Consider the following 119,209-nt stretch of genomic DNA (forward strand, 5'->3'; position numbering starts at 1 on the left):
GTTTAAATGTTCAAACGGACTTGCCACTCCTCCTTTCTGTAAATATATCACAAGATTACAGATTTGCAGTAGACCCCCCCCCCCCCAGAGCGGTGTTGAGCGGCGTTGAGCAGTAGCTGTAAACTTCCTTTCTGTAAAACATCAGGAAAAGAACAAAGAGACCGAGAAACAGACAAAGGAGGTTTTACTTTATTTATTTGTGGAAGAAGCAAATATGCTGCAGACCTCATCATTTTCAGGGGAGGAAAAAAAATCCTGGCAAATCGGCAGCAGACGAGCAGATTTTCCTTTTCCTTTTCTCATGTAATGCTTTTAAAGGTCTGTTTTACTGTATCATTTTATCTTCTTTCATTCTTCTGCTTCATCTCTTAAATAAAGAACAAGTGTTGCATAATCACCACAGTTCTTTCTTCAGATAACTTTATCTGTGTATATTGTATTTGCACCAATCGAATAAATGTTGATGCTTTCAGCTTGTCCGAGTCGAACGCGAGTGGAGAGCGTCTCTGTGAACTCAAAGAGCACCAACTCCACTGTCTGTTGTTGTTTCCACTGGACCGACGGTTCCTTTTCCTGTTATGCCGCTCATTCTGTACTAGTATTACCCAAAACAACCTGTGTCAAGAGCGTGAACTGAGCATCTAGACCCTCATTTACAGAAAAACCCGAGAGCTTGCTTTAGCGTTCAGGTTTAATAGATTTACTATTGGAGTAGTCTGTTTAATTCACTAATCACCCTGTTTAAAGGGACAATTACACTTAATACATCACTCAGACAAATGAATAATTAAAAGATTAAAGGCCGAAACGTTGTTCTGTGGGTGAAGCTCTAATTGGCTCCAGGTTGAAACTCTTGAAAGCGAGCAGTGTTACTGCAGAATACCTCCTGCGGGTGCTGGGAGGGGGGCAAAGAGAGCGAGGTTGGAGCTGATGCAAGCAAATGACAAAGCATACAAAGGTAATGAGAACACACATATTTATTATACTTCCTACTCTCAGCCTGGGCCTGTAATCACATGTTAGATTTCTGCTTCCAGTCTGTGAGTGTGGTGCAGTCTCTGTAATTGTACAGTCATTTTACAAACAGCACGTTACTGTCTAAGAAACTGCGCGTTCATTTTTTTTTATGCAGCAGTCCTATGCCTACAGATTGAGAGGAGCGTATGTGCAACAACAGCCAGTCTGCATCAGCGCTCCTCTCGCAGTGTCTTACCTTTGTAGTTTCACACAGATGGATGCTTCATCTTTGATCTTAGGCGCCGCAACCTCCCCGCCGCATCTCGTCACACTTGTTATTTTCACATTCGACAGGCTCACCACTTCAGTGCCATCCACCGAAACTTGCATGGTGACATGCCTAAACTGTTAAACCGACACGCTCTCACACCCAACAGATGTTTCGCATCCTGTTGAGCTGAGGCCCGGAGTTTGTTTGCAAGAGCTCGACTGTAGGGTGGCAACTACGCCTTTCTTCTCGCACGGTCAGCCTGTTCTACCCGGCGACAGCAGCGTCTTGCATTTGTTCTTGGAGAAGTGGGGGACTGTTGCACACACAGAGTACTTTCTTTTCCTGAATGAAGTGGACATCACAAGCAGATAAAGTGTTGAGGACATTTTGTCTTCCAGTTGTTAAGGGCCATCTATTTTGGAGGAAGAATGTGCTTAGAATTTACACTTGGGGGGGGGGGACCACAAGGTCATCGGCCCCCGGCGTGCACATCCTTGATAGCCAAGCAACTTAAATGATTGTGAAACAAAACTTTAGTTGTGATGAATGTCACATCCAACTGATATAAACACTTTGGTTAACATGATTCTAGTCTTTCATGCACACACACACACACACACAAACTCACAACACGGTGGCACCAATGCAAAAGAGCTAACAAGCGGGTGTGCTAATCTACAGAGGCACATGAGCTTGAACACTCAGACACCAAAAAAAGAGTTTCATTTGGAGCGACAGACCAGCACCATAATCAAACCGAACCACGAGCAAGAGGGGGACCGGCAGACAAAGAACTAAAGAGTGAGAGCCAGAGAGACTTAAACTGATTCTACAAACCGGGAGCGAAAGAGGAAGCGGAGAAGGGAGGAATGTTATCCACAAAAGCCTTTATGAAAGCTCCGACCGTTACCAACTCTCCTGCAGGGCAATGATCTGGTCTGCAGGAGAGTTCCACACTATGGTCGCTGCAGTCTTTGCAAAAACTGAGGAACACAATGAGGAGCGTCAGTCGTTCCTCACGTTGCTGTGGTGGGTGATGATGATCATGATGATGATGATGATGCACTTTTGATTAATGTAAGTAATCATCCGGAACTAAACTTTCTGCGGGATCCAGGAAGAGTTGCCAGATGCTGCCAGTTGTTAAACTCACTGTCTCGGAAATCAAAAATCATAACTACCTACATAATGACACTGGAACTCGTAATCACCATGAATGCAATGAAATTGAGGTTTCTTTAAAAAGCTGTGACTCAGCAAACATTATAAAACACATTTTAAAATAGGTTTGAACAGTTAAATTGTCCCTGTTGGTGCACTCTGGGATTTCCAGATTCCAGCCAGCCTATGTAGAAAAAAAGTCTGCTATCCTAACACAATGTACAAGATGTTTAAGATGTTTTAATGCAACAGCATAAAGGCTCTTTATACAGCAGAGTCAGCAAGCGTCTTGCATTGGGAAGTATATCATTCAATAATCACAATAAATTCTCCTTCTGAAAGATACTACTGTTTAAATATGCTTCTCAATCCAAGGATCGTTCCTGCTGGAGTCGAGGAGGATTTAAAATAATGCCCCTCTCATTCATCAGCTATTATAATAACAGAGAGGTGCTGAGGCCAGCCTCTCCTCCACCTCCTCCACCTCCTCCTTCTCCTCTTTCCTCCATCCAAACTGGGGAGAAAGGAGGCTGGCTTGTTAACTTTATGGGCATGACCCCCCCCCCCCCGCCCCGCCCCGAATCTCAGTCATTTCCTCCTTTTGGACTGAAACGAGGACGAGCGTTGCCCTGACACGGATCGCAGTTAAACACGGTGCGGCGGAGGAACTGCGGCTGGATGTCGGAGAGCCACGCAGAGATACTGCAATAACCCATAAATGTGATGACAATTTAGAGCAGCTTCTTTTTTTCAAAATCTGCAGGATAATTGACGCAAAGAGGGAAAATACGTCCTCTTATTTTTGGAATTAATATCTTATTTCTATCCATAAGGTAGGGAAAACTTTTTATTATTATTATTATTATTATTATTATAAATGCTCATCAATCTTGTAAATGGCCGGTTGCAACTAAATATTGATTGATACTGATTTTATTTGAACGAAAACATCAGTAAAATATTAATTACAACGATTAAGAAACGCGCAGAAACCTTTATATTAAGCCAGATTAAAATCACAACAATGCGATTTAGGTTTTGCATTTTGAACGTTATTGACATTAACTCTAGTTTCATTTGTGAGTTTGCATGATCTGTGCATGCAGTTTTCCCCCACTTAACCAATCAAAAGTGAATGAAATGGACTTTTCACTATATTCAGAACATTCTTCGAGTTTGTGACGCATCCCCCCCCCCCAACATCTTTTATTTCCGACGTCCACTAGATGGCGCAATGTGTCTCCGTCGACTGTCTCGTATTGTGGCCCCAAATCCTTAGGGAATGAGACGCATCTTTCCACGCAGTGCGCCCTTATGCTCTCATGAGACTGTAAATGTAACGCAGCTCATTTATAGTGAGTCTTTTACATCCAACCTTTTAGGGAGAATAATAATAGTCAACTGTGCCAATCAAGGCCTCCCCTCCTGACACACAGGGCTGCTCTACCGTCAAACACAGAATATGCAGCTTGAGATGTGGCTTGAGGAGCAATATTTTGTCTTTTTTATTTATTTATGCTGGAGTCAATAGTAAGAGAGGAAACCCTCTGTTTCCTGACCATCCAGCCTGCCTGCTTATTAGGCTGACCACAGTGCACCTGCTAGTTTGTCTGTCTGTCTGTCTGTCCACCTGTCTGTCTCAGCATCTGTATGATGAATCACGGGTCTAAGTTTAAACTCACATTTCCATTGCAGGTTCATTTCATCCTGCAGAGTAGTTTCTTTTGAATTTATCCTAATTGAGCTTCAGAATCAGTTTGATACCAAATTAGTGGTTAATGCGACCCTCACTCTGAATTCAAGACAACTCAAGTTCAATTTTATTTCTGAAAATTCTGTCCTCACCGTGTTTTGACAGATTGTTACATTACATAAAAAAAAAAAAATAGCATCATTCTTTATGCTCAGCTGCCCACGGGCCTGGACCCTCAGATCAGTTGTGTCCATGCTGTTGACTTTTTTTTTTATTGTTCTGTATTTCTCTGCTCTCAGTTCCTCTCTGGTCAGGCCTCCTCGCTTCAGTGTTGAGCAGCTTGCCACCACATCCAAGCTCAGTGGCAACAGAGAAGCTGCCAAAAGGTTCCTTTTTTTAGGGATACAGTCACCAAATTACAGCCGCTGGAACAGTTAACTCCACCCGAACACTCCTACCAGACCCGCCTAGCACCAACTTCTACTGGCTGAACAGTTCATGAATCTGGCTTTTGCATGTATGTGTGCATATGTGCGTGCATGTGTGTGCGTGCGTGCGCGTGTGTGTTAATAAAGGATATACAGTGTAAAGAAATGAGAGAGGTCAGCCAAATGGGCAGATAATCAGGGGGGATGGACTTCTAATTCTGAGACGGAAATAAATAGTTCAATGTATGTGTGTGTCCAAGTGAGTGTTTGTTTGGCTTTGCTTACATCCAAACAAATCAAAATACTTTTTTTGTTAAAAGTTTAGAACTTGCATCCGGCTTAAACGAGCATGATGGGTTGGAAAAAAAAGAACATATAACTCGATACATTTGCAAGACAATGCTAACACTTTGGTGCTCTTTCCACCTCGAGCTGCCACGTGATGTTAACCAGTGCTGAGTGCTGACGTGGCAGCAGCCAGCCAGCCAGCATGGTGGCGCCACTTGGCACATTTGGTAAGCTCTCTGCCCCACCTTAAGTCTGCTTACACAACTGCTGGCGCAGCTTTAGGAGCAGAGATGATGTGATTCTAAATGCTAATAAAAAAGGATCAAATGAGCAGGCATTCATGGCTTGAGTTCTGTCATAAAGTGTAATCGGCTCTGGCCTCTCCAGCTTTAGTTGTCGGTGATGCTTCACCATTGGCTGATAGGTGTGAGAAGGTGGCATGAGGTGATGTGATTCATGAGATAATAGGAAACCAAATGTTTGGCGCTGCACCTTGAGGAGATGATTGCTCTTTGCAACCCAGACAGCATGCAGCTTTTAAACATACTTGACGCTTGTTGAGCTTGACAAGGACAAACGTAGCCACCATGGGAACTGTAGTCCCTCTGAATTGCAGATACATTGGATGACAATTGCTCAGCACTTGATGGATTGTGTGCATACAGGAAATGCCGATGTGGGAAAGTCAAACAACGGGTGCACCTTTCGGGTGGATTTGCTCACCAGATGGTGCCCTCAGCAAAATCGCTGTGCTTTGTTTTCGTTGTCATCCATCCATTCCTGAACCCCCTCTCGTGACTTTGACTCGAGATTCCTGACTGCACAAAGCTGTCGATCTTCTGGCACTTTTAGAAGTGTGTGTCGGCGTTTCACATGCGGCACACTATTCATCTCTTCTCTGTTATTTTGATTGTTGTACATCTAATTTTAAACACATTGCATTAATCCACCGCCACAACAGGCTGAATTTTTACTGGGAAGGCTTTTGGAGCTCCGGTTTAAGAACGATTTAGACATCGACTTCATCTACCACACCCTTTCCTCCACCTCTGACACATCACTTTCTCCCCCCCCCCCCCCCTTTGCTTTCTTGTCTTGTTATTGACAAAGACACAAAGCAAGATGAGAATATCTGCCATTAAATCATTATTTCCCTCTGGATTGGAGGACAGTCAAGGCAATAATAATTAGAATTAAAGTCTTAGATTTGTTTTCATCCCACGCCGGATGTTTGGCTGTTGGGGCCTTAGCTGCAGGGAGAGAGGAGGGACTCTCATGTCCACACACCCAATAAAAGCGGTTATTACAGCCAGAGCGGCTGCTTGATCGTGGGTTGTGTAGTTTAGTCTTATCGTTATGTTTGTGTTTATAGTAGCCTTGCACGTCAGCCCTGGATGATGACAGACTGTTCGAGTTCCTGCCTATTTCTTTTTTAATCATCTATCATTCACCACACATCTGTTTGCAAGTTTCCATCCACTAACACATCTCAACGAGCGACTGGCAAATCATTGGTTCTGAAAATGCCTCCACAGATTCTTAGTTGGGTGCTACATTATTAGTCTGATGTATATACCTGTTATCCCACCCATAGATCGCAAAGCACCGGCTGCAGAAATTCCAGTTGTCTTCTGTGCAAATGCCAGCTGTATTCATGTGTTGCATATCATTGTGTGACACTGACTGTGTTTGCCCTCGCTATATCCCTTTGACTGCATTCTTTTGGCCAAACCTAAGCCAATGGTATTTTTTTTCTTCCTTTTCTGTAAAATGGTATAATTTGGCAGCTATTTTTATTGCAGGGTGCAGACAACGGGCCAGTGATTCATAGTCGAGGGCCAGGTCCACGTCATTGCACAGGGTCTTAGTTTTTTAACGATTTATTTGCCCCTGAATAATTGTTTAATTTCTTGGAATATAACACAAATACTCTAAATTTGCAGCACGTTGCATAAGCAGCTTTAACAGGATAACAACAGATCCTTTTCTCACACCGAGTCAAAGCTAATTCTTGACACATAGCCCAGTTTGGTATGCGACGTAAGGAAGCTTGTGTAAGTACTAAATTGGTGTTTTCTTAGTTCAGCGACAAAATGCGGTGAGGTATTTCCCACATTCTTCCTTTCGGAGAGCTTTCGTTAAGGTTATGCTTTGGTAATCTAAAATATCAGTATCGCTTCAGACAGCATTCTTTTCCTGAGTGGAATGAGAAGCATTTCCTCAACAATAAAACGCCTTGAAAGCCCGTTTTCAAACCTTGTTATGACAGTCCACTCTTTTTAAGCCGTTCAAACTTGCTGAATTCATTTTTGTTCAGTCGGCAGAAACATTCTTAAAAATATCGACATTAATGAGAAATTAGTAAGTGCAGAGGTCAAGCGTGCATTTGAGGTCTCACGTTTATGTGAAGCGGCTTGAGACTAAGCGAGAGACAGAGGCAAAATGAAGTTTCATGGTGGGATATGATCAAAAAGGCAGCAGCGAGATGAGGCTCTGTTGCTGTGATATTAAATAGGAGTCACCAGCAGACAGGAAATTATATTTCAAATCGCATGGCCAACAATGATAGCATGAACTTTAGCATGCGTGAGAGGCGTGACCTTAAGACTGTGGTCTGCCTGACTGAACTCTCACTAGAACCTCATTAAAGGCGATGCATTATTAATACAGTGCAAAATCATCCTCATCCTAATTACCCTTCAACATTTGATGGAAATAAGTGATGTCTAAATAAAACAGAGCAGAGAGGTGGCCCCCGGGGTCGGGAACGGGGAAGAGGTGGTAACATATGAGGCGGATCAAGATCACGGTGCAGATGCAGGAAGTCTTTTGCCACCGTGGCAAAGCTGTGCAGCCTCTAGTTAATGATATATTATTCTGCTATCTCCGAACCTCCATCTCTTTTCATTCTTTTCATGCAGCACCACTTGGGGCATGAGCCAAAGCTTAGCGGTTCCTTCCAATCATGTTGTGACAGGATCCCTCGACTTCCCTGGAAATCTCAATTGCATGCTAGCCATTGATGTCCAGACGTGCAGCTGGAGGATTATGAAGCTGGGGATCAGAGAAGGACTTGCACATGACACGTTTAGAGATGCTAGGGTTTTAGGTCGGGCCCTTTGTTGGACTGGGCTTTACTTCATAGGATTAGCTTCAAGGGCCACGGTTTCCAGCTGTAAGGATCAATTGGCCCGGTAGCAATTTGTTTTTCCTGGGGAACAGATTTGAGGGTGAATGTAGGGTGTGTCTAGGCTGAAGTGCTAGTTACATCAGTGCAGACTGGATAAATGAAGGAAACAAACAGACACACATATGCTCAAGTGTTTGGTGACCTCAATTAGCAGTGTGTGTGTGTCTGTGTGTGCATGCTATGACATCATGGAGTTTATGTTTCATGACACGCGTACACAGTCACACATGAATATGTACACCCAGTTTCTCCTCAAAATGAATGGAGTCTTTGTTTGGACTGAAAACGCCGCAGTGTCACTGTTGACGTAAGCTTTTCCATCGCTGAGCCGATGTTCTCGAGACTGTCTCAGCGGCCAGTGAGAAGAAACTGGCTCTGATGGGAATGGACTGCAGGAAGCAGGCAGGGATATTTTGCCAGTGTGCTTCAAGTAACATCCATTCATTCATGTTGAACCTCAGGGGGAATTTCTCCGTACCAGCCTCCTGGCTCACTTGTGAGGTGTGGCATAAAGACTGGTGCTCTATAATAAAGGATAAGCAGGATAAGGATAATCACATTACCCATCACAGTATGGAATTTATTGTGGGGTGATGCATTAAAATCGATGCTGATGTTTCTCTTTCTTGTGTGTCTAAAGGTGTGTGAGAAGATGCTGCCACACTACTCCCTGCTCCTGTTGCTATGCGTCGTCCGGATGCACTCCCCCTCCTCGGCCCTGCCCTTTGAACAGAGAGGCTTCTGGGATTTCGCCATGGACAGTATGGACAGCGGCGGGATGATGATGATGATGAGAGACGAGGAAGGCTCTGGCGTGGAGGAGTTCCAACCCCCTGATATGGTCATATGTCCCTTTGGTTGCCAATGCCAGCTCAGGGTCGTCCAGTGTTCCGACCTTGGTCAGTGAGAGTGAGAGTGAAACGAGAGAGAGAGAGAGAGAGATGTGTGGCTTTGTCTTCATTTCTGTCTTTGTGTGTTTCAAGAGGCTCAGAAAGGAAACAAATAAGTGGGTGAGTTTGACCCGTCTGAGCCTTTCGTGACTCTCAGCGCTCCAGACAACACTGCCTCCCTTTGGTGCATGATCCAAGAGGGGATTCGCTTCCTCTGGGATAATGTTGGCGTATTTTGAAAAGGAAAATAACTTATCTTCAAGGGACTTTGTGTCCTCGAGTCATCGCGTGTAGATTCTAGGTAGAGAAAAGAAGACGGATGTGTTCAGTGCAGAAAAAAGATAAAAGACTGAGCTGAAAAAAAAGGAAAAAGTAAGAAGAGAAGGGGAGGCAGAGAAAAAGACACTTTGATGGGAGGACACTGTCTTTTAGAATCTGTTTCATGTTGTTTTTGAGACACACGGAAAGCCAGTGATTCAGGAGAGGTGTTCAGCACAATAATGAATGAAAATAAGGGTGTGAGGATGGTGAACATTCACCATTAATGAAAATTAACTACATAATGATGATCAATAATATGTTCATTTGTTTCTTTATATTTCTTTCATACATCCCCTACCTCAAAGCAGGATGTCCATATTTCATATAAGCCCATAATATCATTAGCTGAGACTTTGCTTGCCTTCCTTCGAGTATATTTATAGGCCTAAGGAAACTGCGTTTAGTCATATTTGTGCATTAAAAAAACTCTTTACTACCTAGAGAAAACCCAAAGTCTAATAAGCCGCGTATCTTTAGTCGTCATTACAAAAGCTCTGTATATTTACTGTCCCTGTTCTTTCTGCAGAGGGTAAATGTGGAAGCATATAATTTTTGGGATGTCAAAGTGCTTATTTGAAGCAGATGTATTTTGGCCAGTGGCGTCTGTCTCCTCTCAGTATGCGTCCCATCTGGTTGTTGCGTGTTTGTGTTGAGGGGCGCTGGGGTTGGAGAGGGTGCTAGTTTTGTCAGTTGGTGGTGGAGGCCCCCGAGATTTGTGACAGATCGCGGCGCGGTGCTGCGGTTTGGGGGTTTCGAGGGTCAAGAGATTCACTTAATCAAGGTGTCAGGGGAAGTTATTTTTTGTGTCTGTTTATTATGTCTGTTGGTTTTTAAAGTAGACATTATAATTTGGGAGGTTTTCTTCCAGCTGCCACGGCGCACAGTGAAAGGTGAGGGCAAATATTTCCTGTCAACTTGAAACAGCATGGCAATAATACACTTTAATGTGTTTATTTGTTTTTTACTTTTCTGTTACATATTCCTGTCAGTTGTAACAACTTTATCACATTTGAGAAAAGTATACTGTATATCATGTTTGTTCTGAAATATTTGCTCGATTTTTTTTTTTTTATTCACTACTTTTATTCACTTTGCTCCAAATCCCACACTAGGAAATCTAAGCTTTAAAGTTCAGCGGCGCCGACGCTGCCCCGGGTCTATCAGCATTGTGAGGACACGTTTTAAGCTGGATGTCAGAGGGAGCTGACCTTGTGTGGAGACATGGAGGGTGTGGCGCGGTGCAGCCAAAGCCATATATCTAAACTTAACTCAAGATGGACAGCTCCGGGTAGAGTCCTGTGGGTCAGATGTGGTTGGTGGCAAACTGAATCCCAGTGGGACAGCTGGCGCTCCGCTCCAGGAGTCCGGTTGCATCATGGTGGTGGTACCGATGAGGTCAGCCCATCTTACCATGGCCTGTCTGTGCCACAGCGAATCACCACATCAGATGACACTTCCCCACGTGGCTCTTTGATGTGGTCTCTTTAATGATCGGTGGACGTTGTGTTTGTACGTGCGCTGAGAGATCCGTGAATGAATGCGTCAGGTGTTTAGTGATGTCCACCTGGAAGAAACCCCGACCACAGCAGAATCTGGTGGTCGTGCTTGTTATTTATGGTGTTTGCTGCAGATTTGCACTCTTTGCCAACTACTTAGCAAAGAAGCCAAACTAAGGACGTGTATTTTCCTCAGTGGGAGGATAACTCCCCCCCCCCAAGTACATTAAGACCAATTTGGTGCGAGAATCTCTGTGTGCGTTTGCTTGCCAGTCAATGAGAAACCAGTAATGTTAGCTATGTGCTTCTTTAATGACTCCGAGTGACCTCTCTGGTTATGTCTATGTCCACCTCGCATCAAAAATAATAGACCAGGAGGTCCAAAGTGCTCATTTGAATTCACGTGGGAGTGTGATTGGGTGGATTCGTGGGCCTAATGGAGGTCTTAAAACTCACCAGACATTTTCCAAAGTCTGTCTATGCCTGCGGAATACTAAGGCTGTGCTCAATCAAAACAAACTGCTTTTCAGGGTGTTGTTTTACAGGCGTCTGTTAAAGAAACTTAATGAAGTGTGATTCCCTTCTGTATTTTTATTGGTCTTGTCCTCAGGTCTGACCGAGGTGCCAAAGAATATTCCTCAGGACACCAAATTCCTGGACCTGCAGAACAACCACATAATGGAGCTGAAAGAGGATGACTTCAAGGGCCTTACTCATTTATACGTAAGAGACAGAGTCTAGTCACATTCATAATGCTCCAAAAGGATGAGGAACCGACCCAGCCCGGCTTGTGTTGGCTTCGGTATAGTGTGAAATGTCATTATGTTCCTCGGGGATTTAGCGGTTCCTTTCCTTTCTTTTTTTAGTCCTCCCCCGCTTTCTGCTTTGAGAGCTCTAATTGTATTAAACTTTAGCCCAGAAAGCCAAATGGCAGTTTAACAGCGTTGCACTCACGCCCGACCCACATTTAAGAGCTCTGACCAAGAGCAATATTACAGCTGGCAGCACAGAAAACTCCCCACATTATATTATACAATAGCATCTTTATTAGGTTGTGTTTACCTAACCTTACACCGGTACAGTCATCTGCCAGCAAGCACAGGTGGAGAGATGGCCTGCTGGATGATGGACTCCCATGAGCTGCTGCTGCATCTGTCTATTTAACACATTCATTATTAGAGGCATGCTTTTACAAGCTACTATGCATTCTGTCCCCCCCCCCCTGTTCATTCTCGCTGCTATCAGTATTTTCACACCAATACAATGGGTGTTGAATTAACTTTATTCCCCCCCCCCCCCCCCCAGGGTCTGTCTCTGAGGAATAACCTTATTTCTAAAGTCCATTCAAGAACATTTGTGCCCTTGAAGCACATGCAGAAGTTGTACTTCTCCAAGAATCTTCTGACCACTATCCCAAAGAACTTGCCCGCCTCTCTGATTGAGTTGAGGATCCACGAGAACCGCATCAAGAAGGTGGCAGCTGGAGCGTTTGCAGGACTGGGCAGCATGAACTGCATAGGTCAGAAGGTTTAGGCTATATTTGGTTGTGCACATTTTGGCATTGGCTTGAGGAGATTAAACTGTATTTTTATTTCATGCTCCCAAATATTCTCTTCATGTGGTAGAAATGGGAGCAAACCCCATCCATAACAGTGGGTTTGAGCCTGGAGCCTTCAAGGGACTGAAACTCAATTACCTGCGTATTTCAGAGGCCAAACTGACTGGAGTGCCAAAAGGTAACTAACTATTCTCTGCGGCTGTAGCTACAATGGATGCACCATGCAATTTGATGCTGTTTTAGGGAATGGAGTTTTTCCACTTGTTGCAAAGATTGATCCCGCATTTATTTATGTATGCTAAATATGAAGCCAGCAGCCGACTGTCTCAGACGCAGTGAAGCAGCTGGTTCTGTGCCAAGGGAAAAGAAACAACACCCACCAGAACCTCCAAAGTTAAGCTATTTAACATGCGATATCTTGTTGGTTACATCCCGCCCGAACTCAAGATTGATACTTGGAATTTTTTCTTACAACTGAGTGCACCAGCAGAGTAATCACATTACTCAGCAGCTGAGAAGTTACATGCACTAGTGTAATATTAGACTTGGCACAAATAAAAATACAATCTGGCACCATTCTGTTTCTATTCTGTTAGTACCACAGTTATCTCTAATGCAACATTTTTTAATACAGGCTATTTCATCCCTATTAGTACTACTATTGCACACGTTTTGCTACGGTTACTGAAACTACAACTCAGCATCCAGTGATCAACTCCAGCTATCAGTGATGGAAGGCGACAGGTGTGGTGTTTTATGAAGGCAGGGGCAGGGACAAGAAATTATCAGTGAATTAGCCTTTTTCCATCAACAAGGCCCACTTCATGGATGCGGCCTCTGAATTGAGACGTAGCTGTCGATTCCCTGTGAAACTGTATATTATCATTTTTGCATTTGAGTTTTGTATACATAAAATTAATTTTCTTAATTATTTTCCGATCTCTGGACTTTACCAGGGGAGCTGTTACTTTTCCAATATTTATGCTACACTAGGCTGATTGTCTAATCTAACGTTAATTATGTAATAAAATTCCTCTTGCTTACTTTAATTAGTCACTACGGAAAGAAAAGGGGTAAGTGGCATAAAAAGATGGAATCATTCCCTAACGTGGAGTCTCTGTCTCCCAGATCTCCCAGACAGTCTCCATGAGCTTCATCTGGACCACAACGAGATCCAGGCCGTAGAACTGGAGGACCTGAGCCGCTACAAAAACCTGTACAGGTACATTATCTCTTGCACCTACGTATTTTAAGTTTAGTCTTCATCACCACAATTTTACAATACTGCCACCAAAGGGTGAAACTGCTTGACTCCTGCCCTCAAAACATGCACCTCTTTGGCCTCATTCAAAACAGCCAGAAATGGAAATAATCATCATGACTCTCTCCAGATCAATTTTTTTGTTCACCTCCAATACGTTGTACATATTATGTGTCTTTTTCATTTATTGTTGTTATTTTACATCAATGGAGTAATTTATTTTTATTTTTATTGGTATTGTTACATGTCAATGAACAATGTACAAGGGACGTTCAACGTAAACAAGACTGCAAGGGCTTTTTTGAAATGCTCCTCTGAGACAGGATGTTTGACTGTACTTGCTCTAACATTCTATCTAATAAACGCTGGACTGCTGGACAAATTCCCGGTTAGCTGCCAGGCTTTCAGTGAAAATTTTCATTTTCCATGAATTTTGGACAGAACTTTTAATTTCTGAAGGAAAAACACAGGTTTACTCTATTATGTCCTTTTTACACGCTTCTCATCTCAACGTTTTTTTCATAGTATTATTTCCACTATCACATCCCTCTCACCTGGTTTATTCTCCTGCTCTTGCAATGATATGCATCAGGGAATTTGCAGCTGCCCCAGATCACACTGGTAACACATGGATGCTAAATGTACCATGAAGTGGCCTAACGTCAGCCTATTTCTGCTTTCTTGAATTGTGTGGTGTTTTTCCAGGTTGGGACTTGGCTACAACCACATTCGTCACATAGAGAACGGCAGCATGTCCTTCCTCCCCAGACTGCGAGAGCTGCATCTGGACAACAACCGTCTCACTCGTGTCCCCAAAGGCCTCCCAGATATGAAATACCTGCAGGTGTGTTGAAGGGTGTTTTTGATATGTTTGATTCAAACTTTTAGACAGTTTGAGCCAAACCTAAATAGCAGGTTTGGATCTAAAAGCAGAACCAAGAAAAATGAAATATTTTATTTATTAATTATTTTTTGTAATGAAAGCAAAATAAAAAGTGGATCAAATGTAAAAAAACATAATCCAGGATTTGAATTGTTAAATAGCTCTCAATTTGTTCTAACCAGTTTAAACAGGTTTATATAAACTTGTATATTTTGGTTGAAACCATCTCAAGTCTGTTTCCCTGGACTGTTCATAAAATTCATAAAATGCTGGTTTTCCCTCAAATTATACTAATACCATTTATAGTCAGTGGATTCAGTCTCCACACAAAAATATGTCAGAATTAAAATGGCACGTTAATGTTTGTCAGTCACTCAAAATCTATTTCCCTTATGTGACTTCTGATGATGTAGGCTGGCGAGCCCCAAGAATGCCCAGATTGTTTTAATCCAAACAGCTGTCAAAAATGTAATGGGATCTAAGTTAGACCAAGACCCGTCTTTAGATTTTTTTCCATCAAGATCCATCCAGCAGTTTTTCTGTACTCCTGCTAAAAAAACAAAAAGGACAGACATACAGACAGACAGGTAGGTAGGTAATAAAGCAGGGCAACAGCTTGCTCCCTTCATCTGGACCAAACGCACCCATCAGGTGTGAAATCACAAAGGTTGATTATTCCAAAGGATGCTCCACTCAACCTTGATTTTACTGACTCTGCTTTCTAGGTGGTGTACCTCCATTCCAACAACATCAACCAGGTGGGTGTGGATGACTTCTGCCCTCGTGGATTTGGGATGAAGAGAGCATTTTACAACGGCATCAGCCTTTTTGCTAACCCTGTCAAATACTGGGAGGTACAGCCTGCCGCATTCCGCTGTGTCAGCAACCGACTGTCCATTCAGTTTGGCAACTACAAAAAGTAAAGACAAGACGATACTGAGAGGAGGAAAGAGTGAGGAGAGAGGAAGGGGAGAAAGAGAGGAGGAGCAGATAATTTAAAGAATTTAAAAGCATATAAATGAAGCGAAGGGGTTCATATTTGACACTATTATTGCTGTTGTTTTTGAAAGAAGATGAATGATATAAAATACAGATAAAAACAGGATGAAACAGGTTGAGTATTGGAAATAATCCAGTCACAAAGCTTGAAGGGAGAAGAAAGCAAAACACTTGGAGTACTTTACTTGTGTTTGTCACTTTTTTGAAGTGGTCACTTATTTGAAGTGGATCAAACAGAGAAGAATACCCCCCCCCACCCAGATCAATGATTACTGAAATCTCATGAAGCATTTCATTCCATATTATTAATGCAATAGTAATAATTTTCATAGAATTTATTTTAGTTTCATTTACATGTTCAAGATTAGGAGGGAATTTCTTTTATATATATATACCAGTACATAAGAGGGTGTATTTGGTTTATACATCACATTGTCCAGGTCTGAAGCCATTTGATTGTTAAGTCTTTGATTGCATCATATATACTGTAATACAACATTATAATTCTAAGAATATTAATATTAATAGTCCCTGAATTTGTTTTTAAGGTTGATTTGCTGTGGCGACCCCTGACGCAATTGCACAAAAAGTAGAAAGGTTATTAATTATTAAGTTCAAAAATATTTCTTTATGGCAGTTGACTGATTTACAGGGAAAAGGGTACATAAAAAAACATTATTAATGCTTGATTTTTTTTTAGGTAACTGAGTTACCATTCTGCCTGTGTAAGGGATCTTTTCTATACCTTTACTAATACTATGCTCTCTGTATGATACTTTACTACAGTACACCTCGAGGGGGACACTGAGGTAGTCGGGGCTTGCCCAAGTAATTAAACACACATCCCCTTTCCTTTGAAACAATGAAGGCAGTGTGTTTATGTAGTGCTACCAAAACAAACAGTAGTGTTAATGCATTGTTTTGCACATTTTTTTCCTGTTTTGCTTCATCCACTTAACGATTATTGGACGGTCAGTCTCTTTACTTGTGTAGACTGATGTGGAACTTCTCTAGCCATGATTATTCTGTCCCATCTCTTATCTGTAATCTGAAAATTTACTGCTGCATGTGAATAAATACTTTTTTTTAAATCCTACATATTGCCAGAAATCAACTGAAGCGCCTGTGTTTGGATGCTGTGTGAGAAATAAAGACAAAATACAATTTTGTGTAGAGAAATTCCGAGTCCACACTTTATCATTTAATTTTTTTGTAGTTCAAACACATACGATAATTTCACGCAACATTCACTCTTTGACAAAAACCGATCCTTTGAACAATGTGGGATCTTGTTGGATCCTTTCAATGCCTGAATGGGAAAGATTTATTCATTTGATTTTGATGCTGTGGACAGGATGTCGTTGTATCCTTACAATATATATGAATCATTTTAAAACTGTCATAATCAATAAAAGTAGCATTTATTTTTGTTATGTCGTTAAATGTAAGTAATATCCGGTGTGCTGAACTAGTAAAAATAATTCCGTCATTTATTTATCATATTTTCTCAATAAACCTTTTGGTTGCTCGGCGCGTAGACCCCCTCTCATTGGGCGGTGCGGCTGTCATGTTGCGTGTTAAAGCGTTCACAGCGGCCCCTTTTTAAGGCAGCGATTATGAGGAGTAAGAAGTAGTGATGGGTGAATGATCCCTCAAGGAGCGTATTGACACATTACACAAACTGTGTCGACACTGTGTTGGTCACTCAACAGTGACCTCTGCTGTAGATCTAAAATCATTTCAGGTAATCAAAATGGAAAAAAGATGGAAAAACTTGCACGCTGTAAACCCAACATCAGCCTGTGAAATAATATTTAATCTTTATTGCTAGTCTCTCACTTAAACTATGATCATCTTTGTATAATATCATTTTCTCCACTTGTTTGCTGAGTGAAGTTCTTCATGTGAAGAGTTCAAATTCTGCTTGTTTGTGTAAATTCTCAATGTAAAATATAGCAAATTTGTGTAATTAAATTCAGAGTTAAAATGTTTATGTGGGATTTTGTTAACCAAAGTGTTCAACCATATGAAATAACACTAAAAAAGATTCATTCACACATTTCCGAGAACGATCCATGAATGGGAGCAAAGCGGAAATCCAAAGGGCAACAGCAAACAATGTAATCTCCATCAACGAACCCGCAACAAGTCGATACATTTTGTTTCCTTTTATTTGGCGCGGAACATCCGGACGACACAACTCCTGCATCCGGTCACGTGGGTTTCTGTTAAAGCGATACGCGCACCGATCCGGGGCTTCACGCATGCGCACTCGACACAGTGCTGACGCGCCGGTGTTGTTCGTCCCATCCCTCGCTAGAAGAGCGACCGGAACCAGACGAATCCGGTTGCGCGTCTCTCGGTCCATCGCTTCTTCTGCTCGGTGGTGGCGGCGGCCCACCGGATCTCCGAGGAAGCCGGGGGCTGGATTTGAAACGTCGGCAGGGGGATGCGCTGGTGAGTCGGCAGGTGCCGGAGAGCTCATGTGGAGCAGGTGCTGCATACAAATCAGATTATTTAGACAGATTATTTGGGATTGCAGATGATTTTGTGGCCGTGATCCCGTCGGAATGACGCCGGCGCCGTGATTGAGAGGATCGGCTCCATCACCTCGACTGAAGGCAATCCCTAACAAGAACCATGGCGCGTTCTGCTCCGCGCTGATCTACTTACCGCCTATGAATTGTGATTTCATCTCTGTGGTCGTCGGTCAGCCATGGATGATTTATTCTAAGAGGAAACTGTAATGTTGGATTGGATTCATGGAGCTGCATCTACGACTGCTGAGAGTGAGGTCATTCTAAATGAAGAAACAAGCATGGCATCTTCCCCCCAGTTGAGTGACGCTTGCAGCAGAACACACGATGGTAAACCTGCTGCTTTGCTCTTTAGTGAATCAGCTGTGACTTTTCCAATTCCAGAAAGTTTAACGATGAAAGGAGGAAGAGGAGGAGGTGTGATGAGTGAACCCTTTCTGGCCCAGGACCGGGCCCTTGTTAGTTAGACCCTTGCAAATTCAGGTACCCAACATCTAGATGGATTTAGTGCAATAGCAACACAACAACAACAACAACAACAACAACAACAACAAATAGAGTAGCTTAATGATGTGCGTTGTGCTTCCTTCCTCAGTGGCATCTGTGGTCAGGAGGTGATGGCAGTGCTAACTGAGCTTCACCACCGTTTCTAGCCATCCCTTCAAACCTCCGCCCCCCACCCCCCTCCTGCACACCTGAACCGGCCCTCAGTGCTGGCTCCTCCCACTCCGCTCCTTCTGCCTCTCCTTTCTCATTTCCCTTCCCTCCCCACATTCTCCATCTCCAGCTCAAACCCCCCCCCCCCATAATTTTACCGAACCTCTACAATCCTTTCTTTATTATGGCGTGCTGCGGACGCTCTCTGGACTCCCCGTGCACGCTCATCTTGCTGGTGGGCTTCCAGTTCGCATTTGTTCTCTATTTTTCCCTTGGGGGCTTCAGAGGCCTGGTATCTGTCCTGGTGCACACCACAGAGCCGGAGATCGATTACTCTCGACCCCATGACGTCTACACCAACCTCAGCCATCTGGGAGTGCCGCCTCCACAGCCTCGCAACTCTGGCACTGGACCCCCTGCCACAGGACCGCCGCTGAGAGACTGCCAGATCCCCTCCCCGCTGCTGGGTGAGTCATCGGATAGGATCATCTTTACATTCAAAGCAGTCCAGATGAAAAGCGATACAGCCGTCGTCACCGTAGCACTTTCACTCCTCCGCTTGTTTCCAGTTGGGCCCGTCTCCGTCCATCTCTCCTCGCCGCTGTCTATGGAGGAGATCAGAAAAAGGAACCCCCTGGTGTCGCCAGGCGGACGCTACAGGCCTCCGGACTGTGACCCCCGCCACCACACTGCCATAGTGGTGCCATACCGAAACCGGCAGACCCACCTCCGCGCGCTGCTCTATCACCTCCACCCCTTCCTTCAAAGACAGCAGATCCACTACAGCATCTATATAGTGCAGCAGGTCAGGCTGTGTTCTGAGCGTTTTGCTGGTGAAGCCACAGCAGGGGGGGGGGGGGGGGTGACCCCAGATTACAATCTGGGGTAAATGAAGCACAATCTGCATGGCTTCAGTCGATGTTACTGGATACAATGTGACTCAATATTATCACAAACTAAGGACATGTAAACAAGTAAATATCCGTCGTTTGCTTTGAGGAGAATCATCCGTTGTTCCGTCGTCTGGTGCCCTTTTGCCAGTCAGAAAGTTGTTACCAAATGTTTATATGATTTTTAAATGGATGCATTCATGTGAGCTGTGTGTTAAACGTCGCTGCTTTTATTTTCAGTGGGGGAATGGAACCTTCAATCGAGCCAAGTTGCTGAACGTCGGGGTACGGGAGGCCCTCAGAGATGAAGATTGGAGCTGCATCTTCCTGCATGACGTGGACCTGCTGCCTGAGAACGACCACAACACTTACACCTGCCATAAGCAGTTCCCCACACACCTGTCAGTGGCCATGGACAAGTTTAGATACAGGTAGACGCGCGGTGTGTGTGTGTGTGTGTGTGTGTGTATGCGCATTATTGAACGTTGAGGCGTTGCTGGCTCTTTTACTCAGGATGACTGAGTGCTCCATTAGCTTCAAAACCGCAAATGGTGTGAGGTTGAATCCGAACCGGGCTGGACTGACTGGGACGTCCTTGACTTTGGCTTGATCAGAAGTTGTTGATATTCATTATTCATCATTATAGATCACCAGAGGATGTGACATCTGATTCATTATAAAATTGTCGGCTAGATGAATAATAAAGTGAAAAAAAATGCAGTTTATCGATTTAAAAAGGTTTTGTTGGGCAATAAGAATTTTTTTGCTGGGGCTGATTCTATATTAGACACACGTCGTTGTACGTAGTGGGGAATGTCAAGAACTACGTGAATAAAAAAACAAACAATCTATGCTTGCTGTTCACGTCTGACTTTTGTAACAATAATTCGTGCTGAGATATTATTTTTCAAGATTGAACTTTGGTGCTGTGTCCCTCCCAGGCTTCCATACTCCCAGTATTTTGGAGGGGTGTCTGCGGTGACCCCAGACCAGTATATGAAGATGAACGGCTTCCCTAACCAGTACTGGGGCTGGGGCGGGGAGGATGATGACATAGCTGCCAGGTGAGGAGGGTCAATGTGAACGGAGATGCTTCACCGTCTGAACTCCAGGCGTGGAATTCAGCCTCTCTGCTTATTATTCCTCCTCCTCTTCTTCTTCTACTACTACTTCTTCTTCTTTTCATGTTTACAGTTTCATTACCACATTTTGCTTTTCTGTCCTTTTTTTCCATTTTATATGGCCTCACGCCCTCTCTCGTCTTCTTTTCGCCTCCCCTCCCACGGCTGTGGCTCTGCTGTTTGCCCCTTGAAGTGGGCTCAGTGAGTATGTTCGCATGGACCAGCTCGTAAATCTGGGCTGGGCTGTGCGTGTCGGAGCTTTCAGGCAGCTTTTTGGGCTCGGTTCGTGTCTGTGCTCGCGATCACGGCTCTTCACTCTCTTGATCTTCTGAGATTTGCAACTCGCTGATAGATTACCAGGGTGATGCAGAAGAAACAAGAGATGGAAGAATGGAACCGCAGTGGTTTTCACCACTTGTAGTCCTCGATAGTACGTTTGCCTCATATCTCATCCAAAATTCTGTTTGCTTTCTTTCTTTCTTTTATGTGAATCCCTTAGATGTTGTGTGTCATCGGATTGAGCCCTGCTGTCACTTTGAGATATAGAAATAGCACCGAGGGCGTTGGGCTTTGTTGATCTTAATATTAACCTCCCTGAGATCCAGTCGTCCAGTTTAATGCCTGTGAAGGAAGACCTGCTGTGCGTGCTGAATCCTGTTGTGTGCTGCCCATCCAGGGTTCGCCTGTCTGGCATGAAGATCGTGCGCCCCCCGGTGGCCATCGGTCATTACAAGATGATCAAACATAAAGGCGACAGAGGCAATGAGCAAAACCCACGCAGGTACAGAGGAAACGCAAAGCACACAAGCCTCACGCTGAAATAGATTCTCTCTGATGTAATTTTGCATGAATGTTTCGGATCAGTTGGGCAATCGATTATTATTTATTGTGAATAAGTTCATTCCACTTGCTGACCAGGCATCAGAATAATGTTGTCTTTTCCCATTCATCCAGTACTTTTCTATCGCCAACCCTTCGCATCAGGTATTAAAATAATTAGCTGTTGTTTATTTTTTTCGTTTTTTTGTTTGCATAATGTTTTGCGTGGGCTGGCATCTTTTCACTATTCACTCTGCCAAGCTGACATTTCCTACCGCTGCGGGCGGCGCGCTCACTTGTTCAAAAAGGTATAAAATGTTCTTTTCCGTAAAGCTTCTCAAAGATTTGGTTGGTTTTTACAAACATTCTCTTCTAAGAAATACCAGCAGGAACTTCTGAGGAGAGCCGTAGTCATCGTGTCCTGCAGAGAGACTCAGATGAGTTGATCAATACCATCCTCACGTCTGTCAGCTTTGTATAAAGACTGGGAACAGCTATAGCTTTGCGTTGTCACACACACACACAAAAAAAACATCCATCTGAGTTCACCTATAGATTCATACCCTTTTTTATTGATTAAATCTGAGCAATAGTCAAAAAAATGAAAAAAGGTTACCCAGAGATTATTTCCTGGAACTATTTCCCACAGATCAGAAATACTTCAGATCTCACTTTTTTTGCTCAGCTAACTGTTCCCTAAATGTAAATCTGCCCACAAACCTGTGATTATTATCTCTACCTTTCTAGATTTGACCTGCTGAAGAGGACCAGACACTACTGGCGTTCCGACGGCCTCAACTCGCTGACCTATGAGCTCCTCTCCAAAGAGTTGGAACCTCTTTACACCAACCTCACTGTCAACATCGGAGAAGACCCTCGTCTGTCCCCGGGGAAAACGCCCATCTGGATGAAGATAACAACCGCTGTCCATCAGCGCAACGCCAGCAATTCTGAAGCCAAACGGGAGGCCCGGCAAGAGAACAAAGTGTCTGTGGCGGCAAATTTGACTGTGGCCAAGCCGGCCGGTGAAAAGAGGACACCTGCCCAGGCGAATGCAGGGAATCGAACCACGCAGGACAAAACAGGTGTGATGAAATAGGCTGAAGGATGTAATGAAAGGCCTGCGTCTAATTTGTAGCATAAAGTGGCTTCCCCTCTTCATTTTGATCAGACCGACAAGACGAATCTGTTCTGTTGTGGGACAAAAAGTAGGCCAAGTTATTATGCTCAGTGTGAGTTAGGATAAATGATGTTATGGATCCGGTGAAGACACGCCTTTATCTGGGTCCCCTCTTGGTTTATCGACTGTGCAATGCGACTGACACATGCCTGCGGCGCGGCTCACGACCGGTTTGGAGCCAGCAGAGGAATGGCGAGGTACGTAAAGGTAAAGCTAAATGAATGCGACAGCAAATGTGGAAATCTTCACCCTTCTCCAAAATCGCAACCCGCCTGCTGCCAGCAGACCTCGCAGCTTCATCTAGTTTGCTCCTCCAAAAAAAAAAAAGAAATTGCTGCTGCCAGTTCACCCGACTCCGCAGTGGGTTTGTTTTCTGTGCCTTCTCTCTTTTATGCTGATTTTATAGACTGGTGTAGTTGCAATTGGACGTTGACCTGGGGACAGTTTTCCCTCTCCTGTGTCCCGGAAAATGTTAGAAAGCAGGGAAGTTTATAAGCTGATCCGAGAGCAGAACAAGTGTTTTGTTCCAGGGCGGCCATTTTTTAAATCCGTGTGCAACGATGAAGCGCTGACCAACTTCATTCTCAGACAATTCTAGAGTTTATATTTCTATAGAGAGACTTCTTTATTTCTTTACTGGTTTGTTTTACTTGTCATTTCTTAGAGTGTGGTGCCTCTCTCTCTCTTACTTTTAATTTATAGACAATCAAATCATATAGGAAGATAACTGTATTCAACCACATTACAAAGTATAGAAGTATTATCATTTATCTACACTTGTCAGATAAACATAGACTTGGCATGATTGTTGTTGTCCAGTTTGACTATATTCTTGATACATAGTTAGACCTGTGCTTCTGATATTATCTGTGATTTTATTTTTTATTTATTTGGGTTTAAAATCAGTCAGGTATTTAAAAAAGAAAAGAAAAAGCAAATATTGCAGACAATATTGTAGACAGTTTCAGAAAGGTTGCGATGAAGGACTGTGTATAGATCCAGGTAAACTTTTAACATCTTCACAGAGGGGTTTTTGGTATATTATGAAACACCCCAGTGCATCTAAAAGGTATAAAAGTGTTGCCTCTGCTTTGTTCATTCATCTAGAATGAAGCTTTTTAGCTGTGAAAGATCAAAAATTACATAGTTTTATTCCAAATTAAGACCTGAATGTGAGTAAATTGTGTATCATTTATCATCTTATACTTACCTTTTTTTTTTATCAGCCCTTTTATAAGTTTATTTTTATTTCTCAACTTAGTTCACCTTTCATTGGGGGGGGGGGGGGGGGGGTTATTAGATGAACAAGGATTTTAATCAGCTCACTTGTGGGGTATAAATGTTCTTGCTGCTATTTGTTTAGGGAAATGGTAAACTGTATACTCATAGAAAAAATATATACTGTAACACTACTTTACTCGCGTTGAATTGTGATTGAGCATACTTTCAGGCAATGTATAACTTATGCTAATTTGAATGTATTTTATTGAGTCAGATAGAGACAGGTGACTTCTACAGTGTGTGTGTGTGCGCGAGTGTGTGCGTGTGCCTGTCTACACTGTAGAGCAGATTATTAGTTTTTTGTACCATATCTCCACATTTATCATGTTGACATTGTGCCTCATGAAATGCTGTGTGCCCATACTAAAGGATTTGAAGGCATACTTGTGGGTTATATGTGCGCGCCCTCTAGTGGCACTGTCTGGCACATTCCATTCAAGTAAAGTACCGGTAGGCTGAATGAAACTGCAATGTTGTGACATGAATGTTAATCATTAATATCGGCCATTCACAGATTTCAGCCAATCAAATCTTTGCAGTGTTTTCTGTGGAGTTTTTGAGTTTGTTTGTTTGCTATTTGTAGTATCATGTGATCGATCCTGCCATTTTAAAGTTGTATGGGTCTGAATTTTACTGGTTACTATAACCAAAATCTATGTTGCGAAAGTTATATGAATGAATTTAGTTTTATAGAAAGAATCTATATCTATTTATGATAAAATATCCCCTTTTTCAAAGCCAGAGTGCTGTAAACACAGAAACAAACTGATCAGATCTTGACAAAGTACGCTGAGACAGAGCAAGGGATCATTTCTCAATGTTGCACTACATAATAATTTAGTTGCATCAATATATATTATATCCTCCATTTATCATATTGCCTGGAACAACTATTGAATAACAGGATGTAATGAGACACTGAAAGCTTTTAAGGATGTTATGTAATCTCAGCAGCTTAATCAGATAACTGTGTATTTACCTGAAGATTGTTCTATATTTAATAAACAGGTTAGCTTTTTTTAACAATGTTTTTGCATTAATGTGGGAACAATACATATATATATATTAGTTGGATGAAAATTATCTAGACAACATTAAAACTTCTTAGTAAGCCATTTTTATTTAAAGATGAAGACGTTTGAAATGAGACTTAACAAATACATCTCTTATAATAACGGACATCTGATATCTGTATTTGTAATCATATCATGTTGCCTTTTTTACTGAACTTGTCTTGAAAATTAAAAACTGCATGTATGTGTGTGTGCGTTTAAAGAGCAAGATCAGTAAAAAAGGAATCAGACAAGCAGTGAATTATGATGGACGGTGTGACAGAAAGCAAATATGTATTTCAATAAAATTACATAATCATAAACTGTGTCCTTGCAAAACTCTCTACTAAAAATTCACATTCATGCAATGCTCACCGAGAAGACACTGCACTATAGATACATTAAAAACTTACAGTGATGATTTTAGTCCCCCACACGACTTGAGGCCTCTTAATGAACACAGGCTTTAGCGTCATAGATAATGCTGAAACGGTAAAGTTGCAGAGATGAGATGCTAACTGGTAGATTAGCAGCAATCTTATCACCATTAACCAAGAACCTGTTAGGTTATCATGCATATTGCAAGCGTCAAATGATCAACGTGGGCGTAAAGAGCAGGATTAAAAACTTGGTTATGAGATCATACCTATAAATAGACAGTAACCCGCAGCGCTGTACTTTTGATCTGTTTCATAATCTAAAATGCGGCATGACTCACCAAAAGCGGGCAAAACACAATCCTGAACAGGGTGGACAGAAAAAAGCACCTTGAACCAACCCCAATGGAACGCCAACTTAAGCAGCAGCCTCAAAAAGGACCACAAATAGACTGTCAAAGAACATCCCTGCAATGGCTTCATAAAAAGCATGACTTAAACATAGACTGTACAACTTCATTTAAAAAACAACCACTGTAGCGGTAAGTAACAGTAATGATGAATGTAACGTTAAATACTAGAAGGCAACATTACAATAGCACAGATTGTTAATATTGTCTAAGATTAACCAAAATAAAAATCAGTGAATGCTCATTAAGGTTTGTCATTCTGTGTATTCCCTTTGTCTTTAGGGTCAGGGATGACTCACCTTCAACTGTTTGAACACAGATTATGAGCAAAAGTGTGCCCATTAAGGATATATTTATATACTAATGTATGTATGATTGCTGGAACATGTTGAACACAGGCTGTAGGGCTTCATCGGTTAATGTCTTCTGTTTAATGTGTCACACCTGGAAGCCTTTCTGTGGGGTGTTAGGTGATGCTGCCACTTGGTGATGGCAGCAGTGACAGTTCATTTTGCACGTTCCCTCCAGTAGACTGACACACTGGCCTGCTGAAGCGGCCGTGGCCGGCATATGTGGAGGGCTGAGACCGCCTTTAGTCACCTCATGTTACTGTATAGCACATGTGTCAAACTCAAGGCCCGGGGGGTCAAATGTGGCCCGCAGAGTCATTTTTTGTGGCCCGCGAGAGCTGTATGCAGACATTTGTTTTTGTAAAATGCTGCATTTGTCACACATGTTCTTAACAGCCCACATTTGTTGGTTGTACTCCAGTTCTGCCCCTCTCAACTGTGACAAAAGAGTTTTGAACAAGCTTAATGCCATAACTTGTGTTGGATGATATTTTTCTTTATTTATTATTTAATATTATTTACTTGAATAAGTTTGATTATTGATTGATGGAGTAGTGCGGTTTTCTTAACCTGATCAATTGAAAGGATTTATGTTATAATAACAGCAATAATCTATCCATATATTTTTACAACTATACAATTGAATATGCAATGTTTGTAACTTATTTTTTCCGTTTGATCAGTTCAATACTTAAGCAACATGGCAATAACAATAGCAACACGCTGCAGTCAGGAAATTAATAATCTGCTGGCGGTGACTATTGAAAGTTATTTGAACTTTTTTGTTTTTTTCAGCGTGTGCTGAAATGTTGATCCCGGCTACATATGGCATTCAGGATCAGCACTGGACAGCTCCATATGTAGCCAGCTACATACAGCGCTCATGATTAGCACTGGACAGTATGTAGTTGGCAATATATGTGGCTCTCCAGTGCTGAACCTGAGGGTGAACTGCAGCACTGGACAGCTCCATAGGTAGTCATCAATATATGTAGATGTCCAGTGCTGATCCTGAACTCCATAATAGCCGGCTACATATGGCGCTCAGGGTCCTTAGTGGAAGCTATGATATTACTTCTAATAGTCATTGAAACCATTAGGTAATGCTATATTGGTTGCCAAGTGTGTCATAACCATGACACATACTCCATATATATAGTATAAAATATAAAATATTTCAGTTTGTTTTTAAAGATACATTTAATTGATTTATGACAGAGACACGTCTAAGATTTTGTCCAGCTTTCCCTCTTTTTATTCTGAATCAGTGTCATGATAGTCGTTCACAACATTTGGTTATATAAACACTCCTCGTATTCTGCTCTGAAAATGATCACATCGTTGGAAATGGAATTAAAAGAAATTAGAGGATGTATCAAGATCCTGAGGCGACACGCGCACGGGAGATAAATAATGAGGAGCAAAGCGGATTGTCCGTCAGGGTCTCGTCGCGTGACTGCTCAGCTGCTCCTGTCATTCATATGTGCAGCCTCAGTGGGCAATTTCCTCGGCCGCAGGCCCTTTCGATGCTCACAGCTCATAGATCAAGTGAATTAATTCTGCTATTGTGGCCGCGTGCTGGAGATCTAGGTCATGCAGTTATGGCTGTGTTACCCCCCCCTAAAGTCATATCAACATCCTGCATCCCATCCTCCTTTAAACCTGACCTTGACATTCTCAGGTGATATTCCACACAATAGGGTGTGTGTTTGTGTGTGTGTCTGTGAGCCATTCACCTCTTGTGACACAGTGTGTGTCGGCATGCGTGCCAACATGTCTGTGGACATGTGTGTTTGCATTCATCTGAAGGTAGCATTAGGCGTGATAAGATGTGTGATGAAAATGAATGAGCCTGTCTATACTTAGGGCCTGCCTGCGGGTATGTGTGCATGGAAGAGAGCAGGAGAAGATAGAGAGCACACACAGGAGTGGATGATGGAGGGAGGAGGGATGGAGAGAGAGGGGGGAGGGAGGGTGCAGTGAGGGGACTGTGACGCACACCGATCGGTCCTGCTTGCAGCTGATTGGTCACGGCCACTGCCAGTCAGATGAGCTGAGAGTCAGGGACTGCTAGGAGAGCAGATTATGAAGCAAAGCTCAACCAGCGGCAGTCTCCTTTTATTGTCTCAATGGCTGCACACGCATTCCTCCTCTGCTCCCTCGTCTTGCTGTCCACGCTCAGCCGGCCTGGGCTCTCCTTTGAGGAAGGGCTGCAGCCTGGACTCACCTATGACGAAGTGCCTGAAATCCTGGACAGAAGGTAAATCCATCCTTTCTCGGGCTGCTAACAGAACAGGGGTGTCGGGGAGGTGGGGGGGGAGGCGAGAGGGGATTCATGCAGGGATGCTGGGATGCTGATGTCTTGTCTCAGGGTCTTCCTTTCTCTAAATTGCCTCCCTTCTGTTCATCACATCTCACCTTGGGTGCATTTCATTTCGAATCGTGAATGTGAGAAGCTTTGACGTATTCCAAAGAGCTGAGCTGCGAGGCTTTTGTTTGTCTGAGTCTTGAGGACTGCATCAGACACTGCTCATCGATCACAGATGAGGCTGTTGTCTCTGTAGCATAGAGTTGGTCTGGCAGAAGGGAGCTAAATAAGGCTGGGTGTAATGAGAGTGTAGGGGATATTCAGAGAGGGAGGAAAGGAGGGGAGCAGCGTGGAAGGTAAGTAAACAAGGTTGGGGCAGGGAGAAGAGGAGGATGCATCAGGGATGGTCTGTTGGGGTCTCTTTACTGATGCAGTCTTTGAGACAGAATGGGAGAGAGCGCGAGAGGGTGAGAGAGGATGTGAATTCTAGCCGGCCATGTCTGCAACATGCACATGCAGTACTGTCGGTCAAATCTGGATAAAATAGTCAATGAGCACTCACAACAGTGTCAGAACTGGACTAAGTCAGCAGCCAGGGCCTTTGCCTATGACCAGTACAGACACAGCAATCCAATGACATTATGCCAAAGCCGTGTAAAGGCTCTTGAAACTATGCCATGCGTTGGTGAGCGCAAATGCTCCAAAGCCACAATATGCTACACTTTCTGTTGAACTGTGCTTTAAATACTGCAGTCTCATGTCACTCATACATTGAAGAAATGAATATTATCCTTGTAATACCTTTATATACAAATAAAATAATATTATCTGCACACAAATTCTGCAGAATAGATAAAACAGGATTAGAAATTCAATGAAAATAATCTCATGTGATTTCTTCCATTTCAACTCAATCTAGTGTTTGTGAAGGCCTGACAGATCCCTATCTTCATCCTTCGCAGCAGTCGCTCCTACAGAAAGTTGCTGCATTCATTTCTCCTGGAGTTTTGAGCTTATTCTCCTGATCAAACTTTGTATGCAACTCTGCAAGGCAACAGTTGTGGCTTCCCGTTACGGTACTGTTCTTAGCTCCGACTGCTGTTACACAAGACCAGCCTTTCTTGTCATTTCAAAGGGGTCCATGTCACTGTTTCAAAATGCAGAAGGAAAGGTATGATGACTTAGAGATCTCCTGTGCTGACGGAGTTGTGACAAGATTATATATTGAAAATGCTCAGGAAGCATAATTTTCTGTGGTACTGCGTGATTATACTAGTTTTACTGCTGCTAATACACATCTGTGGATATACTCCTGATGCTGCTGTTTTGTGATGTGTTCTGTACTCATATGTTTTTTGTAACTTTTTAACTAGGGCGTACGCTACAGCATAGCGCTGTAGCTTGCATTTGTCATTGTCATTACTGTTACATGTTGCACGACTTCACAAGAAGAATTCCTCGTCTGTGAACCCTCATTGACAATGGCAATAAACTGATTCTGATTCTCTCTAAAAAGATTTAAGGTTTAACAAATGATAAATGCTAATATTAGCCATATTAACATTGGTATTTTACTACATGGGTATATGTACGCTGTTTTTTTTGCAGATAAACAGATTGTGAAACCTGAAATAGAATAGATTTATATAATCAAGAGCAGTGTGTAAATCCCCATATGGATGCAGTCATGATGTAACCGTGCACACATTTAAACTAAGGTGGAGGGACGATTTAGACAACTTAAATACTCGACCTGACATAAGATTTGGAACGGTAATCATGACCACACTGAAATAGTGGCAGGACATCTAGGTCAGAACCTAAAGCTTAATCTACACTGATAAATCTGAGAGGCTAACATCCCAACAGTGTGGAATAAGGATGTGTTTTTTCTCTTTAGGAGACAATAATTACAATAAACCCGACTTCAGTTCACCTTGTAGACTGTGAAATACTTTAAAAGCTGGGTTGGAAATGCCATGCAGGTATGAGAACAAATGATGCTTGTCAGATACATTACTAATGTTCAGTGCATACAAACTGGTATAAGCTGAGAAACCAAAACCCGAGGAGTCCACATTCAATCACTATATTCTGTGTTATTATAATGACACAAAATATATAAGTACTTAAAACCTGTGGAAAACTAGTTGTTTTCCATTCAGCAAAAAAATAATAATAGAAAAGAAGTTACCATTTGCAACAAAACAGTTCTGAAGCAAGCTGTTGGATGGACTGATCCTGGTTCACATAGAGTCCAAGTGGCTCGGCTCTCGTGTAGGACTTGTTTATAAGTTTGGGTGGCAGACACCACACCCTGTCTCTGCTGAGCAGCAGGTGCACAGAGAAGGGATGCTAATTATAGATCCATCTATGTGCTATGTGCACTGTCTAAACAATAAATATAGACAGAGAAAATGTATTGATCAAGATGCGATTAGATCCTCGCTGTTGATATTTATTTGCCAGACACTACGCAGAAGACCAACAATCGTAAGACATCCAGGTTCATCTTGTTTTTGTCATCTGAACACAAGTGCTAAATGTTGCAGCATATTGAGACACTTGCACATGAGCCAATGGGTGGCTCCCACATGGTTTGATTATATAAAGGGCCTGTTCAGCACCCAGGCACTGTGTTACCGGCTGAGCCAATGATGAGGCCGCAGCGGTTCTGGGTTGCTGACCTCGCGAAACTGGCACAGGAACAAACAACCGGGCTTTATTTTAGTTAGCGTTCACACACTCCTCCAGCTCCTTTCAGCCAGCTGAGGCCTGGGTGTAGGTGCAGAGGAATGTTTATTCACCAGGCTGAGGGAGGGGTCACATATGCATTTATGTTTGCAAATGACATAAACTGTTGTAAATTACTAATTATATTGATTCATAAGCATGTTTATATTTGAACTTTAGATGTCAGCAAAGGATTTTAACCTTTATGCAACTTGCATTTGAACATATCAGTGCAGAACCAAAGTGTGCAGCTTCCGAGAATCTACAATGCTGCTGAGGTTTCAGTCATGAGTGCCAGCTGCCGATGGCTCAGTGCTTTTTGGCAGTGCTTTCATATACACTCATGCTTATCCAGCAATCACCAGAGCAAATGCTAATATTTGGATTTAGCTTAAGATGAAACAGTCGATGCAAACATAGATCGGCTACCATTATCTCTGAACTGCACTGACGGTTAATTTAACTTAACTTGATTTAATTAAAAAACTCACACATTGACTTTCTGGCTTTGCCGGCTGACACAAATTCAGAACCTGTTCCATAGAATGAGTGTTCTGCACACTAGTTACATGCCATGAGATTGAGAATGTTCTTCTGTGTATAATATCACCTGTTTTCTCTTTCAGTTTAGAAAATTAATGGGCAAGCAATAAGACATACTTTTTAAATTATCAATATTTATTGCAATACACCATTACATTTGTTGTGATTTTAATACTGATTGAAGCCAAACATAGTAAATTCAGTGTATATTCTGTAGGCCCAAGCGTGTGAGAGTAACGAGAGGAAAGACATGCTTATGTTTGAATATATTTCCAAAGTGCTTTCCACTTATACATATGTCACTAAAATAACGTTCTCCTACTCCTCTCCAGGCCATTAGTATTTAACACAAGTGTAATGCTTATAGTTAAGTTTCAACTTTATTCATTTGGTGTGCAGAAAACAGTGGAGGTTAGTTTAGCAGCATAAATTAACCCTTGAACTGTCCAAAACACCGTCAGAATGCCGCCAGGCCTTAATCTCTTTATCTTGGGCATCTCTCCACATTTGAGCTGCAGATAACCTGGGCTGTGTTTACCACTAATCCTAATCCATCTGGCACTAAACTACACAATATTGCCCAGGTGGAAACTGCACCAGATGGGTGGATAACTGCTCTAGGCTGCTGGAACTGATATGTCTGGCATTCTGGCCAAAAGCTATCAGGCACAAGACCTGCTAACAGGTCAAGTAAAAATAAAGGTGGGGAAGTGTTCCTCAAAGAGACTACATTATATTTCATTGTGGCATCAGTGCTTGACGACAGCAATATTGACTAGCTTTCATGTGTGAAAATGGAGTACAAAGATTCAGGGCATCCTCAGCCTTTCTTTGTGGCTCTTCCGTAGAGGCTTTTCCTACAAGATCACAGAATTACTACTCGAGTAAAGATGAGACAATATCACAAATGATTGTCTTTATACGCGTTTCTTTTGTTCTACTGTGATTCATGAAACGATTTTGAGTACCTGTGGCCAAATCTGAAGCTCATACGGAAATAATGCCTGGTGAAATCAAATAACATACAAATAACAAATACTACCTGTCGTGCGCACTCACACAGGTTTTAGGGTTTACCTTAAAAGCCCATTATAACTGGCTATTGTGTGGAGATTAGCAAACCTGCTAAGAACATTACTGCAGGAAGGCAAGGACAGGCGACAGTGACACAACGTTAGGTGGACCATCCCAGGAAGCAAACCGGGCAATGTCAGCATGGCTCAGTATGCCGTTTGCAGGTGTATTATGTCTTTGACTAAACATTTAAAGGATCAGATTAAGCTTCAAGAAGCCCATGGCTATGCAGAGTTCAGTTATCCTGGAAGCACGGCAGCTAGGGAAAGCATGTGAAGGGAAAGGAAGTGCTTTGACCCCTGTCCCCTGTGTACTATGTAGGTCAGTCCAACATAAGACACAGACACCGAAACCCTGGCGTAGGCAAGAGCAAATATTATAAGGTTCATAACAAGTGAGTTATTCAGAGTAGTTTGCAGCTGTTCATAAAAGTACATAAAAAAATTAATGTCTGTAAATCATATTGAAATGTTTGTGCACACAATTTTACACTGGGGTCACATTCATACATGTTCCACATGCTATTGTTATTATCATTGTTGCTGTTGTTTTTGTTATTGTTATGTAATTAGTGTCTTTATATACCATGTGACGTGAATGACACTGGGCATAATCATTTTTAGATGTATTTTTTAATAGATAAATCTGTAAATGTGATTTTGTCCCAGTTTTTACTTCAGCTACATCATCATACAAAAAAAAAATAGGAAAAGAACAAGAAAAGAAAAACCATCAATGTTTCCTCCAGTACCTTACAGTGTATTCTTTTCTTTTCTGCAGCAAAGAGAACCCCAAACAAGCTACAAGAATCACATCAAGTAAGTAACAAATCTGCCTTGACACGAGGCTTGATTCAATCACACATGCCAAGGTAACGTTGATCCTGATGTGTTGGATAGATTGTCCTGACAAAATCACTTCTTTCTTCATGTGGACACTTTTTGTTCTACATTGTTAAAGGCAGACAGATTGGGAGATGTGGAGCGAGTGTGAGCCATACACCTCGGTGGAAAGTGTGGCTATATTTAGGTGCAGAACAAAATATGCAGGTGTTCCTTTAAGTTATATAGTCTCAAAACATATGTTTCTTAAACAACATGTTCACTGTGTCTAAGCATCGAACAATAGGGCCTTTACTGTGACTCACTGTGACTCACTGTGATGACGCAAAACAACTGGAAATAGATAGTAGCCTGAGCACAGAGGTACGCTAGGGATCTTGTTGGTGTTTAATATGTATGCTGACATTATCTGCAATGATGCAGTAATGCTTGTGCATGCCTACAGGTCGGGATGGCGGATACGGCTTGGAGAGTGAAGAGATCATTTTGACGCCTGAAGATGAAAACCCACTCAGGAGGATACTGCAGGTATGCATTACGTTTATCCTTCACTTTCTCAACCACCTAACGTCACCGAGCATAATCACTTAGCCATAATGTATGACCTTGATTGTGGGAATATTGTCTCACATTCACCATGAAAACATCCTCGCCACTACCGTCGACTCATAGTCAGTGAAACGGTATGCTGCATCGCCTGATTGATCGATGTGTGTTAACTGTTTCCTGGTAGCGGTCTCTCCAAAGGCATTTTGCAAATTGTCATTTCATTTAGAAAACTCCTAACAAAACTCAACAGTAACAACCCATCAACTATTGGCACTGCCACTTTACATGCTTTCTAAAACAGTTGTGGATTAGCCTGAATTCCCTCCACTGAGATGTAGCCTCTGAGAAAAGAGATTAAAGCGCTATGGAGGGCAGTTTCTGTCTGCACATGCGGGGATGCGGCTCTAACAGCTGCCACACTGTGACATAATAAAAAGGTAGATCGCCCTCTGGAGGACAGTCAACGAATGTAAACCTGCCATTGCTGCTGCTCACTTTGGTTGCCAACTAGCTACAGCTTGTTTATTCATCCTTTGCTCACTTCCTTCATTGACACGTTTGCACAGCCTTTCAACTGGCATCAGCCAGGGATGTCTCACAGCAAGAGGAAGCTGCTCCAGTCTCTGATGGGGCCTTATGGTCCATTAAGCGTGTCTTACAATGGGAAGACCTGCATTTTGTTCAAGGCAAAGCGCCTGGCAATCCGCTACAAGAATCATACCTTTATTGACCTGACTGAGAAGGTCTTCAACTCCAACTCACCCGTCGACACTAAGGGCTCCATCTGTACCAAGGAGAAAGCTACGTAAGTTAAGCCATCGTACACGTTCAAAAGTACATCCTCAAGAGAGCTACTGTAATATAAATCACTGTAATGGTTTAATATTTTCCGCATCAAGCGTGACATTTTAATATCGATGTTCTCATGTTGCCACAGGCTTTCATTAAAGTTTGGAGATGTAGAGGACTTACGAGGTCTAGTCATCAGGTAAAGTGCTCATTTTTACTTCGGAGACATGAGTACAGATGTATTTGTGAGTGTAACTAAAGTGCTGCATTACCTTTACGGCCAGGCTTCAGATGTCGAACACGTTTTATGAGGCAGCTGGTCAAAACTGGTTCACACTGGACAGCGTTCACATCCACTACAACTGGACCCAGGAGGCTACGTTCAACGCTAGTGAGGTCTACGCTCCTGCCACGTCCTCCTACCATTGCCAGCACGTCAGCAGCCTGCACAAATATGACACCCTGCTAGTGCCCAGCTCCCACACTGACACGTCTGCCAACTGGCACATCACTTTCACTGATTTTCAGGTACGCTGTTGCACCAGTGGCACAACTGCCACTATAAAATTCTTGTAGCAGTGATATAACATTATTGTTATATCATAGTCTTCCCTCCATGTTTCCCATGTGTTAGCATATGTCTTTAATTTGCCAGTGGTTTCTTTTTGTATTTCGCATATTTGGCTGCAATTCACTCTGTTTGATTAGCATTTGGACGACTGTCAGTCTATACACTGACTGTTCAGCCATGTGCTACAAATCCATTTGACCAGTGTTTCCGGGCCTGGTAATCCAGTCGTCTTCTTTGGTTTAGCCTGATCTCATCTTTCTGCCTTCTCACTGTGTTCCTCCAGATCCAGGCCTTCAATGTGAAGTCAGACAAGTTTGCATCAGCCAGCGACTGTGCCACTTTTCTGACGCCGGCCATCCTGATGGGTTTGGTGACATCGTTGATCCTGCTTCTTGTCCTAGCCTATGCTCTGCACATGGTGGTACACCTCAAGCACATCGACCGCTATGAGGAGCACAAAGCCACCGTCTACTTCCCCCGTAGTCCGGAGGCCGAATTGCCTGATAAAAACAGCCTGTGAAGGATAAAAGAGAAGCTGGAGGATGACGAAGAAGGGAGAGGGCTGAGAAGCAAGTCTGAGGGGAGTACAAGAGTGATAAAGTATCCTCCACAGAATATTTGTTCAACAAAATGACAACTTTGCCTGTTTATAAGAAAACATTTCAAGTCTTAACTACACACAGCCTGTGGTCTGATACTTTTTCTTCTTTCCTCATTGACTTGCATCTTGGTGTTCATAATTTGAATAAGGCCTTTGGATGTTTGAGTCTCTCCCCAAGAAATGGTTCAGGATCTAAATGCCAAAGGTTAGGGACAGACCCGGGGCTGTGAAGAGTAACAGTATATACAGGCCTTTACCCCAGTCAGCCACAAAAGTCTAGTACCTGTAGCTAATACAGCTAACATCAGATGCTCCTGATTATACATACGGTATGTACTACATGGATCATGTGTCTAATTTCAAGCTTCTAATACACATAGCATTCCAGCATTCATTACAGATTTCTTTGTGTAATACAGCTGCAAGAAATATATCGTTCAAACAGCCACTTTTAGAGGTGAAATAGCCGTATTAGCTGCATGCCATAAAACGCTGGTCTATCAGACTAGCAACAGTGTTTCCTAATAAAAGGGAGAGCCGTGCATGAGTTGCATCTAAAAAAAAAAATCAGATGTCACAACTTATAAGGAGCTTGAAAAGCTTTCAACAGCACGGTAAGGGAACTATTAGGAAGCACTGGTCTAGCACCTGGCTGGAGTGAATGGACCAGTACTACTGGCCCTTCTGAGCCTCTGGCATCTCTAAAGCCAACCCTGAACAACAAGACTGCTGCTTGGAACTTAACTGTGGCACCACTCTTTGCAGACCAGCAAGACAAGAGGGGTTCTACAAACTAGCACAACAATGGTTAGTTGTGAAAGCACTAACAACAAACTATCAAAGACTATACAAGGAACTATGCTGCACAAGACTGCCCATCGAAGGGCATGGCAGGAATGCGGCTCTTGCAATGAATTGACTCCCTGAGAGTCGAGCATTTGGACACGGGAGGACGTGTGTCCTTCACACACACCACTGGGTTTCACCGCCAAAGTGAAGCTACAAAGGAATTGCCATAAGATATGGTGCGAAAGGGTGAGACAGTGTGTAAATGAAAGTTAACTGTTGTCATTATGTACAAAACAAAAACATACATGTACAGACATGTCACTCTACAAAGGTCTTTTTTTATATATACAATGTAATCATGAACCGCTATTAGATACAGGATGGCTATGCTAATCCTCATAACCGAAAGGACATACAAAGCTGTAGGTAATTTAAGATCTCTATAGAATCATAGCTGTTTACTATCTTTAATTATTGCACAGCTAATAAGAATAGATGCTACAGCTTTGTGCTATGAGGATTGGTCAAATATCCACACATACAATTTTTTTCTACAAAGTATTAACACATTACATCGTCTATCTATTTGTTTTAAGCTGAGCAAAACAATGTAAGGTCCAGATTCAACCAATTACAGTACGGCTCCCAACCATAGGACGATACTACGGAACGCCATCCACCCACTGGAATTTAGAGATAGCATTATTATGCCGGACGCCACACTCGCAGCAGTGACAGCATCAGTAAGTCATTACTTCTGATTAAAACACAGCATGACAGTAAATAGACATCTTAACATTCGACACAGTTCTGTCAACCTGTAGCAGTGTGAAATGTGTTCTTTGGTCATAAATGTAACCTACAGAGTTATGAAATGAGAGGATGATATTTATCTACAGACCACCTGATGTAAGATGAACAATAAATGATATTCAGATGAAAAGCGGTGCAGTGTTTATGGTTATAGTCAGTGATGGACAGCCTAAAGTTCACACTGCGTTTTTAAGTCTACTGGTGATGATCAAACTTATTTTGACTGCAAATCTTTTGTTATGTTTAAGTGTTACTTTGCCCACAGATTTCCAACCCAGCTCTGTCTCCCCTCCTTACAGTCTCTTCTATCTTATCTCTGATCTCAAATGTTGGCACAGTTCACCCCCCAACTGCTGCCCAATCGGATATATTCATACATCCTCTGAGGAGGTCCTAACCTGAGCCACCAGCATTGATTGCAGCTGGTTTATTTGAAGCAGCAGGTAAGGCCTTACATAACATGTGAAAACACTCAGCAGCTACATTTAAAGTGTTTGCACCATCATTCTGCATCATGAAGACCAGCTAGAATGGATTCAATTTAAAAAAATGCTGTATTAATGCAGTATTAAAAGTCACTTGCATAACAAATAATGTATTGCTCACAATAGTCAAATATCGTGATATTCTCCTTATCGGAGAGACCATTTGACATTTATTTTCAATTTTCATTGAATGGTAACTCATTTCTTGGAACTGTCCATAAAAGCATGCTTTTGTTAACTGCCCAAAAATATTTGATAGGGATAATTATGGTATTTAAATACAGAAGAAACACAATAGGAATACTTGAATACAACAACCATATAACAAGAGAGAGGCCTGCTATGCAAGAACAATTTCCTTTCCAATAAATGCAGATTTAGTCATAATTACATACATAATTAAATTAGAATAGCATATAAGGGCCTCTTATTTACCAGATCTATACTCCTGAGGCTCACTTTGACTGGTTTAATGAAGAAAAGAGACAGCATTTGGTTTCTTGTGACCTAAAATCCAGGCCTATTTTGATCCTGAGGTTCCTCACCTTTTCATATCCAGCGCATATCATTTTTTTGTCCTAAAAATAGTGTAGCTTCACATAAAATGCTCTAGATGTCAGTGTCTGCTTGATTTTCCCTTGACTCCCTCTTTTTGAGAACTCCAATAAACTCATTCTAATGTGAAAGGCATAATAAATACATAATTCTAATATTTCCTTTGCTTTGGCAAAGAAATAAAATAAAAATGCCATTCATTTTGTAACATGAATAAATTAATTACACTGAAGTCATTTTGTAGAACAACTTTCCCAGAGAAATAAAGCCGACTCACCGTTGGACAGCTTTGAACGACACCGGCAAAGATCCTTTGTGCTGACAATGAGTCGGGAGATTTTTAGTTGACCAAACTACCCGCTCAGTTCTTTTCTGACACGTGGATAGAAGAGTTGTGTTTAGTGTTTGTTAATCTCTCCCTGTGCATAAAACCAGAGTGAGGATCCTCAGCGTGTTCCAAGCTGGGTATTGGACTTTGTGGCTACAGCCTGTGCAGAGACAGATAGGCCTGCCTGTTTTATATGTAAAGCTTCCAGCCAGAAAGCACAGGCCCAGAGGGGACTGCACACAACTGCTTTGTTGCAGTTAAACTAACTGTGATAGGGTCCCACTGACTAAGCTGCTTTGCATTCTGGGAGCACAAGAGATAGGAAAGGACGCTAAGAATGGTAGGTGGGTAAAGCCGGAATTCATGTTGATAAACTTTTGGGCATCAACGTCGGTTAGGGGTTAGGGTTAGAGACCAAATACAGTCACCACCCTCCTGCAGCAGGACACTGTCCCTTCATGAACAGGAAGTGAGATGTGTGTGTCATGGACTGCCAACCCCAGAGAAGCTGCTAACCCGGATGGGGTTCCTGGGGATGTACTGTGCCGATCATATGACTGAGATCTTCACTGCAGTCTTCAACTGATCCCTGTCACAGGCCATCATTCCCTCCTACCACCATGAGCCCCATCCCCAAGGAGTCAGCTGCTGATAGCCCGAATGATTGCAGACCTGATGCACTTTACGCCTGTGATCATGAAGTGCTTCAAGGTTGATCGAACACCACATCAGAGACACGCCTCAACATGCATTCGGATCCCCAATTCACTTATAGAGCAAACTACTCTACTGAGGACACCAGCGTCACAGTAGCTCTCCTCACGGCGCTGAGTCACCTGGAACACCAGGGGAGCTGTGTGAGGATGCTATTTATAGGCTAGAATAGCATATTCAACACTGTAATCCCAGACACGTTAGCTGACAAGCTCTCCCGCCTCGGACTCTCCACTTCCAGCTCTCCCGCCTCGGGACTCTGCAGATATTTAAAATACCTCCTGTCTGATCACCCACAAACGATCAGAATCGGCCATCACACTCATCCCTGGCTCCCGACATGCTTTTGTACTCTCTTTACACACATGACTGCACACCAACCTATCTCTCAAATGCAACATCATCAATTTCACTGACGACACCACCACGGCTTTGCCCCGACAAATCACTGATTTTGTGTAATGGAGCACTTTTCGAGCGTTATGACTCGGTGAGATGACTATAAATTCAACATTGCAGCGAAACACAGCTTCATACTTCCCACACAGTCACAGCGATTGGCCTCATTTTAGCCTCTTGGGCATGTTATCATTGCAAATGAGTTTGTTATCAACAAGACAGTCTAGAGCAAACACATAAACAGTGAAATAGAGGAGTTCTCACAGTGGCTCGTTTAATTCATTATAACGTCTGTTGTTTACTGAATAATGTTTGTCTTCTTTTGGGTTTTGCCTACAAATGGAGTGTTGCAGAGATAAATATGTGTTATTATAAAAGGTTGAATACAAATAGGTGTTATACAGTCATGCCAAGTGCTTGAGCTGCATTTCAGGATGAGATGAAACATTGATCAACACTAATAATGCATGCACAGTGTTTTGCCAATTTGATTTGCAGCTGTTGAGCTGCAAATCAACAAACCAACACAGGGACACAAGGCTGGAAGGCAGAGGTGTGCTATCTGGTTCTGCTCAGTCTCATTGTAATTTCCTGTAACGCGGGGCATGGCCCTGGTTCTCTCAGCAAACAGTTTGTCTTTGAAGAATAATTTGAAAATATACATTTTAATAAGATGCACTGAGGCACTGCCAACAAGACCGAAGATAAAAAGGTAAAAAGGACATTTCATATCTGAAATGAACTGTTGGTGGGAGGGAGGGGGGGGGGGGGGGGATAACAGAGTCAGAGAATAAATGGGGGGAGTAGAAGACTTGTAATAGCAATGTTTTTTTAAATTGAAGTGCCCGGAGAATGTAAAATGGAATGCACGCTGTAGGCAAATCAGCGGCGAACATGTTGGGAATGTCGACCACTTTAGCGCCATTTTTAATCTTCTTCGCAAAATAATGCAAACATTGCAGGCGTCTTCATCTTCAGCCTATTATTCCTCCACATAATGAAGCCACCTCTTCTATCAAGTCTTTGCTTTCAGGCAACCACTAACTTGAGTCATTTTATATTTGTTTGATGATAGAAAAATAAAATTAACAAGTTCACTCACTAATACAAAAGTCCCACCACACACACAAATTATGCATTGGATTTTGGCACTTTGTTATTGCCAAGGATTCTCATTTGGCCATTACATTTTCTGTTTCTCTCTCTTTTCTCTTTCAATATATCATTTCTTTCCCTCTTTCTGATTCTTCTGCTTCTTGTTATAATAAGATACTTTTTGAATTACTGAAATGTGTGTATGCGTAACACAAAGCATTACAAAGCACAATTCCTTTTGCTTGACCACCTTGCTTCCCTTCTGAAAACAACCCCAGTGTGAGGACATGGTGAAAGGTGTCAGGTTTGACATGCTTTGACCTTTAGGAGACCAGCTGTGCAGAAATGACATTTTAAACGAGGATTTCTCCACTTTTCTTCACAGTTTTTACAAGGTGAAAAATGTACACAATCCCAAGCGACCCCTTTCGAAAATGTTTTTAGAAACTGTACGCATACACACATGAGAAGTTAGATGAAAAGCCCTGTAAAACAATATGTGCTAACTAATCCTATGTGGTTATTAGTGAACACTGTGACAGAGCTGATAAGAAAACCTGGCTTTTGGAATTGCTCACAGTGTGGAAAGCCATGCTGATTGAAAACCAGGAGGACATTCATGATTTCCAACATGACACATTCTGAACACCAGCTTAAACGGCCTGACAAATCCCCCCCTCGCTCCCTGCTTTTGTCACTGTGCTCCAGTTGATTTTCATTTTCGACCCTCTCTTTCCGTATCACCTCATTTAAGCGTTAATATTTATATGGATTCTTCTTGTCTCTGTGTCTTACTTTGACCTGTGCTTTCCAGTTGAGTTCTTTATTTTTATATATTCCGGTATATTATTAAACCTTATCCCCTTTCTTTTGCTTATTGCATCTCATCTCTGTCCTTTCTTACCCAGGAGCTTCATTGTTTGGATATAAGACCTAATCACTTTGCTGATTGAGGCTTTTGGTGATCGGGAAGTATATTAGAGTACAATATACACTGCTCAAAAGAATAAAGGGAACACCTAAACAGCTCAATCACGTCTGTGAAATCAACCTGCGCACACACACACACACACACTGATTCTCATTTTGACTTGTCTCGAGGAATTTCCACTGACGTTGAAGGAGCCTGTAATGTGATTATTATTTTGAATATGATTCCAATATCAGACATCCGTGGAATAATCATTTTGATTGAGATGGCTTATGTTTGCTATTTTCTCTCAATGCATTCCACAAACTTTCAACTGGAATATTTGATTCATTGATATCTAGGATGTGTTATTTTTGTTCATGATCACGTTGATTGTTAAACAGGCATCCTTCAGCATAGTTTCAGCGAAAGGTGCAATGACTGTATAAATATACAAGCAGCTTTGTTTCGCAACACAAATTAACCTGATGGTGTTTCTTGGTTTCATGATGCTCTTTGTTGAGAGTGGGTCCCTATGGACGCAGTTCTCTGGGCTATAATGGTTATTGCAGTCCTCTAACAGCTCATTTCTCCCTCATAAATGGCTGTGTTCTCATTTTGTGCACTGTAAAATGTTTCATAATAATTTAGCATTAATTGTCAGCAGCTTCACCAGCAAATGTGCATTTTAGAAATAAACATTCTTGTAAATCGAAAACACAGTCAGTAAATTACTATATATTAAAGTATGCTAACTACAGTAGAGTGTCATCCTCTAATTCATATGATGAATTTTACTGTAATATAACAGATGAGAGAATTTGGCACTTTATTATGAACTGTATTTCCAGGCCAACATGAGGACTGATCATTATAAGAAATAACTGTTTATGGTGCATTGAAAGGCATTAACAGGACATCATTGTTTATGTAAAAAATAAAAATAAAAATGCAACTTTAGGTCATATTGGAACCTTTGTTCTCTGGGGTTTTAGTTAGAGAGAGAGAGAATGAGAGAGCAGGGGTGGTTTGGGGGAAAGGTGCCAGGGAGAGGGAGCTGATTATTCCAGGTGTTTTTAGTGTTGAACTGATTGCTCTCTTTCCCCCAAGCTGGATCAGGCTGGAGACATGCGGCACATCTGAACTGTGGAAGGTGAAAGCTTTTATTTGTGTTTATCTGAATGTAAAAAATAAAGTATTTTGACAGCAGCAATAGCAAGACAACAAAGTTGCTATACAAACAATTTAAAAAACCCTCTTTGATTAGCAATTTCAGTGTCACAAAATTGTTAAGGGGGTTATTTTATGAGCTCCCGAAATATAACTTTTTAGACACAAAAAAAGGACAGCCGTGCCACGAGCAGGTGGAGATCTTATGAAATTACTTGAATAAATATCAGCTTAGCCCACTTGTTCTGATGAGTGAAACGTAGATTGTTGTGTAACTTGCTATGTCCGTGCCACTTTCACAACCAGTTCCACGTCACTGCTGCACAGTGCATTCTGTTGACATGCTTCTATGCAACATGAGTGACTTGCCATCTAACAGGAGGCCTGGCACGCCCTCTTTTATGTCACTCGCACACACACACTGAGACACGCACACTTTATTTCCTCCTCTTCCTCTGTCTTTACGCAGCACTTTGGAAGTAATTGCTACCTCACTAAACTGCTCAGACAACGGACTGGATGATCTGAAATAAAAGCTTCAGGTTATTGGAGCTCCCGTGATGGAGTCGATGATGATGATTGGCGTCATTCCACGACATTAACAGCATCCTCAGCGTGTCCTCCTCGGATCCTGAGCGTGAGCGAGGAGGAGAGAAAGTGTGAGCGCGAACCGGGATAGAGGGGAAGGAGCGAGAGGAGGCGAAAGGCATCACTCAAGAGGAGGAGGCGTCGTTTGATGATCTCCTCTCCTGCGCGTGAGGTCGGCCAAACGAAGCGAAGGAGCGGACTTCACCTGCCGGAGGGAGTCGAGCTCGACTTGCTGCCGCGCGGCGGAGTCGCGTGCGCCGCACCGCACCGCACCGCACCGCACCGCACCGCACCGGTCTGCGGGGGCCACACCGCGGCACTTTGGATAAGTCGCACAGCTCGGGATCCTGTCGTTCACCCGCGCACCCCCCCGTGACAAGAAGTGCTGAACTCGTCGGTATGAATTATTGAGCCGGTCACTATGAATTACTTTTAATTTTTATTTTAGTCCCCCCCCCTTGATTCTGGAATGGGGAACCCCCGCCCCCCACGGTGGTGACAACAAGCCCAAAAGTCGCGCTGTTTGTGTAAGGAGGTTATTTTAAGCAGGATGCCGGCAGGTCGGTGCTGCGTGATCCCCGGAGCGCGGTTTACGTCCCTGTTCATACTTGTGTCAACTCTAAACACGAGGGTGACTGATGTTGGAGGAACCCACCAAAGCATCCCTCCTTCCGTGTAAGTGGATGGATGTGTGCGTGTGTGTGTGCGCGCGCTGTGATTATTATTTTGATTGTTCTTTTCATCCGTGCTGTGTGTGCGTGCGCGCGTGTGTGTTCTTTCTGCAGAGTGAAGCTTTGGGCTTCAGCGTTTGGTGGGGAGCTGAAGTCCATCTCTGCGAAGTATTCCGGCTCCCAGCTGCTGCAGAAGGTGAGTGCGGCGCCAGCTTGGATCCACGGAGCTCTTTTACTGGGAGTTCAGCAGATTGTTATTGTCCAGACTTTGTCTTTAAAATAAATACATATATTATTACATCAGTAATTAAAATGTAACATTTTTTTTTTTTTTTTTTTTAAGTGGCTTCAATAGCCTTGAAATCCGATTTTTCCTCTGGTGAATCTTTTACACCATTCCAGCAAACATAATGACACTCAATATTACCCTTTTAAGAAAATGACGACTGCTGAGTAATTTTTCGAGTCGAGGGATATTTTTCTCTTCATCTCTTAAACACCAGGACTTGTGCATTTCATCCATGCACAAGCTTATTCTGAGCGTGTGCCTTTTTGAATGAGAGTTGAATGTTAAAGCCGAGCACTTTTGACTTCACACACATTTCTATAGACCCTTTGTGTGCATTTATACTATAAGGTCTGCTCCTATCCCTCTTCCACTCTGCTTTGTGGTATTATTGTGTGATAGAGTGGGATGGAATGTACATTTTTCCATAATGGAGGGTCAGTTGCTGAAGCATGAGTCAAACCTGGCTAATGGACAGCTGGTGCATAAAGGGCCGTGATGAAGCTACCCTCTTAGCGGGTGCCCAGACACAGTGTTGTGCCTGAGGCCAGCAGTTCCGGGTCCTATAGTGAAGCCCTACTGCAGCGTTTGTGTGGCTGGCAGAGATATTGTGTTATGCTCACCCAGGACCCGTGTCTGTCACTTACACGTGCACTGTATGAGAACATACACCCACAAGCACAAAAGCGTGCTCATGACCACACACTGCATATTCACGTGCGCAGTCGCATAGACACGCATGGAGCTTATGCCATGGATTTCATCAGCCGCTGAGAAGGCAGAGGAGTGGTGTTATCTTTTTGACAGGATATAAAAAAAAAAATGTTCCCGGTTCTCATCTTTTTTTTCAGCCTCCAAAAAGGAGATAACCCTCCCACAGAGTGACGACCTCTTTATGAAATGCAAATGAAGGCCACAGGGTTAATTGAGCAAAGAAAAGACTGGTGACCTATTTGTGGGAAAAGTGCATTTATTTGCTCCCAACTGGCATGTTGCTGGGATGCACGTTATTATCAGATGGACGGGATGTGTCGGTAAACATGCATCTATACTCACGAGCTGTAGCAACATGCCGGTCGGTTAGTTCTGTATGCAGTGTCTCCTTTGTGCTCTTTTCCAGAAAACCTGAGGAGGAACACCGTTCCCCCACGGGCACATAGCCTTTTAAATAGGCAGAAAGAATGATGGATGTACACTGTTGCACATGGAAAGGAGAATGTTGCTGAAAAGAAAAGGCTGTGTGTGTGTGTGCGTGCGTGCGTGCGTGCATGTATTTGTTTCCTCTGGGCAGGGGACAGATGGAATGAGTCTCTCTTCAGTTATCTCTCTGACCCATGCTTAACAAAACTCCCTTAGAAATAACCACACCTCTGCATAAGCCTCTCTCTCCCTTTATTTTATACACTCAGACATAGACGACATAAAGTTACTGTAGAGATTTAAAATGGTACCGGATACTTAAAATGTTTAGAAGCTGCCTCATGAACATATCTAACATAATTCTTTGTTAAACAACAAAAGAGTGCTCGTTAGGTTTTATACAAGACAATCTTTGTTTCCTCTCTTGCATCTATTGTGGCTGTTCCAAATTGTGTTCCAAGTTAAGTCTTCAATTTTACATTCGAGACTTAATTTGCAATACACTATTTAATTCTGTTTTGTGAGTGGCAGCCATAAGAAGCTTAATTTAATATTTTCAAAGATAATTCATTACGATGCTTTCAGGTATGATGCCGATAGCTTTGCAAGATCAAATGGGAACCAGATTTTCATCTCAAATATTAAAGGGCATGCATGAAATAATACTAAGTTGTAAAACATGCAGAACTTATACAGATTTGAATGTTATAAATATTGACTAAATTCAGCAGATTTGCTTGCTGTTTACAGAGACAAAATGTAAAATATATATATTTTTAATCCTGTTGGCTCACATTTGGCCTTTTTCTACCTCCCCTTTCTCCTGCCTCTCCCCTCCCTCGCCACAGCCTACTTCCTGTGTCCATTGGAAAAAGCTCTTGTTTCAAGGTTATACCAGTCACGGTGTGTGTGTCTGTACGAGCATTTAGAAGTGGTTGTGTGTGCACTTTTGTGTTTGTGTCCTTGGAAAAAAAACCCAGACATGATCTTTATTTTGTTACACAAATCAAAAGTTGGCATCTGCAGTCTTCTCGTCAGTCTATGTAAAAATGAAAAAGTGTGGACACACTCTCACACCCACGAAGGCAGGAGAGTTCTGCTTGAGACACTTTAAACATCTCCCAATGATAGTTCGAATCAGCTCTGTGTTTTACCCTCTTTACGGCTATTCTGTTGAAATCTTTAATTTCATGTATCATTGAGCAACCTGTCTATATGAGCCAGTCTGGCTGGGATGTGTGTGTGTGTGTGTGTGTGTGTGTGTGTGTGTGTGTGTGTCTGTTGTTGTTGGGACATTATGCAAGCCGGAAATGCCTCAGAGGCACTTGATGATGGAAGATACAAGGCAAAAAATGATCATTGTGAGGGTTCGCCACTGCAGCTTTCTGGGGCGTTATCCTTGTGTGCCTTATTTCTTATTGTAAGCAGTGAGGATGAGGAACAGGCAGTAGACTCGTGTGGCAGAAATGTGTTTTTGTTAAGTTTACATATCGACTTAAAGCTTGCACGCACACACACACACTCTCTGACTCGCTCACACACAGAGGCACATGCACAGAAAAAGAGCGGTGGAAGATTGGAAGGTTTAATGATGTGTGACAAGAGTGTGCTGAAATCGATTTTCCTGGGTTGGGAAAAATGTGTGTGTCTGGGTGCATGTGCATGTATGATATAGAGTGGTACTATACGCTGCTCCTTGACATGCTGAAAAAAAAAATGCACAAGTTCTCCAATGAAGTGGAAAAAGCTTACACAAAGCCATGAATAATGCCAGGGCATATGCTTTCCAAGGAATTGTGTACCATCGTTTAATGTCGTACAAATAATATTAAGCTTGAAACAAAACACAAACTAAAAAGCAAACTACTCTATTACTACTAACTCATAAATAAGAAAATATTTTTGAGCAGGAACACCTCAAGTATTGTTCATTTCTTCCTTTGCATATTTCTGCAGTGTATTTGTGTGTATATTTATATGCATACCCAACAAATGCTGTGCACCCTAGGACACTTACTTTTTAACCCTCTCTTTGCCTTTATGCCCTACGGATGACGTGTGAGTGTGTGGAAGCTGAGGGGGGTGCTATGTGTGATGGTGCCATTCTGCTGTCAAGGGTTGGTGAAGACGGAGGCGTTCCAGTGTAACAGCGTGTCAGTGGTGGGGAGACGGCGGCAGATTAGATTTAGCTTTGGGAAAATTGAATAGCTGTCAGGTTTGGTTCAGCATGGCTTGAGATGAGGTGAGAGAAGGGGGGAGCGTAGGGCTGTGTACTGATGACTGTCCGTCTTTCCTTAACCTCCCTTAACCCTCCCATCTCTTCTTCTGTCTCTCGTTCCCGCCCTCTCGTTTTGTCATTGACCAAAAGCACGGTCTTGCTAAAGGTGTGTGCATTTTTGTGTGTTTTGGCGTGTGTGCCCAAGGAAAGGCGGAATGTCACGCCACCGAGTTAATAACAGTGTTAGCAAGCGGTAATACAGCTTATGCTTCCGACCCATCGCATTGTATGGTAGTGGGCCAGCTTTAGCCAACACAGCCGCTTGCTCATACTGTAATTAGTGCTTTGTTGGTGAGAACAGCGTTAGAAAAGCCTCTGTGAATCAAACACCGGGTGCCTTGACTGTGGAGGGCTCGGGAGCAGGGGGTGAGGCTCTTTGCTACCAGATTAAAGAACTTAAAGTCTTAAAGAGCACAACCGTTCATGCTGTGTTTGTGGCCTTTAGAAAATGAAGTGTCTTTTGTTGATGAGGATGATTCATCTCTTGGAATCACCTTCCAAATCCCTGAATAAATTCATTTTCCAGTGTGAAAACGGCTTGATTTAGTATTAAATCAAGGAAAAGGAAGTTGATTTTTCTTGTCAGTTGTTAAAGTTTTGCTGCAGATGCACACATACATGTACATTCATGTGCCTTGTGTGTTCGAATGATGAATGGGAACACCGAAGATAAATATCCACTGTCATTTGTCATCAGCTCCTGGTCTGGCCCAACCTCAGTCGGCCTGCAGATACAGCGCCTCTTACTGTGGCTTTACACCGGACTCCAGCAGACATGCATAAATCTACAACAATGCGTGCACACCCATTCTCACACAGTTCGGTAATCATGACAGATTGTTCGCTTGGTGTGCTCTGGACCAATTTGCATGCAGAGAATAAAACATTATCCTAGTTGGTAAAGGGGCGGGGTCTTATCCTAGTAAGTATGTTAATGTGTGCAGCATTGTGTGAAGGACTGTCTGTGACTTGCTGGTGTCCAGATCAATCATCTATGCCAGTTGTTTGGGTCCATCCTGTGTGCTGTAGGTAAGAATAGGAGAAAGGACATCAAACCATTACAGCTGCTCCATCAATCACAATAACCTCCCTGCATGTCTCGTATCTAGAAGCTCAGCTAATTAGCATATGCTATGCTCCGAAATATAAATGAACTCGTATCCCCAAACTTTCGTTTGTCTCTCACTTTATCTTTTTAATACCTTTAAACTCTCTGTCAACTCTTCTCCCTATCAACATTTCACCCATGTGTTTTGGCACCCTTTTTTCTCTACTTTCTTCTTCTCCCTCCATCCCTGCACTTTAATAATGGATGGGATGTAGCCATGGCACTAAAGAAGTCTTCAGTCTCTGCTTTTGTAGCATGTTCCATCAGCAATATCTTGTTCGACTGCACGTCATGAAAATTGATTGAGCCATTCATATTATCCCCCTCAAACCTCCCCCCCAAAAATCTAGAAAAGTACTCGGAGACCACAAGCAGCTCATTCTCCTCGTAATTTGATTTGCACCATCCACGTGGTGATCCGGATCATCTTTAAAAAGTTCCAAATTCTTCTTGGTATCTTTATACACCAACAAGACTTGTAAAATGTATTTAAGCAAATGTTGACGGCAATGATTTTAAAAATAAGTACAAATACACACCCATAAGTCAAAAAAAAGTTGAATCTCCCATTTTAGATCTCTATTTCCAAGGACAAATAACTTTTAGGCACCCACTACAATGCTTTGCTCTCACCTAATACATTAGTGCCGGCTGCTCCTAGAATCAATTTCCAACTGTGAGAATGCACTAAGCAGAATAGGGAAGTTGCGAGCCACATCATACATAATTTCATATGAGGACATCAAACACGCTCTGGGTGTTGAAATGATTATTGTTTCAATGAATTAATGCTGTGAATAAAAAGATGTCATGGAGATTGTAGAGAGTGTGAGAAAAGCTGCAGATGTACGCTCTAGCTGGCATCTGTGATGTCGCCTTTAGCCCTGTGGGAGTGTTGCGTGTGTGTATGTGTGTTTGTAGGTGGGGGGGTACACCATTAATGGCAATGCATGTGAGGACAATGAAAGATGGTGGTCATTAGGGATGGCAGGGATTTGGCACCCACTCTCAGGGGCAATGGTGCATACCCAACAAACGGCGTGCACCCTAGGACAAACTCTTGAGCATCACTATCAGCGAGGCCATGAGTACACTGGTATTCATGTACAGCTGTTATTCTACTGTTCTTCTCGATAGCCCTCAGGCAGCTGTTAACACTCTGTCATTTCAGAAGCACTTATACACGCACACACTCACTCAGGGGGCTGTGAGTCTCTGACTTGTGTAGAGCACCAAAATGTAAGCGTGTAAGTGGTTAGCATGGCGAGATAAAAAAAAAAAAGCGCAACTTTGAATATATGGGGTAAATTCTGTTGTAAGCGCTACAGGTCCCTAAGTACGGGATGAAAACTTACTGCATCACAACTCTGTTTTCATTTCCCAGAGTTAATGGCAGCTTCTGATCCACAGTTTATCGTCTCAGGAGAAGAAAAGTGCAAAAAGGACTATTAATCAAAATGTAGATTGATGAACTGACACCTGAAGACGAGCGATGCACTCTCTCTGAGGCTGTGTTTTCAATTCATATGGTAATTTTCTGACATACACACACATGAACCATGAAACAATGTGCTGCCATTTCTAATAGGTGTGTCCATTTTCTCCGTTTACAGGCTGGTTAAAGGCTTAATGGCAGCAGTGGCGCCTGGGTCTGATTTAGTAGAATGAACTAAATCATGATCGTCAGAGAGAGATAATCATTGTCTTGTTTTTAAACACTTTGTACTTATGAGGACGCTGATCTGTCACACACGGATTGTCTGGACCGGTTCCCAGTTTGCTGCAGGAAAGCAATTTTCATTTCATGAACACACAGGACATATTCACATGCGATGCAGTTAGCTGAAGTTTTGAAAGCATCATTTCAAATCATTTGAGGTAAATAGACGGACAACACAGCCTGGCGAGCAGGCGAGCAGCAGTTTTCAGTCTCTGACCTTGCCTCTAAATGTATGGGAGATATTTGTGGCCACAGTGCAACCTTTCCCTGCTCACTTCTTCCGGTCTATTTCCTACCCGTAACTGCAAGATTGAGTGGTCTGTGTTTGTGTGTGCGTGCGTGCGCACACATGGTCCCAGACGCCTCCCCGTTCATTTACTCTGCATTGATCTAACTTTCAGACATCTTTGTGTTATGATCAATACTATATTCAGCCCCACTGATATATTGCATTATAGCGAATGAAGTCGCGATGAAGGTGTGGCCGGTGAGGCGAGAAGAGTTTTATCCGTGTTTGAAGATGTCTTGTTTTTATGTCTGTGTGATTAGCATTTACAGTGTTTGATTTACATTTTGCCTCTCCTGTGTATGTGTGTGTGTCTGTGTTACGATCCTGGGGGAGTGCTGCTGTGCCACCAGATACAGGACTGAGACCCACATGCTTTTGAGGCGAGGAGGACAAGCGTGAAATTAATTGTTCCACTTCATCTCCATCCAGCACTCGTCTTTTGAGGGAACAATTTGTCGGCTGGCATGCAAGAAAGAGTATAAAAGCAGGAGGGTGCAGCAGCGCGTTGGCGCTCCGAGGAGATCCCGTGATCCAGCAGTGACTTCCTGCTTTGGATTTGGGCTGACACTCATGACCCTAAAACACATCACTCAAAGTGCAATTGTTTCAGTCTCTCCACCTCACTCTGTTTTTGTTCCACATGTCTGCACACCTATACACACTCAGACACACAGTGGTGGTCCAGTGACATTATTACAGGAAGCAGAATTAAACTACATAATGCATGTCTCTGCTTCACCTTCTCTCTTGTCCTCTCTCTCTCTCCCCTCCCACTCCCCGAGCCATGTTGGATGTAATTACAAACATGGCTTCGGGGGAATCAGTGGGCCTTTGATATGAAATGATGACACGTTTGTTCTGCTGAATGTGTTTTAGCACCTGAAAACACACACAAACATCATTCGATGGAGAGCGCTCCATCCAGAGATAAAGTGCTCTTATATTTAGTGGCTTTTTGTTCCAGGATTTTAGTTGAATAATCCAGGAAGATCCGTGTCAGATGTAATTAAAATTCTTCCGATTTGTATTAATATAGTATTTTAAAAATACACAATATTCTCCATGTGTCGTGAGCAAATTAAAGTATAAAAGTATCAAACATTCATGCACTTGCATGTCCAAAAATACAAATACATGTGCCACATACTTAAGTCTATTACGCAGTGTCCGTAACGCAGTAAGAATTGTGACTGTCATTTTCTTGGCAACATAAATTGTATTATGAGTATAATCACACTAATCAACTAGAAAAGTAAAGCAGGTCAATCCCTTCATAATTGGATTTACACATCCACATGATGATCTGGATGGATTGCAAAGCTCCATTTACTGCGATGTTCCAGAAAGGTTCCTGGTAAAATTACCAACATTTCCTGAAGATTTCATCAAGATCCGTCCAGAAACTTTTGAGTTATCTTGCTAACAGACAAACAGTCAAACAAACCAACACAGGCGAAAACATAATCTTGTCAGTGGAGTGAATTAATGTGGTGGTAAAATGTTTTAATTCTCTCTCTCTCGTCCCTGAGTTTATCCAATCAAACTCATCAATCTGTATTCAGGCAAGAACGCACACAAACAGACTAACTAGTCCATAGACAGGAATCATCTGAGCAACTAACAAGCAAAATCGATAGCACTGTTTAAAATGTTGCCCTTTTCCCATCTTGTCAATGTAATTCAGATATATGCTGAAGAACATAATTCATAAGCCTGTGTCAGTGCACATGCTTTCTATAATATGAAGAGTAATCCTTTATTGTCAATGGATGCAACACACAATGAAATTGCATACACAATTTAAATGTATATATATTTATTGTGTGTTTGTGTGCATATTTCTTTTGCGTGTGTGTGTGTGTATTTGTACATACTGATGATTGTTTTCATGGGTGCCCCAGAGGTGCCTATATGATTAAGTGTCCTCTAGCATGCTCTTGCTATGGACAACATTTTACGAGCTGCCCTTGAGGGCACCCATCCATCATGCAAAACACGATAAAGTACCACTGGAGATCCTCTTCCAGTGGACAAAAATGGGATGAACTGTTTCAACTTAAATATATCACAACATTCAGTGTTGCATGCAGAGATATAAACATATTTTAGTGGCAAGCATGGAACAGAGAATGCATTGCACTAAATAAATACTTAATTAAGCTCAAGTCCAGTCAATATTTTAGGTTGTCAGAAATCTGCCTGATGAAATAACCAGCATTGCAACCAGCATTTTTTTCTCAGCGCAGCAGATGATGAGCAACTAGGCCAGTGTATTAAAATATTTTTTTTAGTGTAATTGTAATACTATTTAGACCTTAACGTCTGGATTATCTGAACACTGCAGCAGTTCAAGCACGATTTTACCACCTACAGTCGCAACATTGGAAATGTAAGGGTGTCGCAACAACTCTGCAGATAAAACAGGTGTCTGAATCTGACTCATGTCTTTGTGTTTGTATTCAATTTTCTGATATTCTGCTGTCATGTCAGCCATTGAAGCTGGTAATGCAAAAAAAATTGTGGTTTGGATGTATGCCGGTTAATTTTTCTGAGCTGATGTAATGCGAATAGAACAGCTTTAGGCTAAGTAGGGCTGGTCTGCTCTGCTCAGCCTGGCTGAACACAACACTCACAGCCTGTGGTCAACTGGACCCATTTAGTGTCTTACTGACCACACAGACAGGATCATAAACACATTAACACTTCGGCTAAGGCGGTGGGCACTTTGCACTTTCGTCATTCATTGGTGAAGAGTAATATTTGTTGGCTCTGGTTCCGTTTTATGGGCAAATGTTTCGTGGAACTGTGGACACATTCGTTTCTAACCCTAACCCTAAAGAGAGCAATGCTTGGCTACGACTGCATTCTTGAAGCAACCTATTCATATTTATAATTAGCAAAGGAAGTGGGTGCAATAGAGAAGAGAGATGAAAGAGAAAAGCAGGAGACACATAACGGAGGGAGTGAAGAAGAGGAAGCTCTAGCCAGCGAGGCAACAAATGAAGAGGAGGATGAAGCAGTCTGGTGAAGAAACCAGTTGAGCCAGTTCAGGTTTGTGCCTGACAGGTTTCCTGATAAATTTGACAGCCCACCACCACCATCCAAGAACCGGTCCTTTTTTCAGCTATCAGCCAGTCACTTTGATTGGTTGCAGATGGTGATACTTCAGGGTGCAATTGGTTTGCGGTGCTGCTGGTGAGGGGCAGGCTTGCTTGTAAAAATATAAATCCTTTTTGTTGGTTCTGATGCAACTTTCTTTCTTTCTCTCTCCTACCATATGTGTGACGGAAGCATTTTTGGATTGCTGAACCATGGCTTTGAAGGGAATTTTGATACTCTCAACTGTTTTGTCATGACTTGCAAATGAATTTGGCAGCAACTGTGCCACTTCGGCTGCCTTTCAAAGATGCGCAAGGCCATTCAGTGTTATGGCTGTGAACAGACTGCTGATGCTATGATACAGAGATAAGCGTGAAACAGTGAGCGTCTCCTTTTATGAGCCTCATTTTATTCATCTTTCCATAGATGCTTACTGTCAGCAGCTCGTTGTGCCTCCTGCTGCCCTCCGTCCAGATTCGCTTACAGTGTTATCAGAATTGCTTTCAGAAATCTCTTCTTAGTTCTTCTACAAATTATTTTCCAAGTATTTCCTTCTTACATGATTATCTGGGCATCAAAACATATATAATTATATAATTAGTTTATTGTGCTTAAAGCTGCAATCAATTGACTTTGACGTGAATGCAAAATCACCCATTTGAGCCTTATTCCATATACTTGTTCTCGCATACAGGTCTGCAAATCCAGATTACATTTCACACAACCCTCCGTCCTACTTTTAATTTTATCTCTCCGTGCTCTTTCTGTTCATCCATCATCCTATTCTACTACTCTGTCTAGTTTTTGCCCTCTTTGTTTCTTCAACCTACCTGTATTTACTGTACAGTGTTTCCTCTCCTATCACTTCCTTTTCCTCTTCTTCTATGTTTTTTTTAAACCATTTTATACTATCTCTCCTTCCCCTCTTTGGTTGCTGAACTTTTTGCAGTGGCATTGCACTATAAACCAACTTTTGTGTGTGTGTGTGTGTGTGTGTGCATGGCATGTGTGGAGAGGGAATTAGTGAGACTTAATGTCACTGTCCTCGTTTAAGGAGCTGGTTAAGTTAAGCACCCTACTATTGCTTTCACAGTAATGTGATTTAGTGCAGCACAGATATGGAGGGCAGCAGTGTGACACTGATTCCAAGTGGCTGGAAAATGTGAAGGTAGGGTATAATATTCTTGGCCCAGATGATTGGTTTCGTTTATTTGCAGATTAGTTTGGGTAAGCAACTTCTACTGAGTTGTAATTCACTTTTTTGAAACTGAAATTGTATTTTGCAGAAATGTTACTGGTCCATGTTGAATGTTATAATTGGATTCGTACAGAACTACCGCTGCAGATTGTGGCTAGTCTATTCACAGTTTTGAACGTCTGCTCTCATCCTGAAATAGAAAAGCCTTCTTCCCTTGCAGTTCTTTATGATTTTAATTGATCTAAAAGTAGTTTAGGCTGATGGGAGTTTTAAAGTGAACTTCATTTTTAAATGTGTACAATTTGCTTTTTATATATTGTACACCGCCAAAAATTGTTTTCTTACTGATTAAAAGTAAGGTATGTTTTTAATTTCATGATTACAAGTAGTTCCAATCTTGCATTACCTAAGACATGAAAATTAATGTTGGTGTGAGCCCATGCTGCAGGGTACAGACATGCATTTTGACATTACATGTACAGCAAAAGAAAATGTTCTGGAATTGAGTTGCTAAGCAACGTGCATTTTTATTAACATTTTTCAGAAGTACAAAGAGCTTGAGCGGGCAGTGCGGGTGGAGGAGATTGATGGACTGCGGCTGGTAAAGAGGCTGGCAGAGGACATGGAGGAGATGTTTCATAAGAAAGCCCTGGCAATGAAGGTACTGTGCTTCATCCATCACACTAAATTTAAACCTCTCTAAAAGTCAAAATGACTCCCTTAAATGTAAATGCAACCTGATTAAAACTCATACCTTATGTATTATAGTTGTAACCTATAGATTTATGGGTATTGGAGTACATTAACGACTACCTAAAAAAAAGAATTTAACTGCCTTTCAGTTGTATGTGATATATAGATTTCTAGAAAAACATAAAGCGCTGGTCTGAGCGCAGTGAAATAATCAGTCGAAGACATACACACATAACGTAGCATGAATGCACTAATCCACATCTGTACATAAACACGTAAATACTACTGTATAAGAATGAGCACATGCATTTTTGGAGCATTTTAGGATGTGTCCACAGTGCATGGATTCTCCAGCTGCATCTTTAGCTCCAGGTGATAGATACTATCAGGACAACACGGTGTTGTTGACAGAAATTGGATTTCTCCCTGAGAGTCTGATCCAAGAATGTGAGCTGACAGCAAAGAGAAAAGACCACATATAGTTACGAATCATTTCCATTTTTCAGATTTGCTTGTGCAGATAATTATTCATAACTGTGACGCATTTAAATGCTCAGATTGCGTAGATATGACTGTTTCAGAGTGTTGCATCCACTGTGGAAGCATTCAAATGTCCACCTGTCCACACAACAGTCTTCACTGAGCTTGACGGAAGAAAAAAAAATGGTTCATGCTAATATGAGTCATCTGGCATTTTGAAAATATGACTGCTAGTCAATGATTACTTGCTTGAAAACAAGTTTCAATTAATTTTGTTGCACAAATATCTCCTGAATTAAAAGCTAACCGTTTTAATCAGCTTTCTAATACAAGGAACATTTTTCTTTGACGAAACGCTGTAAGAAATAATAATAAATGTATGTAACTATTTTTGTTTTTTCATTCCATGAAGCAAGTCTTTTCAAAACGTGTCAAGTGTCAGATTATTTTCCACGTTAACAAACATGTTTTTTTTGGGGGGATAAGATGTATTGCATTTGATGCATTTAAGATTTTCCATTTCTGTCATAGTGTGTTAAACCCTGGAGATATGAGAATGTCTTAAGACACCTGCCCAGATGCTGGATGCCTGATTACTGTAAATCCAGGGGGCTGTGTATGCTAGTGCTTGTTCACAGTGTATGTGTGTGTGTATTAAAATTATGGGGGTTGATGAGAGGATTACAGAAAACTGGTCACAGGGATGATGGAATTTGCTCAATTGTAAAAGATTATAGATGTTTGAGAGAGAGAGAACAAATATTACAGGAAAGTAGTTGGAGGAAAGTGGAAGACTGACTTAAAATGTTTGCATCTATTGGACATTTAGCTCTAATCACCTGCCATGATCAGTTCACACCTCCAAATCACATTGGATTTGTTCAAAGCAGCAGTGTTGAACAGTCCTTTTCCTCCTCCTCCATCTTTCTCCAGTTACTCTGCTCATGCCGTCTGTAGCCCTGCAGTTGAACCATCTCTCACCACTTCATCTACCCCACCCCCCACCCCCCCACCCAACAAAACATCTTCCCCTCTGTGCTGCTCCAGTGCTTGAATTTCAGAGCAGGCCCTTGTCCATCCGCATTGGTTTTATCCAACCATCTCTATTTCCTTTCCCCCTCTTTATCACTCGCCACCAGCTGCTGGGAGACGACATCCTCTGTGAAACGTGTCACCTGTAAATACCCGTGTATATCATGCCATTCTTTTGAATGGATTCGAGAAGGGTTGCGGTTAGGCTTTTATATCCAGAGAGAAAGAGATAATGTGGAAGAGACACAAAGGTTAATTTAAAACAATTCAGCTTCATGCAGAGTGAATGTAATTGCCTTTAGAATTGGATGTGCTCGCCTCTCTATCCTCTCTCCCATATCGTTCTCCACATTGTTGTGGCATACACAGCCTCTTCTCTGTCTGAGAGACAATGAAACTTTCGACAAGAGTAAGGTTTTTTTTTTAGTAGTGTCTGACAATTGAAATGGCAGAAGCAACTCCACCATTATAGATCAGTTTGAAAAAGACAACTCAAACAAAGTTTAAACTAAACTCTGGCAAAGGGTATTGTGTGTGTGTGTGTCCATGATTGTGGTTTGCATGCATGTAGTGTTTGTTCAGCAAAAATAATTGCTAACAATTTCTTTTAAATATAGTTTTGACTTTGTTTAATATTATCATCATGTCGCAGAAATTAACCTCCTCCAGCTTGTCTGCCGGCTCAAATTTGTGGCGACAACACTCGGCGAACGTCTTATCGCAGTTTAAAGGCACGATGCTATTGTAATGGCTTCTTTGAAGTCAAGCATGGCTGTGTTTCATGTGGCACACGCTCTTCAAAGCAGAGTGGCTGCCTTGCTGCAAGGGATATTTCTCCTATAATGGCACTGGTCTCTGCATGCGCGAACCTGCTGATCACATTTACCCGTTTCAACTATGCCTCTGCAGTCGTCAACACTATTGCCAGAGTAGAGCAGGGAAAGTCCTCATTATTTTTTTTTATTATTATTATTTTTTTTATCAAGGTACAGGGGGGGCATTAATGACATTTTTTCACCAGCAAAAAAACTTCTATGAACCTTACATTTTAATTTTGCTGACATGCAGACTGAATTTCAAATTGAGAAGTTGTTTTGTGGACATTTTGAGACATTTGCTGCATCAGTTTCTTTACTCAAGATATGTTTTTCTCCCTAAGAGGTAAACTAAGCAGCAACAAACATCATGATTACCTGATACTGCAGACACTGAACTCCATTGAGAGCTGAACTCCAGAAATTGTTCATTTATATTTCTGTAATGATGTGGTCCAGCTCTGCAATCTAGTCCTGCTCATTTTCCCCCATCTGCCCGTGTCACTTACGCACCCCACTGTCACACCGAGCTCACAGCACTGAGCTCCTCATTTCATCAGCTGTCCTCAAACTCAGATCCTTTCCAAGTGTCTCTGTCTGTTTCCGTCTAACAAGCCAGAGCCAGCCATTATATTTTAAGACTGAAATGTCCCCGTCCATGTCCTTCATCCGCATCATTTTTTCTGTCCAAAAGAATTCAAAGCGATTTCTTTTTCACCAGAGAGATGACACGGGGATGTGGACAGGTGGCATGAGAATGAGAAATATGCTAATTGTTAAGACAAAATATTAGTAAAATGTAGTCCAAGCAGAAAATGAAAGTGAAAAGGTTGCAAAGACATTGACAATATAAAGAGTTGAGAGATGGTGGGTTTGGGTTCAGAAATTCTTATTTCTTTCATATTCCCTGTCATACTTCAGAACTACTAAGAGCTTGTAAAGTATTGATGACTGGTCTTTCCCTTTCTCCTACCCTTTCCCTGTGTAACTCTCCATCATGCTCTCTACTTGGCTTCTACCCAATATGAACGTGCAAAACTGATGAGTCAAAGTGTCACAACGCGCTTTTCCCTTTTGTCGATTCTGCAACTCTTCCAAGTCTTCTTTGACACGATTAATTGCTGTCCTCTGTACTATTGATTCAAGCCAGTCCTACTCATACCCATCTTGGGTCTTGATGAGAGAGGGGTGTCGTGGGACAAAGTCCCTTGGAGCTGTCCTGATCCAGTAGGACAGGGCTTAGCTCATTTATCTTTACAAATTATATCAGAAACAAGTCATTCAACATCATCAGTGCACTACATGTGTGCTTTATTTATTAATTATTAATTGGCAACTCTACTGCTTTCAGGATAAAATGTTCTGCTATATTTGACTGTATCTTTGAGAGTATCTTTTGAAAATCTGTTTAGAACTGTTAACTGTTCGGAGAACATTCAGATTCAGACCCCTACCTTCTCATCCCATTGGTGTTGGGCTTAGATCGGTCTAGTAATACATTTAATGAGGAAAAATGCATAAAACCGAAACGGTACGCAAGTGGACCAAACCGAACGTGCAGAACCGAAAAGATTCAATACATCCGCGTGAACTGTTACACCCCTAAGCGAGACTAAATGCACTGCAAAAAAAAAAAAAAAAGAATCCAAGACTTCACATACAAGTAAAAAATACCCACCATCCTCTCTGTTTTGATGACAGCTGTTGTTAATGAAGCTGAGCTACTTATGACAGGCTGCTCTGACTTTCACAGCTTTAGTGTTACATTCATAATGGATGCACATTTGTTCAGGTCAGTGGCTTCAAACACCAGGAAACCTCCGGCGCAGCCTGTTCAGCACAAGACCAATAAGCCAATCAAGCTGACGGCGAAATGAAGGGAATCACTGTTGAACTTTTGAATGTGTAAACAAGCCGAATCCTTTGGCAGGCAAATCATAATCACAGGATGTCAGATAATAAAAGGGTTTAGATCACTGCAAATGTCAGAGGAATGGTCAAGGGGGTGGGGGGACAGGTAGAAAGATGATTAATTGGAATATTATTATTACGGTGTATTGCATTCAGTTCAGTTGAAAGAGGCCTTTTGCATTATACAAATAAACTCATGAAGTGTGATTTCTGTTTAGAATAAACAAAGTAGGCTATAAACTATATAAAGTAATGGCAGGGCTGCTCTTTAGGGATGAACTCGAATCTAGCAAAATCCTAGAAACTGATGAATTTTCCCGCCACAAAAAGCATGCACAATGCAGCTTGCCCACACGATGCATCGACTCCTGCGGTTGGGTTTACCTGAAAAATAAAAAAGAGAATTGGGATTAAATGGAATCAGACATGAAACGGACCACTGTGGTTCTGATTGACCTGTGGCGAGTACAGGTATTTAAACTCTTCTGAGGTTTTTCACACATCCTGCACCCATCCGATGACGGATGAAGAATGAAGTGTTTGGAAGAATCGTCTTGGTTGAGAGGTGAAACAGAAGACCATTTGCTTCAGATTCAACCTTCAAAGATTGCATCAGGAATCCTTACTCAAGTATTGATGTCAGAATCAAATTTTTTTTTGTAGCCTGATCAAATCTAATTCAGTCATACAGTCTCGATAGCCCCGTATATTCAGCTTTTACTCTGCCAGCTACCATGAAGGATTGTGAATGCGTAATGCAGTGTGTGTGTGTGTTTCTGGATTAGAGTGTATGCATTTTTGAGGACACAATGGGGCCATCGCCTTTGACTGTGTCAGTTTAATTATTGCTGTCATTTCATGTTGAGCCTGAGCAATGACTTCACGGGAAAAAAAGGTGATTTTCTCTTTTTTAAACAGCATCTTCTTACACTTTGGCAGCAACACCTTTTTGATAAGAAAGACATGACAGGCCAATATACATTGGTCTACAACCATAGCAACACAACAAAGACAAACACACAACTTGGAGTGTTCAATCTGGTGATCTGGTGAAATTTAAATTCACATGCATTGTCGCTGCATCTCTAATAAAAAAACACAATCACTAATACAATGCAAGTAATCTTTTCACACTTGCGCTCACAACTTTTCTTTGTGGTAAAAATACACTGCAAGACTAATCTGCAAGAATAGATTTTCTGCAGGTGGAAATCAAGTGCTTGACAGTTCAATAATGTGCAGTGGAGAGTAAATGCCGATTGACCATGTCTATTATGTTAGACTGTATTTAAGGCAGTCGTTTGTCGAGCTACTCATTTCACAATTCAGATATTAAATATATATCCATCCATACATAAAGGCACGTACATACTCTTGAGCTTTCAGAACCAGCATACTTTCATATTATCTTCACATGTACCTGCTGAGAAAAAACATTCACACCACACTGTGCGACATCACCCCCTCATAAATGCTGAAATGTCTGTTACTATTGACGCTGGCTTCACGGGCACCGTCTAACATTTTGCAGGGAGCATCGGGCTAAGCATCGAGACCTTCAGAGGATATTGTTTTTCCCATTCCTCTTTCATCCTCACTTTATTCCACTTATCTTACATCACTTTGTACCTATGGTATGCTTTATTGTGGCTTATTTGAGCCTCTCAAGGAAAGAGAGAGGGCACAAAGGAAACAGGAACATCCATACACTTGATATCAGTGATCAGAGGGAGCCAAGCAAAGAATATACAGGGGCCAGGTGCGTTGCTATGGTGCAGGCTTTAGATTATCGTGTTTGCTTCCCGCTACAGCCTGCCTGCGCACACAACAGCAGCAATGCGACAGACACACACACACACACACAACCTCGCACATAGCGCAGCTGAAATAAGCTTGCTGATTGCAGTAGTTTTAGGAGTTAGGCTATTTCAATGGAAATGCAGAATGGAAGTGCATTACCAAAACTCCGAGACAACCAAGACCAGCTGTGAATGAGAAAACCGATGCAGTATGAGAACACACCAAGCACATCACAGTTGTGAGTAGGATGACTTGATTGTGCGTGTGTGAGAGATGGGCTGCGATTGGAGGTTTAGGCGATAATCAGGGCCCGGAGTCCTTCCATCAGATCCTTCATCTCTAGCCTGAAATGCTGCTGTTTGCAAGACATTATTACTTTCACAATTCACGATTGGCTTGGCATCAGAGAGCAGACGGACATCCACGTATTTCCACATCTATCACAACTCCCCTCTTCTCCTGCTTATCAGCAATCACTGTGTATGTTCATTCATTCATCTTATTGACCCTTTCTTGACCGGCCCTGGGATTTACTGGAGCCTAACCCATCTGTCTACGGGCGAGAGGCGGGGTACACCCTGGATGAGCAGCCAGGTTATCATAGGGCCACGCATAGGCAAACAATCAATGATGCACACACTCACACACCTACGGACAATTTAGTATGACCAATTCACCTAAGTTGCATGTTTTTGGTGGTGGGGGGAAGCCAGATAACCCGGAGGGAACATACAAACTCCACACCACTAAGATGAATTGCGCCACCATGTCGCTCCAGTCTGCGTATAAGGCTTAAATTGTTTGCGGCTTATGATGGTTTGAATGAGATGATGCTGACAGAAAAAGAACAAAAAAACAGATGCACAGGCTCATGGATGGCTGAGTCCCCCAACAGGCACATGAAGCTAACGGTAGCAGCCAGCAGGTGATGAGTGTGTGTCTATGTATTGGAGTGTTCTCAGCAATGAAGACTGCCAGAAGTAAGGCAAAAATAGTCATGCATGATTCCACTGGTTTTTTTTAATGCTCTTCCGCATTCACTTTAATATTAAAACTAATGCATTTCTTCTTTCCTCTTCCTGTCCTTCTCTAGAGACTGGTAGAGGCAGCAGAGGAAGCTCATCTACAGCACGAGGATGATCCAAACTTACAGGTGTGTGCAAACAGGTATTAAGGCCTAGCAGTCAACACAGTTAATCCCTGTGTTTGTAAGATTTAGTCTAAACAATTGCTGTTAGTTGTCTGCTATCATGAGGGAAGCGCTCTTGAAAACCCGAATATTTGTTTTGGTTACGCTTTGCCGAACTTCAATGTGGCAGTGCAAGTTTGAAAGTCATAAATATGAATGTATCTCACTCAAGCTATGTCTGGCCCTTAGATATCATTATTATTTATGGGAACTTAATATATTATAGTCCTTGGTCTCAGATGCCCCCCAGTATCAGGGTTGTGCTTACGGATCCGTTGTAAAGTTAACTAAAGGTTAATATACATGTGGAACGCATCTTGTATATTTTGTTACGGGTAAAGCAATCTTTCATGTTTTTATTTAAAATTGACTTTTTGAGCCTCAAAAATAAATTGTGCATTTATAAAAATATATTTTTAAATCACTTCCAAATTCTATTCAAAGTTAAAATTATTCCATGGGTGTTCCACCCTCAGTTCTGCAGACTAGGGCAAATGCATTCAGCTAATCATATCTGCATGCACACCCCCAAACCCAGCCTCTGCTCTCATGGTTCTGCCTCAAATCCATTTGAGCAGCTTTAATTTTTAGAGTGCAGCTTTCTATAGTGTGTGTGCGGGTGTGTGTGTGTGTGTGTGTGTGAGAGAGAGGAAATGCACTTGTGATGCTTTTGAGTTTGCTGCAGATCTCAGAACAGAGTTTATTAAAGTAGGAGGAGCGACAGCAGAAACTTGGGTTTAAAGGCGGAAATATGATGCTAAGCTGACTGGGTAGAACTTTTTGCTAAACTACTTATGGAGTCTGGAGTGTATGTTCTGTGTGCCTGTGGCAGTGTATATGTGTTTACTCCGTCAGCTCTTAAAAGCATTACAGGAAATGCCCACAAGGTCCTGCTGTCACGGGCCATTAAGAAGGATCAATCACTAAATTCTACCACTGACTGCTGTCCAGCTCTGCCTCCCACCGCACCCGTTTCCTTTCCGTTTTTGATTCCACATTCCCTCTAAAATGTTGAAGGGATGTTCTCAGCATCAAAGCGGAGCACATTTTAGTATACTGTTTTTAGCTTTTTGAATTTGTGTACATTTTAATATTCAACACAAATAACAAGAGCTGTTTATTGGCAAATCAATAATTCTCAATAATTGGGATGTAAATATGTTTTTAATGCTGGTTGTATAACTAACTTCCTGCAATTTAATCTTTAGAATCTTTGATTGATCTACTGACGATGCTAAATCTGTAGCAGAGAATCTGACATATCATCTGACCTTGACTTTATCACTTGAAATACATTTAAATTATAAGATACAGTCTGTATTTTAACATTTTTTTACCACATCACTGAGCATGCCCTTTATGACTTATGATTTTAAAGTGTTTTATTGTCGTCACGTCATTATAATTGGTCTTACATTAACGTTATCAACTTCCATACATTTTGTTTTTCCATTGTTTGATAATTCGGTTATTTACTGGTGATCCATCTACTTTATGCCAGATAAACTTCATTAAATACAAGCTCTTTATTTGGTTATATTGATTTCTTAAGTGGGCGGCACGGTGACATATCGGGTGGCTGTCATCTCAGTAAGAAGGTTCCGGGTTCGATCCCTATCTGTGCAGACTGCAGAGTTCATCTGCTCTCCCTGTGTCTGCGTGGGCTTTCTCCCAGTTCTCCGGTTTTCTCCCACCTCCAAAAACATACAAATTAGGTGAATTGGTCACTCCAAAATTGTGCGTGTATGTGCCTGAGTGGGTTGTCTGTCCCTGTGTGGCCCTCCGATGCGCTGGCGACGTGTCCAGGGTGTGCCCAGCCTCTCCCCGTAGTGAGCTTCAGCAGCACCCGTCACCCAAAAGGCGGATAAAGCGGCTGTAGAAGAGATCGTCTCATCTTCAAGAAAATTGATAGATTGATCAACTACTTTGTGGGGATATAATGTGTTTTTATCTGAACTTTAGCTTAGAAATATTAGCAGTCTTATTTTTTTATTATTTATTTTATTTTATTGAAAAGATTCATTATTTCTGCTATTTGAAAATCCTATTTACTCCACCAGCACAAACAGCCACAGCTGATTGCAGCAGCTCACGCTGTGCTTGAACACCTTTCTGGAAAATCTCTCTATCACCAGTTGCAGCAACAGGTACAGCCAGCAGAGAAAATAAATTGTAGCATTTTATAGCAGAATTACTACGTGTGAGTAGTGAGTCTGTGAGTGTAGATGTGCGTGTGTGCCTCCATCTACTCATTTTCAGCTGACATCAAAGACATTGGCAAGAGACCAGGCTATAGTGACATTAAAACAGACCTTCACATGTCAGACAAACGAGTACAAAACAACAGTGGGTTGGTCCCTGCAGAGTAACGTGCACGTTTGTGCTGTATATATGTATCTGTCTGTACACACACACACCAATTTGTGTTTCTTCAGAACATCATCACTCGATGATGCTCTCCTGTCATGGTGAGTGTCACATGTTGCTCGAGGGGCAGTACCATTGTGTGCCTTCACAGCAGCGCTTTATGCCAGTAATTCCTTGGAGCCGCCGAGATGAGTCCAGCTAAGAGAGTGTCGCTTTTTCCAGCGTTAATGACAGTCATAGAACAGATAGTGATCGATGCAGAGCATATAATGTAGTGTCGTGCTTTACAATGCTGGGATGGAGTGATGCCACTATCATGCCTTTATCTCAAGACAAGAGGATCTATTTTCACCAGTAACATTAAGCGTATGAAATGAAATGAAACAAAAGGAGAGGAAGGAAAGGAAAGGAACTGGAAATAAGATAACGAGAAGCAGGAATGCGGACAAAAATTATTCTGATCTCAAATTTTTTTTTTTTTTATTGTAATACAAAATTGACGTAGAATATTAAGACATGCATGTGTGTGTTTGAACGGCTCTGATGGTGGCATTTCTAATAATTATAATCGTGGTTTTTACTGCTTGACGTGGTAAATAGGTGGTAATTATCACCATTTGTGCTAAAAATTCCCCATCTAGGCTTTAGGGTGAAACCTCCATCACTATGCGGGTGTTTATTATAAAATATTTGTTGTTGTTGTTGTTGATTTTTTTCTTTGCTATTGGATGCATGTTTGGCTGGCAGCGGTTTGATAGGAATTCCCTTATCTATCCTTTCCAGAGCTCTTCTGCCCCCATGTGAAATTGGCACGGTAATCTGCTGCGATTTTCCTCCCTGGCTCCTTACATTCTGAAAATAGGAAAGCAGAGAGCAGTCTCCCATGCCCTATGCAGCCAATTAAATCCTTCTAGAGGTTGGTAACAAGCAGCCAATTGCCAAGCCTGATGTTGACTGAACATATAGACCCAGTCTAGAGGGTCGAGTATGAGAGAAGCGCGGGGGATGCAAATGACAGGGTGAACTGGAGAACATTGATTTGCTGTGACGATCCCTCACGGGACAAGCCGAAAGTCCATTAGTAGTACCGGTAGTTACATTCAAATATTTACTGTGCATATTTATATAGCCGATTATTTGCTTTTTATACCATCATTTCGCTAAAACATCCACTTTGACACAAGATGGAACTCATTGCTGAAGTTAAAGGTCACAACTCCTGTTAGCTCATGTCTGTCCCATTGACTTAAAAACCCTGGCCCTCCTGGAAGGACTTCTTTCTACAACTGGCTGTGACTTCAAGCTTACGAAACATGTTTTTGGTCATAACTGAAGAATTCATATGGAACGAAATACAGTGATGACAATTTATTTCTAAAGAGGTCTTACGGGAACTTGACTAACAGTTTTTGTCTGTTATTTAACACCTTCGTTCAGTAACAGAATGGGTCACTATGACAATGTTTCACAGAAAATTAGAATTATATACAATTTGCTGTGACCTTCATAGTAACACAACAGAAGAGACGCAGACATATGGAATCAATAATGCATACAACCAACTTATCCTCTCCTCTCCTCTGCCTGTGCCACACTCAGTGAGTGGGCTCTGAACATTTGCAATCTCTCAACATAATGCACTGCAGTGTTAAAGATCAGGTTGTTAACACCATGACCAGGGACTGCATTAGTGGCACTAGGAACTCCTTCACTCTAATGCTTGGGTTCCATAATTGACTCACCCACACACACCCACCCACCCACCCCCACACACGCACGCAGCTTCAGCTGATGCTCAAGAGCAGCCACAGATGCACTCAAATTCATAAACTCGACTGTTTGCCCCGGCCTCCATTCACACTCCCACACTCCCTCCCACATATTTGAAACTTAAAAAGCTGATTTGTGCAATTTTAATCAAAGTAAACCCACATGCTGTGTATTAAAAACCCCCGAAAAAAAACAAAACGTAGTAAACACATTAACTGCTTTTTTTAACTCTTTTTTTTAACCTTTATATTCTCTACACTTTCCGCCGTATCTGTATTGAATGAAGTCAAGCTGACCTGTAGGAAAAGTCCAGGACCGTTGAACCGGATGAGGAAAAACGCCATAAAACCCAGGGACAAAAAAAGGGAGACACCTCTGGGATCCCTCTCCACAGGACGGGTGCATCAGTCTGGCTGCAGTAATGAAGAGACAGCGGTCCTTATTGTGAATGCAAAGTAGTCGGCTGCTTTCGCAGGGCAACGGGCCTTCTTGCATGTTGCGAGGCTATCCTTGGCTAGTAACAGTGATTCTTTTATGGATGAGTGCAATTTACTCTCTGGTCTACAAACTTGTAGTTTCATTTTGAGAGTTTGTTTCCGAAAATAACACAACAAAACTCAAGTAACTAAAATGTCCTCTTCAAAGTGGACTAATTGACATTCTGTTTGTCCAGCGTACTGGGAAAAAAAATAGATACCATGCTGAATGGAGAAAATGGCTTGTATCCAAAGCATCGTAAAGGTCAATGTCAATCACTTTTTCCCAATTTCTGGGGTCAAAACCCAAATGTGTGTTGAATTCTGATGGCTGGCACTGACATAGCTGAATACCGACTGAAGAACCCCCTTCTGCTGTTGCATGTATGCTTTTTATTAAATCTTACTATGAGCGTGTGCATTTTTTTAAATTCATATTTTCTTTTTTTTTTTTTATAAACCTTCACACTAAAAGTCGAGAGGTTTTTCCTTCGAAAACACATTTGAAGTTTTGTGTACCAACACAATGGCTGAGAAAGACAGGTGCGCAGAAAAACGGGTAAATGTTGGCAGAAATCTGCAATGCTGTGCTCGCTCACCTTGAAATGGCAACGTTTCCCTTGATTAGAAGCTAATACGCGTAATCAGGAGTGATTAATTACAATGATAGGCACTACGTTCACTTGCCTAATTGATGGCCTTATCTGTGGTTTGCACCACGCTCAAGGGATGCTTGGATAGGAAACAGGGCGGTGGTGGGAAGATTTCTGCATTAATGAATGACGGTGACTTGTTGAGAGCCGGTTAGTGAGATATGTAGAAGAAAAGAGAGTGTTGAACAGTATAAATATCTACTATATGCTTTTCCCCTGAGCCACTTCACCCTGGGATCTGCAGTATTTAAAACTCCAGAGAGTATATGTCACCTCATGACATGAACACATGCTCTGAGGATTTGTATTGGACTCTTGAGAATAGTGATCCAGTCTCCTCAGAGGCCCTTTTTTCAGCTGCTGCTGCCTTCTTTTTCATTATGAAAGGGATCAATGCAGCCTTGAACCCTGCGTTCACGTCCGCTCGCATGCGCCCGAGCCGTTGCTGCCGCCACTGTGACTGACATTAAGAGCAGTAAAATACATTTAAGCGATGACATGAAGGTTGAGCTACATCAGCCATTACTTGACGGTGCATTATCCTGACTAAAACGGCGTCAAAGATAACACAATAGATTGTCTTTGAAAGTCAAACTCGGTAAGGTGAGTTGACATCAGGTCTGGATTGTAGAATGCGATGAAATTGGTTTGAAATGAGAAAGGACTACTAACAAATAAGTGGAAAGTGCACCATCTTACAAGTAGGCCATGGTAATAAAAATGACTGCACTGCACCTGTGCTTCTGCAGTGAAGCACTTACACGTGTCGTTTCAACCCTGAACTGCAGATGATGAATATATGAAGGTAGGTGACCCCTTAAAAAACGTGTGATACGCATCAACCTGATGTTCCAATTTAATATCAGTTCTTTTCATAAGCTGTCAATTTATGTGTAAACATAAAAATATTTACAAGTGCTGTAATTTTCATCATGTTGAATCGTCCCTTTCCCCACTTGAGTAACTTTGTCTGTTTAATGCGACTGCTTCTGTATTGACCGCAGTATTTTTTTAGGTTGTTCTCCCGTGTGATATCTCAGACTTCAGTGCCTTTTTGGATGCAGGCAACCACATGCTCTATATTTATACAGCTTTATGATTTATTAATAGTCTCCCCACTATGCGCAATGCTAAAAATAAGGTGGTGGCAGAGCATTGCATGCAGCATCTGACTAGGAGGGGGGAGTCTTGGTGCTGAGGAGAAAGTTGTTGAGGTAGGACTTTTTTATGTAATAACGTGCGTGTCTGGGAAGATCCGAGGCTTCAGTTTATCTGGGTGAGATGTCTGACTCTCAATGCATTCACAGATTGACTGCATGGGATCACATCACTGTCTCTCCTTTTATCTCCTCTGATCACCAGTACGAGTACTTCAATGCAGTGTTGATCAATGAGGTGGATGAGGTGGGGGACAGCGTGGAGCTGGGAGGGGAATTCGTCCTGCAGCCCAACGACCACTTTAACAACCTTTCAGTCAATCTGAGTCTGAGTGTGGTACAGGTGCCCACCAACATGTACAACAAAGGTATGTTCGCTGACACTGATTTATGACTGAGGTGTCAAATATAAATGTGTTTCTAAAGCAAATCAATCATTTGAATAATTGAAGCCCCGATCTGTAAATGAGGAAGAGCGAGTCCATCTGCTAGTATGTGTGCTGATGCGCAGCGATTTACATTTGTGCCAGGAGAAGGATTTGAGTTCATTAATTGTAACTCTTTGGATCATCCCTACCACACACCGACTTAATTAACAGCTAAATAATCAGATATTCGACTCATTAAACGACCATTCAAGTCCAACCAATGAAGTCACAGCCTTGTGCAAAGCTCGGTGGACAAGGGCGAATGGCATGTCTGCTTAACCCGACTACCAAAGGCAAAGAAATTATAAAGAGAGAGAGTTGGAGAGGGAAAGAGAGGGATGAAGTAAATGAGAGAAAAGTAGGTTAAGTCAGACTGAGGGAAAGTCATCACAATGTATTAATGAGAGAGAGAGAGAGCGAGAGAGAGAGACTACTTTCTTTCTGCGTTTGCTGAAGCATTGACCTGATATTTTCAGTAATTTACTTTCAGCAAAGAAGTTAGCATTAGCACCGTGCTAAATGACACACAAGCGGTGGGATGACGAATCTTACAGACAATAATTAACAACTTTGCAAAGCCATATGTAAACCAACAAAGAACTGTGCAGGCTGTGTTAAGTATGTCGGATGCACCTGTGCAGCTGAACGGATCAAGTCGATTTGTAGCCAGAGCTGAATGCGGCCCGCTATTGTTTCCGAAAAGAATTGCTTTTGCTTTTGCTTTCACATTGCATGGCAGCCAAGTCTTTATTGTTGCGTGAGCCAAATGTTATGCCGCTGAAGAGCCGTAAGCTATTTAAATGGTTTGGTGGCAGTGGTGATGGATTATAGGAAGAATGCACCGTGTCAAACATTGATCTTCTAAATTTGCATTGCAACCAAAAGAACACCCAGACCATCATATCTCGGGCGGGGGGAATGCATGGCAGGAACATGTCTGGTGGATGCACTGAAGCAGCATGCAGTCTATATGCTCTAATGTCCATGCACTTACCTTTACATTCTTTGACACGTGCTCCTCCCCGTTTCTCCCCACGCGTCTTCATTCCTGTTAAAACCTTCCTTCCTCATCCTCACATTTATTGACTACGATTAAATTGATTTCAGCCTGGTTGTTGGTCTAGTTGATGCATTTGTTAACACGCATCACATATTTCTTAACATTTTATTGTCATGATAAGTACTTTTTCTAATTTTAATGTCTCAAGTACACACGTTCTCCTGTGAATGCATGGCACTCACAGGAGTTGATGGCACTGAACGGAGGAGTGCGTTATGCGACTTTAAATGACAGTTAAGGGGGAGAATAGAATTTAGACACTCAAACTGCCTCAGCAGTGACTGTATTGTTGTGTAAATGGAGCCTGGATCAGATCCAGCCTCCTCTCTACTCGACTCTGTCGAGGAGGATGGGCGTTTACTATCAAGAGCTGTTCTGTGCTCGCTTCCAGAAGACTAATTCAATCATGGCTTATTGGCATGACTGTTGACAGCAGAACAATATTACCAGCAAAGGAGATGATGGGAAATCTGTTATCTCCTTTTCTTTCTCTCTGTCCATTAGGTGCTTGTCTGTCTGAGTGTCTCCCAGTAATTTTCTGCCTGTCTATCTGTCTGCCTTCCTGGCTTTCTTTTTTTTTTCAACCTCTCTGAATGCTTTTGTGTATGTGTCCTGCTGGTATGACAGTGTGTGCTGGTGTGTTCGTCCTTTTCCGCTTCCATCCCCCCCCCCCTGTTTCCTTGCCAGTCTGCTTGCTTACAAGTTATATTCAGGACTATTGCCTCTTTAAAAAAGATGGGCCATATTCCATGGAAAATTGAGAATTTTCTATTTTTTGAGACAAAACGAAGAATTTTATGAGGAAAAATTTAATATCTGATTAATAAAAACAGGCTTCAAAAAAATCTGCCTTGCGATGGATAAGCTTGATTTAATTTAATAATCTCAGAGAAAATTCAGTTGGCTGTATGTATGTGTCAAATGTAATATATTCTGAGGATGAACAGTCTACTGTATCCTCTCTACCCGCATCTTTTCGCTCTATTTGGCACTTTTCCTGTATCTCTGTGATAAGAGGTAGCAATAAAGTCGGATAATATATGAATGATTGAGCAAGCTCTTTTCCAACTTCTTTGACTTTCAAGGTGACATTTTACTTACTTATGTTTTATTATTTTGCTTGTCTTTGACTGCCCTTCCTCTTGCCCCCATAACTTAGACTCTGCTATTGTTAATGGAGTATACTGGTCTGAGGCCTTGAATAAAGTCTTCGTGGATAACTTTGAGCGAGATCCATCACTCATATGGCAATACTTCGGCAGTGCCAAAGGCTTTTTCAGGCAGTACCCAGGTAAGTGTTTTTATTTCTGTGTAATTGTGTGTTTGATAGTAATTAAGTCACTGCTCCTCGAAATGCAAATCTAGGGGTATTCGAAAAACTTTGGTAACTGACAGCCAGAGACTGTAGGGTAACGGGGTGAGAGAGAGGAGGGCGGAGATATGATAGAAGAAGAGCACGGGGGCTAAAAGAGACAGGTGAGAGAGTCTGTGCCGATTAGATAGCGGGTGAAGACGGTGGGCAAAATTACCATTTTAAGGTGAAGTGGAATGAAAGGGATGTAACATAATTAACAACAGAAGCCTCTTGAATAAAGTTGGTGAATATATTCTCTATGCAAAAGAAAATATGAGCAATTTAGTCGAAAGGCTTCTTCTCTCATCATAGTCTCAATCTATTTGATATGCGGCTCTCACTAGTTTTTTGACCTGAATTCATTCATATTTAAAGACAAAAATGTTTTTTCCCTTTTTATTCCTAAATGTCCAACAACATCAGAAAGTCCCAAAAATGGTATAAATCTTTACCTACGTTGTAGTGGGGTAAAAACATTTTATGCTGCATCTGTGTTCTGCATGTGCAAACATCAATAAATCCCATATCTGAATAGCCAGATAAAATCACACATATTTGACAAATGTATTTTTGGCGAAGTTACAGAAAAAACCCTCTTTTTATAACTGGCCAAGGAAGTTTTTTTGAAACAGATGTTTGCTGTTTTACTGCTAACACAGGAAAAGCAATGTGCTTTACTAGAAAGCCTGAGAGGCTCAAAGAACAGATTTCTCGTTTTTTTTCTGTCCCTGCCAAGATAACGGTTTGTTTTCCTTTTCTTTACTAATTATGCAGCTCCAGGACAGTCACATTATCTTGTTTTTCTTTGACCTCTAAAGCTAACTCTCTATCCTCAAGGGATCAAGTGGAAGCCAGATGAACACGGTGTCATAGCGTTCGACTGTCGTAACCGAAAGTGGTACATTCAGGCTGCGACCTCTCCGAAAGACGTCATCATCCTGGTGGATGTCAGCGGCAGCATGAAAGGTCTCAGGATGACCATAGCCAGACAGACGGTCTCCTCTATACTGGACACTCTCGGAGATGACGACTTTTTCAACATTATTGCTGTAAGACAGATGTGGAGGGAGTACATGGACGAATCCACTGTCGTTTTAAATAGTCGCACACAATTCCACAGGTCCGCATTTAAATACTCGAACGAATCTCTCCTCTCACGCTCACAACCAATTAGCAGAGAGCTGACGGAAAATTTGAATTGCAAAGGAGACAGTTGTGATCGGATTCCACCGCAGGCACCCAAACCATTGTTATCGCATTCATGTGTGATGGAGTGTGCACGGTGTGTGTGTGTGTGTGTGCATGACCATGCACTTGCACATGTGTGTGTGTCTGAAGCTATTCCACATCAAAACACTTTGCCAACCCCGTTCTCCTTCTCTATAGAACAAAGTCTTTCTTATCAGTTGATATCCTAATCATGCTATTTTGAAAATCATTCTTTGATAAATAAAATAAGACTGAGTAGGATTTTGATGATTTTAGAAGTGCTGTGTTTTAGAAGCTTTAGAAGGATGTTGCTATTACTTCATCAAATCTGTGATGCTTTTCGTGTTGAGGGTCACACTTATAGGAATTCATCCTTAGAACATATAATAATAATAATAATATGGTGTGAGTGTGCTCTTATATTTGTTTGTGTGTATATTATGCATACATTCTTCTTCGTGTGTTCGATTATGTTTTTGTTTTCAGTACAACGAGGAACTGCATTATGTGGAGCCATGCTTAAATGGAACTCTGGTTCAAGCGGATATCACCAACAAAGATGTAAGTCATTCTGTCTTCTTGTGGTAACGGCCTCCTTATTTTCAACGGTCTCCTGTCTCCGTACAGACGTCTAACATTATGAGGCTTGCGCCACATCACCATCTCACATAACTTGGGAATGACCATGTTGTTAACTTCAGCTCAAATGCAGACCAACACTTCCTCCTCTACTCATGCTTAAAACCGTAAGCATAGAACAGTCGTAGAAGCCTCTTTACTTTGTGTGCGTGTGCGTGACATGTTTTGCCCACAAATAATTAAGCCAGCTGGTGTTAAGTGCTCTGATTTCCGGATGGCAGGAGAAGGGTTCGGACTGACCTGGGTGACTGGTGTCCTTACAGGAACAGATGATTTTATACCTCAAAGTTGGCTCACATTGATTGCATACTACTGTCAACATTAACAAAAAAAAACTAAAAAAAGAAGTCCCTTGTGTCTCTGGAGGGAGTTGTGTAAAATCAGATACATTTCCATACATGATGCAACTTAGGGAAACTTTGGTTGGGTATGAAGAAAGTTTGAAAATGAGAAAAATTAACAATGGAAAGGGATGAGAGCATCTATAAGATGAAAATCGCTTCTTGAGACTAAAGTCATAATAACAAATATAAATCTCTGATCAATAAGTTAGTGGTCAAATGGATTGAAATGCTATAATGTGTTTATGAGACTGACAATGATAAATTGGTAAAGAACTTCATTAAATTATGATTTTTATATTCCAAAGGTAAAGGTGACATAGCTGTTACCAAAAAACAAATTATATGTTTGTGTTTAAAAATACTAATTGGACAGTGTATACAAGATATTTCAAGACATAACTATGTCAGGATTCATGCCTTTATTGTGACATCTTCATAAAAAAAACAAAAAAAAACATTATCTCTGGATTTCCATTCCTCTTCATTCCATCTTTACAAAATTATTTGTCAATGCAATTAAATTCAGTGACCTCCGTCTTGTCCTGGTCAATCCTTCAAGATACAAATTGTTAAAGGCTACTTTTCATGCACTATGCACAATTATGCATGTGTTCAAATCTGTTCCTGCGCCTGTTGGTGTTCAAGTTAATTTATGTTTATTTCTAAGTAAACTAATGCATATGGATTAGCATTATGTGATTAATTCCAGATGGTAGTTTAATGCTGTGAGTCAGCCAGCTAAGAGGGGAAGGCATTCTGTGCCAGTTGATAAGGCTAATGTGTTTCACTTTAGCTGGAGGCAGGAAGTGACTGTCGTACTGTGGGCTTAAACTTACTTATCCGTCTCTCCAGAATCAGTTATTTAATACCCAAACTTCAACTAGGTCATGAATACCTGCTTCAAGACACCATTTATTCACGTGACCTTGTAAAAGTTATTTGTCTAATCAGAAATCTATGCTCTCCAGTTATTGCTCACATTAGTCCCAGGTTAGTGTTTGAAGAAAAACTCTTGCGCTTTTCAATATCCCTTGCTCAACAGTTGTTGGGCAGCCTTAAGAAAGATTCATCCTCCGACTATATTTTGATGCCATGTCAGTGATGCAGCCTTGGATAATCAGGTGTATTTTGTCAACCCAGTTGACCCAACCATGCTTGATAATACCTTCCCTCTTGATTATGTGCCCCCTCCCCTAGTGGCTCTCTCTCTCTCTGCAGCCTGGATGATGCTTTTGTTGGCCTTCTTTCCTTGGCCTGATTTACTCAGAGGAATTAACTCTTTACCCAGAGGCTGCCTTCCAAATCCTCCTGCCTTATTTCACAAGGTCTTGGTACACTTTACACTTTTTCCCTGTTGTAGACCTCATTCGTGGGCTTTCGGTGAGTTCCACCATGATCATTTAATTGTTATACTTTGACCCAATGACCATGTGTGTTCCAAGCAGTGCAGATATTCTTTTGGCTGGATTGGATGATAGTGGCCGCTGTTGATGTTAAAGGCTGTGGCTCTCTGCCACTCCCCGAAGGGCCATGCACCCAGTGATAGTGTCCAAATCCCTGGACTTTTTTTGGGCAGCTGTTAAAGGAGGTGTTCCAGGGATCCTCTTCCAGAACATATAAGGCATCAGGGTATCGCGTTTTTTTTGTCCCAGACGTGCATGCTATTGTTGGACTATGGATTTAATAAACAAATTAAAAATGCATTCCATATGTTGGATCAGGCGATCTTGTTCACCTGGTCCAAGCTCCGCGAGCATCCCCACCATCCTGTTTAAAAGCAGGATATCAGTCGCTCTGTAGTGTATTTCAATCTTGCAGAATTCGTTTTTTTAATTTGCAAACTTCCAAATCTATTCTCCCTGTTTGTAGAAATTCTATATGAAACATCAGAGCTCGACACATTTCAGCATACATTGTTTTTACTACTGATTAGCTGAATTCTAAAAAAAATGCTATTAAATCCAACTGTTGCTGGTTTAATATTGAAGCTGGTCAATCCTATTCACTTCATCACACAGTATTTTATGCAGTCAAATCAACGTTTCTTTCCGGCTCTTCTTTTAATGTGTTGACATATATAAGCTTCAAGTTGCAATTGAAGATGTTTTCTTATGTTGTGCCAGTGGTCAGGCTTCATTAAGCTGACTGCTGTGATCCTGAGTATGAAATAAGCTTGCAGAATTTGAAGGATTTCACTGTACTTTTTAGAGCCTAGAGGCACAGCACAAATGATTGGGCACATTCAACATTGCTTGTGAACACACACATCTCTGGATCCGCCACTTATGTTTACTGCTGCAACAGGAATTGAATATAGCAAGCTGTGCAGAGTCAGTTTACTTCAATCTTAACTTGAATATACACACACATAGGGGAAAACATTTTTGTGCTCCAGGGTACAATAAGTTGTTGAAACTAATTTACCTTTTAATCCTTATCACAAAAATGTTTTGTCTTTATGCAAAATGAGGTTGTTGTGAGGGATGCTGTTGTTGTTGTTTTAGTGCATATTTATTGTGTTGTGTTGCTCATGGTATATGAGTGTGTGTGTCTGGATTGCACATTTCGCCCCAAGTGAGAAAACTTTCAAATGGCCTTACACTGCTTGGGTTTCCTACTGTCTTAAATATTTTCCTCCCACCAGTAAGTAGCAAAGCGCTGGAGTAACGTCAGAGCATTGCAAAGTGTAAGACATGGAGGACGACGTGGTTCGGAACCTTTGCCATATTCCCGAACCCCTAAAAGAGAGAGACGCGATAATTGCTGATATGTGATTCTCCTGTTTTAACAAATTTCAACAAAAATGTCTGAAATATCCACAACTGTACCAAAGAATGGATAATGGACTGCATGCTGTCCATCTGTATGATTTGATTTGTATTCTGGGATGTTGCCAATAACAAAACATGGATGAGACTTGTATGGATTCCAACAGGCATAAACTCACCATTAACTGCCGCAAAGAAAACGTACTCTGGCATTATCAGCTCTATGAACAGACACACATACTGTATGAGCACGCACACACCAGTCAGAATGTTTGCCATCTTATTGGACATAGATAATTTAGTAATTTCTGCAAGGTAAAAAAAATAATCAAAAACTTGCTCAAGACTCCATTACCGTGTTGCAATGGTTCATATTCAGCAGCGGAGTGTTATCTTTGTTATTTCCTATCCACAAATGAAATCAGTACCTTTACATTTCTATCTTTTTACCATATCAATCCCCGTATTTTATTTCTTCCAACATCTTTTCCTTCCCAGCATTTCCGGGAGCATCTCGACAAGCTCTTCGCTCAAGGCATTGGCATGTTAGACATCGCTCTGACGGAGGCTTTCAATCTCCTCAGTGAGGTAAGCAATATTGCGATGGCACCACTCACATTGCTCATATACGTACACATGAAAGAGACAGTTTAGCACATGAAATAAAAATTAGTGCAGCGTATGTCTATATATATATATGGTCATATAAGAAAGAAAGAAGAGGCAGCAGTGGCTGAGTCAAATTACTGACAGCTCCTCACTGGGAACAATCAATTACTTACATGTCTGGAAAAACTGCACAAATAATTGTTTTCTCTAGCTAAATACTGTATGTTTAACATGTATGCGTCCTTAAACTTCTTACTATACCAGAGTTTGAATTTTGGTTTCCTTCGCCATGTTACCGCCCCTCTCTGTCTCTTTACCTCCAGTTCAATGGGACTGGGAGGGGCAGCGAGTGCAGCCAGGCCATCATGTTGGTGACCGACGGAGCGGTGGACACGTATGATGCCATCTTTGCCAAATACAACTGGCCAGAGAGGAAGGTAGTATATGAAATACACGAATACACACACACCATCACCGTCCAATTGTAGTTGCAAGACTATTGAAATGTGAAGTCAAATGAACTCGACATTCCAATTTGCTATATTCAGAAGTTCAAGAACCTGCAACCTGATAGGCTAATGGAGGATGAGCAGTGGACTAATGCTCCCCTGGGATATGAGTGACTTCTTTAACAGTTCAATCATAAAGCAGGGAGGTAGATCCATTTGATCTCTTAGAGTCTCTCTCAAATCATCTATCAACAGAAGGACAGGGACAAAGGATATTTTTATAACGATGGCAAATTGATTACAAGTTATGCACACCAGAAATGCAATTTCTAAAAACAAAAACACTCCGGAGGGCACAAAGTCAAAGAGAAGCAGGATCATACTAAAACAAAGTGCATCAGTGTTTGACAAGCAGTATTGAACAGGCCCAGTATGGGGTCCTTTCAGAGGGCTTTCAAACAGATTTAAGTACAGCCCTGTCTCTTGAAGACTGAACTGTCTTCCTGTTGTCCTGCAAAGTAATTGTGGTGCTCCTCTGTCAGACCATGACATCGACGAAGATGGTGATTTTATTCTGCTCAAAAAAAAGCCCAAATCATAACCATAGTGGTTATGATTTGGGCATTTTTAGACTGTTTGATGATTCCTGTTTGCATCTACATCTCCATCACACTCCTGCCTCGAGGCTGAACAGCAATGAGCAGGGAAAGAACACGACTGTTAGATAGTTTAATTTAGAAGAAACCCCACTGATAATAGAAGTGTGTCCGGTCTGTCACTCTCTCCTGTCTCTCTTTCTCTCTCCACTGCTACTGGTTTTTAATGCCGTCCTTCAAAACCACATCACTACTGTACAGCATGACATGGAGAATATAAGCATGCATAATGTTGAATGCAAATGGTTCTGATATCTCCACTTTGATGACATTTCTTCCAAAAAGATAGAGAAAGCATTTACTGATGAAAAGCCTGAAATACTGGCAAAGAAGCCAAACGCATTCACGAACTTCTTGTATGTTCAACTGGTGGTTTTCAGGGAGGTACTTCTACCGTTTAAAAAAATCATTATTGTGGAGGTAAGTCATGCTTTAGAAAATGTTTTTCATATGATCACAAGAAAGTCTTAATTGAAGAGCATCACAGTTGCTAAACAGAATTAAGTACACAAAAGCTGACCATATTGTATTATTTGCAATACTCGAATTTTCTCGGGACAAAAACTTAGGACTTGGCGATTTTTTTTTTATTCCATAATAAGTAATTATTCTGATTGTGATTGTGTAGTCACATAATGGGCTGAAACATGTACTTGTGTTACCCTTCTACACGAATGCATGCATTTTTGTTTACACAGATCCATTGCACCTTGTCAATAATTATTCTTAGTCCGTGTTGTGTAAAATTTGTGCAGTCAAGTAAGGTGAAGTTTGCATGCTGTGGCTAAAGCACCTACTGGTTTTTATCGCCGCTGAACTTGACTCAGCTGTAAGTCTCCTCCATATTTCATAACTGGTCCGCTGCAGTCTGAGCTCCGGCTTGGCTCCTTTGCCTCCCTTTGAGAGATGTACATACTGTACACTAACCAAAACTCATTATACTTGACAATAGAAAAAGAACATCCAACAATTACTTCAATTTATATGTCCATCTACACAGTGCAGTAACAGAGAGAGAGTGAGAGAGAGAGAGAGAGAGAGAGAGAGAGAGAGAGACCCCTGCCGTCAGGATGGACGGCGGCAGTGAAAAATGCAGACATGGGAGCTATGGCAGCTGTGGCCCCCAGAGGCTTACATCTGGTCCAATCTGGCAACCTGTTCTTCACACACACATCCAAACACACACCTGCCAACTATACCTGCTGCTCGAGCCAACTGAGCACTGCAGGGCAAAATGGGTTTGGCAGCAGAGAGTTTAGGAGATTGTCTGTATTGAGCACCTGAAGCTTACGCTTGTATGCTTGGTGGTAGGGCTGCACAGACGATCGTGCCGACACTGTGGTTGTCCCATGTGCAATAAACATGGGATGTTTTGGATTTGTTTTGTTAGATGACGCTAGCATTTTTTTAATATATTATGATATGTATTGCATTCTTGCTGCTCGACTGAACAGTTAGCTCTCTCTCTCTCGATATAGGGGAAACACCCTGACAATATATCCACTATAATTACAGATTCTTGATAAATATATCTTATTTAAAAAATATCTGTCTATCAATCCTTTTTTGTTTTGTTTCAGGAGCTGATTAAAATGAATAATTTAAACTATAAATTTGTTTTCATACTTTCAGTCCGTAATCAACGCCATTAAACAAGGAGAACGGGTCTGCTAATCACTGGCAGATAACGAACGAGCCTTCTGCCTGGCTTTTGCAGTGTTATCTTCTTCACTATATGGTGATGTGAACCCTATCAAAATGTGATTAAAATGACTGACGGGAGCTATCTGTTTTTTTCTGTGCAGGTCCGCATATTCCCTTACCTGATTGGTCGAGAGTCAGCCTTTGCAGATAACCTGAAATGGATGGCATGCGCTAATAAAGGTGGGACCTTACAACATGTGAGGAGATTTTTCTCCTCATAATCTGTTTTTGCAAAAGAAAGTTACTGCATGCTGCTGTCAGCCTGGCAAAAGCGATTACATTACGCAGCTCATGATTTGTTTTGGGCGTTAAGCATGTGTGTCTGTGTGCGTGCTTGTAGTCGTGTGTTTGTCAGTGCTCATCAGTTTAAACACGTGTGTGAGACGGCATGCAGCTGGTGCCAGTTGCAGAGGCCAGACACGTCACATTACATCATCTTCTAATCCTTAAATCCAAACTATGTTGGTGATGCACCACTTTCAGAGCGACGTTGTGTGTAGTCATGGTTGTCTCAGCGTCTACAACGCTTTCCTTTAGGTTCTATATTTAGCAAAGAAGATTTATATTTGGTAAAGAATACAGTCAGGCACCATTTCCTTGGGCTGCCGTAGACGAAGAAGTCAACTCTCAGGTCACACAAAAGGGTGTGTTTATGCACATTCTGTATTGTGTACGGGTACATCCATAGTTTTGCTTGGGAGTAACATCAGAGAACTTGTGTGTCAGCTCGAGTGGTCAACCAGCTATGATGTCACCGCTGTGTGAGTGTGTGTAGGTGGTTATGGTTGTGAACATACTGTAGAACAGTTTTCTCTCGGCTGACCTGACTGCAGCTGAAAGTATAGTTTTATGCATGCACTTTCAGGAGCAGTTTTTGTCTGCCTTATCATTAACGGCTGTTACATCAAACTCGCTCCCAACTGCCTCTGACTATATTGTAAGTCAGAGCTCAGATAGTGCTGCTAAAATAACTACATGTCTATCGGGGTTTATTGCCTCAAAGTCTTACGGTTCTACTCCTCACAGGCAAGCCCACATGAGATTGACGAGATCTGTGCCATTGCTATAACATGCAAAGCAGAGATGGAGACAAAAAATACACTTTAATACATCATGGATGAAGGTTATCATTCATTGTCAATCACTGTCGTAGCAAAAAGAGTTGTGCCTTCAGCAATACTCCTGCCCCCTCTCTTGTTTGTCCCCCAACGCCTGCTTGCTGTGACCAGTGACCAAACAAATGAAAAATGACACCCTGTGACATTTACAACAGCATACAGTATCTTTTTGCGTGTTGATAAAATAAGGAGGTATATTGATTGATTTAATGCCACAGACTTGTTAGGTTCATACTTCGGGGCAGCACTGAGTGTATTTCTTCTCAAGTATCACCTGACCAAGGTCTTTTTAAAAATATATTATGTATATATATATATTAATGCCCTCGTCGAGTCCCTGCTTCGGCCGTCCTCTCCTGTGTGTATGACGTGTGTACCATGTCACAAAAGCAGGGAGTTTTCATTTTTCTCTCCCCAGCTCATCTCACTGGCCCCGGTGGCTCAGCCCGAAGGACGCCCTCAGCCTTCCTGAGGGGGGGGTAGTCATTCTTCACCCACCACTGTGATGAACGATGCCGTTAGAATGAGGCAGCTCACTTTGTGCGCGTCGCAAATCTGTATGTGCACTTTGTCATTTGACTGTCTGCTGGAAAAATGGCTGCATCCGAATGTCTTTGAGGATGAGAAGTCTGATCCGTCAAGGTTCACTTCCAGGTCCATATCAAGGGAACGAACACGCTGGTGGCTTTTTGTTATTTTAATGTTTCTGTGTTAAAATATATATGTTTTTGCTGTATTTATAGATTGAACACATTCTCAGTTATTTGATGGCTGTATAGCATCCCTTATCTACGGTATATCTAACGCTGTTTTCTACCCGTAGAGTAAAGGTTGTTGCCGGGAACAGCAACACCAAAAATCTGTTTCCTCCAGCTTTGATTTTCCCCTTGACTGCCTCACCGTAATCGAGGTTGTTTGCTGCTTTTTACAGATGGGTGGCAAAGTTCTCTCTCTCTTTCCTTATTATGTCGCTTCTTGTCCTCCCTCTCCCTGTTTTACCGTGTCCTTTTTTCCCCTCCGCTATCCCTCCCATGCTGAGTTAACAGTATATTCCCTCCTGCACATGCACATTAACATTATAATGGCAGCATTACCATAGTAGGAAATGGCATCATATTTGGTTCAACTGAGATAGCTTTTTTTGTGCATTTACATATCACCCCCCCCCCCCCCCCCCAACACACACACACACACACACCCCTGCTGGTTTGCTCTCATTTGTGGATCAGTGCAGGGAATGCTTTGGCTGTAATTTGCACATTTCCAAGTTTTCATCTGCTTCATCAAGCAAATATCTTCTGCCTTCTCCACTGTGTTCCAAATGTCCTGTCTTTGCTTTTGTACCAAGACAAATAAAACGGGAGCGATGGCTTAGAAAAGTTGATTTCACATCTGGCATGTGAAATACTTCTGGAGACATAGAGAAAGATACTGTACATCTGATCTCATCATATCTGCCTTCCTCTCTCTGTGCAACAGGCTACTTCACTCAGATTTCCACATTGGCAGATGTGCAAGAGAATGTGATGGAGTACCTCCACGTTCTGAGTCGACCCAAGGTGATTGACCAGGAGCATGACACTGTCTGGACTGAGGCCTACATCGATAGCACTGTGAGTTTACCCTGCCGCTTCATTACGTATTTGACTCTGGCCTGGACAGATCGACTAAAATATTATGCAATAAAGCCAGAGGACTACTTAATCCATAGCACATTTTGTCTAAGGAGCACTTGTATGTTCAGGATCTGATGTTCTGGAAAATCAGAAGGCGAAGCCTTTAGAACAGGCGTAATGTTTGTAGATGTCAGACTGAATGTGTGTGTACGTGTGCTTGGGGAGCAGATGGAGCCATTAAGTGAATGAGCCTCCTGTGTGTGTGTGTGGGTGTGACGCAGCATCAATAGAGGCTGTGGCACATTGGTCTGGAGTCTCTCAACCTCAACACCTGCAGTATTACGAAATGATGATGAGTGAACAATGACTCGGCACACTCAGGCGATCACATCCATACCGTAGCTAAACGTCTTTGATTTTCTGGTTGAAACATTCTCATCTTAAAACACAATAATGCCTCGGCTACAGTAATGGGTGCGTGAGATGCACATTGTGATGTTCACATATGTGCAAAGCTTGTCCTTTTTCATCTTCTTTTTTTTAATTTAATGATCGAACAGCAGATAGATGTCCTCCAATATTTCTGAATAGATTAATTCAGAAAGTTGACAACAATACATTCATGGTATGTCTGCAGAGTTTGGGCAGAAATATCTGCAGGCTATATTCTCAAAATATTGTGTACATAAGGAAGTGTACTATGTTTCTGACATATTTATTATATCCCTTGGCCTCCTTTTGTCATCATTAAGCCCAACCATCACACTGAAAGTACATTGATCAACAGTGACTCAACAATAAGACCTCAGTGCTCTTACCTCTGCTGTGACCCCCCATAAAGCTGCTTATGACACAGTTGTTGTTTTTATTGTTGTTACCCGGTGATGCTGGTACTCCATTCAGTGGAAACTGCTCTGAAAGGCTCTCTGGCACTTATCCACAAATGCGTTGACCCTTTCTCTTTTCCCCCTCCGTCTTAATCTGTTCTCTTTAGCTCCCCCAAGCACAGAAGGTAATACAAAAAAAACCCTTAAAAAAACATTCTGGTTTCAGGTCACCATCGCATTGTGCTGTGTTGAGGCCTGGTGTGTTCATGTGCAGTTCATGTGCATGTGCTTTTCAGTCACTGATCTCTACAAGATGATGTGTGATTTGGGTGAAATAGCCACCATACGGACCCACAGCAAAATTCTTGTGTTACGCATCACTCACTTTCCTTATTTAAGCCATGCATCTCAGTTGTCATCAGTTCAGTTGATGGTTCTCTTTTGCACGCCTGACCGAGCACACATCTGCGCACATGCTCGTTCCTCATTGGTGATGTTCTGTGCGTTGTGCCTTGCCAGTTTCTCTGGCACTGGCATAGTGATCATCTGAGTGAAAGTGAGGCTGCATTTTGTTCTTTTCCCTGTTTGATACGAGGTTGAATACAAAATTGCCCGTGTTATTTGTTCTGGTAGAATTCTTCAGAATGAGCTGTTTTGTCAGATTCTGGGTGGAAATCCGATAGGTATAGTGGGAACGATCTGTTCTGAATCCATTTTTAGTCTTTTTTTTGTGTGTTTTATGAATCGCATGTGGGTTGAGATAAGAAGCTCTATATTCATAAAAAAAAAGGATGATGACAGAACACAAGGATGCTTTTGTCTGCCATCAGCATAGGCCTGGCACAGAGCAGGCCAATTAGACAGCTGGCAGGCCATATGCCTGGCATAGTGCTGTTAGTGTGATTGACCCAATCTTATAGACATTGAAGTGACTCAGCAGAAAATTAAAATAGATATCACATCGTCAGATTTGATCATTGGGATTAGAACGTTATATGCACTTCTTCTTTTTTCTCTTTTGTTTTGCATGTCAACCCCCCCAGCTCATGCCTGGTTGCTTGAAGCGCATAGACACACCAGTTGCCTGAAAATTAAACAGTGACAGACAGTCAGAGAGACAGTCAGACAGACAGACAGAGACTGTGCATTGCCATAAGGTCTGATACGACTTGGTTCAGTGTTAGCAAACTGAGGAGTCTGATGTTTATTTTCCGGACCTGATGGGTATCATCTTTCCAGATTCGTTCCCTCGCCTCCTCTCTCTTCCTCAGTGCTCCTCAATAGCCGAGCACATTTGCCCTTTCTTCCTCTGTATCACTTTGCATCTCTCTCTCTCTCTCTCTCTCCAGCCTCCACACCCCCATGCCCACCTATGCGCTCCCTTCGTCTCCTCAGTCTCCATCTTCTCTCTCTCCCATCCTTTGTCTACTAGCTTCATCCATCATTCTCTGTCACATTTGGCTGAGCTTCCTACTTTGTCAGATGAACTGATACTGTAGCACAGTGATGATGGGAGGGAAGGAGCTGGGTGGCAGAGAGGGGGGCATTTGAGGCCATGTATAGCGAGGGTGAGATTAAGAATGCAAGAAATTTCAAGAAAATAAGAATTGTTGAAAGTTAGGAAATTATATAAACTTGGAACTGGGAGACAAATGGGAAGGCTGGGCTGTTGATGTTTTGATTTTGAATTGAAGCAGTAAAGCAGTAATTCATGACAGATTAACTCCGATATGATCGTGATTACTGAAGTAATTTAGATGTTTTAGATATCTGCTAAGGAACCTTTTTCTAGGTTCTACACCAGCTCCATTGTGTCCATGCTCTGTTCCCCCAGGAGCCTCCAGGCGGCTTTGGGTTCATAGTTTGCACACAAAAATCATTATTAAATGTGGTCTCCAAGGACATTAGAGTGTCCTCATCCACCATAACACAACGTGTCAAAGCAACCTAGATTATGAGGGGTGTGTATCTGAAGCCCTCAGAGGGGTGGAAGTGCCCGGGTATTTGTGTCAGTGGGGAGCAAGTGTATTAGAGCCCAAAGAGGTTTGACCCACAGCAGGGGAAAAGGCTTTCACACCTCATTTGCTGATACCCAGACACAGGCTATGGTGATGTAATTTTTGCCCAAGTGTGCATTTCGTCCTGACCTTGCAACCAGAAGTTACAAGGTTTGACAAGATAAGTGAAATTGTACTGTAGATCCAGAGCACTCCCATCGGTGCTCGTGTTGTAGGACACTCATTTAGAAATCAAGGAAGTATTTTCCTCTACAGGGTTAGGATAATAAAGGTAAAAGGTGTTTCCTCTCCTGGTAGAAGATGTGACAATCTTCTCTTAGTGTGCTGTTGACCTTTAATATAACGTATACTTGCTGGATGCCTTTGTTTCATGTATGCAGCTCCTGGTATCGCCATAATCTTTGTATGTATTGACCTTCACAATTTTACAAGTATACAAAAAAAATAAAACTTCTCAGATGTTTTTTTGAAAGGCATATGTATTTGATTTGGCTCCCCCCAAATAAATTATCTCCATATGTTTGTAGGCTGTTGATATATGATCCAATACCTGAGCTTGGAAATGGATTTAGTATTTTTAGATGAGGCTCTGCTCATATTTCCTGTCCTTTGATCGATCCTATTCTCCGGCAGCAAGGCCGTCCATTGTTACAGCAGCTGCGTTTAGGAATTTTATTTTTGTTTTGTTCTCTCTTTAATGTCTGGTACTGCATCCTGGTTTGCAATTACCAGCTGTCTGACCTCAAGTGACCAATTCCCCTTTTTCTTCAGCATCTGAGGGAGACAGAATGGATTCTAGCACTTTCATTTTAGCACCCATGTTTGCTAGAGGCGTGTTGAGAAACTCGATTACCGGTAGTTAAATGGATTAAGTCTCAAAGAAAAAGACTACAGTGAGATATCATGTGCAACGTGATTTCTGATTTTTCCTACTACCCAATAATTTAAAAGAATTGTGTGTTTTGTACTGGATCTGATTTTGCACTTAATGGTTCGATGCACTGACTTGAACACAAATTTGCGCGAGTGACTGATATTTCAACTTTCCTGCATGGACATGGTGGAACCATATATTGCTGAGTCTTTTAATAACGGTGTCAAGCTTTCCTCTCTGAATGATCATCATTAGGCACAGACAGCCGCTGGAAAGATAAATATCATAATTATTCCAGAAGTCTTTCGGGAGGGGAAATACCCACATCCCAACTAGAGGCGCTGCCTTTGGATACGCTTATTCTACGAGAGATCAAAGGCTGGCTGGGATTGAACACATTTTAAGGCAAATAATAAACATGAATAAAACATGTCATGGAGGTTTTGTAGGTCACTCAAGACGAGGTCTGCTGCCAATTCCAATCAGGCTCACTATTAAAGAAATAGCTCGAGCGCCGGGTGTCACTAAACGAGATGATTCACTTAATGCGCCTGATGTCACACTTCTGCTGTATATTGTTTCATCATCAGCTTCCCTCACCTACTCCTTGCTCTCTTGTCCTTTTCTCATTCTCTCCCTCTGACATGCTGTCTTTCACTTTCATGGATTGCTCAGTTGGAGGACGGTCGATGTCCCGTGCTAATGACCACGGTGGCAATGCCAGTCTTCAGCACCAAGAACGAGACGGTAAACTTCACATATTTTAATGGCTGCAGGGCCAATTTCAAGTTCGGCACAATTGACGTTATGCCTCGCAAACTCGTTTTCCCCACCACGTTTGCAGTTTAATTGAAAATCTGTGAAATGACTTGCTGAATAACTCACAAGGAATTAGGTTTTCTGATAACGGACACAAATTATAAAATAATTGCTAATTAACTGAGGATTATTTGTATTTGACAGACACTAATTTCACTGTGATTGCAGTTTCTGAAGTTAGGATACTGTAGAGAATCACTAATTAGATCACAAATGTTAGATTGTCTTTTATAATGCAATTAAAGGCTAAAAATACAGCTTAAAAATATTTTGAATTTGCTTTCAGAGAAACCGTGGGATCTTACTCGGGGTCGTTGGGACGGACGTGCCTGTCTCTGAGCTGCTGAAGACCATCCCCAAATATAAGGTACTGCTGATGCTGATTATTCACGGCTCTTTCCAAGTCAATAATAACAGGAAAATTGCACATTGTGTGTAAAATTGTTTCCTCAGAATGTACCCCCCCCCCCCCCCCCTCCAAATATGCCCTGTGCTAATACTTTTTACTTGATGATCTGAAGCAATTGATTTGGTTAGAGGTTTGACAAAGACCTTGATTGGCCCAGATGTTTACAAACCGGGGACAAATTTGTCTTGCATCTCTTAGATGTGTGTGTGTGTGTATTTTCTTAGTTGGGCATTCATGGCTACGCCTTTGCAATCACCAACAATGGGTACATCCTCACCCATCCTGATCTACGTCCACTTGTGAGTATTACTTCCAGCAGCTTTCAAATGTTCCGGAACAAGTAAACTGAGTATGAACGTTATTTTCATAAGAGATTGGAGTTCAAATGTATTAAACCATTTTACATGAGGCAGAGAAATACCAGTTACAGAGTTCATGTTAAGCGAATTACTGATTTCATTTTTGAACTGAGGTACTGACTGACACACACACAAAAATAAATCTGTGTATTTGTGTGGGTGCTCCGTGTGTCATGCGATGCAGGCTTGTCGGCTTGTATGCAGATGAGGAGAGTGTGTTCCAGGTCTCCAGTGTGCTGTGAATAGACAGAGGTGCAGCTTCTGAATGGCTGTGATTAGCTCTATTGTACTCACTCAGTCCTCTCACGAGAGAATGAGGGGAACGAGTGCAGGGGGGAGGGAAGGGGAGATGGAGGAGTGGAGGAGAGCAGGCAACCTGCTTTAACTCGGACCAAGGAGTTGGGTGACAAAGTGATTTGATGCTGGGTGAAAATGGACAGATGTGTAGAATGAACGGAGTGCAGCTTATATACCGTCATTGTTTTAATCGATTGGCTGGACCTCTTGTAAACTCGCAGTTTGTTTAATTTTGTTGTATTATGTTTAAGATTGTCTTTGTTTTATTTTGTTAAAATATATCCCGATTAAATGTAATGTAAATGTCAAAAACATAACCTCCTTGGCGGAGGTAATTATTACTCGGTTTTGACTAAACAATTTGTCCACATCACCTTAGATGAATTTGTAGTGTTTCATTTTTCTTTATATCTCTATCTGTGCTTTTGCATTCACTGTGTGCATCCAGTATGGAGATGGAAAGAAGCGAAGGAAACCTAACTACAGCAGTGTAGATCTGTCCGAGTTGGAATGGGAGGATAAGGACGATACGGTTGGTCACCTTTTGTCATTCTTCATCAAGGATCATCATTCTGCGCAATAATTACAAATATGATGTTTGAGTTTTGCTATGATCTTTCTACTGCTAGCTGAGAAATGCCATGGTGAACAGGAAGACAGGAACCTTCTCCATGGAGGTGAAAAAGAGTGTTGACAAGGGGGTGAGTATTTTATGCACAATATGCACAATAACAGACCATCAGTTGCATTTATGAGGGTCCCAGATGTTGTCCCACAGACTAAACTCTGCATGGTGGGGGGGTTGAGCTCGGCAGAGTGATGAACGTGGTTGACTTGGTAATGGTGTTTTGTTTCAGATTTAGTTTGCTCTGCTTTCCTGAGTGTGTGTGTGGGTGTGTGTGTTTGTGTGTGAACACTTTATCTCCACCAAACACATGTTGCTGAATGCTGGAGAGACATCGGACTAATGATCCTCTATTACTACTTGGTTATTTTGGAGGGGCGTTGTGGTGTGCCTGTGTGTGTGTATGGGCACACTGAAATGTATAAATACGCAGCTTCACAATCTTTATTGAGAAAAAAAGAAAAGAAAAAAGCATCTACAGAATAACAGGTCACGCAACAACGAGCCAACTCCAGCCTGCTCTCCCTGAGGACCACTAGATGGAGCCAGACTGCAGGGAATCACATCAGACAGCTGCTATTTCTCTGTAGCGGATAACGGAACAGACAAATCTCTCATTTCAGAAACGTGTACTGGAGTTGCATAATGATTACTACTACACAGACATCAAAGGGACTCCTTTCAGGTACGAAAACTTGAGATGGAGCACATCCGTAGTCGTCTTTGCACAACAAACGACATTCACAAATGACTTGTGTATTTATTATTATTATTAGTCTCGGAGTTGCTCTTTCAAGAGGCCATGGGAAATTCTCCTTCAGTGGGAATGTCACAGTGGAGGAAGGTAAGAAATCCTCTCTTTCCCTTTCTCTTCTAAGCTCCACACACACACACAGATTAGCATCCAGTTGTTCTTTCTTGTGTATTGTGTGTATCTATCATGATCAGGCGTGACCTGTCCTGCCTTGTTGTGTGTCTCGTGTGAGGAGTTTAGTAATGATGCCAGGTGATCATAGAGATGTAGATCAGGTCAGGTCTGGATGTTGTCCAGTGTTTAAGTTCTGAGGCTCGCTGGATGTCTTTCGATCTGTAATCAGGAAAATTACACAGATCCTATATTAATTTGTATATTTGCTATACAGTCACTTTTATAAACAATAAATGTGGAAAAGTAAAATATTAATAATAAAAATAATAATTAATGTTCAAATATTAGTCTGGGTGGGGCAATACGGCCAAATATCAATGTATTTTATCAAAATAACATGTGACACACACACACACACACACACACACACACACACACACTCACCATCAATATGGTAAAAAGTACGACACACCTATGCAATCACTGAAGAAATATTTAACTTCCTGTCCAATTGTGGTTCTCAAGTTGATTATTGTAACATAAATAAGTGTGGGTGTGTGTATGTGTGTGTGTGTTTGTATGCCTACGTTAATGTCTAGCTTCATATTCATGTGGTGGCATTAGGGGGTTTGTGTTTGCTCCCGTGTCTTTCTTTAAACATCCTCCAGAGCCCACTGAGCATGACTTGGCTCTTCCTGATCTAATCAGTCTTGTCACGTTTATTCAAAACTCTCCCTTTTATATTTATTTCAAAATGTGTGCATTCAGGGTGTAGATGTCTATCAAAATTATTATGTGTTTTTGCTCATTTATTTTGAGATGTATAACCTAGTTCTGTTTCAGGGCTTCATGACTTGGTGCATCCTGACGTGGCGCTGGCAGATGAATGGTGAGCATATTTAAACTACTATTGGCTTAATTTCTGACATGTCATTATCATCCTTTATTCAAATGACAGTGTGATTGGATTATATTCAAATTAACTGCGTAATTATGACAAAACAAAACTATAATGTTATTATAGTCCATTAGTTATATAATAAGAGCTTTTGGAATTGCAGGACTTTGACTTGATGGTTTGTGTCACTCGATGACTTGTGGTCACAAAGTCTGGGAACCAATCTCTAAACAAATTTAAGTAAATGCTTTTCAAGTTAATGTTTATAGATGGGAAAAGCGTCTTTGTTTTCTTCACATTTAATTCAACATAGATGCTTTGGAACACAAAAGTAAATGAAAACAACAACCAGATTATATGACAGAGGTTGAGTCGTGATTACAATCACATTCATCATGTTTTTTTTTAACAACCTGACACCACTTATGGCTTTGTTGCATGTGTTTGCAACCAATGCCCCTGTTGCCCCTTCCTTCTCTGCCTTGCAGGACATATTGTAACACAGACGAGCACCCAGAGCACCGATACCTGTCCCAGATAGAGGCAATCAAATCCTACCTCAGTGGACATGAGCCAAGCCTTCAATGTCAGTTATCGAAACTCATCTGCAATCCTTCCATTTCTCTCATCTGTAAATATTTCAATCGGTCATTGTTCAAGTGTGATAGTACGAGAGGGCATTAAGTATATATTTTCTTTATCAGGCGACAAAGAGCTCATTCAGGAGGTTCTCTTTGATGCGGTGGTGACTGCCCCTCTGGAGGCCTACTGGACGAGCCTCGTACTCAATAAATCCGAGTATGCCACTTCCTCTGCTCCTCTTTTTCCATATTTATATTTGCAATGTTACATATTCAACAGGAATTATGCAGTCAAAGGTCTCTGAAATGGTAATCCTGGTGCCAAAGCCACAGACTACTAAATCTTTAATGCTTCCGTTCTTTTAAATTATGGTAATTACAAACTCACAGCTATGGACTAATGCAGGTTTCTGTATGTGTCTGTTTTCTATGCAGGAACTCTGACAAAGGGGTGGAGATAGCCTACTTGGGCACAAGAATGGGCCTGTCCAGAATTAATCTGTTTGTGGTGCCTGACAAACTCACAAACCAGTAAATAAGCTGTGTCTGTCTATTTGTATATTGATGTTTGGGGAGTGTATCTTCTGCATCAGGCTCACCTTTGTTTTCTATCTGCTTCAAGGGACTTCCTGACAGCTGAGGACAAGGAAGGGGTGTTCAACGCTGATCACTTCCCCCTGTGGTACAAAAGAGCAGCAGAACAAGTTCCTGGGACTTTTGTCTACTCTCTGCCTTTCAACACAGGTTAGTTGTAAATGTCAGTTGTCAATAAGATAAAAAACAAATCCTCCCAACAAAGCCAAATGTTTAGGAAGAAGTGAGTTATTCTTTCCTTTCTTTTTAGCCTTACACAGAAGTCATTATTAGTGGGATATCAGGAAATGTACCACAAATTGTGTGGAATTTTACTTAAAATAAAGCATGTGATGGGTATGAGATGAAATCAGTAAAACCTATAAGGTCATTCCAAACACATTTTACATAATGCATAAATAAAACTCTGAAGACCTTTTTTTTCCAAATTTCCTCCATCCCTTCTTTTCCTGCTTCACTCATATTTGGTCTTTTCTCCCACTATGCATCTCTACCTCCCCTTACCCTCTTATTCATGCTGGGCTGTGTTCTTGTGGACAGGACTGATTGCTGTGGGTTGAAACAAGATATGTTAGGAAGAGGTTCAGCCCTTTCCATAGTGACTTGGCCAGAACACACACACACACACACACACACACAACAGACTAAGGCACACACAGGCACCTCACTCACACAGTTTAACTACGTCTCTAAGAAATGGTTTTTATTCCAAAAGGGAGACTATTTTCTCATCTGTCCTCAGCCTCAGACATTCCGCATGTGCCAGCTAATGCAAGTGATCTGAAAGCCTCTTATTTACTTGTCGGACTTACCTTGGATGCACTCTCCCTCTCAGGACAATGTCAGTTAGCTGTAGCCATGGAATAATACTCTGTGGTATTAATGTTCACTGTTTCGCGCTCCAATCACCCTGTGGTCAGTTCAGAACTAATATACAGAATCACGATATGACTCTAACGTGAACTCTGTGCGTGTGTCTGTGCATGTTCCGATCATGCGATCTTTCATGTGTGTGGCTTAGGATCAGAAAATAAGAGCGTTGTGTTGGCCAGCACTGCCATTCAACTTCTGGATGAGAGGAAATCGCCCATAGCTGCGGGTAAGTTGGGGACACAAGCAGCTTTCTCTTTCTCACACGTCTGTATTGCAACACTTTTTTTTCCTACAGAGAAAGACTGTTTTCTTGGTCGACAGTTGTCTAGCCTACCTCATTTCCTTCATTTTTGAGTTGAAATATTCACAGCCCACATACTCTGACTGTGTTGCTTTTCTTGTCTGTGCTCTGGCCCCTGCATGAACACATGGTATGAAGAAGGCTAGAGCACAACACAGTCATTTGCATGTAAGAGTATTTATGCCGAAATATATTAATAGAATCCACTTCCCCGCCCCCCTCTTATTCAAGACATATTGTGGCCTGGAGGTTTTCACTGTGGATCTCACGGCGCATGTCTCTGACTCAGAAGCCCCACAATGTCACACCTGTGTAATGCAACTTGGTTTAGTCAGTCAATTAATGGCATGGATGTTACTGTGTTTGCCACACATTTGATTTAGGAGGGAAGTAAATCCAGATTAAATGGAGGGAATGGGCAAAAAGAAGGAAGGCAGAGAAATGGATGTATGGTTTCACATTTGTTAAGTTGTGATTAACTATAATTTATTACACACCTCCCCCAACAGGCACAAGATGACGTCGTTATTTTATCTGTCATGCAACTAATACAACACAGATGAGGACGACAACTTTGAATTGAGGTATAAGAAATTCACAGGAATAATTTGGAATAGTTTTATTTAAAAATCAATCTTTATTAGAGCTTTGTAAACATTGATCAAATAACAAATATACAAAGATAAAATAGAAATGGTAGATCATTTGTTAGTGGTATATAATATGTATAGCATCATAATCCTTTCCACTTCCCAACATATGTGGCATTGCATTAAAAAAATGTCCCATGATGATTATCTATGTAATATTTAATGTCAACAAAACGAGAGCCTTTTAAGCCGTAGAGGAATCAAAGACGGAGATCTGGACGGACAAACAAGAAACTGAAGGAGAAACAAAAAAATCTTTTGGGAATGCAATAACAAAAGGGCACAGGAAGGGAAAATTACTTCACGGTGCCTGAATGTGTTGACATGAAAGCAGTGCATTGTGGGTACACTTGGCCTTGGGGAAACCATTGGAGCAGAAGGGCAGAGATGGGAGTGTATGTGCAACGCCACTGCACACATGCATACAGTGTGCATCGGGTTTCTGGCACATGGGGACACGAGCAGCCCACAATTTATACCAGCCACAATTATTTGACCCTGTTCACTTTTGTCTTTAAAATATAATTTCATCCGTTCCTGTTATGAAGCGATCCAAATCACTTGTGAGTAGGAAGGGTCATCTTGTTTTACATTCACACTGATGACGATGATTCTTGTCAGATCAGTGTGGGCCTGTAAGGATGATTTTATGTACGGGAGGAGAGCTGTAAGCTAGAATGCAAATTTATTGCGGGCCGGTCGGGGCCAGTTTTCACTGCCCTGTGGTCCACTGAGCTGTAGAGTTGTGAATGCTTTAAACCCGCTAACCTAATAGGACAGGCTGATGACGTCACGGGCTGCAGACCCTGCAGACATTGCTTGAATCACAATGTTTTCACATGTGTACAAGTGTGTGTACCAGCGTGCTCTTTTGGGGTTTGTTTTTGTGCTCACAAGAGGCACGTTCAATGAGTCTGCTGCCATCATATACAGAGCCTTAAAATTCCGGTCAGGTGTTCAGACCGAAGGCATATATTCATGTGCCTCCACACCATTGTGAGTTAGACAAAATTGACCACCGATGGCATATTATGGATATGTAGGGAATAACAGGTGCTCATATAGTGTACACAACAAGTTCTCTGTTTGCTTGTCGTAGAAGCTAAAATCATTGACTGAATGTTTCCCATTTTATTTCACATATAATAAAATTCTAAGAGACAGAAAACTGATTTTCCAGTGGCCTGATATTGTATTATGTAACACCTGTATATAAGTATATAAATGGCACAAACACAAACATGATATTCAAATTCCTCTTTCACAAGCAGCAGAATATTCATGTCACGTACAAGCCACAGTATTTTCATGGTAATATGTGTGTTTCACCATTTGTTCTTAATGGATTCGTCACCATATTTCTGATTTTGACATTGTAATTTTAAAAATGGAAATTATGAAAAAAAAAGTGGTTAAATATAAAGAATGATATTTAATAAGTAAGAGACCCCTCATTCGAAGATAAAGGTCTGCCTTTCGGGGTGCATACCTTCTGAAATTTGTTGCCAGTATACATACAGCACTTGACACTTTAAGTGTTCCCCATTATTTAATATAATACATACTAAAGGACACGATCACCATTATGTGACCAGCATTAACTCACAAACAAGATTTTACTCATCTTAAAAAATGAATATCTAATAGTTTGTGTCTGTGTAGGTGCGTGCAGCAGGTTGATAAATCAGACTTGCAAACCTGTAGAGTATCAGAAAAACCACAAGACAGAGCCCGGAGTTTGTTTTTGTTTTCATTTTTGTTTGTTTCATTATTGCTTCAACGAATTCCTCATCTTCATTTCAGTCATTCAAAAATATCCTTTAAGAAGACATAGATCCACCTCAAAACTCATTATTAGGCACAAACAATCTTTAAATATGTGCACACACTATTACACAACACACAAGCTCACTTAAACACAAAATGAACACTGATAGAAGTCTTTTTCTCAAACATTCACGAAAACAAGGCAAACAAAACTAGAGTTAACAGACAGCTGCTGCTTACTAAGAGTTATCAACATTATCTTAGAATCAGACTGAAAAATGACAAATGACCAGAAGACAAACGCCAAAATCTATTTTTAAATATTGAAGCTTTACTATTATACCAAGAAATACACAGTTATAAATATATAACAATTTATTCATATCGTTCATAGGTAGTTTTCAGACAAAATATAATGTATTTATTTTGGATTCTTTGGCCTGCCCCTCAGACTCCAATATGATATTCTTCTCATCAGTGCATAGTCAAATACATGTAAAGTGTAGCTACCCAAGTCTCAGTAAGGAGGTGAGCATACACACAGACCTGAACATAAATAATCTTTCATTCATTTTTTTTCTCACAAACATACATTTACTATCACACACACACAGGACCAAGAGAGGATCGGGTTAAAGGGTTGAGGCCCAGGTTTTAAAGCCAGGGTTCGTGTTCCTATCTCCTAGGCGATGGCGTTCTCCAGCGGCTCCTTCCCATCTGCTGTGGCATGATCTGCCCTCTTCGCTGCTGCCAACTCCTCGTTTTTCTTGAGCTCTCGTTGATATTTGGCCATGATGGCAGCGTAGGCGCATCCGTACACTGCTGCAGCCAGCATCATTAGACACACAATCCCACACACTACTCCGGTGATGATCACTGTGGCAATTGCGTGGCGCAAGTTGACAGGGCGCTGCTTCTGCTTAGTTTCACATTCCGGCAGGCTCCCTCCAGCTCCTCCTCCAGCTCCTCCTCCACCGCCTCCTCCTGCCCCACCGCTAAAACTCTCCGTCATTCCCATGGGGACATGTAGCGCATGGCTGGAGGGATGAGCATGGTTACCATGGGTGTGGCCTCTCAATAACCTCTCAGACTCCAGGTGGTGTATGTTAGCAAACAGGTAATGGTAGCTTGTGGTCATGCAGGCGTGGAAAAGCTGGTAGGGGACTTTCTGCAGGTCTCTATCCCTCATTTCTTCTGGTTGTGTGCAAATCACCTCATCCACCATTCCACCTTGAGATCAGAGTAAGATCAGAGATTGTTGAGATGAGACAAAATGAGGGCCAGGAAGGAAGAAGGAGATGCTCTTACCATTTCCTTGTTGGAAGCCCAATACAGATGAAGATATAATCATCATAGCTGATGCTTACCCAACCTAATAGATAAACAGATAAATGTGTGCTACTCTGGGATGTAAATGTGTTTGTTCGACCTCATGAGTTACTGTGATAGAATTGAGACTTCAGTCACTGCAGCCAATGATCTGAGTTTGTTGGAAAAGACAGTGAGTCAAGACTGTATCAGATTCTCTCTCTGTCTTGCAAATCTTTTTTTTATTTGTGCATTCACATCAAGTGTGCTTGTTCACGCACTTCCTCTGTATCTGCCTGGTTAACCACTAGCTTTCTATTAAGCACACATCCTTGGATCTTGGTCCATTGTTCTGTCTTGCAGTAATTAGAATTTTAAGCCTTTTAAGACAAAGCTTTGTTACCATAGGCATGTAGGCGTGCAAGCAAACTCCAAGTGAGCCCAGTTTTCAACATGCAATGGTTTTCTTGTCACCTAATGCATGCTAAGTTTGTCCTAGCATGGAAAATACCACACTCTACACATTAACCTTTAAACATTGCTTTTACTTTCTCTGGCTGGAAAGATCACCACTAAGATTATAGGACACTTCTTTGCTAAGTTTAAGGTCAAATCAGCAGTGACGCTAAATAGAACTGTAAATCATCTCTGTATCATCTAATATCATTGGATGCAGATGCAACACAGTCTACTGCAGAGCTCCTAAAGCAACCTTGCATCCTTTTACAGCTACGCACCAAGAAACACACAAGCACACGGGCAAGTAGGAACAACATGTTAAAAACAAATCAGGCATTTCCCAGCTAAGGCCCAGATCTACAGTACCAGTGGTCTCACCTTTAAAGAGGTAGGTCTCCATCCAGAGTTTGAGGTTTATGAGCTGGCAGTCACACCTCCAGGGGTTTCCTCGTAATGCAAGACTGTCCAGGTAGGTCAGGGCTTCCAACAGGGAGCGATCCAATCGTGTTAGCCTATTGTGCGCTAGCCCAAGGTGGCTAAGGTTCTTCAAACTGTCTCCCATTGTAGTAGGGAAACCCCACAGGCTGAAGGCAGAGACACGGCAGGAAGACAAGTCAAGATGCATCGTAAAGGCTAAACAATAGCAAATCTGATTGTTGCTGCTTCCTAGTGGCCTATTCCTGGATGTTTGCAGCTGAGAGGTAATGTTGGGTCATGTAAGTTTGTCCGTTGCGCTAAAGGCCTATACAGAGACGCTGGATCCAGGATGTGTTCACTTGTATGCATGTATTTATTTGACACAAAGTTGAAAAAGTCACTTTCAAACCTCATACACATCCACAGACACACCTACTCCCAAGCTATACTCATGTTCACCGAACTGGGCAGCAGACACACACATGCATACAGTGCTCACCATAAAGGCTACCTGTCTTTAATACTGATCTACTCCAGGTGTGCCACCTAACCTGTTATGTGAGAAGTCAAGATGTGAAAGCGTGTGGATAGATCCAAACAAACGCTTGTCAAGCTCTCTCAGGCTGTTGTTGGCTAGGCTGAGGCGCTGCAGAGTCCGGAGGCCCAGCAGAGCCGTCGGTGAAACAGATGTTATAGAGTTATTGGACAGGTCCAGGATACGGACGAGAGGTACTTCTCGAAAAGCCATTGACCCGAGCCCTCTGATCCGGTTATCTTGTAGATACAGTTCTTGCGTGTCTGGATGCAGTCTTCGGGGGATGTCATATAGACCTTTTCCACGACAATCCACTACTCTGGTGTTGGTGTTGCAGCTACACTCCTTTGGACAACCCTGCGATAACGACAGGATGGAAAAGAGGGTGCACACCAGTAACGCTGTGGAGACAGTGGACACAATATCAAGTTAAAGTCACTTTCACATCAGAGCTGATTGGTCCGCTTTAAACGGACCAGAGTTCGTTTCCTCAGATAGTCCGCTTCGTTTGGGCAGGTGTGAAAGTTCATTCGAACTCTGTTGCAGACCAAACAATCGAGCTCTGGTCCACCTGAAAATGTGGGTCATGGTTTGCTTGCAAGTGAACCCTGGTTCTGTTTGTATGTGGTGTGAAAGCTCACTGGACGAAGCACAGGACCCAACGTACGTAGTAAGGTTATACAAAGTGCAACTAGGGTAGAAAGTACAACACGCACTCCAAAACAAAACAAACACGGGAGAGGGAGGGATTTCTCCTTCTATTTTGCCCCTTTCAACCACATGATTCTCAGAAAGTAAGGTGGGCTTTAATACTCGGTTTGAAAGCAGATCCGCAACAAGTGATAAATGCAACAATGTTGCGACTTTCAGATCGATCGATCGAGATTTTGCTCAGATAGCACTTCTTTCCTCCCGCCCTCCCTTAGACAGTGAACTTTGGTGAGATACTGAAGCCCCATAACCCCTCACCCACACTCCACCCACATGTAAATCCATACACAGCATATCCTGGTGTCTGATAACCTTTGAGATGACTTCATGTCCATTTCTTGTGGCGCATTACAGCGGTATTTATAGCTCTTGCTGGACTGGCTTGAGCTTGATGAAATGAATCTCAGACCCAGGCCTGGACATGCAACTAGCTCACGTCTTAGAATCGTAGATCTTGTAGACATAAATTAGCTCATCTAAGTCCAAATCCATAATCACAACAGCTCAAATCTCCTTTTGAGCAGGGCAGCAGCCCTTTAGCTAATTGCATTTTTTTTCCTCAAATTGGAATGATTACAATTTCTCCTGTGTCAGGTGTTACATTTAATGAGGATATTTGCCTTCGCATGTGGCATCACTGCAATTTATTTCCAGTCATGTTAGGAGACACTACACAGCTATTAACTAAAATAACCAAGCAATGATGATTTGAAAGAGAAGATCTCTTTTTATTAATTTCTTTGGTCACAAAACACTTCGTTGATGTTTAGCTTGCTCTCGTCCACCTAAATGCATCTGTGTATGCAAGATTAGATTAAATCACACGTGTTTACACATTTGTGCAGTGCTCATAACATGCACACATACATGGACGCGCATAAACAGCATCAGCTCAGTGGAGCGTTGTAAGAGTAGCCCTAGAATGAGGTCAACACATGAGAACGGTTCTTTGCTCTGATATGTCCCTCCAGGTACACACAGACTTCACAATTACATAAATACACAGCCCACAACTCATGCCACTTTATTTCAGTTTGATAGTAATGCTTCTACAACAGAAAACACTTCTAGGCAGTGGTGATGAGCAACCATGACCATAAACGTGTGAATATCTTGTTGATGAGATTCCGAGTAACGGAGTGCCTACCTCTCATATCTGCCAGTCGTCCTTGGGCTGTTTGCCTTCAATCTTCTTTTAGCTCCCTTTATGGATTCTATTGGATGTCATTGGTTGATTATCCATTAACCATAATTGAGGTTGAGATTAGCTGTCCTGTCCTCTCACCTGTGTAAGATCAAGTGGTTAAAATGTAATTTAAAAGGCAGAGATCAGCAGCAGAAACCTCGGTTACCCTCAGGATCACCAAAGCCGACGACATGGGCTTGAAACCCCCATAAGAGCCGATATTTGTGCCGAGCTTGCTGCCAGCCAGTCTGGGAATCACTGGAGTAAATGAGCTCCCCTCTCTCTCGCTCTCTCTCTCTCTCTCTCTTTCTCTCTCTCTCTCTCTCTCTATCTGTAGCTCTACCATTGTCTCTCAATCTCTTTCTGCACACTTTGCACTGTTTTCATGCTGATTTCTGCCTTCGTTTTCTGCTCGCTCCCTTCACAAGCTTCATTAGATTGTATTTTTGCGCCTCTAAATCAGCACTGTGAACCCTCCCTGTGGTATCTGGATATCGAGGGAGTGGACAGGTGCACCTCTTAAAATCAAAATGTAAACACGAGCTGATATTCTTAACACCTCTTATTGCTCCTACAATGGCCATACAAGACAGAATTAGACCTCTGTGTCTGCTGAAGTACTTCAGCACACTGGGAACACAGTTGGAAGATGCCTGCTGCTGTGGCACACACCGACGATATTATATGTGAGGCATGGGCAGAAGGGCTGGCAGAACACGCCTCCAGCACAGCAACACAAAATGCACACATACACACACACACACATCAGGATATTAAGCTGTTGCAGCAAATTTACAGGGATTTGTTATAAATGGATTGACTGTTGAGCTTATATAAAAACATGGGGGTTGCTTCAAGGGGAACGGGGAAAAAGAACAAAAGAGGAGACAGGAAGAGACGGATGATGAAATCAGTTTTAACAATGAATATGATTAAGCTTACTAGCCGACCTTGACTTACCCTCACATTTTCTCCCTTGTCAATCCATGTTTATATCCTTTCTCCTGCTGGAGGGGATGACAATTATTTTCTTTCTTTCATGTTATGAAATGTATAGTTGCATTTGCTAAAACATTGATGTATGATTCAGTGGCTTAAAATATTAGGCAAAATGGATTGTCAAAACATGCCTTGCTATTCCCTCATTGCAGATATAGTAGATTATTACCGTGCATATATCCTGTGAGACATTTCATAAAGACTTTAGGGTGCATTTCAAAGATGCTTTTCCATCATTTGCATATTTTATTTCCAAATTCAACTAGCTAATTAGTTCTCACTGCATTCTGCAACACTTTGGGAAAGATTATACATCTAAGCATGAAAATGGTTAGCTTTATTACGCACGTATTCATATTGAATGTCTTATACATGCTGTGAACCAGCCTCTATCTTGTGTACCATTTTCTGGGTATGAATAAAGTTAAAATATAATATTTGTGTCTTATAACTCTGTTTTGGAGTAGAATTGCTATTCGTCAGTCTCTGTTTTGAGTATTGTCATACAGATTGCTGGCGACTTTCATAATAGCATCCTGTCCTGCTCAGTAATGTTTCTTAAGATCTTGAATCAATTCACCATTAAACTGAGCAGCACCTGTGTAATTCACTACAGGTGATCCTCACTTACCGGCGTACTCATTTAATGACGGCGAGGAGCGGCGACGGGCTTTCTGAAATGTAAATGTGTTTTGCGATAAGAAATCGCTGTTACGACGGGTGGGATACACTGGCAGTGGAGTTTTGAGTGCGTATGTGCACAGGTACAGTATGAATGGCCTACACGTATGCAAATATAAGAAAAAAAAAATCATTCATCATATCCGCTTTATCTGCCGTCCGGGTCACGGGTGTTGCTGGAGCCTAATCCAGCGAGAGGCGGGATATAAACCGGACGCGTCATCAGGTAATTACGGGATCTTTTAGCGACGGAACATAACTGTCGCTAAGCGATGACCACCTGTACTAAACTTTTGCATCGTTGCACCCCAAACAACAATGTTATTTGCTTGTGAGATTTGATATGTGTTTTTGATGTGGCTTGGATGTGAATTTTTGTGCTCATACTTATATATAAACCAGTACACACCCTTGCTACAGTACATACAAGAGACCATGCTAATTAATATGTATGTTTATACAAATCCGTATTGGAACTCCAAATTCCTATAGGATTTGAACCACTTGTCATCCCTCCCTGCCTGTGGTTACACTGATGGGAGATTGGTGATGGGGAGGATTTGGAGATGATTTTGTATCTCTTCATCTTTGGATTTATAAACCCAGCTCAGGATATAAACGGCCCCAAGTTCTTAAATCCTACCAGTGAAAATGAAATTTCCCCTCATAGTATAGAAACTTCAGAAATGTTACAGACACAAATTTTGGCTTTTGTATTTTGTTTTGTATTGTTTGGGACATACTTCCAGATAGCACCTTTAACTTTTAGTAAATTTTCACACAACAAAACCTATTTAATGGTCATATTGCATTTTACCATATTCTTAAATAGCTGTGCCATTTTTCACATGTAAACATATTTGATATATTGTTTTAGTCATATGAATGTCTGATATCATGTTTCAGAGAAGCTTTTGTTTTAGATATATTTAATCTTCCATTTATGTAATGTTTTTTTTAATTATGTGCAAATATTGCAGTTTCTGTGTGACAGCCAAATTAGACTTCTTTATTTTTGTTCCTTCTATGTTAATATTTCCATTATTTTTACATCTTCTTCTAAAGCGGATGCGCCTGTATCCATTTTATTGGCTTCAAGATCTACATTCTCGCTGGTTTTATACCATGTGTGTTTCCACTGCTGTTGCCCAGCATCTTAAATTAGCCGCTACTCCTGGGTTTTCCATGTGGGTGTAGAAATGGTGGGCTGCTGAAAGGATCTGGCAAAGCTTATGATGGGATAATCTGCACCTGTTCCTCTGGGCAAGGGCTAAAACAGGCCACAGCAGCCCCTATCCATACTTAAACAATTACTCAATCACTCTAAAAAAAACAAAAAAAGTGCAAACCGATGGAATATGTCTCACTGATGATGGTCTCTTCACAGTCTGACATGTACTGATGCTGTCTGTGTTTCTCTTTTTCATGCAGTCTACCTGCAGATTCACTGATTGTTTTTTTTCTTGATAATACAGTATTATAGAATGATACAATCATGCAAATGTCCCTCTGGTGAAGCAGCGGATTAGGCAGTAAATCAATGTCAGAGTACTATACTCCCACCAACTAGCATGCAACTTTAACATATTAAAATTAATACTTATCCTAAAATACAATTCACTATGAGGCAGTAACAGTACAGTATTGTGTGTATGTATAAGGTGACATATAAGAAGAATTATTATATTAAATATCTACATGGCATATTGCATTAAATTATCAATTTAAAAACTGGCACAACAATGACGTCATTACCTTCAGTGCTAGTTCAACAGCAGAAGGAATTGCTGAGTACAGAATGTGGGCTACCTGCTGTAGAAATGCCTTTCCCGCACCGTGTGTGTGTGTGTGGTGTTAGGATCTGATCATGCCACTTTTAAATCTATAAATCGCACGCTTCTCAGTTAAGTTGCATTTCATTTATTGTAAATATTTTGCTATCTGTCATTATGTCTGCCTCACTGTAGTTCAATCTGCTATATATGTCAATCTGTAATATACATATATAGCTCTAAATTGTGGCTCCTGGAAAGACTTACAGACCCCAAAAGCACAGCAAAAAACCCCACGGAGAGAAAGCATGGATCCTCTGAGTCTTGGTAGCAGGAGGAGAGGAGGACTAAGGAAAGAGGAACTGAGATAAAGCCTGTGGTGAACTTGGCAATCTTTCCTCAGCAAAATCTGAAAAAGCTGAGAAGTTGCGATGTCAGTGACAGTTTTATTCCAAGCAAGGAATTCCAGTTCAATTTGGAAGAGGCTTATGGAAGTCAGAGCAGGGAACAACAGGGAGGCAGTCTGAGGGATGAGATATGTTTCATGTGGGATCAGAAAGAGAGGTTTCCTTTAGATTCATGTGAAACTACAGCATGTGTGTGGTTAGCAACATATTTAGGCATGTGTGTAGAAGATAGCACATCATTATATGCACCATACACATACACTTTGCCTTCTAGAAAAATAGGATGACACATGTATGATGCAGGGTGTAATTGCCTTAATGGCCCTTTTTTTACCAGCAGGGTTTTGCTTCAACTTAAATGGATAAGTTCCCGCATTTGGGGATGATGAAAGATGCACTTTGACTCTGTGTAATAATCTCTCTTGCCTGTGGGATGACTTCTGCGTTAAACACAGTGTACTTTCATTGGGCCACACGGAATGCGCACACATCCCAATGTTAATGGCTGTGCTGTTGTTCCTTCAGCTGTGGGCATTCAGATGAAACTGGAGTTCTTTCAGAAGAAATTCTGGACCGCCAGCAGACAGGTATACATCCGTCATGAAAGGAAAAGTTCAAAACATTGCACCCTTTAATGTCTAAAAACAGTAACTTGATGCACTTTTTCAGAAAAAAAAGAATATTTCTGTATTTATCTGTTACTTTATACTTTGTGTGTGTGTGTGTGTGTGTGCCCATACAATTATAAAGACAAACTAGATAGGCGCTCGGGCCTAAAAACATTTTATATATTTATTTTCTTTCATTTTTTACAGTGTGCAGCATTAGATGGGAAATGCTCCATAAGCTGCGATGATGAGGTTGGTCAGCTCCTTTTTGTCGATCAAACAGTCCATAATTAGGTCAGTTTTATTTCTTACAATTGTTTTCAATTTAACAGGACATTAACTGCTACCTCATTGATAACAACGGCTTCATTCTGGTAGCAGAGGACTACACACTGGTAAGTCATTAACACACATACATAGAGCCAGATGGGGCAAGATATTCCATAATACAGTAGTAAAATTTGAAGTACAAACAAACATAAGAAAATAGTCATATTTGATTTAAGGGTAACTTTCAGGACACTCAAGGTCATCTTACAGATACCACAATAAAAAAGAAAAATATATCAGGAAAATAGTAAGAGCATATGCAATAAAACCTAAAAAAATCAACACAAGGTCAACAGCTATGATCACACAGAATGGACAAGTTTTAAAATGTGTGATTTTAGGTAGGATTTGAAAGTGGGAAGAAAATCTATTTCACGGATGGTTTGTGGGAGAGAGCTCCAGAGACGAGGGGCTGAACGACTAACAATCTCTGGACCCGCATAGATGATAGAGAAACACGGCGGAGGAAGAGTGAAGAGTTCAGGAGGATGTGTCGGAGGAAGGAGGGTAGAGAGTTGCCTATTGTAATGCGCGTTGTTGCTTAGACTGCTCACAGGGAGACATCATGCTGCCCTCTCCTCGGCTTAGTCGTCACCAGACATGCTGTCACTCTGGTTTTGACTCATTTAGAAGCCAGTCCAAGGGCAGCCACTGCCCTTCCTTTCCTCTGCATGCCCTTCTCGTGCATCATTCATTAGCTCTTTGCTCATTGTTTGATTTTAATTTTGGAGGTGACGAAACATTTAGGGCTCCACTCGCCGAGTTGGTTCATCTCCTCTTTGCCGTGTGGTGAACACGCCTTCAGCGTGAGGTGACTTTGATGCGATTCGGCACAATGTTCCCTCCCAGGCGTGACCTTTTTTTAGGTAGCTTCACGCAGATTTTAGGATTTCTTTTGAGATGCAATTCATTGCCTCCAAGGTCTTGAGGACATCAAGATGTCGAGTCATATGTCTGACATGGTTGACGGATGCTAATGGTTTGATAGCGTCACTTGGCTGGAACCGGTTTGGACAGGCAGGTGAGGAGCGGACTAGGACTTTTTGATATTCTTGAATCTTAGTGGTTTTGAATCATGTTACTTGGTATGTGGAAACAAAATGATTAACAGAACACCACAAACATTTTAGTAATTAAAATTTGGTGGATGTTTTCGATATGGGCAGGGATTTCTGGCTTAACGTCACCCACTTACAAGGTGCATGGCAAATGGAAAGATACGAAAAGTGTCAAAAAATGCAGCAACACTCGACGTGACATCAACGGCTATAAATAGGAGAGAGAGGGGCGCAGAGGCCTCTCGTTAAATCCAAAGATGAGGTGGTCGTTCGTTGTGATTATAATCAGAAACCGATCCCATGTGGCTGTGCAGCATCGCCGGGTCATGTTTGTTTGAAAATGACAGGCTGTTGGAAACATTATATGGGGGGGGGGGGGGGGTATGTCATTGGTTGTTCTGTCCATAGAAAGGCTTTAAGCATGTTTGCATCACAGATTTTTCTCATGGGCATTTAGTGTAACAGAAGGGACAACCCCTCAGATCCTTTAGTAAAGTCAGGTGCCTGCATATATCTTGGTATCATCCCTTTTGAACCAGACTTTGTAAGTGTCTCCTTTTCTAGGAGCTTTATGAATGCATAGTTTGTTTTACACTTAGATTTGTTACAGATTTTATTGCAAAAATCAAAACCTTATTCCTCAGACTGGAAATTTTTTTGGAGAAGCAGAAGGAGCGGTAATGAGTAAGCTTCTACAGATGGGCTCGTTCAAGAGGTAAGTATTTCAAACAGGATGTGTGTTTGGGCTGTGTGTGTGTGTATCCAGTACTTATATGTGCTAGCACAAGTGTAGGTAAGAGTGTAAGTGTGTCGACACATGTGTGTGTAAATATATGTGCATAATATAAGACCAGCCATGAGAGCATGTCTCCCTTTGTGCTGACAGCTGCTAAGTTGGCCAATAGTGTTGAGCTATTCAGCGCTGAACTCTAACCCCTCGCTCAGCAGAGTCCTCCGTTAGGGGATTACAGCAAATCTTTTCCTGAAACGAAGGAACAAGGAGAAACACACACACGTATATTCATGCGTATACTTCTTACTGTTGATCTGTCTCTTGGAAAATGGCAGCAGCACTGGGTGGTGACTATCTGCAATTAATTTTAAGATTTATCCCAGAATGGCAGACACAGAGAGAAGCACAATATAGTTCCACCGTGTAGTCGACTACTCTGGTGTAATAATTGTATGATCTTCAGAGAACTTTGCTCAGCAAAAGTTAAATTTACATTTGGACAGTAGCTCAAAAACCCATTTCTGAAATTGCATCAGTACTGCACCCAGCATTTAGTTCTGCCTTCAGGATGTGGGTGAGAAGACTTCAGCCGTGCTTGTCTCTCTCAGTACATAAAAATCCCGGGTGACAAATCGTGGCACAAAAAGACAACCACGCCTGTTTACCGTATGGATGAACCTCAAAAGCTGACGGCGAAAGATTTAGAGGCCCACAAAAAACAAAGAATACTACAAAAGAAAATCTCTCTAAAAATAAAAGCAAAGCCATTAAGGCTCATGCATTGCATCCACATCCATGTAGTGTTGTCACACATATGTGCAAAAATGCATTCTTAGTCATGCACAGAAATGAACTTGGTCTATTATGTGGCCGGGCTTAGTGCTAAATGGTTCCTGGCGGTGTGCTTGACTTGTGTGTCACCAGTGCTGCGACTGAGGTTTACAGTGCCTGGGGCTGCGGATAGACTGGGTCCACTCAGACGTCACAGGTTCACACACAAAGGAGTGTCAAGTACATTGGAATTTATCCACAGGCTATTGAAAGACTGCCCATTGTGTGTGTGTGTGTGTGTGTGTGTGTGTGTGAGAGAGAGAAATCCCTTCAATAACCTCACCCAGACAGACCCAGACCTCACACCCTCAGGGGCTACTTAAGCCCTTAAATCCTCTGATATACCCGCAATATCCCTGAATCATCTACACGCACGCACACACACCGTCCTACATCACTTTAAGGAACCTCCTGGGAAGCTCTCAGCTTTCAGTTCCTTTCCTTTTTCCATTCTCGCCACATCCATCTAATATATTATCCGTAGGTAAAGCGGCAGTTATAGCAGAGGTGGGATCTTTCCTTCCTGCTCCCACACAGCAGTCCAAACGGCCTCGCCTGCATGTCATAGCAGAGATAGAATGTGATTCTAGGCGTGATTCTGAGCTGTATATTCCCCGCAAACATATTATTATTATTAAATCTGTAAAAACAATCTGTCTGTCTTGAACTCACATTTTCTCTTATTGTCTCGCTCTCAATCGTCTTTCTCTGACTTTAATCTACTCAGAGTCACACTGTATGACTATCAAGCTCTGTGCTGGGTCTATTCAGAGAGGAGCGACAGTGGACACACACTTTTGGATGTGAGTACTGTTTTTACACACACTGTGTAACCTATATATATATTTACTGTTCTTAATGTTGTGTCACTATTCTGTCCCTGTTTCCTCCTCAGCCTTACTTTGCTTTCTTCTCAGCCATGAAGTGGATCCTGACTGAGCTTGTCATGTAAGGCCCATGTGTTGTGTGTGTGTGTGAGAGGGGGTCTTCTGGTCTGTATGTAGCAGCACACGTTTGCTGCATACATGTATGGTGACCTCTCCTGTCAGATTAGATTAACTGCCTGTTGGAGATTATAGATTAACTGTACGTTTGTTTGCGAGCTCCTCCACATGTATGTTGATGTGATCAGCAGTGATCATGAGCTGTAATGGCTACCTGATGTTTCCTGCTGGGCGAGTGATTGTCTGTTGTGGTTGTGGCGTCTACCCCGGTGGTCTGTTGTTGCTATCAGTGTATCATGGGAGAGATGAATCCTTAATGCTAATTTAGCCGCCTGTAGCAAAGTAAATTTTCCATGCTTGATTTTCTTGGACTAGATTTCAAATCACAACATAAACGTCTGCATGAGTTATCCGACTTATCCGTTATATCTAAATTTAAAAAATGGCTCAAAACCTTCTAAATTGCCTTTTTATATTAAAATTATAGCACATGTAATACAAACATATAATATAGTAAGCCCTAAACAGTGGCGTCTGTAAATAGGAAATGCTAATGTGACATTCTACTTACCAGTATTTGACATTATATTACATCTTAGTTTTGGTTAGAGTACTTTTCTTTTTGATATTAGGCATTTATTTGTCAAATATGTATGCCACAAGCACTTAAAGGAAGTGGTTTAAAATAAACAATTACTACTAGTATCTATTGTTGCTGCGGAACATTTATCATACGTGAAAAAATGCGGTCAAGGGTAAATATCCTCAGGGTTGATGTGTATGTTACATGGATGTCTCCTCCTTATTCAGATTCATGGTGGAGTTTAACTTGTACAGCTGGTGGCACGCTGACCTCACAGCTAAAGGTAGGAACACACCAGTGCTCAGCCTCTTCTCCCACTTTCTACAAAAGATTTAAGATTCAAAATAAAATGGAATTAAAGATCCAAAACATCTGTAACAAATGGATACAAAGCCTTTAAGTACTGCTGCTCCAGTGGAGCTGCTCTGTGGCCAGCAGATTAATGGGCAGCTCATTGGTGTCACTTTCTAACTGAGTGTGTGTGTGTGTGTGTGTGTGAAATTAATGAATAACCATAAATAAGTAGGATTACCACAATAAAAATAACAATAAGAAACAATCCCCTTAGCCACAGCTAATATTTCATAATGGGATGCAGATATGTGAAAAAAAAATTTAAAATTCAGAGATTAAAGTTAATCTTTGATATAAAGTTCCCTGCTGATATTTGCTTGTTGAATGTTCGCCAGAATTACAGTAAAACAAGCTTTATTTCGAGACTTTTATGAAGTGTTTTTTGAGGGAAGTTTGTAAGTCACTATAATTGCTCGGCGAAGATGTTGCCAATAATGAAAACTGTATGAAGAGCATTTAAGAATTGCCTGCAATATTCACCAGTATTTGGTAGCAACTGGAAAAAAATATATTTTGTAGCATAAGGCAACAGATAAATAAACAAGGAATATATACAAAAGAGGGGTTAAAACATTTCCACGATATTACTGATCACAAGTGAAACAAAGTTCTGAATGCAAATGCATTATGCTGAGCTGTGATATTGAGTTTCAGTCCAAACCCCAAACTTATAAATCCTAACAGTTCAGTCTAGTGTTATGATTAGCTTTGAGTTGGTTGACAGAGGACACGTTATCTGTCAGCCGTAGAATTCTGGTCTGGAAGAAGGTTTTCGTAGCATTTTGGAGCCGCTCGGTCAGGGAGATATTTTATCCCGGTAAAGAGGAAATCTAATGAATTTCTAAAGGAATAATGCAAAGATGAGAGCACACTGAATCATAACTGATTCCATCCGGATTCAGATCTCAATGAGACTGCCTGTTTAAAAAGAGGATTACAATTTAAAAGATAAAGCAATGCCTAAGTTCTCATGAAAGAAAGTTCATGGCGTCCCGAGTAAACAACCAGCATTCTCTGCTCTGACCTTCTGTCTTCATCTTCACTATCCACCCTCCGTTTCCTCCTCTGCGTCAGTGTGACCGCTGGAGCAGCATGAGGAGGCACAGTCCAAACCCTAAAATAAAAATGGCAGAACATAAGATTACCTCAAGTGACCTCGGTTTGAGGGAGGGTGTGTGTGTGTGTGCGTGTGCGTGGGTTTGCATGTGTGACTGTCTGTTTGCGTGTCATCACATTTGTAATTGTTTGTGCATCGGTGGGTTATGCTTGATGGTTTTATTTGATATTGAAACCTTGATGTGTGTTGCATTAGTCATGGGTCGAAGCCATACCCTCATTGTATCTGAAAAAAATCATTTTCTTTTTCTCTGTTTCACTTCTTCCGTACATTTAATTTAATATTTAATTTCTTTCTTCTACAAAAGTATACACACTTTTGCACAAAGTACTGACAGGAAACGAGTACTGCGATGCATTTTTGTTTCATGTTGTGTTGAAACGTGTTAGAAATTAAAGCCTGACCAAGCAGCATCATATTCTTGTATCAATTCGAGCCAAAACTAATATTGAATTTCTTCATGCGTTAATGTGAGAGAGGGGGAAGAAAGCGAGAATGAACCACAAAGCGAAACTACTGGTATATAAAATGCTATCCTCGCACACGCTTATCCCAAATCGTGTGAGGCTGAGCATCGCTGCTTGGCAAGCAGCTGAGACAATTTCACAGCTCAGTAGCCTCGGGTCTTAGCAGGACTTTCTGTATCTTTTTACAATAGAGACACAGGCCTGTCACACGCAGCTGAAACGTCCCAATTTTGCAGTCAGTAACCCAATCTACACCGCCTCTCGACCTGAACTAATCCTAGATGTTTATGCATACTGTAGGCTGCATTTCTCACATGCATGACATTTGATGCCGTGCACTTGATGAAGTGATGATTAATCTGGTCTAATTTACAAATCTGTCATATTCATTTAAAAATACCATGTTTTTAAAATTAAACATTTCAGTACATATTTGGATTATAATAGTCCCCTTTTAAATAAACACACATTTAAAATATTGTGCCACGGACCGGATTTTGCCTCCCTCTCCTTTCCTTTCTGTAGAACTGTTTGAAACCTCTGGGTGGCAGGAGAGTTTAAGCAACACTTCACAAATCGCTGGCCTAGATTTATACAGTACAAGAACCGTCCTTGCCTCAGGAATTGTGCTACTTTTTCTGCAAATTCGCAAACTCGTTAATTACAATTACAATTTAAGAAACATGCTCTGTGGCTTTCTCGCCCAATTTCTTTCTTTTTTTTCTTCCTTTCTTCACATTTTTGCTTTCTTCAGCTGAGAGAATGGGTCGGACCATGCAGGTGCCATGTGACACAGAGTACCCGGCCTTCATCTCCGAAAGAACCATCAAAGAGAACACAGGCAGCCTTGAATGCAATGGCTGCATCAAGTATGAGACACACACATACACACATGTGTGAACATCAACAGCAGTCTGAATATATGTTTGTTGTTAAATGAAACACATGCTACATCAGCCGCATGGTTCCATAAAACAAAGAGAAATATAATTATCCAATCAACTCGTCTTTTTGCTTTTTTATAGCTTTTATCCATTTAATCCCCAATAATAAGGACCACATTTTATTCATTTCTTGTCTGATGAATACTTTTTATTCAGGCAATCCATCAGACACAACACAGAGACACTCTCTTCTCAGGCAGTTTGAAAGACGAGGCATTAAGCGATGAGCGAGAGCGGTGGAAAAAGGGCTTCCTTTAAAAAATGAGTGTGGTCCCCATTAAGAATTTGGGCTTTTCTGTCAGGCAATTGTGGGGTGTTCTCTAGATCCCTCCAATAGACCCTTCATTGCTCCCAGCTGTGGAACTGCCAGGGAAGCTCAGAGCCCTATTTTTTATTTATTTTGTTTTGTTTATTGTGTGTGTGTGTGTGTGTGTGCGCACATGTTTTTTCATGTTTTCCTTGTGTTCTGCTGCTGGTACCACCCCATAAGGTCAGCAGGGAAACCACTGCCCTGGGTGCACGGAGTAAAATGTGGTTGGTGATGCAGTCACATCCCAATTGCACACACTGTATACCCCCACCCGCACCCCCACACACTTACCGCTGCCTGCACACACGTGACAGAAGCCTGCTTCAGAGAAGAATGGCCTCATCTTGAACGACGACGCCACTGCTGTGCTCTGACCGACATGTCCCCTTTAAATAAATCTCTTTAATAGCACAATGAATTTGACAAAGTAAAATGGGAGTTTTTATTTCAGTTATGTGGAATTTTATTGCTCATATTAGTAATAGAGGATATTGGTGATAAACATCTGTTTTAAATTACAGGCTGACTGAGACCTTTCTCATATTTTCATAGAGACACATGCGTGTGCTTTATGCTCTTGGAAACCCCAAGTCTTACCTTTAAAATCTCCCTTTACGTTCCCTTAACTGTTGGTGTGTGTGTGTGTGTGTGGGGGGGTCTGCCCAATATATCTGGCATGGCAGATGTATTGCCAGCTTCCCTGGACTGGAATGTGTCTCATGTCAAACAAGAGAAGGTCATCAATGGCACGATTAGCGACAAAACTCACAGCCATATATCCTTCTTCCACCACAGGCTGTTTTTCATCCCAGATGAGCAATGTCCTGTAAAGAGAGCCATGAGCTACAGCTGTAGTGCTTAACTTGCAACTGCGTTTTCGTCTGCGGGATATTCAAGAAATATGTCTGTTTTTCCCAAGTGTCAGTAATAATTGTGTTGCTGCTAACCTAACATTTATTGTTGTAACTCTCGGTGTGCTAAAGTTCAGGTTTTATTTAGCATTTAACCAGAAAAAGGGGCTTTTTATAAAATACAGGGAAATAATTACAGTATTATTAGTGTAATAATTTTGAAAACCTGTTAAATTAACTTCTAATAATAGGTAATCCCCTTCTGACACATGAGATTTCCAAACATATTTTCAGCTTTCCCTTTTTTCATTGCTCATGTTACTCAACCAAGACCTACTTATAAGTCTTTTAGATGCACTTATATCAACAGCTGCTGGAAGTTAGGAATCACCTCAACATTTCAAGTAGAAGCCCACCACATGTACAGTAATTTGCATCTTGGGTTGATGTAAAATGTGTATAAAGGATTGAAAATGGAATAGTGGGCTAATGGTGTCCATTATCCTTAATCTAATAGCAGAAACAAGGTCAGATGACAGCGTTGTGTTTAAAACCAACCAGTCTGTTTGTTGAGCTTTTACTGGCACAACATAATGAATTATTAAATGCTAAATTACTTGCTGTAATGGACGGTCACATTTCCAAACTGTGAAGAAATGAATTTCTGACAACCATACAGTGCATCCAGTTATGGTTATGGCCCAGACATGCAATGATTCAATCATTGGAAAAATGCGAACATTCTCAGCAGGACACACAAAAATACCCAAATGCATTTAGCCAAAGCTTACCACAGAATGATTTCACCATGAAAGTAGGAAGACTTTGCTACTGGTCTGCATCAAAAAACTAATGCATGTGTTATGCACAATGTATTATGAAATATTTTCATCTTAGCTGGAACCCTTCAAGTGAGCATCAATGCAGCCAGCACTAGAGAGAGATAAAACACTTTCCTTCCTGATGAAAATGTTTAGATAATCATTGATCATTTTTATCAGATGGTGCGATACGTCATGTCAAAACTTTAAAAGGAAAAGTATTCAGTTATCTTTTCTTTGTGTATCAGTTTATCCTTGAAACATATCTCGACTTCTCTTTCATTGATCTTTTCTCAAACAAACATATAAAGGTCTGTGATGTCCATTTCTCAGCCAACCAAAAGTAACTGCACTAGGACACCATGAGAGGAAGAAGGCACAAGATGGCATGCATGAATGTGCATGAATGTGTATTGTGCACGTGCTGAAAATTTCAATGGGTACTTGTGTGTTTGTGTGTGCACATGTGGTGCACGTCTCCCTTTCTCACTGCCTGGTATTGAAAGTGAGCAGCTGTGCCATTGGGATGTGTTTCAGTCTCTCCTCCAAGAGCATTGTCTCTGCACTGTAACAACGGGCTCGGCTGGACTGACCCGGCTCTGCAGGGGTGAGCCTCCATTATGAAACATCGGTAGACTAACTGACTCTGATTGGACCTGGCTTGGCCTATTTGCTGGGCTGGTTTGGTTGGGTTTGGTTAGTCACGGTGGGATAACGGTTTTAGGGTGCGGTGGATTGGTGCTACTCAGAGATTGGAAACTGCTGTTAGATTAATTTGGTCATAGTATTGAATTATTAGGGCTGGATATGCTCATGATACTTCATGTGCTTTCATAAATCAGGTCTCCCCTTCATCTCAGTTTCTCCTTTAATAGGGTTTATAAAGTTAACTCGTGCAGAGTTCCTGCATATGTTTGTGTGTTCAGTCACGTGTGCATGTTATCGTACTCGCTAAATCCGCCAGCTGCAGCAGAGGAGAGGGTGGAAAAGGCGCAGGAGATAAAGAAAGAAAGGGTGACAGAAAAAAAGAGATCATCTTTACGACTTTGCTTCTTCATAAAGCTCATCCACGGTGATAAATCACAGGCAGGAGAGCGAGGCGAGGCCCGAGCGCTCAGGCCAGTTAAACACAACCATGGGAAGCCGTGAGCGTGAAAGTGTGGCTCGCATTTGTCTGCCTTTGGATTGTTTGACATTTGCCAACACTTTGCTGGTGCTTTGGGTAGGATCTCAGAGAGGCAAAAGAGAAGGAATTAAGGAAGTGCAGAGGAAGAGCGGGTGGAGTGAAGTATGTGTGTGTCTGTTGGTGTTGCTCTGTCCGTCACTGTATGTCTATTGACAGCTGGCAGTGAGACAAGCCATCATCCTGACATGCATCCTGTGCAGTCCCTTCAGTGCATCTTCCCTCAGCCAGGAGAGAACACGAGCACTTGTAACACAAATCGTCTAACACACATGGAAGTTTACATCACATCAGTGTACCTTGTTGACTTGCCAATTTGACATTCTCTTCCTCCTTTTGCTCTTCTCCTTCCTCATCTTTTTGTTTCTGGCTGTGTGTGTGATTGACAGGTCCTTTGTGATCCAGCAGATCCCCAGCAGCAATCTCTTCATGGTGGTGGTGGACAACAAGTGTGACTGCAGCATGTTTGAGCCAATCACCATGGACCCTGTTGAAATCATGTATATCCTTCACTGACCAAAGACTTGTGAAGATGAATTTAGCAATTGGTGCATGTAAAACCTTCACATTCTTGACAGAAAACTCACTCTGAATCAGATAAATGAAGGAATTAATGTTTTTTTTTTGAGGGTGACGCGCGGTCTTTCCAGTAAGACTGACCCAACCCCAGTGAGAAAAATAACAGTATTACTTGCTTATGTTTTTAAAGCAGCAGTCTACTCTCTTGTGCTTGTCACATTACTAGAGCCACAGTGTATCCTTCACTGTAAGACCAGATCTGGTGGAAAGTCTTTGAGACAGTTTTCTATTTAAGGTCTGTGAATGTGTGTATGTGTGTGCGCCCCATAAGTGATACTGATCAATAGTAGACACTGCTTAGATGAGTCGAACATGTTAACTGCTGTTGATTTTGTTGTAGGTCGCGTGCTGTACCGTAAAGCAACTACACTTCATGCGTTGCTCAGTTTACTTTCATTCTCTTTGTTGTGCTTCTGCATCCTTAGCATCTTCCCAATGTGCACTGAAAGTCACACAACAAGATGAATTAGGAGCACACCCTGCAGAGGAAGCACATTGTTATTTCTTTAACTTCAGCTGCACATAATGAATCACTGAAGTGTGAGAGGTTGAAGATACAGAAAGACAGGAGGCGCCCAGATACCTGTCACCCTTTTCACTCAGAGGTATCTGCTCCGCTCGCACACACACAAACATTCTGAATCCCAGAGTAGTTTTTTCATTCTTTGTGAGTTATTAAACATTCCATATCTGTCGAAATCTTACCCATCTCCCTCAATAGGAGAACTCAATGGAGTGTGGAGAAGCTGTGGATCTCGCCCCATCTCTCGCAGTAACGCTGCTCTGCATCCTGCTGGCGTTGTTCCATAGGTGACCAGAGCTGGCTATGCCTCTCCACCCAGAACATGAGTTGGATCGGCTTAGGTCGGCATGCAAAAGAATCGCAACAATGGCGTAGAGCAAAATGCTCCTACCCCTAGATATCTGCCCAATTCCAATTAGCCACCTGCAAAGCCCTAGTCTGGAGGTGTGTCTGTACAAGGCACGTGTTAAAGGATTGACAATTGCTAGCTATTATAGGTGCTAAGCGAAGCAGCGATCATTAGGGTGATTTAGCAATACCACATGAGCTGCATACAGGGGTGTTCTGGGGGAAACAGTATTAATGCTAGCAATGCACATAGTATCTTAAAAACTCCATGAGCGGTCACGCTGACATTCACAAAACCGTGCTCAGTCTTTTCAGGTTGCATCTGAGGGCTGGGTTCTGTAGCTGGGTTTGGAACTGGGCATTTTGAGCCACTTAACACCTTTGTGGCAAAAGACAGTTGCACCTTCCACTGGCCCACTCTGAATTTTCACAGACAAAGAGTCTGAGAATAGAAAAATGTAAAAAATAATAATAATAATAATAATAATTCAGATGATGATTATATGTCTGGGGTTGTAATAAAAAGTGTTTGTTGGATTATCTTTTTTTATGATGAGACAAAAACAAGTTTAAAGTCTATAATTAAAAAATATTTTTATTTATGATTTGAAAGTGGTACCCATAAACTGTGACTATGAAATTTTGAGTCATCTGATTGTGAGTGGTTGTTAATATTTGAGGTTTGCCTTATTGAAAAAATATTGTTCCTGTTTGTGTACTTTTTAAATAAAATGTTTAACATTTACAGCATTTTTGAAAGACTCTCAGTGAAGCTGACCTTTAGTAGAACCACCGTATTAATGTGAAATATTGGTTCTAATCCATATACATGCATGTAGCTTTATTAATCTTGGCAGATCTTTGAGTGGTTGAATGTGAGAAAGTGTTTGGCCTCCATATTACAAGAGATGGGCCAGGCTGTTGTGTGCAAATGTAAATTCATGTGTGTGTGTGTGTGTGTGTGTGTATATATCTGGTGTTTCATTTATTCATGCAAGCCTCTGTCCCATAGTGCCCTCCCCCCAGGAACGAGAGACAATCAAGACCATGACACAGGAATTGAAGGCCAACCGCAACAAACATATGTATTTGTTTAGGAAATAGACACAAACAATCCTCTGACAAACATGTGCATATTATACATGCAAGATTTGGATCGAAGTTGAGAGACCTTGTCAGTGCCAGTTCACCACTATCCTCTGCCCTTCCGGTCAAGACCAAGGTCCCTGTAGTCCGCAATGGGACAGGCTTTATCGCCTTCTCTTTCCGCACCCATCAACCAAGCCTCACTTCCTCGTCCACTGACAAGATAATTCTCATTGTCCTAGTGGTCTAATCCATCCTCTACTGTTTCGCTGATCTTGTCCCTTGAGTAAAA

The 119,209-nt window shown here is 41.7% G+C and overlaps 5 protein-coding genes across 5 annotated transcripts; 4 read left to right on the forward strand and 1 right to left on the reverse strand.

Moving 5' to 3' along the window:
* Positions 1–8,640: 8,640 nt before the first annotated feature.
* bgnb (biglycan b) lies at positions 8,641–15,320 on the forward strand. Its single transcript, XM_068754143.1, has 7 exons — positions 8,641–8,887; positions 11,306–11,418; positions 12,001–12,214; positions 12,321–12,431; positions 13,382–13,475; positions 14,220–14,358; positions 15,123–15,320. The coding sequence occupies exons 1-7, from the start codon at positions 8,641–8,643 to the stop codon at positions 15,318–15,320; spliced, it is 1,116 nt and encodes a 371-aa protein (XP_068610244.1).
* Positions 15,321–18,774: 3,454 nt separating this feature from the next.
* b4galt3 (UDP-Gal:betaGlcNAc beta 1,4- galactosyltransferase, polypeptide 3) lies at positions 18,775–22,519 on the forward strand. The gene is made up of 6 exons (XM_068754132.1): positions 18,775–19,057; positions 19,160–19,395; positions 19,721–19,911; positions 20,422–20,544; positions 21,278–21,382; positions 22,168–22,519. Exons 1-6 carry the CDS (start codon positions 18,775–18,777, stop codon positions 22,517–22,519), a joined length of 1,290 nt encoding a protein of 429 aa, XP_068610233.1.
* Positions 22,520–28,199: 5,680 nt separating this feature from the next.
* On the forward strand, positions 28,200–35,999 carry atp6ap1lb (ATPase H+ transporting accessory protein 1 like b). Its single transcript, XM_068753042.1, has 7 exons — positions 28,200–28,330; positions 33,509–33,546; positions 34,016–34,098; positions 34,686–34,924; positions 35,057–35,107; positions 35,193–35,436; positions 35,763–35,999. The coding sequence occupies exons 1-7, from the start codon at positions 28,200–28,202 to the stop codon at positions 35,997–35,999; spliced, it is 1,023 nt and encodes a 340-aa protein (XP_068609143.1).
* An 8,477-nt stretch (positions 36,000–44,476) lies between these two features.
* On the forward strand, positions 44,477–117,774 carry cacna2d3a (calcium channel, voltage-dependent, alpha 2/delta subunit 3a). The gene is made up of 37 exons (XM_068753052.1): positions 44,477–44,601; positions 44,712–44,793; positions 56,260–56,376; positions 63,540–63,599; positions 70,264–70,426; positions 72,706–72,837; positions 73,738–73,949; positions 74,596–74,670; positions 78,359–78,448; positions 78,793–78,906; positions 81,380–81,458; positions 83,876–84,009; positions 85,007–85,024; positions 88,407–88,478; positions 88,837–88,917; positions 89,184–89,258; positions 90,064–90,147; positions 90,245–90,316; positions 90,864–90,925; positions 91,017–91,084; positions 91,952–91,997; positions 92,495–92,592; positions 92,711–92,804; positions 93,023–93,118; positions 93,210–93,331; positions 94,203–94,280; positions 105,773–105,834; positions 106,063–106,107; positions 106,188–106,250; positions 107,888–107,958; positions 109,535–109,610; positions 109,703–109,755; positions 110,562–110,617; positions 113,027–113,141; positions 116,771–116,883; positions 117,483–117,565; positions 117,682–117,774. Exons 1-37 carry the CDS (start codon positions 44,477–44,479, stop codon positions 117,772–117,774), a joined length of 3,279 nt encoding a protein of 1,092 aa, XP_068609153.1.
* Positions 96,174–103,654, reverse strand: LOC137904265 (leucine-rich repeat and transmembrane domain-containing protein 1). The gene is made up of 5 exons (XM_068748426.1): positions 103,600–103,654; positions 101,350–101,376; positions 99,508–99,892; positions 98,918–99,123; positions 96,174–98,002 (listed from the first exon to the last, which is right to left on the reverse strand). Exons 1-5 carry the CDS (start codon positions 103,652–103,654, stop codon positions 97,455–97,457), a joined length of 1,221 nt encoding a protein of 406 aa, XP_068604527.1. The 3' UTR covers positions 96,174–97,454.
* Positions 117,775–119,209: the final 1,435 nt, after the last annotated feature.

This window comes from Brachionichthys hirsutus, chromosome 2 (assembly GCF_040956055.1).
Source record: "Brachionichthys hirsutus isolate HB-005 chromosome 2, CSIRO-AGI_Bhir_v1, whole genome shotgun sequence".
Lineage (NCBI taxonomy): Eukaryota > Metazoa > Chordata > Actinopteri > Lophiiformes > Brachionichthyidae > Brachionichthys > Brachionichthys hirsutus.

Bases quoted from the DNA above. Each gene is read 5' to 3' on its own strand.
- bgnb (XM_068754143.1), top strand. From the start codon at position 8,641: ATGCTGCCACACTACTCCCTGCTCCTGTTGCTATGCGTCGTCCGGATG. The intron at 11,419-12,000 runs GTAAGAGACAGA...CCCCCCCCCCAG, and splicing joins AGGGCCTTACTCATTTATAC to GGTCTGTCTCTGAGGAATAA. The intron at 12,432-13,381 runs GTAACTAACTAT...TCTGTCTCCCAG, and splicing joins ACTGACTGGAGTGCCAAAAG to ATCTCCCAGACAGTCTCCAT.
- b4galt3 (XM_068754132.1), top strand. From the start codon at position 18,775: ATGGCGTGCTGCGGACGCTCTCTGGACTCCCCGTGCACGCTCATCTTG. The intron at 20,545-21,277 runs GTGAGGAGGGTC...CTGCCCATCCAG, and splicing joins GATGATGACATAGCTGCCAG to GGTTCGCCTGTCTGGCATGA. The intron at 21,383-22,167 runs GTACAGAGGAAA...CTACCTTTCTAG, and splicing joins AATGAGCAAAACCCACGCAG to ATTTGACCTGCTGAAGAGGA.
- atp6ap1lb (XM_068753042.1), top strand. From the start codon at position 28,200: ATGGCTGCACACGCATTCCTCCTCTGCTCCCTCGTCTTGCTGTCCACG. The intron at 34,925-35,056 runs GTAAGTTAAGCC...ATGTTGCCACAG, and splicing joins TGTACCAAGGAGAAAGCTAC to GCTTTCATTAAAGTTTGGAG. The intron at 35,437-35,762 runs GTACGCTGTTGC...GTGTTCCTCCAG, and splicing joins TCACTTTCACTGATTTTCAG to ATCCAGGCCTTCAATGTGAA.
- cacna2d3a (XM_068753052.1), top strand. From the start codon at position 44,477: ATGCCGGCAGGTCGGTGCTGCGTGATCCCCGGAGCGCGGTTTACGTCC. The intron at 78,449-78,792 runs GTAAGCAATATT...CTTTACCTCCAG, and splicing joins CTTTCAATCTCCTCAGTGAG to TTCAATGGGACTGGGAGGGG. The intron at 116,884-117,482 runs ATATCCTTCACT...CTTCAGCTGCAC, and splicing joins GGACCCTGTTGAAATCATGT to ATAATGAATCACTGAAGTGT.
- LOC137904265 (XM_068748426.1), bottom strand. From the start codon at position 103,654: ATGAAGAGATACAAAATCATCTCCAAATCCTCCCCATCACCAATCTCC. The intron at 99,893-101,349 runs GTAGGCACTCCG...CTGTCTCCACAG, and splicing joins ACGACTGGCAGATATGAGAG to CGTTACTGGTGTGCACCCTC. The intron at 99,124-99,507 runs GTTAGGTGGCAC...CTCTGCCTTCAG, and splicing joins CTTGACTTCTCACATAACAG to CCTGTGGGGTTTCCCTACTA.